Here is a 144179-nt window from a genome sequence, read left to right on the forward strand (position 1 = left end):
ATTATACGTCCAAATCACTGTAATTAAATGGCAAGATCACTGTAATTAATGATTATAAATTACTAGAATTAATTGGCAAGATCACTGTAATTAATAATTATAAATCACCGGAATTAATTGGCAAAATCACTGTAATTAATAATTATAAATCACTGGAATTAATTGGCAAGATCACTGTAATTAATAATTATAAATCACTGGAATTAATTGGCAAGATCACTGTAATTAATCATTATAAATCACTGGAATTAATTGGCAAGATCACTGTAATTAATAATTATAAATCACTGGAATTAATAGGCAAAATCTCACTATTGCCTGCCTAGTGAAGTGGAATCTAGATGGGATTTGGTACCGGGGACACAATAACTTCATCAATTGTCTAAATCCCACTGCACTTATGGCGGATAACAGTCGCACGTCTCACAGCGAACTGATTATACTGAGCACTGATGATACTACGTAGAACTGACACTGAGCAGCACAAAACACTGTACTAGTATTAGTGAGCAGCACAAAAGCCCTCTGGAATTGTCACCCCCCAGATACCACTGTGACTGGAATGATGATGATCTATGCACAGTGACAGGACACTAACACAGCACCCTACAGCATCAAGATGCAGCACAAGCCACTGGACTATTAGTAATGTACTGTAGTATACTTAGCACCACAATGCAGTCCAAGACAATGAGCAGTGATACTGAGCACTGATGATGATACTAGAACTGACACTGAGCAGCAAGATGCAGCACTGGACTATTGTACTGTAGTATGCTGGACACCACAATTCAGCACAAGACAATGAGCAGTGATACTGAGCACTGATGAGAATACTAGAACTGACACTGAGCAGCAAGATGCAGCACTGGACTATTGTACTGTAGTATGCTGGACACCACAATTCAGCACAAGACAATGAGCAGTGATACTGAGCACTGATGAGAATACTAGAACTGACACTGAGCAGCAAGATGCAGCACTGGACTATTGTACTGTAGTAAACTGGTCACCACAATGCAGCACAAGACAATGAGCAGTGATACTGAGCACTGATGAGGATACTAGAACTGACACTGAGCAGCAAGTTGCAGCACTGGACTGTTGTACTGTAGTAAACTGGTCACCACAATGCAGCACAAGACAAGGGCCCTCATTAAGAGGTCTATTTACTAAGCCTTGGATGGAGATAAAGCGTACGGAGATAAATGACCAGCCAATCAGCTCCTAACTGCCATGTCACAGGCTGGGTTTGAAAAATGACAGTTAGGAGCTGGTTGGCTAGTTTATCTCCAGCCACATTATCTCCATCCAAGGCTTAGTAAATAGACCCCTAAGAGTTGTTCGCTCGCTAGCTGCTTTTAGCAGCCATGCAAACGCTAAGCCTCCACCCTTTGGGAGTGTATCTTAGCTTAGCAGAAGTGTGAACGAAAGGTTCGCAGCACTGCTACAAAAAAAGATTGTGCAGTTTCTGAGCAGCTCGATACCTACTCCTAGCTTGCGATCACTTCAGACTGTTTAGTTCCTGTTCTGACGTCATGAACACGCCCTGCGTTCTGCCAGCCACGCCTGCATTTCCCCAGGCACGCCTGCATTTGTATGTGACACGCCTGCATTTTTACACGCACTCCCCGAAAATGGTCAGTTACCTCCCAGAAACACCCACTTCCTGTCAATCACTCTGCGGTCAGCAGTGTGATTGAAAAGCGTTGCTAGACCTTGTGTGAACCTGCATCGGCTGTTGTGAAAGTATGCCGCGTTTGTGCATTGCGCCGCATACGCATGTGCGGAAGTGCCATTTTCTTGCCTGATCGCTGCGCAGCGACCGAAAACAGCTAGCGATCAACTCAGAATGACCACCATTGAGCATTGATACTGAGCACTGATGAGGATACTAGAACTGACACTGAGCAGCAAGATGCAGCACTGGACTATTGTACTGTAGTATACTGGTCACCACAATGCAGCACAATACAATGAGCAGTGATACTGAGCACTGATGAGGATACTAGAACTGACACTGACACACTACTAATATTACTGAGCAGCAATAAGTAAGCACTGATACTGAGCACTGATATTGAGATTTGAGCAGTGTAACTGAGCACTGATGAGGATACTAGAATTGACACTGAGCAGCAAGATGCAGCACTGGACTATTGTACTCTAGTATACTGGTCACCACAATGCAGCACAAGACAATGAGCAGTGATACTGAGCACTGATGAGGATACTAGAACTGACACTGAGCAGCAACATGCAGCACTGGACTATTGTACTGTAGTATACTGGTCACCACAATACAGCACAAGACAATGAGCAGTGATACTGAGCACTGATGAGGATACTAGAACTGACACTGACACACTACTAATATTACTGAGCAGCAATAAGTAAGCACTGATACTGAGCACTGATATTGAGATTTCCACTGAGAGAACGTAGCCTCGTCATCTCCGCGCTCTCTACAATGCAGAAGTGAAAATGGCGGCGACGCGCTGCTCTTTATATGGAATCCGAATCTCGCGAGAATCCGACAGCGAGATGATGACGTTTTGCCACATTCGGGTTTTCCGAGTCAGGCGGAAAGAACAGAGTCTGGCTCGGACCCGTGTAAACCACGTGGAGTTCGGGGGGGTTCGGTTCTCGGAGAACCGAACCCGCTCATCTCTAAAGGTATGTATATACATTTTGAAAGAATATCAAAACACACTAGACGACATGCACTATGAGCGGCGTCGCCTAGTGTTTCCCCCTCCTGGGCCGAGTGGTCGGCGGCCGGACACACCCACTGAGCGATATGACATTCATATAGCTCAGTGACGTCATGCAGCGGCTGGGCCATGTAGTTAGCTCTTGGACGACAGTCCACATTAAGCTGTCTGTACAGCCAACATTGAGGGTCGTTAACAACCCACGGGGCCGCGCATCGCTGGTTGGCGGTGGCATACACGTTTGCCAAGAAAGTGAGCAACGTCTCTCAGGTAGGGTGAAAATGAGCAACGTCACTCATTTTCTCGGCAAGTGTGTATGCACCTTAAGAGTGAATTAAAAAAAAATGCTGTCTGTAAATGTATGATACATGGTTGTAGGAAGTTGCATCATGCCAACCTACACAGGTTCAGGAAGTGTATCTGTGGCCGTCTTGTGTTCTATTTATGTTCAATCACCTTGTGTGGCAGACACATTCTGCAAGACTCCAACATCCTGTTCTATATGCTCCGTACACAGTAATACATAGTAATATACATTGTTAAATAAGTATCAGTAGCACGAAAACTATACAAACAAGAAGACTGACCAGTTGTCATATACAGTATACCAATATGGACATTATATGTATGGCAGAAAAGTGCACAAAACATGTTGGTAATCACTGTCCTAATTTAATAGTTGATGAGGCATTAATTGCAAATTAGTGAGGAGGCAGCATCTTTCACAGCTGTTAGGATCTCTCCCAAGTGCTCTGACCTTGAAGAATGAGCTCAACCCAGGAGTGTAGGACAGGTCATGTCAAACTAACTTAATAAGCTTCAACGAGAAGGTGAGCGATAATATTGATCAGAGTAAAGCAGTGGATGTGGTCTTTTTGGACTTTGCTAAGGCCTTTGACAAGGTCCCACATAAGAGACTAAGGGGTCTATTTACTTAGCTTTGGATGGCTACAAAGCGGCTGAAAATAAAGTACCAGCCAATCGGCTCCTAACTGTCTTTTTTCAAACCCAGCCTGTGACATGGCAGTTAGGAGCCGATTGGCTGGTCATTTATCTCTGTCCGCTTTATCTCCATCCAACGCTTAGTAAATAGACCCCTAATTTTCAAATTAAGAAAGCTTGGGGTAGGAAACACTATTTGTTCTTGGGTGAGTCATTGTCTGTACAACAGGGAACAGCGAGTGGTGATTAATGGGATATTCTCTGAATGGGCCTCAGTGCTTAGAGGAATACCGCAGGGTTCAGTACTAGGGCCATTGCTGTTTAACATATTCATTAATGACCTAGGTGTGGGCCTAGAAAGCAAAGTGTCAATTTTCGCAAATGATACTAAACTATCTAGAGTAATTAATTCAGACAAGGATGTTGAGTCTCTACGGAATGATTTATCTAGACTGGAGGTCTGGGCAGATAAATGGAGAATGAGGTTCAATATAGACAAATGTAAAGAACAATAGGGCAGCCCATAAACTAAATGGGAGAAATGTAGGGATAACGGTAGCTGAAAAAGATTTGGGGGTGCTCATCGATAAGTTACTTAGTAGCAGTATGCAATGTCAAAATACAGCAACAAAAGCAAATAAAGTGTTAGCATGCATAAAACGGGGAATGGAGACTAGGGATTAGAGTGTAATCTTACCGTTGTATAAATCATTGGTGCGGCCACACCTGGAATATTGTGTACAGTTCTGGGCACCTCACTATAAAAAAGATATCTTGGAACTCGAAAGGTTTCAGAGGCAAGCCACCAAACTGGTTAAGGGGTTAGAGGTACTGAATTATGAGAAAAGACTTAAAAGATTAGATTTGTTTACACTCGAAAAGAGGCGACTGAGAGGAGACATTATGAATATCTATAAATACATAAAGGGACAATACAAGAATTTATCAGATGATCTGTTTATCAAAAAAAGGCTACACAGGACACGGGGACACCCCCTGAGGTTAGAAGAAAAAAATTCCATATACAATGGAGAAAAGGGTTCTTAACAGTAAGAGCAGTAAGGATTTGAAATTCTCTGCCAGAGAAGGTAGTAATGGTGGACTCACTCAATAAGTTTAAAATTGGACTAGATAAATTCCTAATTAAAAGAAATATACAAGGATACAATATTTAAATGATAAAAAAAATGTATAATACAGGTTGAACTCGATGGACATTTGTCTTTTTTCAACCTCAACAATTATGTAACTATGTATTTAGGGGGTGATTCAGATCTGATCGCAGATGTGCTAAATTTAGCACATCTACGATCATTTTCCCTGACATGCGGGGGGATGCCCAGCACGGGTGTGGTTCGTTTTATCGGCATCCATTTGTGCGACAATGTTTTGAACGACCACGATAGTTCGAACAATACAACTCATCGACTGTCTGTATATCGGCAGTATCTTTAGTTCGACATGTATTTGGTCGACCATAACAAATGATCGACAGCTACTTTATCGAATAGTTTACTTAGACATGGATTAAGATCGACAGTAGTTTGTTCGACAACTGCGTTAGACCGACAGTAACTAGTTCGACATTAAATAGGCCGACTGCCATTAAATCGAACATCTTTTAGTTCGAAATGTGTTAGACCGACCACTCATTTGGTAGACAAAACGTAGATCGACATTCAAAAGGCTCGACAGGTAATAGGTCGACATACACAAGATCGTCAAAATTAAGGGCGACAAAACTTAGATCGACACTTAAAAGGTTCGAAAGGTAATAGGTCGACATACACAAGATCGACATAACTAAGGGAGACAAAACTTAGATCGACACTTAAAAGGCTCGACAGGTAATAGGTCGACATACACAAGATCGACAAAAGTAAGGGCGGCAAAACTTAGATCGACACTTAAAATGCACGACATGTAATAGGTCGACATACACAAGATCGACAAAAGTAAGATCGACACTAATTACTTTGACAGATAACATATCTAAGATATCTACATGTAAATATAGGCCAATATAGGCCCTCATTCCGAGTTGATCGGTCGCAAGGCGAATTTAGCAGAGTTACACACGCTAAGCCGCCGCCTACTGGGAGTGTATCTTAGCATCTTAAAATTGCGACCGATGTATTCGCAATATTGCGATCACAAACTACTTAGCAGTTTTAGAGTAGCTCCAGACTTACTCTGCCTGTGCGATCAGTTCAGTGCTTGTCGTTCCTGGTTTGACGTCAGAAACACACCCAGCGTTCGCCCAACCACTCCCCCGTTTCTCCGGCCACTCCTGCGTTTTTTCCGGAAACGGTAGCGTTTTCATCCACACGCCCATAAAACGCCGTGTTTCCGCCCAGTAACACCCATTTCCTGTCAATCACATTACGTTCGCCGGAGCGATGAGAAAGCCGTGAGTAAAAATACTTTCTTCATAGCAAAGATACTTGGCGCAGTCGCAGTGCGAATATTGCGCATGCGCACTAAGCGGAATTTCACTGCGATGCGATGAAAAATACCGAGCGAACGACTCGGAATGAGGGCCATAGTTTCAGTGCATGCTGGGATGTGTAGTTTCTCCACACCTGGAGTGTCGCAGTTTGGACATGCCTGACATACACAATACCCTGACCTGCTGCACATCTGCAACGCTGACACCCTCCCCCCCCCGCTATTCCCCACGATACCCGTCCAAAGTTAGACGCCGCCTCCATCCCCCCTAGTCACCCCGCTGCCCGTCTACATTTACACGCCTAGCTATACACCCCACTACATTACGCGCCCCATGTTTCACCGTGGCACTACAAGTAACAACGCCCTGGCACTGCTCCCCGCTCTGGTAGCACAGTCACACCCTTTAAGAAACACCCCACCCATGTCTGCCAGCACACCTGGGCACCCGGCTGCACATCTGCAACGCTGACACCCTCCCCCACCCCGCTATTCCCCACGATACCCGTCCAAAGTTAGACGCCGCCTCCATCCCCCCTAGTCACCCCGCTGCCCGTCTACATTTACACGCCTAGCTATACACCCCACTACATTACGCGCCCCATGTTTCACCGTGGCACTACAAGTAACACAACGCCCTGGCACTGCTCCCCGCTCTGGTAGCACAGTCACACCCTTTAAGAAACACCCCACCCATGTCTGCCAGCACACCTGGGCACCCGGCTGCACATCTGCAACGCTGACACCCTCCCCCCCCCCCGCTATTCCCCACGATACCCGTCCAAAGTTAGACGCCGCCTCCATCCACCCTAGTCACCCCGCTGCCCGTCTACATTTACACGCCTAGCTATACACCCCACTACATTACGCGCACCATGTTTCACCGTGGCACTACAAGTAACACAACGCCCTGGCACTGCTCCCCGCTCTGGTAGCACAGTCACACCCTTTAAGAAACACCCCACCCATGTCTGCCAGCACACCTGGGCACCCGGCTGCACATCTGCAACGCTGACACCCTCCCCCCCCCCCCCGCTATTCCCCACGATACCCGTCCAAAGTTAGACGCCGCCTCCATCCCCCCTAGTCACCCCGCTGCCCGTCTACATTTACACGCCTAGCTATACACCCCACTACATTACGCGCCCCAAGTTTCACCGTGGCACTACAAGTAACACAACGCCCTGGCACTGCTCCCCGCTCTGGTAGCACAGTCACACCCTTTAAGAAACACCCCACCCATGTCTGCCAGCACACCTGGGCACCCGGCTGCACATCTGCAACGCTGACACCCTCCCCCCCCCCCCCCGCTATTCCCCACGATACCCGTCCAAAGTTAGACGCCGCCTCCATCCCCCCTAGTCACCCCGCTGCCCGTCTACATTTACACGCCAAGCTATACACCCCACTACATTACGCGCCCCATGTTTCACCGTGGCACTACAAGTAACACAACGCCCTGGCACTGCTCCCCGCTCTGGTAGCACAGTCACACCCTTTAAGAAACACCCCACCCATGTCTGCCAGCACACCTGGGCACCCGGCTGCACATCTGCAACGCTGACACCCTCCCCCCCCCCCGCTATTCCCCACGATACCCGTCCAAAGTTAGACGCCGCCTCCATCCCCCCTAGTCACCCCGCTGCCCGTCTACATTTACACGCCTAGCTATACACCCCACTACATTACGCGCCCCATGTTTCACCGTGGCACTACAAGTAACACAACGCCCTGGCACTGCTCCCCGCTCTGGTAGCACAGTCACACCCTTTAAGAAACACCCCACCCATGTCTGCCAGCACACCTGGGCACCCGGCTGCACATCTGCAACGCTGACACCCTCCCCCCCCCCCGCTATTCCCCACGATACCCGTCCAAAGTTAGACGCCGCCTCCATCCACCCTAGTCACCCCGCTGCCCGTCTACATTTACACGCCTAGCTATACACCCCACTACATTACGCGCACCATGTTTCACCGTGGCACTACAAGTAAAACAACGCCCTGGCACTGCTCCCCGCTCTGGTAGCACAGTCACACCCTTTAAGAAACACCCCACCCATGTCTGCCAGCACACCTGGGCACCCGGCTGCACATCTGCACCGCTGACACCCTCCCCCCCCCCGCTATTCCCCACGATACCCGTCCAAAGTTAGACGCCGCCTCCATCCCCCCTAGTCACCCCGCTGCCCGTCTACATTTACACGCCTAGCTATACACCCCACTACATTACGCGCCCCATGTTTCACCGTGGCACTACAAGTAACACAACGCCCTGGCACTGCTCCCCGCTCTGGTAGCACAGTCACACCCTTTAAGAAACACCCCACCCATGTCTGCCAGCACACCGGGGCACCCGGCTGCACATCTGCAACGCTGACACCCTCCCCCCCCCCCCGCTATTCCCCACGATACCCGTCCAAAGTTAGACGCCGCCTCCATCCCCCCTAGTCACCCCGCTGCCCGTCTACATTTACACGCCTAGCTATACACCCCACTACATTACGCGCCCCATGTTTCACCGTGGCACTACAAGTAACACAACGCCCTGGCACTGCTCCCCGCTCTGGTAGCACAGTCACACCCTTTAAGAAACACCCCACCCATGTCTGCCAGCACACCTGGGCACCCGGCTGCACATCTGCAACGCTGACACCCTCCCCCCCCCCGCTATTCCCCACGATACCCGTCCAAAGTTAGACGCCGCCTCCATCCCCCCTAGTCACCCCGCTGCCCGTCTACATTTACACGCCTAGCTATACACCCCACTACATTACGCGCCCCATGTTTCACCGTGGCACTACAAGTAACACAACGCCCTGGCACTGCTCCCCGCTCTGGTAGCACAGTCACACCCTTTACGAAACACCCCACCCATGTCTGCCAGCACACCTGGGCACCCGGCTGCACATCTGCAATGCTGACACCCTCCCCCCCCCCCGCTATTCCCCACGATACCCGTCCAAAGTTAGACGCCGCCTCCATCCCCCCTAGTCACCCCGCTGCCTGTCTACATTTACACGCCTAGCTATACACCCCACTACATTACGCGCCCCATGTTCACCGTGGCACTACAAGTAACACAACGCCCTGGCACTGCTCCCCGCTCTGGTAGCACAGTCACACCCTTTAAGAAACACCCCACCCATGTCTGCCAGCACACCTGGGCACCTGGCTGCACATCTGCAACGCTGACACCCTCCCCCCCCCCCCGATATTCCCCACGAGACCCGTCCAAAGTTAGACGCCGCCTCCATCCCGACTAGTCACCCCGCTGCCCGTCTACATTTACACGCCTAGCTATACACCCCGCTACATTACGCGCCCCATGTTTCACCGTGGCACTACAAGTAACACAACGCCCTGGCACTGCTCCCCGCTCTGGTAGCACAGTCACACCCTTTAAGAAACACCCCACCCATGTCTGCCAGCACCCATGTCTGCCAGCACACCTGGGCACCCGGCTGCACATCTGCAACGCTGACACCCTCCCCCCCCCCGCTATTCCCCACGATACCCGTCCAAAGTTAGACGCCGCCTCCATCCCCCCTAGTCACCCCGCTGCCCATCTACATTTACACGCCTAGCTATACACCCCACTACATTACGCGCACCATGTTTCACCGTGGCACTACAAGTAACACAACGCCCTGGCAGTGCTCCCCGCTCTGGTAGCACAGTCACACCCTTTAAGAAACAGCCCACCCATGTCTGTCAGTACACCTGGGCACCCGGCTGCACATCTGCAACGCTGACACCCTCCCCCCCCCCGCTATTCCCCACGATACCCGTCCAAAGTTAGACGCCGCCTCCATCCCCCCTAGTCACCCCGCTGCCCGTCTACATTTACACGCCTAGCTATACACCCCACTACATTATGCGCCCCATGTTTCACCGTGGCACTACAAGTAACACAACGCCCTGGCACTGCTCCCCGCTCTGGTAGCACAGTCACACCCTTTAAGAAACACCCCACCCATGTCTGCCAGCACACCTGGGCACCCGGCTGCACATCTGCAACGCTGACACCCCCCCCCCCGCTATTCCCCACGATACCCGTCCAAAGTTAGACGCCGCCTCCATCCCCCCTAGTCACCCCGCTGCCCGTCTACATTTACACGCCTAGCTATACACCCCACTACATTACGCGCACCATGTTTTACCGTGGCACTACAAGTAACACAACGCCTCCCTCCAACTGTACCCCGAACACCAGCTATCACCAGCCATGTACCCCAGGACGCACACCGCTCTCTCTAGCCATCTACCCCTCTCCCACCATAAGCTCCCCCACAGCCGTGTACTGCCCCTATACGCCCCAGCACACCGGAACGTCACCCCGTTCTCGTGCTGAGGTGCAGCCAGCATTCCCCATTGCACTACATGTGCCAAAATTACAACAACACTCCAGCTACATAATCCCCGTCGATAAGTACTGCAAGCTCCATAATGGCAGAGTTTGCTTAAATTAACCGTTCAGGGACAACGTTCCAAGATACATTCCGGTTAATGGCCCTCATTCCGAGTTGATCGGTCGCAAGGCGAATTTAGCAGAGTTACACACGCTAAGCCGCCGCCTACTGGGAGTGTATCTTAGCATCTTAAAATTGCGACCGATGTATTCGCAATATTGCGATCACAAACTACTTAGCAGTTTTAGAGTAGCTCCAGACTTACTCTGCCTGTGCGATCAGTTCAGTGCTTGTCGTTCCTGGTTTGACGTCACAAACACACCCAGCGTTCGCCCAACCACTCCCCCGTTTCTCCGGCCACTCCTGCGTTTTTTCCGGAAACGGTAGCGTTTTCAGCCACACGCCCATAAAACGCCGTGTTTCCGCCCAGTAACACCCATTTCCTGTCAATCACATTACGATCGCCGGAGCGATGAAAAAGCCGTGAGTAAAATTACTTTCTACATAGCAAAGATACTTGGCGCAGTCGCAGTGCGAATATTGCGCATGCGCACTAAGCGGAATTTCACTGCCATGCGATGAAAAATACCGAGCGAACGACTCGGAATGAGGGCCAATGTTTTTTATTTTTAAATTTGATTTAAATAATGCTATCACTGATGACACCAATCAAAACATAACATGTCCGTTCGCGCTGAAATCCAACCAATAAAATATACTCCTACATAAGACAAATCAACAGTTCAGTATGGCCTGACGTATAGTGGTGCCACTAAATTAGCCAATAATACTACATGATTCCTATTTGAAGGAGGAGCGATGTTCCCGCACTTTTACACAGAATATAAACTCTGTCCCTCCCTTGCATAGGCGCCATTTGCTTGAGACTGCTAACTGGCTGTATACGGTCTGTTAGCGTCTTGTGATTGGCTTCTAGCGATTCTGATTTACATATCAGAGCTTTTCTGGAGAAGTGACCGTGACAAGAATTCTTCATACGAAGAGGAGAAGACCAATCCAGTTTTTTTTCTCATCTTAATAGGTAAGCGCTGAGCTAAATGTACTCTGTCTTTCTATTACACTATCATGCTAAATAAACTGTCCCATGTTTCTTATTATCTCTTCCAACTGCTATCTCTGCCACTGCTGATGGGCATTATTTGTATATCTGTTACTGCAGTGTGTGAGATGTCGGTATCTGGCACTGCTTTCTGGCATAATGTGTGTATTTTTCACCGTTTCTTTGCCAAATGTGTATATCTGTCACTGCTTGGGTTCATTATTTGTGTATATGTCACAGCTGTTTGGCATAATTTCTGTATTTGGCACTGCTGGGTGGCATAATTTCTGTATTTGGCACTGCTGGGTGGCATAATTTCTGTATTTGGCACTGCTGGGTGGCATAATTTCTGTATTTGGCACTGCTGGGTGGCATAATTTGGGTATCTGGCACTGCTGAGTGGCATAATTTCTGTATTTGGCACTGCTGGGTGGCATAATTTGGGTATCTGGCACTGCTGGGTGGCATAATTTCTGTATTTGGCACTGCTGGGTGGCATAATTTGGGTATCTGGCACTGCTGGGTGGCATAATTTCTGTATTTGGCACTGCTGGGTGGCATAATTTGTGTATCTGGCACTGCTGGATGGCATAATTTCTGTATTTGGCACTGCTGGGTGGCATAATTTGGGTATCTGGCACTGCTGGGTGGCATAATTTCTGTATTTGGCACTGCTGGGTGGCATAATTTCTGTATCTGGCACTGCTGGGTGGCATAATTTCTGTATTTGGCACTGCTGGGTGGCATAATTTGGGTATCTGGCACTGCTGGGTGGCATAATTTCTGTATTTGGCACTGCTGGGTGGCATAATGTATGTATTTGGCACTGCTGGGTGGCATAATTTGGGTATCTGGCACTGCTGGGTGGCATAATTTCTGTATTTGGCACTGCTGGGTGGCATAATTTCTGTATCTGGCACTGCTGGGTGGCATAATTTCTGTATTTGGAACTGCTGGGTGGCATAATTTCTGTATTTGGCACTGCTGGGTGGCATAATTTGGGTATCTGGCACTGCTGGGTGGCATAATTTCTGTATTTGGCACTGCTGGGTGGCATAATGTGGGTATCTGGCACTGCTGGGTGGCATAATTTATGTATTTGGCATTGCTGGGTGGCATAATTTGGGTATCTGGCACTGCTGGGTGGCATAATTTCTGTATTTGGCACTGCTGGGTGGCATAATTTCTGTATCTGGCACTGCTGGGTGGCATAATTTCTGTATTTGGAACTGCTGGGTGGCATAATTTCTGTATTTGGCACTGCTGGGTGGCATAATTTGGGTATCTGGCACTGCTGGGTGGCATAATTTCTGTATTTGGCACTGCTGGGTGGCATAATTTATGTATTTGGCACTGCTGGGTGGCATAATTTTGGTATCTGGCACTGCTGGGTGGCATAATTTCTGTATTTGGCATTACTGGGTGGCATAATTTGGGTATCTGGCACTGCTGAGTGGCATAATTTCTATATTTGGCACTGCTGGGTGGCATAATTTGGGTATCTGGCACTGCTGGGTGGCATAATTTATGTATTTGGCATTGCTGGGTGGCATAATTTGGGTATCTGGCACTGCTGAGTGGCATCATTTCTATATTTGGCACTGCTGGGTGGCATAATTTGGGTATCTGGCACTGCTGGGTGGCATAATTTGGGTATCTGGAACTGCTGAGTGGCATAATTTCTATATTTGGCACTGCTGGGGTTCATTACTTGTGTATATTTGTAACAGCTGGTTGGCAAAATTTGGGTATGTTGCACTGCTAGTATACTAATTATTATTATTATTATTATTATTATTATTAATATTATTATGATTTTTTTTATTTTTTTAAGTTTTTTTTTCAGAGATGTCCGAGGAAGAAGCAAGGAGGCTTTCTCTATCCGCACAGGAAGAAGAATCCTCGGAAAGACAGCAACAAACATCACCAACCGACCATGGCAGAGTTTCGCATGAAGAAGCGGACTCGGGAGAAGAATCCAGCAGCAGGGCACCCAACTTCACAGATGAAGAAACGGACACCCTAATCAATCAAGTTGTTCATCACTCCTTTCAACTTTTCGGCTCGCCGGCAAGAAATGTTCATCACCGATTCAAGGGAACGACGTGGAATGAAATCTCTGAATCAGTTTCTTTGGGAGGTGGGTTCAAGCGAAGCAACGAAAGTTGCAAGAAAAGGTTACGCGACTGTAGAAGATCCGTCAATCGCAAGATCCAAAAAGGGCAAAAATTACACAAGGATTGGGAAAAGAAGATTGAGAACTACTTCGTACTTGTGCAGGAAGAAATGGCAGGAACCAGTGCAGAAGGTATTATTTTTAAAAATTCTATAAAATTAATTTTTTAATATTCTTTTTAAAAAAGTAATTATTTAAACAAAAATTTAAATTTCTTATTTCTTTCAAAAGGAGCCACAAAAGATTCTACGCCAACAAAACATAGCACGCCACAAACGGAAACAACGCCAAAGAAGAAAACAAAATCGCAGACAGGTTAGGGACATATCGTATTTTCATATATATATATATATATATCCAAAAAATATTTTGTATGGAAACAAAACTAATAACTACAGTATGTTCTTTATATAAATATTACAGATTCCACAGTTAAGGCAAAGAGAAGAGTTTCTTTTGGATATCCGACAACTGGAGGAGGTGCTGAGGATACCGGTAAGGCATAGTTTTTGTACATGAAATTAAAAATTTTGGTACATGTATATCTGTCAATGGGTATATACCTCTAGCTTGCACTGTTTGCGTATCTTTAGCTTTCTGTATTTCTGGCACTGCATATTTTTGGGTTATAATTATTGTATATATCTATATTGACATTTTAGAAACCCAGATACAGCATACAATATTGCCGATTGATTCAACACTGCAAGCAGCGACACTTCAAGCAGAATCAGCCCAGAGGCACCCACCCACGGTGCAGGAAGAAACATCATCCCAACAGCCACTTCCAGAAGAAAATTCATCACAGGGGCACCCACAGACACTGCCAGAAGAGTCCTTTTCACAGAGCTACCCTGCAATTGGAGACCATAATCTTGTTGAAAGAACAGAGCAAATTCCGGACATGGAAACTTCAGGCAGTGTACCAGAAGTCCTTGAATCAACAACACCGGAAACTACGCGAGGAGGTAGCAATTTTATATTTATTTACAATTTAGGAGTGTTTAATTGTGTTCAACTGTAATTTGTTAAACTAAATTATTAACTTGTATTACAGAGTCATCACTCAATCTAATACTGGAAGCTTTAAAGAACATGGAGCAATGTAGAGCTGAAGAAAGCCAAAGGATTAATAATCGTTTGGACAACATGGAACAGAACATCGACCATATCAAGACAGCTGTTGTTCAACAAAATGATGCAATGATATCGCTGGCCCGATACTACGATCAACTTGTGTCAGCACATATGTCGGTGGTTGGACATTGCAAGAGCATGCAGCAGAAGATTGAAGAGATCAGCACCCAACAAAATGAACAGCGGGATGGAGAATCGCATCAGGAACAACTCTGTCGACAACACAATGATTCTCTGGAACATATTTCATTGCAATGCCAACAGATTGGAACAGGCCTTCAAAGCATGCTACTGTGGCAACAACAGTGCAACCTAAACACAAGCATGATTTCAACAAGCCTGCAGCTGATGACAGACGAAGGAAGAAGATTGCACAGCGCACAACCACAGCAGGCAGAACGAAGTTCGGAAGTCACAACACCATCAAACAGAACATCAATTGATCAAGAAATTTATGCTCAAGAAGAGAGAGGAGATCTGGCTTACCAAAGAGCATTGTCAGTTTTGAGACTGCAGCGTCAAAGGTCAGAAGAATTGGAGCAGTGCATAATACAGCAAGAGATGTGGAACAGAGCACAGCAGGAGATGTTGGAACAAGCACAGACGGTTATGTGGAACAGAGCACAGGAGGAGCATGCCCGAGCCCAGGAGGAGCATGCCCGAGCCCAGGAGGAGCATGCCACAGCACCGGAGGAGCATGCCACAGCCCCGGAGGAGCCGTCCACAACAGCAAACTAGCCGGACACAGGGACCAGTCCGCTAATCAAGCACAGAGGCTGGCATAGAGCTTGGCGGAGGACTTGACAAGGGTAAGTCATCTAGCTTTTTCCTCTTTCTTTTCCCCAACAAGTTAGGTATTTGTCCGTAGTGGTGTGCTAAGTTAGGGAAAGGAGATCAGCAATGGTGTCAGGGACAGTTAGTGACAAACAAAGGTAGTTTTTTTTATAAACTGACTGTGTCTTTTTTTCTTTACAGCATACCGACAACTGGCAAGACCTAATCGGAGAAGGGTCCAGTCCGCTAATCAAGCACAGAGGCTGGCATAGAGCTTGGCGGAGGACTTGCCAAGGGTAAGTCATCTAGCTTTTTCCTCTTTCTTTTCCCCAACAAGTTAGGTATTTGTCCGTAGTGGTGTGCTAAGTTAGGGAAAGGAGATCAGCAATGGTGTCAGGGACAGTTAGTGACAAACAAAGGTAGTTTTTTTTATAAACTGACTGTGTCTTTTTTTCTTTACAGCATACCGACAACTGGCAAGACCTAATCGGAGAAGGGTCCAGTCCGCTAATCAAGCACAGAGGCTGGCATAGAGCTTGGCGGAGGACTTGCCAAGGGTAAGTCATCTAGCTTTTTCCTCTTTCTTTTCCCCAACAAGTTAGGTATTTGTCCGTAGTGGTGTGCTAAGTTAGGGAAAGGAGATCAGCAATGGTGTCAGGGACAGTTAGTGACAAACAAAGGTAGTTTTTTTTATAAACTGACTGTGTCTTTTTTTCTTTACAGCATACCGACAACTGGCTTGACCTAATCGGAGAAGGGACCAGTCCGCTAATCAAGCACAGAGGCTGGCATAGAGCTTGGCGGAGGACTTGCCAAGGGTAAGTCATCTAGCTTTTTCCTCTTTCTTTTCCCCAACAAGTTAGGTATTTGTCCGTAGTGGTGTGCTAAGTTAGGGAAAGGAGATCAGCAATGGTGTCAGGGACAGTTAGTGACAAACAAAGGTAGTTTTTTTATAAACTGACTGTGTCTTTTTTTCTTTACAGCATACCGACAACAGGCAAGACCTAATCGGAGAAGGGTCCAGTCCGCTAATCAAGCACAGAGGCTGGCATAGAGCTTGGCGGAGGACTTGCCAAGGGTAAGTCATCTAGCTTTTTCCTCTTTCTTTTCCCCAACAAGTTAGGTATTTGTCCGTAGTGGTGTGCTAAGTTAGGGAAAGGAGATCAGCAATGGTGTCAGGGACAGTTAGTGACAAACAAAGGTAGTTTTTTTTATAAACTGACTGTGTCTTTTTTTCTTTACAGCATACCGACAACTGGCAAGACCTAATCGGAGAAGGGTCCAGTCCGCTAATCAAGCACAGAGGCTGGCATAGAGCTTGGCGGAGGACTTGCCAAGGGTAAGTCATCTAGCTTTTTCCTCTTTCTTTTCCCCAACAAGTTAGGTATTTGTCCGTAGTGGTGTGCTAAGTTAGGGAAAGGAGATCAGCAATGGTGTCAGGGACAGTTAGTGACAAACAAAGGTAGTTTTTTTTATAAACTGACAGTGTCTTTTTTTCTTTACAGCATACCGACAACTGGCAAGACCTAATCGGAGAAGGGTCCAGTCCGCTAATCAAGCACAGAGGCTGGCATAGAGCTTGGCGGAGGACTTGCCAAGGGTAAGTCATCTAGCTTTTTCCTCTTTCTTTTCCCCAACAAGTTAGGTATTTGTCCGTAGTGGTGTGCTAAGTTAGGGAAAGGAGATCAGCAATGGTGTCAGGGACAGTTAGTGACAAACAAAGGTAGTTTTTTTTATAAACTGACTGTCTTTTTTTCTTTACAGCATACCGACAACTGGCTTGACCTAATCGGAGAAGGGACCAGTCCGCTAATCAAGCACAGAGGCTGGCATAGAGCTTGGCGGAGGACTTGCCAAGGGTAAGTCATCTAGCTTTTTCCTCTTTCTTTTCCCCAACAAGTTAGGTATTTGTCCGTAGTGGTGTGCTAAGTTAGGGAAAGGAGATCAGCAATGGTGTCAGGGACAGTTAGTGACAAACAAAGGTAGTTTTTTTTATAAACTGACTGTGTCTTTTTTTCTTTACAGCATACCGACAACTGGCTTGACCTAATCGGAGAAGGGACCAGTCCGCTAATCAAGCACAGAGGCTGGCATAGAGCTTGGCGGAGGACTTGCCAAGGGTAAGTCATCTAGCTTTTTCCTCTTTCTTTTCCCCAACAAGTTAGGTATTTGTCCGTAGTGGTGTGCTAAGATGGTGTCAGGGACAGTTAGTGACAAACAAAGGTAGTTTTTTTTATAAACTGACTGTGTCTTTTTTTCTTTACAGCATACCGACAACTGGCAAGACCTAATCGGAGAAGGGTCCAGTCCGCTAATCAAGCACAGAGGCTGGCATAGAGCTTGGCGGAGGACTTGCCAAGGGTAAGTCATCTAGCTTTTTCCTCTTTCTTTTCCCCAACAAGTTAGGTATTTGTCCGTAGTGGTGTGCTAAGTTAGGGAAAGGAGATCAGCAATGGTGTCAGGGACAGTTAGTGACAAACAAAGGTAGTTTTTTTTATAAACTGACTGTGTCTTTTTTTCTTTACAGCATACCGACAACTGGCAAGACCTAATCGGAGAAGGGTCCAGTCCGCTAATCAAGCACAGAGGCTGGCATAGAGCTTGGCGGAGGACTTGCCAAGGGTAAGTCATCTAGCTTTTTCCTCTTTCTTTTCCCCAACAAGTTAGGTATTTGTCCGTAGTGGTGTGCTAAGTTAGGGAAAGGAGATCAGCAATGGTGTCAGGGACAGTTAGTGACAAACAAAGGTAGTTTTTTTTATAAACTGACTGTGTCTTTTTTTCTTTACAGCATACCGACAACTGGCAAGACCTAATCGGAGAAGGGTCCAGTCCGCTAATCAAGCACAGAGGCTGGCATAGAGCTTGGCGGAGGACTTGCCAAGGGTAAGTCATCTAGCTTTTTCCTCTTTCTTTTCCCCAACAAGTTAGGTATTTGTCCGTAGTGGTGTGCTAAGTTAGGGAAAGGAGATCAGCAATGGTGTCAGGGACAGTTAGTGACAAACAAAGGTAGTTTTTTTTATAAACTGACTGTGTCTTTTTTTCTTTACAGCATACCGACAACTGGCAAGACCTAATCGGAGAAGGGTCCAGTCCGCTAATCAAGCACAGAGGCTGGCATAGAGCTTGGCGGAGGACTTGCCAAGGGTAAGTCATCTAGCTTTTTCCTCTTTCTTTTCCCCAACAAGTTAGGTATTTGTCCGTAGTGGTGTGCTAAGTTAGGGAAAGGAGATCAGCAATGGTGTCAGGGACAGTTAGTGACAAACAAAGGTAGTTTTTTTTATAAACTGACTGTGTCTTTTTTTCTTTACAGCATACCGACAACTGGCAAGACCTAATCGGAGAAGGGTCCAGTCCGCTAATCAAGCACAGAGGCTGGCATAGAGCTTGGCGGAGGACTTGCCAAGGGTAAGTCATCTAGCTTTTTCCTCTTTCTTTTCCCCAACAAGTTAGGTATTTGTCCGTAGTGGTGTGCTAAGTTAGGGAAAGGAGATCAGCAATGGTGTCAGGGACAGTTAGTGACAAACAAAGGTAGTTTTTTTTATAAACTGACTGTGTCTTTTTTTCTTTACAGCATACCGACAACTGGCAAGACCTAATCGGAGAAGGGTCCAGTCCGCTAATCAAGCACAGAGGCTGGCATAGAGCTTGGCGGAGGACTTGCCAAGGGTAAGTCATCTAGCTTTTTCCTCTTTCTTTTCCCCAACAAGTTAGGTATTTGTCCGTAGTGGTGTGCTAAGTTAGGGAAAGGAGATCAGCAATGGTGTCAGGGACAGTTAGTGACAAACAAAGGTAGTTTTTTTTATAAACTGACTGTGTCTTTTTTTCTTTACAGCATACCGACAACTGGCAAGACCTAATCGGAGAAGGGTCCAGTCCGCTAATCAAGCACAGAGGCTGGCATAGAGCTTGGCGGAGGACTTGCCAAGGGTAAGTCATCTAGCTTTTTCCTCTTTCTTTTCCCCAACAAGTTAGGTATTTGTCCGTAGTGGTGTGCTAAGTTAGGGAAAGGAGATCAGCAATGGTGTCAGGGACAGTTAGTGACAAACAAAGGTAGTTTTTTTTATAAACTGACTGTGTCTTTTTTTCTTTACAGCATACCGACAACTGGCTTGACCTAATCGGAGAAGGGACCAGTCCGCTAATCAAGCACAGAGGCTGGCATAGAGCTTGGCGGAGGACTTGCCAAGGGTAAGTCATCTAGCTTTTTCCTCTTTCTTTTCCCCAACAAGTTAGGTATTTGTCCGTAGTGGTGTGCTAAGTTAGGGAAAGGAGATCAGCAATGGTGTCAGGGACAGTTAGTGACAAACAAAGGTAGTTTTTTTTATAAACTGACTGTGTCTTTTTATCTTTACAGCATACCGACAACTGGCTTGACCTAATCGGAGAAGGGACCAGTCCGCTAATCAAGCACAGAGGCTGGCATAGAGCTTGGCGGAGGACTTGCCAAGGGTAAGTCATCTAGCTTTTTCCTCTTTCTTTTCCCCAACAAGTTAGGTATTTGTCCGTAGTGGTGTGCTAAGTTAGGGAAAGGAGATCAGCAATGGTGTCAGGGACACTTAGTGACAAACAAAGGTAGTTTTTTTTATAAACTGACTGTGTCTTTTTTTCTTTACAGCATACCGACAACTGGCAAGACCTAATCGGAGAAGGGTCCAGTCCGCTAATCAAGCACAGAGGCTGGCATAGAGCTTGGCGGAGGACTTGCCAAGGGTAAGTCATCTAGCTTTTTCCTCTTTCTTTTCCCCAACAAGTTAGGTATTTGTCCGTAGTGGTGTGCTAAGTTAGGGAAAGGAGATCAGCAATGGTGTCAGGGACAGTTAGTGACAAACAAAGGTAGTTTTTTTTATAAACTGACTGTGTCTTTTTTTCTTTACAGCATACCGACAACTGGCAAGACCTAATCGGAGAAGGGTCCAGTCCGCTAATCAAGCACAGAGGCTGGCATAGAGCTTGGCGGAGGACTTGCCAAGGGTAAGTCATCTAGCTTTTTCCTCTTTCTTTTCCCCAACAAGTTAGGTATTTGTCCGTAGTGGTGTGCTAAGTTAGGGAAAGGAGATCAGCAATGGTGTCAGGGACAGTTAGTGACAAACAAAGGTAGTTTTTTTTATAAACTGACTGTGTCTTTTTTTCTTTACAGCATACCGACAACTGGCAAGACCTAATCGGAGAAGGGTCCAGTCCGCTAATCAAGCACAGAGGCTGGCATAGAGCTTGGCGGAGGACTTGCCAAGGGTAAGTCATCTAGCTTTTTCCTCTTTCTTTTCCCCAACAAGTTAGGTATTTGTCCGTAGTGGTGTGCTAAGTTAGGGAAAGGAGATCAGCAATGGTGTCAGGGACAGTTAGTGACAAACAAAGGTAGTTTTTTTTATAAACTGACTGTGTCTTTTTTTCTTTACAGCATACCGACAACTGGCAAGACCTAATCGGAGAAGGGTCCAGTCCGCTAATCAAGCACAGAGGCTGGCATAGAGCTTGGCGGAGGACTTGCCAAGGGTAAGTCATCTAGCTTTTTCCTCTTTCTTTTCCCCAACAAGTTAGGTATTTGTCCGTAGTGGTGTGCTAAGTTAGGGAAAGGAGATCAGCAATGGTGTCAGGGACAGTTAGTGACAAACAAAGGTAGTTTTTTTTATAAACTGACTGTGTCTTTTTTTCTTTACAGCATACCGACAACTGGCTTGACCTAATCGGAGAAGGGACCAGTCCGCTAATCAAGCACAGAGGCTGGCATAGAGCTTGGCGGAGGACTTGCCAAGGGTAAGTCATCTAGCTTTTTCCTCTTTCTTTTCCCCAACAAGTTAGGTATTTGTCCGTAGTGGTGTGCTAAGTTAGGGAAAGGAGATCAGCAATGGTGTCAGGGACAGTTAGTGACAAACAAAGGTAGTTTTTTTTATAAACTGACTGTGTCTTTTTATCTTTACAGCATACCGACAACTGGCTTGACCTAATCGGAGAAGGGACCAGTCCGCTAATCAAGCACAGAGGCTGGCATAGAGCTTGGCGGAGGACTTGCCAAGGGTAAGTCATCTAGCTTTTTCCTCTTTCTTTTCCCCAACAAGTTAGGTATTTGTCCGTAGTGGTGTGCTAAGTTAGGGAAAGGAGATCAGCAATGGTGTCAGGGACACTTAGTGACAAACAAAGGTAGTTTTTTTTATAAACTGACTGTGTCTTTTTTTCTTTACAGCATACCGACAACTGGCAAGACCTAATCGGAGAAGGGTCCAGTCCGCTAATCAAGCACAGAGGCTGGCATAGAGCTTGGCGGAGGACTTGCCAAGGGTAAGTCATCTAGCTTTTTCCTCTTTCTTTTCCCCAACAAGTTAGGTATTTGTCCGTAGTGGTGTGCTAAGTTAGGGAAAGGAGATCAGCAATGGTGTCAGGGACAGTTAGTGACAAACAAAGGTAGTTTTTTTTATAAACTGACTGTGTCTTTTTTTCTTTACAGCATACCGACAACTGGCAAGACCTAATCGGAGAAGGGTCCAGTCCGCTAATCAAGCACAGAGGCTGGCATAGAGCTTGGCGGAGGACTTGCCAAGGGTAAGTCATCTAGCTTTTTCCTCTTTCTTTTCCCCAACAAGTTAGGTATTTGTCCGTAGTGGTGTGCTAAGTTAGGGAAAGGAGATCAGCAATGGTGTCAGGGACAGTTAGTGACAAACAAAGGTAGTTTTTTTTTATAAACTGACTGTCTTTTTTTCTTTACAGCATACAGACAACTGGCAAGACCTAATCGGAGAAGGGTCCAGTCCGAGAAGACAACAGAATAATGATGCAGGCATAGAGCTACCAAGGTATGCTGCATCGTGTAAGTCTGATTTTTCTTAAGTCACAGAAGATATTGGATACACATTAGTTTTACGGGGTATGGACCAGTTCTATATTTGCTTTGGGCACTTTAGTAAATAGTGTATGGTGGATGCCTGTTGTATTCCCATACTAACAGACGCAATTTTAATTATGTGACCGTAGGAGCCGGGCACACTTGTGCAAGATTGTTAATTATCTGCTTTTGTTTTTCACATTTTTCATGCAGGACTGTTTGACACAAGCCTGCATGCTTAGTGGGACTTAGGGTTGTGTGGAACAGGCCAACCTCATATAGGCTTACTGGTACTGTTCCACGCTGATAGGTGACTGATCTCGCAAGCGCAATGTTATTTTGGCAGATTACACTAACAGGCATCACAGGGAAGCGCATCTCCTCAACTAAGTCTGGCTCCACAGCGGTACCAATCCTTCTTAGTAAGGGGGGAGGGGGGGGGGGAGCATTGTAGAATAGAAATAAAAATTTAATTAACTTGATTTAGCAACCCAGCTGATTTGTAATTTTTAAAAAGTTGGTGTTGCGGTATCCATGTTGTGTTTGATGCACAGCAGAGTGTCTATATTCCTCGGGTTAATATAGTAAATGTAACAAAACTATTAGACATTCTCAGGCGAGAGGGACTAATCAAAAAGATGCCATTAAAGGGATCATATCAAATATTTATATCAAATTTTAGCATACTGAGAAAGAGATGAAAAAGTTAACTCAGTCTATGGGTGACATGATGAATAGAGATTAAGTGACAATACCAGAGCCAGAGTCACAGACCCTTACCATTAGTCCAACAATGCGTACTGTGGCATATATGATGCAAGCTGACAATGATGATGAAGTGTCTTACGCAGAGTATGGTAATGTTTTTGGTGGGGGTCTGTATCTTTATTACAAGGGCTAAAATCTGTGATCTAAACAATAAGCGACATTATACAAATTACTGAGAAAATACGGAGGACATGGAGTCTTATTTCAATTTAATAAAAAAATCATGTTTACTATTACAGCATCAAAATGGTCAAATGCTGTATTTGCAGAAAACTAAGTTGTGAAAAGTTGAGGTATGAGGGGACATGGTTATACATTAATATGGCTGTATTGAAAAATAAGTCTAAATTTACTATTTTAATCTCCTTTTGCAGAACGTCCATGATGGAAGAAACGAAGAGTTTGGAACTAAAAGATCATTGCGGCACAGAAGCGTTCTACAGTCAAAACCAAAAACATCAACCCTAAAGTCATTGTTCCAGGCATCAAATAAAGAAGCTCAAAAATGGAGGCATAGCTAAACTAGGACTTCAAAAACTGTAATCCAATGCTCGCATGATCGCCAGCATTGATTGTTGGAACTGTTTTAAAAAAAATTGAGAGTATTAACCACAAAAATCCATTATGTATGCAGCTGTGAGGCTATATGAACACGCTAGATGCTCATAGCATGCAGATGCACTCTGTTAGTGGCTCATTCGGTTACCTGTATTCCTCAGGATTCAAAATAAAGTACTTTATCTTGCATCCTAGAGGAAACTGGGGTAAACATTAGTACCATGGACAATAGACAGGTCCACTAGGAGCCATGTGCTCTTTCAGGGTTTAGTAGTGTTGACTAGCTAATCCCTCTATGTCGCTCCTAGTAGACTGTTTAGAAAATCTGCCTGGAGAAGAAATTCACAAGTGTGAGAGCTCCTGAGGATTTTAGCAGATTTTTATTAGTTTAAGGTTAGTATTTGACCGGAGAATGGGTTGGACCAGTATGCCTGCTTCGTTGGACTTGGGGAGGAGAACAGAAAAAAATGGTAAAGAGTTAATGGTCCTGTTCCTACTCTGTACTCTGTACTCTGACACAAGGAGCACATGATGGAGTTATTCACAAGAACAAACAACACCCCTAACAGAGCATGAAGATATGAAGAGTGGTGAGTACAGTTCCGGCGTAACAATTAGCTTGTAGACTATGTATATGGCGGCACAAGGATACCATCTACAGACTACCACAGACAATGGACTGCGGAAGCAGACTACAGGAGAAACGTGTACATCCTGCCCTTCACAGGTGAGTCCATGTTTTTGGTTGAAATCGATAAGTGAGTAACTAAGGCAATGGTGGGTAAGTATACATATCTTCCTTCCACAGCTATACCGGCTACGAAATCGTATACTGCCCCTATATTGCATTCCTTTTGGAGGAATAAATAATAAAAGAAAAACACTGCATCCTCTATTACCTTGAGAGGGGAGTATATGAAAAATGCTGCGACTGGTTTTCAGGAACAAAACTCAAGATCTGCTTACTCAAAGCCTTCAGACTCCCGGTGGACCCAACTGCCTGAGCAATAGGCAGGTGGGACCACGTTTTTAATTTTACGGATAACATATGGCCGACATCTGTCCTACATCCATGGGTAAAAGATCGTACTGCACATGGGTAGAAGGACAGTTCTTTCAATGATTCTTACCTCACTTAGTTTTCAAAGCAGGCTTACCACCTTCTAAAAAATAAAATTTGGATTCAAAATAAATCAATTCCAAAGCTGGTACTGAGCCCGTTCATTGTACCATTTCCACCTCAGATGAAAAACATGGGTTGATACCCATTTGTGGGAATGAAAAATTAATGTTTGGTAAGGGGATTTTGGAAAATATAAGACAATGACCACATACTTCAGTGCAATGTTATCTGCAACACTATATAATTTACTGTTAATAAAGGGATAATATATTAAGAAATAGAGTTAAACATTTCTAAGCATTGTTTGATTTTAGGTACTATCAAGAAACAACGTGTATAGAATTAAGTTTTTCTTTACAGTTAATCTGAATTGAATAAAGATTTTTTTAATGTGACAGACTGCACTTGCTATATTTTTTGATATGTTAAATATTTGTATAACTTAATATTGTGTTATTACCAAGTGGTTGTTGTTATAATTTCAATAAATTTTTGGTAAGTTTGTTTAACTTTCTGTTATGTCTTAATAAAAAATTGTTGTAGAACTTTCAATAAATGTTTTAAATGTTTGTATAACTTAATGTTATGTGTTATTACAAAGTGATTGTAGTTTTATTTGTTGTACTTTAAATAAATTTTGTTGAATATTTCAATTTGTGTATCTAATATTGTCATATAATACACATTTAATTAACATGACTGACAATCTTAACACATCTTGAATTTGGGAATATATAAGGCATTCACCAATGCGGTGTTCAAGGCACAACAACGGTAAAAGTATACATCTTAGCCATGCCTTGGAAATGACGCTTATGTAAAGATGACAGGATGATAAAATTACGTGGACAGTAGCAAAGCATGGATACAACAAAATCAGGTATACTTCTGGGGCATTGAAAGTATCTTTTTTTTTAAACTATGGCAAATCATCTCATCTCGGTTGTATTTAACATATACTGCCTATAGGGCTTTTGTATTTAAAATATAATTTTCACAATGTTGGAGCATGGCATTTTAAAATACAATATTAATTAGAAATTTACAGAAGGGATGACAAAGGGGACCACTGTGATGTTGATTATTTATTTCAGAGTGCATAAAACTGAATTTATAAAATAAAATAATACTAATATATATATATATATATATATATATATAATCCAAAAAGAACGGCACTCTGTCGTTATTAGCAGCTGCCTCGGTGCCTTTCCTGGCTGCATGCCAGTATAAATCATTCACAAATAGGTGGCACTCACGAGGACTTGTCACAGCGGAAATAAATAACAAGAGAGACTGAGCTCTGGTAACGTTTCAGCTATATTCTAGCTTTCGTCAGAACGGGTCTGACGAAAGCTAGAATATAGCTGAAACGTTACCAGAGCTCAGTCTCTCTCGTTAGTTCTTTCCGCTGTGACAAGTCCTCGTGAGTGCCACCCATTTGTGAATGATATATATATATATATATATATATATGTGTGTATATATATATAATACAATTTGGATGAAAGCATTAACAGGAATAGTGAATTTCCTCTGTGGAACTAAATGTACAATGTCTTTAAATATTGTCGTCGCTGGACTTGAGACACGTGCACCTTCCCCAGTTAATCACTCAGTCTGCACACGTAGATGACGGATGTTGTTTATCACAAAACGTCGATTTGCAATAGGGTGATTTCATCTAGAAAAATAAGGGAAATTTTGGACAGGATTGTACATAAAATTGAAATCAAAAACAAGTCTAGTGGTCACACAGCAGCATGTTCATTCTTAATTTTTTATCAAATAATTTGATAAATGTTAACATAGATAGTCCAAGCTTTGTAGAATATAATTTTTGACTTGTATTAATATCAATAATTGTATTTTTATAAAATATATTTATAAAAATATGTGTAATAATTAGATAGAGGTATGTAATGGGATGAGAATTGCATATCTTTGGGTAAGGGGGGTAATTACAAGTTAATTGCAGCAGGAAATTTTTCAGGAGTTGGTAAAAACCATGTGCACTGCAGGGGAGGCAGATATAACATTTGCATAGAGAGTTATATTTGGGTGGGTTATTTTATTTTAGTTAAGTGCAGGGTAAATACTGGCAGCTTTATTTTTACAATGCAAATTAGATTGCAGATTGAACACAACACACCGAAATCTAACTCTCTCTGCCTCCCCTGCAGTGCACATGTTTTGGCCCAGTTGCTAACATAATTCCTGCTGCCATCTACTTGGAATTACCACAAATGGGTAGTTTTTGGTCCAAGGTATGTATAGTTGTGTTGAAAATAGTGGTACAGCACTCTGGATTGCATAAAAATAACAAGATATTTCAATATTCACAATGGCTAATAATTATATGTTCCTTCAACTATATACAACACGCCTTGCCAGGAAATATCAGTTAGGTTATGGTGACCTATAAAGTAGGACGCAAGATTTTTAACTATGTGCCTGTGTCTAAGGGACAATAATATAGTATTTAAAATAGTGTATCTATTTTATATAAATTTTATTAGTAATTGTTAATCAACATTATGAATTTCTAAAATGATTGGAATATATTATTGTTTGTATTTTAAAAATATAATTTTAAAATTAAAATGAAAGATTTTATTGCATGATTTGAGATAGGGTATGGGCTTGGGCTCAGAATAGCTAGTATTTGCCTCTTTGATAGATTTAACTATCTGGCCAAATGACGCTATCATCATTGCCCAAAAACTGTAAATACATACACGCGCATGTATTCCCAAAACACAGCGTCAAGAATGTAAAATGTTGTAGAACATAAATGTTGGATAACTGAAATGAAGCATACATTGATTAAAAACTATATTGTAATTAATAACTCTTTTAAACGTATAAGATTATGTTGATAAAACGTGTTAAATTAAACGTAAAAACATTAACATTAACATTGAAACATGAAATAAATTAAAATGATATCACCGCATAGGACTCTGTTGTTGAGCTTAGCGTTCTTCTTCCTGTTGGTGGCAGATGATTCCGTCCGGTTTCATTAGTCGTAACTGGAGAAAATAATTAGTAAAATAGGTGTGTAATTTTTTTCTGTTTTATAGTTATATTTTTTACAAATTATCAAGATTTAAAAATACAGTCTGATATGTAGGGTAGACAATCTCCTACTATTACTCTTTGGGGTTTTGTGCTGAATAAGTTAAAATAGTGTAACAAAGTTAGCAGTTTTGGATTTTAACATGGGGGGGAAAAACTATATGGAAACTAACCTTTATCAGGTAGATTATATGAATTTAAAGGAAACAGCTGATTGATTGACATAGTAAACCTATGCTATTGCAAATTTTTATAAACCCTTCTCACTGATCCAAATAACCTTGTTGCTAAAATTAATTTGTTAACATTAAAAAAATACATATGAAAAAACTAAACAGCTATGGAAAATATTAGAATATCATTTTATGCAAGTACATGCTAATTATAATTTACATAGTACACATTTAATTTATAATTTGTTACTTACCAGTAGTCTGGATCCATAACATGTTTATTATACCAAAAAAACTATAGAAAATTTAACAATTTAAAAATAAATTATATAACTCAAAAACGGAAAAAAACTGGAGGAAAATATTACAATTGCCAAGTAGAGAATAAATTATTCAAATTGAAGGTGGAAAGCTATGGCACGTAGATATTCCATTAAATCCACTGTACCAAGTTGTAAGACACATCTTTGTAATGCGTCTTCACGAGCTTTGGATTCTCTTTTTGGGGGTGTTCTGGCAATATTGCAAGTCACTTTTTCTAAGAGACTGGAAGTCACTTTTTGTTCCTTGTGCATGCACAAAATAAGCTTGTAAACTCCAAGCTTTTTCTCTCCAAGGACAATATTCCATCTCCTATGCCAGCCCTCCAACTTGTTTTGTGTCCTTTGAAAACCACCACGCATGTTCTCGTGAACAGACCACATGTTTGGGGGAAATATAGGCGGAGATCTTGTTTGACTTCTAGTACGGTCTCGAATACGTCCCAATACATATGTCTCCTCAAAATAGTTCATTAATGGGGCTGCATTAGTGGGCATCTCTGATTTTAAAGACTCAAATGCAGGTGGAATTTCATCTGAGGGAAGAAAAGCCAGTGCTTGAAGGTGCCTCAATTTCATTGAAAAAGCATGGTCATGTCCATATTGTGTGGCAAGTCCAAAGGACTGGATTTTACGCCAAATGTTTTGTCCTAAATGAAATAAACAACATTTATGGGTACTGCCAGGAAAAACTCTTTTTGCGGCTTGGATTGCAGCATTTTCAAAATCTGTTAAAATGAACAGCGGAGCAAACTGTATATCATACTCAAGTGCATAATCCTGAAGATCTTCGAAAAAACGGGTATAGCAATCTTCACTTTTGCTACTGAGCAATCAGTATACAAGTGGAACAAAACGTTGTGTTGTTTCATCAGTTCCAACCATGGCATGTATTGAATATATCTGACGAAATAATGTGGGGCAAGTCTTGAATGTGCCATCCATAACCCAGCAACAAGCTTCGTGGAGTTTTTTTAAGTTAGCTTCTGTTGAAAATAAAAGAGTTCTTTCATTGTGGAAAGCACTGTCCTTTCCCAAAAACTTGATGTCATCTATATTAGCCAAATGTTCTGGGACATCTATATCATCCAAGGAAGTGGGTTCTGGAGGACAATCTTCTCTCCGGGCTCTTTTCACTAACTGACGGAGAGATTCACGGTTAGGCAAACAGGGTGCACTTGTAGAAGGCATATCACCGGTAACAGATTGAATTATTTGAGATGGTGAGTCATTGGTGTCCCGAGCACGTCGCTTTATAGCATCCTTAGCAATAGCCACATCTGTTTTCTCGGGTTTAGGAGCATGATTATGTTCTCCGTGTGTGTTGAGTTGATGCTCTCCGGCCACGATGGTTGTCTTGGCATAGCAAGAACAAGGCCCTGTAACCTTCTCAGTACAGTGCCAGTAGACCACGTCCCCGCGCTGCTTGTTTTTGGCAAGTAGATATCCATCTATATTCAAGAGCATTCCTCTCCGTGAAGGAACAAAACGAATTGACGGTTGAGCTGCCATTGTAGAATCAATCTCTATAGTATAAGGATACACCACAGAATACTTTTTCCGTATAATGGTAGCAGGTATCTTTAAAATTAGACTTTTAAACCATTTTAAGTAGGTGGAGTTAAGACACAGTGGTTGCCTATTGGATGACTACGTTTTTTTTAAAAAAAAGAGGGATGGTTAATCAGTTTTTAGATATAAAATATTTTACTACCATTGGTTAAAAAAAACGTTTATTCGTTTTAGTTTATATAAATAATATTTATGGAACAAATACACTGACAACAGAAACCGATTTTAGAATCTTTGTAGGGGAAGGACGGCGTTGCGCTGCGCTACAGAAGCTGTTCTTTCAAAAAAATTCGGGCAAAGTGTGAATGGATGGCTATTCGGGCTTGTTTTAATAGGAGGCACATGTATGTATGAAATGGTTAGTTTTTAACTGTATTTACACGTGTGACAGCAGCAGCAGGGGTAGCACTATTGGAGTATGGAGGTAGACGTGGTGAAGTTGCGAACAGGTGGAGTGGAACCATAATCAAGATGATGAAAGGTAGGGAGTAGTGGTGGGAAAAAGAGGTGGGCAGCAGTTCTGATTAAGGACAGAGGGGATTGTGTAGGTGGTGATAAGTACTTGATGGGAGCTGGAGTTCCATGGGTAGAATTTTCGACAGGGGTAGCGCTATTAGCGGGTGGTCGCATGGGAGTAGACAGGGTGTGGAGGAGGCTAGGTGTAAGCGACACATTATCGCGTGGAGGACATGGATGTGATAGTGTTTGGAAAAAGGTGTGCGCAGCAGTTCAGGTGAGGACAGAGGGGCTTGTGTAGTTTGTGGCTGTAAGGGATGGCTGGGAGCTGTAGTTCCACTGTTGGAATCAGCGACAGCTGTAGCTCTATTAGCGGGAGACGTCTATAAGTTGACAGGGTGTAGAGATATCTAGGTGTATGGGGTCCGTAATCTCTGGTGAACAGTTCTTCAAGAAATGGGCAGAAGCATGGTTGTTTGGCCTGGCAATCATATCAGCATATTCTGCGATTAAAAGAAAAGCTGGGCACTGTACCAGATTTTTTTTTTGGTAAAACGAGTTATGATATTTATGTGAAAGCATATATAATTGATTGTATTGGAATTGGTATTTAATTTAGTAGGGCAGCGCATATATTGGGGATAATAAAAATCAGACTTTTTCTTATCTATGCTAAAAGGGTAACTGGAGACGTATGTGTTCCATGAGTTAAGTCGTTTGGAAAAAATGGCCAAAAAAAATTGAAAGAAGTTCAGAAGAATGGCTTTGTCTAGATGGAACTTAATTCGATTATTTTGAAAAGATTGGTGGAAAAAACTGTTGGACCTGACGCCAAGGTGATAGTGGTGATTTAATGAACCTGTTTAAGAGAGACTAGTTCAAGACAGATTTCAATCAGTGAGTGTAAATTGTGTGTTTGTTTGTGGGTGGTGGGGTTTAAGGATGATGTGTGCATATTTCAAGTCATGAAATAAAAAATTTGTGTGTAGGGAAAAATGTCGTTTTTGGGTTGGGGTCAGGATGAGACCACGTCAAGGTCCAAGGTAATATCGTGGAGGAATGAGTGGAGGGAGTAGTGTAGAAGATGGTGTAATCTGCAGCAAGCAGGGGTGAAAAGCAGTGTTGTGGGGAATGTATTTTACAGCCAAGCTTGCAGGGTCTAAAATGAGGGATGGAAACTGTAGTTACAAGGATTAAAACAGTAGCCGGGGTAGCACGATTAGCGGGGGATAGTGTTGAAGTAGACGGGGTGTCGAGAAGACTAAGTGTAGGCAACCCAGGATCGCTGGGAGGACATGGAGGGAGTAGTGGTTGGAAGAAGGGGTGCACTGCAGGGACTAGGGGGGCTAAGCAGTTCAGGTGACGGGCAGAGGGGCTTGTGGCGGTGGTGGTAAGGACTTGCTGGGAGCTGTAGTTCCAAGGGTGGAATCAGCGAAGGTGGTAGCGCTAATAGCGGGGGTCTTCTGGAAGTTAACGGGGTGTAGAGACGTTAGGTGTAGGGGCTCTGTCATCTATGGGATAGGAGCTTTATAATCTCTGGGAGCACAAGAAGGGGGAGTCGGAGGAGATACGGGGTGATGTTCAGCTTATGGAGGTGCACAGTTCTTCATAAAAATTTCAAAAGCATGGTTGTTTGGACTGGGATTCATTTCAGTATATTTGGAGAATAACGGACAAGCTGGAGCCTGTAGTACCAAAGTTTCAGGTAGTGGCATGTGTAATGATATTAATGTGGAAACATATTAAATGGATTATATTGGAATTGGTATTTAATTTAGTAGGGCAGCGCATATATTTGGGATAATAAAAATCAGACTTTTTCTTATCTATGCTAAAAGGGTAACTGGAGACGTATGTGTTCCATGAGTTAAGTCGTTTGGAAAAAATGGCCAAAAAAAATTGAAAGAAGTTCAGAAAAATGGCTTTGTCTAGATGGAACTTAATTCGATTATTTTGAAAAGATTGGTGGAAAAAACTGTTGGACCTGACGCCAAGGTGATAGTGGTGATTTAATGAACCTGTTTAGAATAGACTAATGAGAGTGGAAAAAAAGAATAGAGACAGGTTCATAATAATAGCTTTGTTTGGCTATAACTTAAATGGATTAGTTTACAATGAATTCTGAATAGCAAGTCTGGGACATGATGCCAAGGTGATAGTGGTGATATCATGAAAAAGTTTAGGAGAGAATACTTTAAAAAAATGTGAAATCTGTAACTGTGAGTTTGTAAAATGTGATAGCCGGGGGGGGGGGGGGGGGAGGTGGGAGGGTGTCAGCGTTGCAGATGTGCAGCCGGGTGCCCAGGTGTGCTGGCAGACATGGGTGGGGTGTTTCTTAAAGGGTGTGACTGTGCTACCAGAGCGGGGAGCAGTGCCAGGGCGTTGTGTTACTTGTAGTGCCACGGTGAAACATGGGGCACGTAATGTAGTGGGGTGTATAGCAGGGCGTGTAAATGTAGACGGGCAGCGGGGTGACTAGGGGGGATGGAGGCGGCGTCTAACTTTGGAAGGGTATCGTGGGGAATAGCGGGGGGGGGGGGAGGGTGTCAGCGTTGCAGATGTGCATCCGGGTGCCCAGGTGTGCTGGCAGACATGGGTGGGGTGTTTCTTAAAGGGTGTGACTGTGCTACCAGAGCGGGGAGCAGTGCCAGGGCGTTGTGTTACTTGTAGTGCCACGGTGAAACATGGGGCGCGTAATGTAGTGGGGTGTATAGCTAGGCGTGTAAATGTAGACGGGCAGCGGGGTGACTAGGGGGGATGGAGGCGGCGTCTAACTTTGGACTGGTATCGTGGGGAATAGCGGGGGGGGGGGGAAGGGTGTCAGCATTGCAGATGTGCAGCCGGGTGCCCAGGTGTGCTGGCAGACATGGGTGGGGTGTTTCTTAAAGGGTGTGACTGTGCTACCAGAGCGGGGAGCACTGCCAGGGCGTTGTGTTACTTGTAGTGCCACGGTGAAACATGGTGCGCGTAATGTAGTGGGGTGTATAGCTAGGCGTGTAAATGTAGACGGGCAGCGGGGTGACTAGGGGGGATGGAGGCGGTGTCTAACTTTGGACGGGTATCGTGGGGAATAGCGGGGGGGGGAGGGTGTCAGCGTTGCAGATGTGCAGCCGGGTGCCCAGGTGTGCTGGCAGACATGGGTGGGGTGTTTCTTAAAGGGTGTGACTGTGCTACCAGAGCGGGGAGCACTGCCAGGGCGTTGTGTTACTTGTAGTGCCACGGTGAAACATGGTGCGCGTAATGTAGTGGGGTGTATAGCTAGGCGTGTAAATGTAGACGGGCAGCGGGGTGACTAGGGGGGATGGAGGCGGCGTCTAACTTTGGACGGGTATCGTGGGGAATAGCGGGGGGGGGGAGGGTGTCAGCGTTGCAGATGTGCAGCCGGGTGCCCAGGTGTGCTGGCAGACATGGGTGGGGTGTTTCTTAAAGGGTGTGACTGTGCTACCAGAGCGGGGAGCACTGCCAGGGCGTTGTGTTACTTGTAGTGCCACGGTGAAACATAGTGCGCGTAATGTAGTGGGGTGTATAGCTAGGCGTGTAAATGTAGACGGGCAGCGGGGTGACTAGGGGGGATGGAGGCAGCGTCTAACTTTGGACGGGTATCGTGGGGAATAGCGAGGGGGGGGAGGGTGTCAGCGTTGCAGATGTGCAGCCGGGTGCCCAGGTGTGCTGGCAGACATGGGTGGGGTGTTTCTTAAAGGGTGTGACTGTGCTACCAGAGCGGGGAGCAGTGCCAGGGCGTTGTGTTACTTGTAGTGCCACGGTGAAACATGGTGCGCGTAATGTAGTGGGGTGTATAGCTAGGCGTGTAAATGTAGACGGGCAGCGGGGTGACTAGGGGGGATGGAGGTGGCGTCTAACTTTGGACGGGTATCGTGGGGAATAGCGGGGGGGGGAGGGTGTCAGCGTTGCAGATGTGCAGCCGGGTGCCCAGGTGTGCTGGCAGACATGGGTGGGGTGTTTCTTAAAGGGTGTGACTGTGCTACCAGAGCGGGGAGCAGTGCCAGGGCGTTGTGTTACTTGTAGTGCCACGGTGAAACATGGGGCGCGTAATGTAGTGGGGTGTATAGCTAGGCGTGTAAATGTAGACGGGCAGCGGGGTGACTAGGGGGGATGGAGGCGGCGTCTAACTTTGGACGGGTATAGTGGGGAATAGCGGGGGGGGGGAGGGTGTCAGCGTTGCAGATGTGCAGCCGGGTGCCCAGGTGTGCTGGCAGACATGGGTGGGGTGTTTCTTAAAGGGTGTGACTGTGCTACCAGAGCGGGGAGCAGTACCAGGGCGTTGTGTTACTTGTAGTGCCACGGTGAAACATGGTGCGCGTAATGTAGTGGGGTGTATAGCTAGGCGTGTAAATGTAGACGGGCAGCGGGGTGACTAGGGGGGATGGAGGCGGCGTCTAACTTTGGACGGGTATCGTGGGGAATAGCGGGGGGGGGGGAGGGTGTCAGCATTGCAGATGTGCAGCCGGGTGCCCAGGTGTGCTGGCAGACATGGGTGGGGTGTTTCTTAAAGGGTGTGACTGTGCTACCAGAGCGGGGAGCAGTGCCAGGGCGTTGTGTTACTTGTAGTGCCACGGTGAAACATGGGGCGCGTAATGTAGTGGGGTGTATAGCTAGGCGTGTAAATGTAGACGGGCAGCGGGGTGACTAGGGGGGATGGAGGCGGCGTCTAGCTTTGGACGGGTATCGTGGGGAATAGCGGGGGGGGGGGAGGGTGTCAGCGTTGCAGATGTGCAGCCGGGTGCCCAGGTGTGCTGGCAGACATGGGTGGGGTGTTTCTTAAAGGGTGTGACTGTGCTACCAGAGCGGGGAGCAGTGCCAGGGCGTTGTGTTACTTGTAGTGCCACGGTGAAACATGGTGCGCGTAATGTAGTGGGGTGTATAGCTAGGCGTGTAAATGTAGACGGGCAGCGGGGTGACTAGGGGGGATGGAGGCGGCGTCTAACTTTGGAAGGGTATCGTGGGGAATATCGGGGGGGTTGCAGATGTGCAGCAGGTCAGGGTATTGTGTAGGTGGTGGATGTAAGAGCTAGGCAGGGATAGCGCTGTAGAGTGTTTTTCTATACTTGGCCTATTTATATGTCGATATATTAAATGTAGTGTCGGTCTATGGTTTGTCGATCTTCAGTAAGTCGATGTATTTGTTTGTCGAACAATTACATGTCGATCTATGTGTGGTCGGTCTATGGTTTGTCGATCTTATGTATGTCGATGTATTTGTTTGTCGAACAATTTCATGTCGATCGATAAATTGTCGGTCTATGGTATGTCGATCTTCTGTATGTCGATGTATTTGTTTGTCGAACAATTACTTGTCGGTCTAAGATTTGTCGATCTTCAGTTAGTCGATGTATATGTTTGTCGCACAATTACATGTCGATCTATGTTTTGTCTGTCTATGGTTGGTCGATCTTCAGTAGGTCGATGCATTTGTTTGTAGAACAATTACATGTCGATGATTTGTTGGTCGACCTGACGTTGTTTCGCTGTTGTGCGTGATCGATCATTTTTGTGTCGATGTATTGTTTGCCGAGTATACGTATTGTCGATGTTCGGTGTTTGTCGATGTAGTGTGTGTCGATGTTAGTGTGATGTCGATCTTGTGTTTGTAGATGTTCGAACACTGTCGATGTAGTTGTTGTCTATGTTGCGTGGTCGATGTTCGCATTGTCGATCAAGCGTCTGCCGATCCATCGACCGGATACCGCCCAGCACAGAGCTAGTCTGCCCAGGATGTTAGGCCCAACCCCCCTGCACAGGTGTAAAAACATAGCACGACGGTGATGCTTTTGCACCCGGTGAGTAGCTTCCTATCAGCGCAGCTCCTCAGTGCTGGCAGGCAGCTACCTGCTGTGTTCGGGTCGCAGTGGATGTGTGTGCCATCACGCAGCTACCACGGCCCGCCACCCCAATGGTCCGGACACACCTCCGTTGTCTGGAACGCTTCCCACTAATGGCATTCAAATGCCATTGGGATGCCAAGTCCCGCCCTGCGACTGTCCCTGCCTATCAATCAGGCAGAGGCGATCGCAGCCCTGAGATGCTTTAAGCATCTCACTGGGTTCCAGGGGTGCGCACATGCAGTGCGTCTGCTATGCGTGCGCACTGCACATAGGGATTCAGACTGCAATCGCTGCCGCTGCAGTGATCCAGTCTGAATTTCCCCCTTAGAGAGGAGATGGCCCATGTGCAGTCTCCAACTGGGCCCCCTCCTCTCTCTCTTGCTAGCAACTAACCTGGTTTTTTCTTTTTAATGATTGCTACTTTAAAACATGGGGCAAACTCACATGGAACCCACTGATGCATGCAGATCGCAAGCTATTACATTTACCCCTAGGTCCTAAGGACTACAGAGTCACCTGCATGACAAGTATTGATAAGTAGTGACTACAAAGCTAACAGGACATAGATTTTACAGTCACGTGCAGTCCGACGGAGGATATTGCGACACAGTGCATACACACTGAACAATATCGAGAACGATGTGTCCATCGTTCATGATATCATCTAGTGTGTATGTGTGACACTCTGACATGGATGTCCTATTAACTTATATGTGGCTATATAGGTACCATCACCCATATACTGGAGACAACCTGGGTGAGACACCTAAATTGTCCCTAAAAGGAACCCTGACTTCTCACTAAACGGCACAGTGCAGCTGAAAAGGTTAACAGCTTCCCCTTGCCTAGGTTGCTAGGCAACGTCAGCAACAAAAGGACAGAAACTTGTGGAGCACTAGGACCCAGGTGCAGACCTGCAGAGCAGGAGGAATCAAAGCTGCTGATTGGGTGGTGCAGAGCGGGAAGAGCAGGAGGCGGGGTTACCTCCTGAAGTGATTGCAGAGTAGTCTCCTGAGGTGACAGGGAGAGAGACGCTGTGAGGAGTGGTGCTCTGAGGTAACATGAAGAGTGATGCTGCGCTGAGGTGATGCTGAGGAGACACGCTGTGGAGAGCGGAGCCACCACTGAGGAGACTGCTGTGAGAGCCGCCAGCCGCTTCAGTGACACCAGCCTGACCAGTGCTGAGAGAAGCTATCGGGAAAGGTCTCAGGTGATAGAAGGGAGTGGGTGAGGCCGCTGATAGCAGGTACCTACCTCTGATGCACAGACACTCCAGCTAATGCCCTCAGTTAGAAACCCAGAGCCACCCAGCTCCACATATACAGCTGAATAGAGGTCAGATGAGAGAGAGAGAGACAGAGACATTCTTCCTTTTACTCTGCAGACACAGTTAATCAGCATCCCAGGATTTTACTACAATCTGTATTCAACTTTGCTTAGAGCCCCTTTTGTTTAGCCTGAAACTGTACTTCTTCTTGGCACCCTACCTGAACCTTGCTGCCTGCATGTTATTAGACTTCTGTAAATCCACCATCTGGCTCCAGTGGTGGATGAGCCTGACACCATGCGGACTGACTTGGTGCAAGAACATCAGTACTGGTTGAACAACGGATGGAAATGGTGCATCAGCGTCAGGAGAAACTGGTTGACAACTGGTTGAACAACGGATGGAAATGGTGCATCCGCGTCAGCAGAAAAACTATAACTCTGATGCCCGGCCAATGCCTCTCTAGATCGGAGATAAAGTTTGGAAAAGGAAAAATCACAAGTTCATTAAATTAGATGCTATGTGGGAAGATGTTCCTTACATGACTGTCCGAGTTGCAGCTGATGGACTATGTACCTACCAAATCCAAACACCTGATGGGCATTTGAGTACTGTTCCTTGTGACCAAGTGAAGCTCTGCACCATTGAAATACCGGCAGTAGAGAAAGACTCACCACTGGCAGAGGGGCGGGGGACCCCTGGGGGTATTCTATTTCATGACCCCATAGAGCTCTTATTATTTATGGGTAGTGCAACTCCGAGCTTTAAGAAAGCAATAGTCCCAAGACCCAGGGTAGAGGTACCCACGAAATGTGATGATGCACTTTGTATTGTACCTGATCAGGCTGAAGGGGTGTTGTCCCCAGTTCTTAAGAGGCCAGAACGCAGTACAAGAGGTACATTACCTCTAAGGTACCACGATTGAAATACTGTGAAATATTTTATAAACCGCTGTTCTGTATAAATGTATATAATGTAATAAGTATGTACTTACCTTGAGTATATTGTTTATGCACAATATTGCTCTGCCACATTCAAGCCTTGAGTGTGTATTTGAAAATCTTGTGTGAGGACACGCATGTTTTTAGTGGAGGAATATGTGACACTCTGACATGGATATCCTATTAACTTGGATTTATGGGGATATATGTCGCTATATAGGTACCATCACCCATATACTGGAGACAACCTGGGTGAGACACGTGTATTTTCCTTAAAAGGAACCCTCACTTCTCACTAGCCGGCACAGTGCAGCTGAAAGGGTTAACAGCTTCCCCTTGCCTAGGATGCTAGGCAATGCCAGCAACAAAAGGACAGCAACTTGTGGAGCACTAGGACCCAGGTGCAGACCTGCAGAGCAGGAGGAATCGAAGCTGCTTATTGGGTGGTGCAGAGCGGGAAGAGTAGGAGACGGGGTTACCTCCTGAGGTGATTGCTGAGGAGTCTCCTGAGGTAACATGGAGAGAGACGCTGTGAGGAGTGGTGCTCTGAGGTAACAATGCAGAGAGCGATGCTGCGCTGAGGTGATGATGAGGATCCACGCTGTGGAGAGCGGAGCTACCGCTGAGGAGACCGCTGTGAGAGCCGCCAGCCGCTGCAGTGACACCAACCTGCCTAGTACTGAGAGAAGCTATCGGGAAAGGTCTCAGGTGACAGAGGGGAGTGGGTGAGGGAGTGGGTGAGGCAGCTGATAGCAGGTACCTACCTCTGACTCACAGACACTCCAGATAATGCCCTCAGTTAGAAACCCAGAGTCACCCAGCTCCACATATACAGCTGAATAGGGGTCTGATGAGAGAGAGAGACAGACACTCTTCCTTTTACTCTGCAGACTCAGTTAATCAGCATCCCAGGATTTTACTACAATCTGTATTCAACTTTGCTTAGAGTCCCTTTTGTTTAGCCTGAAACTGTACTTCTTCTTGCACCCTAACTGAGCCTTGCTGCCTGCATGTTATTAGACTTCTGTAAATCTGCCAGCTTATGCATGCTCCCATATTGAACAAGCTGTGTACGGAAATTTGCATGCCATTCTTCACTTGCACTGAACTGCTTGCCTTCTTTTCTGTATATCTGCTGCCTGCTACTTTGTATTTATAAACTGTGCTAAATTCTGCTATTCCGCACTACGGAATTGTGCTATCTCAATTTATTCTGCTATTGACTGTGCTTTACCTACCACCTTTAAAACTGCTATTTGAAGGGTGTGCACACCAGAAAGAGACTTAAGGGACTCCTTTACTACTTTGAGTTAGCTATGAACTGAATACATGCTTTTAGATAGAAACAGGTTAGAGTGACACCTGAGGTTATACTTCCACTGAATAGATATATTAGAGAGTTACAAATTACAGGTAAGATAACGCCTATGCGATTTGTTTACAGAATTGATTGATAGTATACTGTGACATTGTTTTATTGATCGCAACCTATTCATATATTTGCATGTGCACAATATTTTCCTTATTTGTGGAAGTGTATTTGCCTTTCATTTATTAATTACATAGCAGTGACCAGCTTTTCCAGAATAATAAGGTATATGTCACGTCCTAACATGTATTGCCTAATATGTTGGGTCCTCTGGGTTTGGGGTTCCTTGCCTTTCTGCCTAGGATTCCACCAGTGAGATCCGGTCCAAGAGGTGATTCCGGGTGAAGAACCCAAGTACGTCCACCGGTATCTGCACAGACATTCCACCCCATACTTAGCTGTTACATCTTGGCATCCATGAACAGGATTCAGGATGTCGGAACCAGAGGAACCTCAGATGCCCGCATCAACTACAGTCGGAAGGAGGTAACCCACTTCACCAGGCCAGTCACCACCAGCTGCGTCATCACAGGCTGCACCGATCAGGATGTCTTATTATTTTGGGGCCCCATGGCTTCCCATATACTCAGGAGATACTTAGTTATTGGGCACGAGTACTTTAAAAAAATGTAAAGAAAAATTAAGATCTATGTTCAGGCTGTACCCCTTCAATGAGGAACAAATAGCAGAGGTCATCATTGAACAGCTAAAAGGCGCAGCATTGAGGGAAGTAAGATCTTGGTCTGATGAGCGAAAGACAGCTGATGGCATCTTCAATAAGTTGGCTGGTAGCTTCAACTTACAGACAGTTGCAGAGTTAAAGGGTCAACTGTATGCCTGGAAGCAACAACCACATGAGTCTCTATGAGAGTTCACACTGGGACTACAAGAAGCCAGGCGGGCGATACAGGCCAGAGATCCAAGAGAGGCTGAGGAAGCGGATGAGACTATAAAAAATGTATTCATAGAAGGAGCTAGAGGGGAAGCAACAAGAGCCCAGTTGTGGATGTGGAGGCATCAAAACCCTGTCTGCACTTTTTTAGAGTTCAAGAGGCGATGATGGACATCTTAGGCCTTAATCAAAATATAGATGTTGACTATGGAACTGTGTCGGTTCCACTTGAGGGTAGAGTGTACAGACACTCACAATTAAGTCCGATGGCTGAACCCTTTGTCTCTAGAGGAACCACCATGCAACAGTCACAAACTGGTCAGGACCAAATTGGGGCGCTCACCAGTATCGTCCATGAGATGATGAAGGAGTTAAAGGAAATACGGCTGGAACAGGATCAAGGAGGAAAAGGACGACAATGGTGGGATGTTCCACATGAATCAGGGCGATGCCCCATGGACCAATTTGATGCCCAAGGAAGACATATATGCAGACGGTGTAAGCAGAGTGGGCACATTGACAGTGTTCCAATGATCCTTTAAGTGACCCAACCCTGAGGCGAGGGACCGACCCTTGGGAGGAGATGCATCAGTAGGTCCATCAAAGCCAAGGTGGTTGCCTCAATATGTCGGAGAGTGTCTCCACCTCAAAATTCAAGTTAACGGAGTGGAGGTAGCTGCTCTTCTGGACACAGGCTCACAGGTGACGATGATCCAGCTTGCAGAGTTTCAGAGACACTGGGACGGATCTGAAATAGTAAGCCCACCGAATACCTGATTACACCTATTGACCAGTAATGGACAGCAAATTAAGTTCTGCGGCTATTGGGAGGCTGACCTTACTATCGGCAATGCTAACATGGAGCAACAAGGATGTCTTGTCACCACTATGTACAATGAAAATTTACCTCCCATCATCTTAGGTATGAATGTGTTGACCAACTGTCCGGATGCATTGGTGGAGGCTTTTAAACTGGAAATGCGGTCTGCGGCCCAGATGGAGCGGAGGACTCTTCAGAAAACAAGCACGTTGCTTGAGGGGCAAAATAGATTCACCAATGCGAGGGGAGAAGTTGGAAAGGCGAGAATCACCGATCGCCAACACGTCCTCCTGCAACCAAATTCTGAGCACGCAGTGTGGTGCAAAACCTGGATCGGCCCTGGGGGCAAGATTATGAGGCAATCCTGGAGCCATGTGACTTCAATGGACAGAAACCATTCACGGTGGCACGAACGCTGGCTAAAGTGACAAATGGGAAAGTATCTGTCCGGATATTAATCCCACATAGCTATCCAGTCCGATTGTTTCTACACCGCCTGGTGGCTAGAGTAATTCTGGTAGATTTTCAAGATGTCCTTGGTGAGGCTCTACCCAAGATTCCCAAGGGAGAGGTGGCAGGGAAGACCAGTATGACCACTGGTGAGGCTCCATGGTGGAATAAAGTACAGATTGGTGGCCCAGATACTTCTGAGAGTCAGCGTGAGGGCGTATATCAGGTTGTGCACCGGAATGCTGAAGCCTTTAGTCAGCACCCGTCAGACTTTGGAAAGGCTGAGGGAGTCCAGCATCACATCCCTACTGGAACTAATCCACCAGTGAAGGAGAGACACAGGGCTCTACCACCGGCCATGTACCAACCGATGAGAAACATGATACATGAGATGAATGAAGCTGGTGTGATAGGTGAGAGCCATAGTCCATGGGCAGCACCGTTAGTGATTGTGCGAATAAAAGATGGTAGCCTAGATTCTGCATCAACTACCGATAACTGAACGCGGTGATGCTTAAAACAGCTCAGTACTTTTCAACTCTTGACCTGACGAGCAGATACTGGCAGATCCCAGTGGCCCCAGAAGGCAGGGAAAAGAATGCATTCATGACCCCATGGGCCTGTTCAAGTTTGACCGCATGCCATTCTGGCTTTGCAATGCTCCTGCCATCTTCCAACGAGTTATGGAGCAGTGTATGGGGCACAGGAATTTCGAGATGGTCCCGTTGTGTCTTGACAATGTCATCATATTCTCGAAGTCCTATGATGAGCACTTGAAACATCTGGAAGATGTCTTCATCCAATTGACCAAATGTGGTCTAAAGTTAAAGCCGTCCAAGTGCCATCTTCTGAAACCAAGTGTGCAATATCTGGGCCACATAGTTAGCTATGAAGGGGTGAAGCCTGATCCCGAAAAAATATGGGTGGTGCGGGACTGGCCTGTACCCTGGACAATGAAAGATGTCCACAGCTTTCTTGGCTCCATGGGATATTATCAACGCTTTATCCAACATTTCGCCAATGTGGCAGCACTACTTCATGAGTTACTATGAGGCAAGTCAGATCAAGAGAGGCAGAGTACTGCCCTGGTCACATGGGCAGAGGAGCAACATAATACTTTTGAACGGTTGAAGTCGACACTAACGGAGGCCCTACTTCTTGCATATCCAGACTATGAGAAACCTTTCCAGGTCTATACGGACGCCAGCCACCGGGGACTGGGAGCTGTCCTCTCCCAAATACAAGACAGACGTGAGAGAGTCATAGCGTATGCCAGAAGAGGTCTAAGGAAGACCGAAAGAAACAGCAAAATCTACAGCAACTTTAAACTGGAGCTCCTTGCCCTCATCTGGGCCGTCACCGAAAAGTTAAAAAATTATCTAACACCACACCCTTTGTGATCGTCACAGACAATAATCCACTGGTGCAATTTTCCTCGACCCATCTTGGAGTGCTGGAGCAGTGATGGATGGCACGTCTTGCCAACTTCAGATATACAGTGTTGTACTGGAGTGGCAAGTCCAATGGAAATGACGATGCCTTGTCTCGCCTCCCAACCACCGATATCACAGAAGAGGAAAGAGATTGGTCAGAAGATATTGAGACACCTGTGTTAAAACCTCCCAGGAAAAGAAAGCCGATAGTTACCTCCGATCCTGTGACCACCACTACTGAACTCACCTCCAAAAATGCTTCACCAAATAGTCTTGGGTTTGACTGGCAACAAGTACAGGAAGCCAATCCTGTGTTACAAGACCTAATGGGCCTCATCCACAGCAAAAGTCATCTAACAAAGTCCCAGAGAGCCGCTGCCAACCCAGAACTGATCAAACTGTTACTGTACACCACCTAGACCCAATCAGCCTACAACAGGGCCTTGTCATCTGCACCAGCCTTGACCCCGGTACCCACCAGCCCATCTCTCAAGACAGCAAGCTGACATGTTGCTTAATGCCTATCACAGCCGGATGGGGCACTTTGGGACCCAGAAAATGGAGGCGGTACTCCGACAGAGATTCTTTTGGGTTGGGATGAGATCTGATATCGACAAGTAGTGTCGTGATTGCAGGATATGTAATTTGAAAAGACCAGCTGATGAGTCCCAGAAAGATCCTCTACATCCGATATCAAGCTCTCGTCCACTTGAACTTGTTGCTTTAGACCAGCCGTGGCCAACCTGTGGCTCTTGAGCCACATGCAGCTCTTTCTTTATTCAAATGTGGCTCCTGACATGACCACAACAGATCCGGAAACTGCTGCACTCCAGCTAGATAGGCAGCAGTACTATGGGGGCTGAGAACTGAGGGAGCTAGATACTAGAGGTGAGACACCCACTGGCAAACAGAGGAAACATAAGGGGCTGCAGCAATGGCACAAGGTGTGTGGGGGGGAGCTGTAGTGACACATGAGGGTCCTGGCAGGAGTGACACCGGAGAGTGCAGGAAGGAATGACTCATGGGGGAACTGGATGGAGTGACATGGGAGTGTGCTAGCAGGAATGACACTTGAAAGAGCTGGCTGGAGTGACATATGGGGGAATTGAAGTGTATTATGTGAATCTGGCTTTTTCAATATATTTTGTGGATATTTCTTCCTCAATTATTTTATGTGGAAGTGGCTTTTTAAAAAGTAGTTTATGTTGGATATGGTTTTTTAAATGTATTTTATACCAGGGGAGTGGCCTAGCAGGCACAAGGAAACACCTCATTTTTGTATGCATGCTTTCGGCTCAATGCCGGCTCTTTGACGTACCTAATAAGATTTTTTGCTCTTTGCCTCTGACTGGTTGGCCACCCCTGCTTTAGACCATGTGAAACTTGAGCATAGCTCCTCTGGGTTCCAGTATGCCCTGACCATCACCAATCACTACAGCAAATTCTTGGTGGTGGTACCAGCACTTGACAGCAAAAACAATGGCTGAACTGTTTCTCAAGCATTTTGTCCACAACTACGCTTACCCTAACAAAGTTCTCACTGACCAAGGCTCCACATTCGAGTACCAGTTATTTCAAGAACTCTGTTCCCTCTATGGTTGTAAAAAGTTGCGGACTATGACCTATCACCCGTAGGGGAATGGACCATGCAAGAGAGTCAACCAGACTGTAATTGGAATGCTCCAAAGTCTTTCAGCAGAGAAACATAACTAGTGGCCTAACCTTCTTCTGGAAATGACTTACCTCTATAACAATACGGAGCACGGCTCCACGGGATTCACTCCGTTCTACCTAATTTTCAGTAGACAGGGCAAACTGCCAAAAGACTTACAACTGGCTCCAGTGGTGGATGAGCCTGACACCATGCGGACTGACTGGGTGGAAGAACATCAGTACTGGTTGAACAACAGATGGAAATGGTGCATCAGCGTCAGGAGAAACTGGTTGACAACTGGTTGAACAACGGATGGAAATGGTGCATCAGCGTCAGGAGAAAAACTATAACTCTGATGCCCGGCCAATGCCTCTCTAGATCGGAGATAAAGTTTGGAAAAGGAAAAATCACAAGTCCATTAAATTAGATGCTATGTGGGAAGATGTTCCTTACATGACTGTCCGAGTTGCAGCTGATGGACTATGTACCTACCAAATTCAAACACCTGATGGGCATTTGAGTACTGTTCCTTGTGACCAAGTGAAGCTCTGCACCATTGAAATACCAGCAGTAGAGAAAGACTCACCACTGGCAGAGGGGCGGGGGACCCCTGGGGGTATTCTATTTCATGACCCCATAGAGCTCTTATTATTTATGGGTAGTGCAACTCCGAGCTTTAAGAAAACAATAGTCCCAAGACCCAGGGTAGAGGTACCCACGAAATGTGATGATGCACTTTGTATTGTACCTGATCAGGCTGAAGGGGTGTTGTCCCCAGTTCTTAAGAGGCCAGAACGCAGTACAAGAGGTACATTACCTCTAAGGTACCACGATTGAAATACTGTGAAATATTTTATAAACCGCTGTTCTGTATAAATGTATATAATGTAATAAGTATGTACTTACCTTGAGTATATTGTTTATGCACAATATTGCTCTGCCACATTCAAGCTTTGAGTGTGTATTTGAAAATCTTGTGTGAGGACACGCATGTTTTTAGTGGAGGAATATGTGACACTCTGACATGGATATCCTATTAACTTGGATTTATGGGGATATATGTCGCTATATAGGTACCATCACCCATATACTGGAGACAACCTGGGTGAGACACGTGTATTTTCCTTAAAAGGAACCCTCACTTCTCACTAGCCGGCACAGTGCAGCTGAAAGGGTTAACAGCTTCCCTTTGCCTAGGATGCTAGGCAATGCCAGCAACAAAAGGACAGCAACTTGTGGAGCACTAGGACCCAGTTGCAGACCTGCAGAGCAGGAGGAATCGAAGCTGCTGATTGGGTGGTGCAGAGCGGGAAGAGTAGGAGACGGGGTTACCTCCTGAGGTGATTGCTGAGGAGTCTCCTGAGGTAACAGGGAGAGAGACGCTGTGAGGAGTGGTGCTCTGAGGTAACAATGCAGAGAGCGATGCTGCGCTGAGGTGATGCTGAGGATCCACGCTGTGGAGAGCGGAGCTACCGCTGAGGAGACCGCTGTGAGAGCCGCCAGCCGCTGCAGTGACACCAGCCTGCCCAGTACTGAGAGAAGCTATCGGGAAAGGTCTCAGGTGACAGAGGGGAGTGGGTGAGGGAGTGGGTGAAGCAGCTGATAGCAGGTACCTACCTCTGACTCACAGACACTCCAGATAATGCCCTCAGTTAGAAACCCAGAGTCACCCAGCTCCACATATACAGCTGAATAGGGGTCAGATGAGAGAGAGAGAGACAGACACTCTTCCTTTTACTCTGCAGACTCAGTTAATCAGCATCCCAGGATTTTACTACAATCTGTATTCAACTTTGCTTAGAGTCCCTTTTGTTTAGCCTGAAACTGTACTTCTTCTTGCACCCTAGCTGAGCCTTGCTGCCTGCATGTTATTAGACTTCTGTAAATCTGCCAGCTTATGCATGCTCCCATATTGAACAAGCTGTGTACGGAAATTTGCATGCCATTCTTCACTTGCACTGAACTGCTTGCCTTCTTTTCTGTATATCTGCTGCCTGCTACTTTGTATTTATAAACTGTGCTAAATTCTGCTATTCCGCACTATGGAACTGTGCTATCTAGATATAGAAAGAGACTTAAGGGACTCCTTTACTACTTTGAGTTAGCTACGAACTGAATACATGCTTTTAGATAGAAACAGGTTAGAGTGACACCTGAGGTTATACTTCCACTGGGTAGACATATTAGAGGGTTACAAATTACCAGTAAGATAACGCCTATGCGATTGGTTTACAGAATTGATTGATAGTATACTTTGACATTGTTTTATTGATCGCAACCTATTCATATATTTGTATGTGCATAATTTTTTCCTTATTTGCGGAAGTGTATTTGCCTTTAATTTATTAATTCCATAGCAGTGACCAGCTTTTCCAGAATAATAAGCTATATGTCACCGTCCTAACATGTGTTGACTATTATATTGGGTCCTCTGGGGTTCCTCGCCTTTCTGCCTAGGGTTCCACCAGTGAGATCCGGTCCAAGAGGTGATTCCTGGTGAAAAACCCAGGTATGTCCACCAGCATCTGCACAGACATTCCACCCCATACTTACCTGTTACATCTGCACCTTTAGGAGTGTCTTATTTATTTATTTACTACCAGTTATTTATGTTGATACTGTATGTGTGTACTATTGGTGATGGAAACCTATATAATGAAAGGCTAACACTGCTCCTCACCTCTATGCGGGGAATTCAAGTGTATTGCACTAGATGGCTCCCGATGGAGCAAATCAATTGTTGCTCCATCGGTAGCCCACATCTGCTGGCGCTGACATTACTGTTATGTTGTTCCGTTATGTTGACAGGATGGTAACTAGTGCAGGTTATAATAGTAGACACCAGCAGAGACCAGATGCACTAAATAGCCCAAGTACTTAGCCAGGTGTTTGGTTTATTTGAAGTGCAGTAGAAGTTGTTTGCACACACATGCTCACTGCTACACATTTAGTAATCTGAATGGAGCAGAAGTTGAGCTTAGATTTGGCTGGGTTGTGTACAAATTGAAATCTAGATTGCAGTCTAAAATAAAGCTGTCTAACATTTGTGGGCTACATGCAGAAGCAACCAGTATTTATTTACCCACACAGAAAAAATCTAGATGTGTTTGCTTCCTTTGCATGGCAACATGGTTTGTATGAGAGGTGGTCTTCAGTTTGCCGGCTGTCGGGATCCCGGTGCACAGTATACCGGCACCGGAATCCCGACAGCCGGCATACCAACACTTTATCTCCCTCTTGGGGGTCCACAACCCCCCTGGAGGGAGAATAAATAGCGTGGCACGCGTAGCACTCCACCATGCCCACAGCGTGGAAAGCACAGCGAGCCCACAAGGGGCTCATTTGCACTCGCGACGCTGTCGGTATGCCGGCAGTCGGGATTCCAGCGCTGGTATGCTGGTCGCCGGGAGCCCAGCTGCTGGCATCCAATACTACACCCTGTATGAGAAGCACAGTAGTGCTTTCCCTGTTTCAACATCCCACCACCCCACCCTCACTGCAAGCTTTCAATGTTGCCCAAAGTTTTCTATGCAGCAACTTGTAAAAAATGAAGGGTTAAACAAGCAAGGACTTATAAGCATTTTAAGTAAATTCTAGTCCACATTTCTTTAAATATCCAAGTAAGATGCATTTAATGGACTTAGTATCCAGCTTTCATGTTTTTTCTTTGGGCATTTGTACATACACATACCTCCCAACATGACCCTCTCCAGGAGGGACAGAATGCTCTGCTCCTGGACTTTCCTTTTAATTTATGATTGCCATCACCTGTGGTGAAATGCCTTTCTTATCCATTAACCTGTTCAACACAGGTGATGGCAATCTTAAATTAAGAGAGATGTCCAGGAGCAGAGCATTCTGTCCCTCCTGGAGAGGGTCATGTTGGGAGGTATGCATACACAATACACCAAAAAACTCTGAGATGTTTGATACTAGGCTTGTCCGACCTCATCTCTATTGGTGTTATGTCTTTTAAGGCAAATGTGGGAATATGATTCCTCAAATAGACTGTTGCACATCCTTTAGTCCGGCTCTGACTGCTGTAGACACTGCTTACTACCAAAAACACTTGCTTAAGATTGCATATTTTAACAAACTACAGGCTTTCCCAACTATGGCTCCACAGCCATGGCCAAAAGTTTTGAGAATGACACAAGTATTGGTTTTTACAAAATTTGCTGCTACAATGTTTTTAGACCTTTTTGTGAGATGTTACTATGGTATACTGAAGTAAAATTACAAGCATGTCATAAGTGTCAAAGGCTTTAACTGACAATTGCATTAAGTTTATGCAACGACTCAATGTTTGCAGTGTTGAGCCTTCTTTTTCAAGACCTCTGCATTTCGCCCTTGCATGCTGTCAATCAACTTCTGGGTCACATACTGACTGATGTAGGGGATATGCTTTGTTGGCGCTGTGTAGGCAGGTGTAGATAAGCCCCTGTAGATCAGCAGCCACCTGGTGAAGAGGTAGCCAACCTCTTCCTTAAAGCAACTACTAGAAGTATAGATTATACCAGGTAGGCGCTCAAAACCACAGAAGTGATATATTAAAATTACAAATTTTATTACAAACAACACAATAATAATACACTAAAACCAATCATAAAAAGATATACCTCATGTGATAAACTGATTAGTATAATTACAAACATACACACTTAAACAGTGTGGAATAATGGGATCCCTGGGGTTATAAATATATGTATTCAGGAAGGTAGAAACAAATATATTTGACACCATTTAAATGTAGCAGGCAAAGACACTCAATGCAGTTCAATCAATCTCAAAACGCCTATGTGGTATAGCTGGCCAATAGCAAGTAGATTTGTTATATGGTATAAACTAGAGATGAGCGGGTTCGGTTCTCCGAGATCCGAACCCCCCCCCCCCCCCCAACCCCCCCCGAACTTCACCTATTTTACATGGTTCCGAGGCAGCTTCGGATCTTACCGCCTTGCTCGGTTAACCCGAACGCGCCCGAACGTCTTCATCCCGCTGTCGGATTCTCTCGAGATTCGTATTCTATATAAAGAGTCATGCGTCGCCGCCATTTTCACTCATGCATTGGAGTTTGAACGGAGAGGACGTGGCTGCGTTCTCTCCCTGAAAAGCTCCGTAATCTGTGCTCAGTGTGCTGCAAATATCTGTGCTCAGTGTGCTGAAAATATCTATGTTCTCTGCATGAAAATGCTCCATATCTGTGCTCAGTGTGCTTTATTGTGGGGACTGTACTACTTATAGTAGTACAGTACAGTAGGCCATTGCTGTATCTTGCAGCTCTGTGTCACTGCACGTATCCATTCCATATCTGTGCTGCATTTTTGTGAGCAGTATATATAGTATTAAAGTGCAGCATTTTGGTGACCCAACAGTATATATAGTTGTGTACAGTAGGCCATTGCTGTATCTTGCAGCTCTGTGTCATTGCAAGTATCCATTCCATATCTGTGCTGCATTTTTGTGAGCAGTATATATAGTATTACAGTGCAGCATTTTGGTGACCCAACAGTATATAGTTGTGTACAGTAGGCCATTACTGTATCTTGCAGCTCTGTGTCACTGCAAGTATCCATTCCATATCTGTGCTGCATTGTTGTGAGCAGTATACATAGTATTACAGTGCAGCATTTTGGTGACCCAACAGTATATAGTTGTGTACAGTAGGCCATTACTGTATCTTGCAGCTCTGTGTCACTGCAAGTATCCATTCCATATCTGTGCTGCATTTTTGTGAGCAGTATAAATAGTATTACAGTGCAGCATTTTGGTGACCCAGCAGTATATAGTTGTGTACAGTAGGCCATTGCTGTATCTTGCAGCTCTGTGTCACTGCAAGTATCCATTCCATATCTGTGCTGCATTTTTGTGAGCAGTATATATAGTATTACAGTGCAGCATTTTAGTGACCCAACAGTATATAGTTGTGTACAGTAGGCCATTACTGTATCTTGCAGCTCTGTGTCACTGCAAGTATCCATTCCATATCTGTGCTGCTTTTTTGTGAGCAGTATATATAGTTTTACAGTGCAGCATTTTGGTGACCCAATAGTATATAGTTGTGTACAGTAGGCCATTGCTGTATCTTGCAGCTCTGTGTCACTGCAAGTATCCATTCCATATCTGTGCAGCATTTTTGTGAGCAGTATATATAGTATTACAGTGCAGCATTTTGGTGACCCAACAGTATATAGTTGTGTACAGTAGGCCATTGCTGTATCTTGCAGCTATGTGTCACTGCAAGTATCCATTCCATATCTGTGCTTCATTTTTGTGAGCAGTATATATAGTATTACAGTGCAGCATTTTGGTGACCCAACAGTATATAGTTGTGTACAGCAGGCCATTGCTGTATCTTGCAGCTCTGTGTCACTGCAAGTATCCATTCCATATCTGTGCTGCATTTTTGTGAGCAGAATATATAGTATTACAGTGCAGCATTTTGGTGACCCAACAGTATATAGTTGTGTACAGTAGGCCATTGCTGTATCTTGCAGCTCTGTGTCACTGCAAGTATCCATTCCATATCTGTGCTGCATTTTTGTGAGCAGTATATATAGTATTACAGTGCAGCATTTTGGTGACCAACAGTATACATATATAGTACAGTACATTAGGCCATTGCTATTGATATATTACTGGCATATAATTCCACACATTAAAAAATGGAGAACAAAAATGTGGAGGGTAAAATAGGGAAAGATCAAGATCCACTTCCACCTCGTGCTGAAGCTGCTGCCACTAGTCATGGCCGAGATGATGAAATGCCATCAACGTCGTCTGCCAAGGCCGATGCCCAATGTCATAGTAGAGAGCATGTAAATTCCAGAAAACAAAAGTTCAGTAAAATGACCCAAAAATCTAAATTAAAAGCGTCTGAGGAGAAGCGTAAACTTGCCAATATGCCATTTACGACACGGAGTGGCAAGGAATGTCTGAGGCCCTGGCCTATGTTCATGGCTAGTGGTTCAGCTTCACATGAGGATGGAAGCACTCATCCTCCCGCTAGAAAACTGAAAAGAGTTAAGATGGCAAAAGCACAGCAAATAACTGTGCGTTCTTCTAAATCACAAATCCCCAAGGAGAGTCCAATTGTGTCGGTTGCGATGCCTGACCTTCCCAACACTGGACGGGAAGAGGTGGTGCCTTCCACCATTTTCACGCCCCCTGCAAGTGCTGGAAGGAGCACCCACAGTCCAGTTCCTGATAGTCAAATTGATGATGTCACTGTTGAAGTATACCAGGTTGAGTATATGGGTGTTGCTGGCGCTGAGGAGGAAATTGACAAGGAAGATACTGATGGAGAGGTGGTTTGTTTAAGTCAGGCACCTGGGGAGACACCTGTTGTCCGTGGGATGAATATGGCCATTGACATGCCTGGTCAAATTACAAAAAAAAATCACCTCTTCGGTGTGGAATTATTTTAACAGAAATGCGGACAACAGGTATCAAGCCATGTGTCGCCTTTGTCAAGCTGTAATAAGTAGTGATGAGCGAGGTTCGGTTTTACTCGGTTCTCAAAACGGCATCTTATTGGCTATCCAAAACACGTGACATCCGTGAGCCAATAAGATGCCGTTTTGAGAACCGAGTAAAACCGAGTAAAACCGAGTAAAACCGAATCCGCTCATCACTAGTAGTAAGTAGGGGTAAGGACGTTAACCACCTAGGAACATCTTCCCTTATACGTCACCTGGAGTGCATTCATCAGAAGTCATTGACAAGTTCAAAAACTTTGGGTGACAGTGGAAGCAGTCCACTGACAACTAAATCCCTTCCTCTTGTACCCAAGCTCCTGCAAACCCAACCACCAACTCCCTCAGTGTCAATTTCCTCCTTAGACAGGAACGCCAATAGTCCTGCAGGCCATGTCACTGGCAAGTCTGACGAGTCCTCTCCTAACTGGGATTCCTCAGATGGATCCTTGAGTGTAATGCCTACTGCTGCTGGCGCTGCTGTTGTTGCTGCTGGGAGTCGATCGTCATCCCTGAGGGGAAGTCGGAAGACCACTTGTACTACTTCCAGTAAGCAATTGACTGTCCAACAGTCCTTTGCGAGGAAGATGAAATATCACAGCAGTCATCCTGCTGCAAAGCGGATTACTCAGGTCTTGGCAGCTGCGTTGGTGTTAAACGTGTGTCCGGTATCCACCGTTAATTCACAGGGAATTAGAGAATTGCTTGAGGTACTGTGTCCCCGGTACCAAATACCATCTAGGTTCCACTTCTCTAGGCAGGCGATACCGAGAATGTACACAGACGTCAGAAAAGGAGTCACCAGTGTCCTAAAAAATGCAGTTGTACCCAATGTACACTTAACACGGACATGTGGACAAGTGGAGCAGGGCAGACTCAGGACTATATGACTGTGACAGCCCACTGGGTAGATATATTGCCTCCCGCAGCAACAACAGTAGCAGCGGCACCAGTAGCAGCATCTCGCAAACGCCAACTCGTTCCTAGGCAGGCTACACTTTGTATCACTGCTTTCCATAAGAGGCACACAGCTGACAGCCTCTTACGGAAACTGAGGAACATCATCGCAGAATGGCTCACCCCAATTGGACTCTCCTGGGGATTTGTGACATCGGACAACGCCACCAATATTGTGCGTGCATTACATGTGGGCAAATTCCAGCATGTCCCATGTTTTGAACATACATTGAATTTGGTGGTGCAGATTTTTTTTTAAAATGACAGGGGCATGCAAGAGATGCTGTCGGTGGCCCGAAGAATTGCGGGCCACTTTCAGCATTCAGCATTCAGCCACCGCGTGCCGAAGACTGGAGCACCAGCAAACACTCATTAACCTGCCCCACCATCATCTGAAGCAAGAGGTGGTAACGATGTGGAATTCAACCCTCTATATGCTTCAGAGGATGGACGAGCAGCAAAAGGCCATTCAAGCCTATACATCTGCCTACGATATAGGCAAAGGAGGGGGAATGCACCTGACTAAAGTGCAGTGGAGAATGATTTCAACGTTGTGCACTTTTTTGCAACCATTTGAACTTGTCACACGTGAAGTCAGTTCAGACACTGCTAGCCTGAGTCAGGTCATTCCCCTCATCAGGCTTTTGCAGAAACAGCTGGAGAGATTGAAAGAGGAGTTAAAATGCAGCGATTCCGCTAGGCATGTGGGACTTGTGGATGGAGCCCTTAATTCGCTTAACCAGGATTCACGGGTGGTCAATCTGTTGAAATCAGAGCACTACATTTTGGCCACCGTGCTCGAAGTTTAAATCCTACGTTGTATATCTCTTTCCGTCAGACAAAAGTCTGCACATGTTCAAAGACCTGCGGGTGACACACTTGTCAAGTCAAGCGGAACGTGACCCGTCAACAGCTCCTCCTTTACATTCTCCAGCAACTTTCTGGAATACATTAACGCCAACACTAACAACCTGATATTCACGACTGAGTATAGTAAGACGTTACTTAACTTTCTAGACATCACCGTTTTTATAGAAGGAACCACCATTAACACTAAAACTTTTCAAAAAAGCGTGGATGTTAACAGTTACATCCTCACCACCAGTGGACACCATCCTAATTGGTTACGGAGTATTCCTTCGGGCCAATTTAAATGAATCAGGAGAAACTGCACAAAAATAGAAGACTATCAGCCCCAGGCCAACGAAATGAAAACCCAGTTTCTTAGTAAAGGTTATAAGGAAGACACATTAGACAAAGACCCAAAGGAAGTCGAGAAACTAGAAAGAGGGACGCTCCTGACATATAAAAACAATAAAAAAGAACAGACGAAAGACTGGAAAGTAGCATTTCAAACTCAGTACAACAATAAGAATTGAAAACTGGAAAAAATCATTCAAAATCATTGGCACATCCTCTTACAAGACGAAACTCTAGGAGACATATTACCAGCCAAACCAAAGGTGATATACAGGAAGGCACCCAACCTTAAATCCAAAATAACACACAGCCACCTACACAAGAGAGAGACATTACAGACCACCTTATCAGGAAATTTTCTCAGCAAAGGTTTCTTCCATTGCAACTCTTGCCAATATTGTAAAATTAATCATGTTTCCACCAAAGGTACTGCAAGCTTCCAATCAAATGTCACACAGAAGACATTCGACATCCAGGAACATATATCATGTCAATCTAAGGGTGTCATTTATTTGATCGAGTGCCCTTGTCATCTGCAATATATAGGGAGGACAACAAGACCCCTAAAAACAAGAACCTCAGAACACATAAGGAACATAAAGAAAGGCCTAGAAACACACAGTCTCTCAAACCACTTCAGAGAAAAACATAGACAGAACCCAGAAGGGATGAAAGTGATAGGCATAAAAATGGTGAAACAAAATTGGAGAGGGGGGATTTCCTCAGGACAATAAACAAAGAAGAGCTAAAATGGATGTTTACACTAAAGACTCTAAAACCTCATGGGTTAAACTTAGACAATGAGGTAAGAACAATAATTACAGGCAAATGACAATATTTCAAACGCAGAATGGACGTTAGTCTGCATACAGTACACACATTGATCGAAACTCCTACATGTAGGAGTCTTTAAATCAATAACCCCTACAGTAACGATCATAGGAATTTAACCCCAACACGAAAGTAATCGATTGTATGTGCATATTGATCAACATAGCTTTGATATGCGAAATAGACAGATCATATTATCTACGGAATATACACGCATCCATTATTTTTCTATATATATATATTTTTTTCTACTTTATTTTTCATTATTTATTTTTAATTTATTTATTATTTATTATTTTTTATTTATTATTATTTTTTATTTCCATTCTATATCTATTCTATTCTATTTTATTTTATTTTATTTATTGCATTCCATTCCGTGTCAATTTAATATCAATTTAATATTAATTGCACCATGATGTGTAATCGATAACATTGCATATTAATTCCATATGTAACATTATTAGTATATTTTCTCATATATAATCATGAACATAAAAGATTAACAGATTAGAACTGATTTAACCTATTGCTTCATTTTAATTTATTCATTTCCTTTCCCTCTCTATATATTTCTCTTCCATCCACCATCATTACTCCGCAAAAATACCATCTGATTAACCGGATCCTCCCCCTCCCCTTATTCCCAATATGAAACAATTATCCCAAGCCACTCCCGCTGAATGTGGGCATAAAAAGCCCACACCAAAGATGGCGGAAAAGGACTCCCTGACGAAGGCCAACACTGGCCTATACGCATTGGAGCAAAACGAACATTACCACTTTTCTACATCAGTTTACTTACTGACCATTTAACTAACAGAGCGCTAGAATAAGAGACCAGAAGGACCAGAAGGACGGAGGACGGAGAAGGTGACGAGAGATAGACGGGACCCGGAGTCACCCGAGACTGGTCACGCAGATAGACCAACCCGGAAGTGCGGGAGAACGCCGGGCCGTGACCGACACGGAGAAAACCGCTCGCGGAGGGACAAGGAGACGGAGCAGCAGCTAACAGGTAAGGGACTCTGTAGGAGAGGAGAAGGCGCGGCGGACAGCACTAACTGTGCTAGAAGCAGCCCCTACCTCTCTCTCCAAGATTCACGACTGTTCCCCTTCTGTCCAGGGCACCGTGTTGCGCTCATTAGAGCGACATCAGGGTGACCCAGGGCGTAGAGGGGCACAGCCTGTCCGGAGTCCTCACTACCTTAGCACTCACCATACCCTGACCCCGTATCGCCAGCGGCAACCTAGGGGTACCCCACATATTTTTCTTGGTCCTTTTTTATTTTTACCGGATCCAAAGACATTTAACTACTTCACCTGAAGCTCTGGACATTCATTTTGCACATATTACTAATTCACTCAGAGGTGGGACGCCACCATTCTGAAGTGATCAGCATTATAGAAAATTCTACCTTTATAACAAGGAACTCCATCGCTGTTTTTGACAGCAGAGGAATATCTTTATACCCACTACCCTATCCACCCTCTCCCCTTCTCCCCCCCCCCTTTTTTTCTTTTTATTCCATTCCTAGCATTTATATTCATTATAGAATAAAAACAGAGTTTCTTCACTTTAACACTGTTTATTGCATTTCTTTCAGTATCAGTATCGTGTCATTCATTGTGTTAAGAACATCAAATTGCATATTGTTTTAGGAATCAAACCATTATATACCTCTTTTACAGACACCATAGATACCAGGGCGCACCTGTGAAAACCCATTATCATTATTGTCTACGTGAAGTATTTTTTGGAGGTGCTTCATCCACAGGTTGCAGCCCACACAAAGTATCCAGACACACGAGCGCCATTCACCCCCTTTTGTACAAAAGTCTGCACATGTTCAAAGACCTGCGGGTGACACACTTGTCAAGTCAAGCGGAACGTGACCTGTCAACATCTCCTCCTTCACATTCTCCAGCAACTGGTGCTGCGAGGAAAAGGCTAAGAATTCCGAGCCCACCCGCTGGCGGTGATGCAGGGCAGTCTGGAGCGAGTGCTGACATCTGGTCCGGAGTAGCTGTTTTCTGTAAGAAGAGATTCCGAGCAGCATAGGCAGGAGAGTAGAGTGGTGAGTGGAGGAATAAGCCATTGTTTTCTTGTGGTATAGAAGTGCAGAACATGACAACTGTTTCGGTGCAAAAACCTAAACAAGTATGTACAGTGTTGTCATTAAGAATTAAGCTTTTGCACTAAAACTGTTGTGCTCTCCACGGCGGTGATTCAGACCTGATCGTAGATGTGCTAATATTACCACATCTATGATCAGTTTCCCTGACATGCGGGGGGACGCCCAGCACAGGGCTAGTCCAACCCGCATGAATGGCCCTACCCCGCCGCGCAATTATAAAAGCATCACACAGCGTTGCTGCCCGGATCGCAGCGGCTCACCACTGCCCGGGTCACAGCGGCAGTGTGTGATGTCATGCAGCCGCCATGGCCCGCCCCTCCAACAGTCCAGACACGTCTGCATTGCCTGGACCACACCACCTAAACAGCGGCCAAATGCCGCCGGCCTGCCCCCTCCCACCCAGCGACCGCCTCTGCCTGTCAATCAGGCACAGGCAATCGCAGGGCTAAGACAGCCGTCAGCTCTCTGGCAGGCGCTGGCATACTGCGGGTCTGGCGCATGCACAGTTCAGTCCCGATCGCTGCTGTGCGAAAACGCACAGCAGCGATCAGGTCTGAATTAGGCCCCATATACCGTGTCCAGAGCCGGATTAAGCTAGGGAACGATAAGGGCTGCCGTCCTGGTGCCCCCACACATCAGGGGCCCCCACATGCTGCTTCAGAGGAGTCTTTCCCCAGCAGCTCAGCTGTTAATTAACAGCGGCCACCGAGAAGCTCCTCCATCCACAGTCTTGCGATCCCACAAGACAGTGTGTGCTCTGGCGGCGCTGTCCCTTGTTGGATTGGGGACAGTGCCGCCAGAACAGGGGGTTAGCGCCGGTGTCATGGTGTAGCGGCGGTGTCCGGGGGAACAGCACTACATGGTCGAGCATATCTAAATAAAACTACAGCTCCCAGCAGCCCTTGCTGTCGGAAGCAAGGGATGCTGAGAGCTTTAGTTTTATTTAGAGATCCTCCATTGTAGTGCGGTGTCGCTGGGCACTGGGTGCTGTGTCTCTGCAGCCAGGCAAGTAAGTGTGTGTATGTAAGTGTGTGTGTGTGTGTGTGTGTGTGTGTGTGTGTGTGTGGGGGGGGGGGGGGTGCTACTACTTTTCCCTAACGACGGGGCCAGTCCCCGAAATGGCGCGGGACCGCATTAAAGACTTTTTATTCAGTTCTACAGTCTGCAAGAGTGCCGCTGTTTTTCCTCCTGCTATAGCTATCTATCTATCTATATAGATACAGTATATATATATATATATATATATATATATATATAAATAAAAGAGATGAGCGGGTTCGGTTCTCAGAGAACCGAACCCTACCAGACTTTGCCTTCCGAGTTCGGTTCCGAGCCCGGTTCGGGTTTTCCCACCTGACTCGGAAACCCAAACGCGGCAAAACATCATCATCCCGCTGTCGGATTCTCACGGAATTTGGATTCCATATAAGGAGCCGTGCGTCGTGCCCATTTTCACTCCAGTCTAGGAGAGTGTATTGAGAGGACGGGATCGGTATGAAATACCTCCAATCAAAATCCCGACGTTCAAAATCCCGACACCAATTGACCGATGGTCAAAATACAGACAAGGTCAAAACACCGACATGGACAACATACCGACATTTAAAATACCGACAAGGTCAAAATACCGACATGTAAAATGCCGACAGGTCAAAATACCGACACACATTTTCTTGTTGTTTTTGTGTGTCTGTCGACAGAAGTCACCATGGACACCATATAAAGTGTACCGCTGCGCTCGCCATGCTTCAGGCACGGTGCCTCGCTACGCTCGGCACACTATTATATTCCCCCTCCAGGTCCACTGGGATGGTAAGGTATGAACAAGTCGGTTTCAATGAAAAAAATCATGAAAAACTCATGTTGGTATTTTGACCTGTCGGCATTTTACATGTTGGTGTTTTGACCTTGTCTGTATTTTAAATGTCGGTATTTTGTCCATGTCGGGATTTTTACCTTGTCGGGATTTTGACAATCGGTCAATTGGTGTCGGGATTTTGATTGGAGGTAAACTGACTGCATCCCGAGAGGACGGGTCCTCAGTGTTCAGTGTCTGTGTGGGGGCGAGAAAGTGGGGTGGCGAGTCTTGTACTGTGTTGTGCTGCTCAGTCCAGTCCAGTGTAGTCAGTGTATTGTGCTTCATCAGTCCAGCCAGTCACAGTAGTGGTGTCCTCTCCTGCGAGTGTAGCTATATAAAGTGGTGCTGTGTTGTGCTGTCCAGTCCAGTGTAGTCAGTGTATTGTGCTGCATCAGTCCAACCAGTCACAGTTTTGGTGTTCTCTGCTGCCACATATCCAGTGTAGCTGTATAAAGTGTTGTTGTGTTGTGCTGCATCAGACCAGTGGTAGTGTCCTGTCTAATCAGTCATTCCAGTGACGATATACGCTGCTGCTATATGTCCACTGCTGCCGTATAATAATTATAACACAACCACAAGTCCCTTACTATGTTGTTGTGTTGTGCTGCATCAGACCAGTGGTAGTGTCCTGTTCATCAGTCATTCCAGTGACGATATACGCTGCTGCTATATGTCCACTGCTGCCGTATAATAATTATAACAACAACCACAAGTCCGTTACAGTGTTGTTGTGTTGTGCTGCATCAGACCAGTGGTAGTGTCCTGTCTCATCAGTCATTCCTGTGCCGCATATTGTCTCATATAACTCCCAAAAAATAATGGAGAACAAATATTTGGAGGATAAAATATGGAAAGATCAAGAAGAACCACTTCCTCCTAGTGCTGAAGCTGCTGCCACTAACCATGACATAGACGATGAAATGCCATCAACGTCGTCTGCCAAGGCCGATGCCCAATGTGATAGTAGAGAGCATGTAAAATCCAAAAAGCCAAAGTTCAGTAAAAAGAACCAAAAAAAGAAATTGAAATGGTCTGAGGAGAAACGTAAACTTGCCAATATGCCATTTACGACACGGAGTGGCAAGGACCTGGCCTATGTACATGGATAGTGGTTCAGCTTCACATGACGATGGAAGCCCTCATCCTCCAGCTAAAAAAAATTAAAAGTGTTAAGCTGGAAAGAGCACAAAAAAGAACTGTGCATTCTGAGATGGTATCACAAATCCCCAAGGAGAGTCCAAGTGTGTCGGCGGTTGCGATGACTGACCTTCCCAACACTGGACGGGAAGAGGTGGCTCCTACCACAATTTGCATGCCCCCTGCAAGTGCTGGAAGGAGCACCCACAGTCCAGTTCCTCATATTCAAATTGAAGATGTCACTGTTGAAGTACACCAGGATGAAGATATGGGTGTTGCTGGCGCTGAGGAGGAAGTTGACGATGAGGATTCTGATGGTGATGTGGTTTGTTTAAGTCAGGCACCGGGGGAGACACCTGTTGTCCTTGGGACAAAGAAGCCCATTGTGATGCCTGGGCAAACTACCAAAAAAGCCACCTCTTCTGTGTGGAATTATTTATCCACAAATCCGGACAACAGGTGTCAAACCATCTGTTGCCTCTGTCAATCTGTAATAAGTAGGGGTAAGGATGTTAACCACCTCAGAACATCCTCCCTTATACGCCACCTGCTGCGCATTCATCAGAAGTCAATGTCAAGTTGTGAAACTTTGGGTTAGAGCGTAAGCAATCCACTGACACCTAAATCCCTTCTTCCTCCTGTACCCAAGCTCCTGCAAGCCACACCACCAACTACCTCAATGTCAACTTCCTCCTCAGTCAGGAACGTCCATAGTCCTGCAGGCCATGTCACTGTCAAGACTGAGGAGTCCTCTCCTAACCGGGATTCCTCTGGAGGATACTTGAGTGATACACCTGCTGTTGCTACCGCTGCTGTTGTCGCTGCTGGGAGTTGATCGTCATCCCAGAGGGAAAGTCGGAAGACCACTTGTACTACTTCCAGTAAGCAATTGACTATCCAACAGTCCTTTGTGAGGAAGATGAAATATGACAGCAGTCATCCTGTTGCAAAGCAGATAACTGAGGCCTTGGCAGCTGTGTTGGTGTTAGAGGTGCATCCGGTATCCACCATTAGTTCATCCCATCTATGTTCCACTTCTCTAGGCATGCGATACCGAGAATGTACACAGACGTCAGAAAAAGAGTCACCAGTATCCTACAAAATGCGGTTGTTTCCAGATTCCACTTAACCACAGACATGTGGACAATTGGAACAGGGCAGACTAAGGACTATATGACTGTAACAGCCCACTGGGTAGATGTATAGCCTCCCGCAGCAACAACAGCAGCGGCACCAGTAACAGCATCTCAAAACGCCAACTCATTCCTAGGCAGGCTACACTATGTATCACCGCTTTCCTTAGGAGGCACACAGCTGACAACCTCTTACGGAAACTAAGGAACATCATCGCAGAATGGCTTACCCCATTTGAACTCTCCTGTGGATTTGTGATATCGGACAATGCCACCAATATTGTACGTGCATTACATCTGGGCAAATTCCAGCATGTCCCAGGTTTTGCACATACAATTTGGTGGTGCAGAATTTTTTGAAAAATGACAGGAGTGTGCAGGAGAAAAATTGTGGGCCACTTTTGCCATTCTGCCACCGCGTGCCGAAGACTGGAGCACCAGCAAACACTCCTGAACCTGCCCTGCCATCAACTGAAGCAAGAGGTGGTGACGAGGTGGAATTCAACACTCTATATGCTTCAGAGGATGGAGGAGCAGCAAAAGGCCATTCAAGCCTATACATCCACCTACGATATAGGCAAAGGAGGGGTAATGCACCTGACCCAAGTGCAGTGGAGAATGATTTCTGTCTTGTGCAAGGTTCTCCAACCCTTCGAACTTGCCACACGTGAAGTCAGTTCAGACACTGCCAGCTTGAGTCAGGTCATTCCCCTCATCAGGCTTTTGCAGAAGCAGCTGGAGAAATTGAAGGAGGAGCTAAGATGGAGCGATTCCGCAAAGTATGTAGTACTTGTGGATGGAGCCCTTCATTCGCTTTGCCAGGATTCAAGGGTGGTCAATCTGTTGAAATCAGAGCACTACATTTTGGCCACCGTTCTCGATACTACAGATAGAGCCACAGTTATCTTGGCTTCTTTGCTGCGCCTAAGCACACCATGGTTTATTAACATAAACCCTTCATTTGTTGTTCTCAGTTGCAATACAATACAGAGAACAATGCTGCAGGGGATTAAGTTATTACAGCAGGGGAATAAGTCTGACTGCCCTGGCTCAGTTAATCCTATTAAAGGCCAAAATAAACATGGCTCCATCTGTAGGTTTAAAGCCTACGTTGTATCTCTCTTTCCAGCAGACACAAGTGTGCAGAGGTGCAAAGACCTGCTGGTTAGTAAATTGTAAACTCAAGAGGAACGTGACCCATCAACAGCTCCTCATTCAATTTCTCCCGCCACTGGTGCTGTAAGGAAAAGGATAAGATTTCCTAGCCTACCCGCTGGCAGTGATGTAGGGCAGTCAGTAGCGAAAGCTGACATCTGGTCCGGACTGAAGGACCAGCCAACGATTACTGATATTGCATTTGATTCTGTCACCATTGAAAGAATGGTGTAGGATTATATGAGTGACAGCATCCAAGTAGGCATGTCAGACAGTCCGTATGTATACTGGCTGGAAAAAGAGGTAAATTGTATGCCCTTGCACAAACTGGCTTTATTTTACCTAAGTTGCCCCCCCCCTCCAGTATGTACTCCGAAAGAGTGTTTAGTGCAGCCGGTCACCTTGTCAGAGATAGGCGTACGAGGTTACTTCCACAAAATGTGGAGAAGATGATGTTCATCAAAATGAATTATAAATTCCTCCGGGAAGACCTTTACCAGCAATTGCCTCCAGAAAGTACACAGGAACCTGTGATGGTGGATTCCAGTGGGGACGAATTAATACTCTGTGAGGAGGAGGATGTACACAGTGAAAGGGGTGAGGAATTGGAGGATGAGGATGAGCGCAACATCTTGCCTCTGTAGAACTAGTTTGTGCAAGGAAAGCTTGATTGCTTCTTTTTTGGTGGGGGCCCAAACAAACCAGCCATTTCAGCCACAGTTGTGTGGCAGACCCTGTTGCTGAAATGATTGGTTTGTTAAAGTGTGCATGTCCTGTTTATACAATAGATAGGTGGGTGGGAGGGCCCAAGGACAATTCCATCTTGCACCTCTTTTTCTTCTTTGCATCATGTGTTGTTTGGGGACTAGTTTTTGTAAGTGCCCTCCTGTCTGTAACAGCAGTGCCACTTCTAGATGGGCCAGGTGTTTGTGCCGCACACTTGTCTAGCTTAGCTTGGCCATCCAGCTTCCTCATTGCACCTCTTTTTCTTCTTTGCATCATGTGCTGTTTGGGGCCTATTTTTTAAATCTGCCATCCTGTCTGCCACTGCAGTGCCACTCCTAGATGGAGAAATGTATTTAGTATGGAACCGCACTAGTCTGACAATCTAAACGAGGTATAAGAATGACATCAAAGATGAAAACCAATATACATGCAGTTGACAAGTGAATCTTAAACTGCTAATGATTGGCGGTGCTCCCAGGAATTTTGTAGATTAGACTACAATTGGAGAGGAGAGAAAAGACAAAAAACCCTTGTTTGGGAGCACTCATTTGTAATAATTGATATGATATATATGAAAAGAAAATGATGAAATGAAATAAAACTTAACCTTTAATTGTTTCTTGAATAAAAAGAATAAATGAAAAATAATTTTGAGACTCGTGTCTGATGTTTGGAAAACAAAACTTGTTTAACCTTTTTAGCAAATGAGGTACAAGATAATTGAGAAAGGTGAACATATCAGAAAAGATGTGTTAATGGATACCATATGGTTCTATTGAAATAAAGGTATCCAGAAGAATCACTGTACATGCCTTGGAATGTAGGTTTGAATGGTAGCGTGATATGGTAACAATGTTAGGCTAGAGATTTGGGTAACAAAAGAAGATAGAGGAAAGATCAACTGAATGTGATGGAAGTTTTCCTTTAGGAGAAAAGGGCCCACTGCACCTGGTATTCTCAGGAGGTTTCCCTTCCTAATACTGACCAGGCCATGCCTGCTTAGCTTCAGAGATCGGAAAAGATCGGGCATATTCAGGGTAGTATGGCTGTGGGCCATTGTTTGAGGTAGAAGAGAGAAAAAAGGAGAGGGAGAGGGGAAATCCACTCCTAATATCTGTACTGTACATAAATCAGAACCATTAATAGTCCGAGAAGGTTTTTCCAGAAACAGGAGTATGAAAAGAGTTTGATGAGGTTTTTCCTCAAATACTCAAATACTGGCCACAGGAGAGCAGCAGAGAGAGGCTCTCGTGACCAAGCCTAATCATGTGAAACGTACGTCGAGAGAACGTCTACAGTGACGTCATCGCGGCAATGCCCAGTCCGGAAGCGGGCGGCCGCGCTCACCACTGTAAAATTAATGTAAATAAAGAGAAAATATAGTGAAAGAATAGAAAATATAGAAATAACATTGAAATCAAATGCTACCATAAACACACTTATATAGCGAAATCAAGGTTAAATACCTTAATCTAGTAAATGAACCTTTGGGGCATAGGCGGGGAAATAGTACAGTGGAAATAATTTGTTGTCCTGTTAGGACAATACTGTACAGGTTATGTCTGCAGATATAGTATAGTTGCTGTAGAAATAAACAATGTTCTAAGAGAGAGGAGAATACAGTAGAACCATGGTGGTCTGGTGTTTGTTACCACTGCCACTGGGTATGCGGTCAATACTTGACAAAATAATAAACATAAACACAAATTAAACCCTAGTGGTCTATTGATAATTACCACAACACTGGTGGTCTGGTGTCAGTTACCGCAGCCACAAGGTGTGCGGTCAATGCTTGACAGAAGATAAATTTCCATTAAGCCCTGGTGGTCTAGTGTCGGTTGCCGCAGCACAATTGAAACCCTGGTAGTCTAGTGTGATTTACCGCAGCCGCAAGGTATGCGGCCAATGCTGTCCTGGTCTCCTCTTCCGAAGTCCCGCTACAGTGGTGAGCGCGGCCGCCCGCTTCCGGACTGGGCGTTGCCACGATGACGTTACTGTGGACGTTCTCTCGACGTACGTTTCACCTGATTAGACTTGGTCACGAAAAACTATATTTTCTCTTTATTTACATTTATTTTGTCTCCTATAAAAGGACACCATAAGGCTTTATGTATTATCTGTGAGCCAGCCTTGAGCTCCAAACTAGCATATGATCATTCATCTGGTTTAATTTTAGGGGACGAGCAATTATAGTGTCAATTGTCATTTAACCATCCATGAGCCAGCCTTGAGCTCTTAATTTATCTATCAATTGATATCTCTTTATTTAAGGAGTAGATTTGTATATGCAGTACATAATCCTTCCATTATTCTCATGTGAGCCTATTATCTGCAATATTCCACCAACAACATTCTACCTCTATCAATATATTTAGTGTCTCCCTAAATAGATTTAAACCCTTTTCTATTTCCTCAGACATTCTTAATCATCCTGATACACCCTTGTCTGGAAATACCATTTCAGACTATTTATAGCCTTGTTTGAGTGCGAAGTACAGAAAACAGAGAGTGTGTATCTTTCCATTTCATTCATATTTCCTCTATATCGGCCCACGGCCATACTACTCTGAATACGCCCGATCCTGTCCGATCTCGGAAGCTAAGCAGGCATGGCCTGGTCAGTACTAGGAAGGAGAACCTCCTGAGAATACCAGGTGCAGTGGGCCTTTTAAGGAAAAACCTCATCAAACTCTTTTCATACTCCTGCTTCTGGAAAAACCTTCTCGGACTATTCATGGTTCTGATTTATGTACAGTACAGATATTAGGAGTGGATTTCCCCTCTCCCTCTCCTTTTTTCTCTCTTCTACCTCAAACAATGGCCCACGGCCATACTACCCTGATTACGCCCGATCTTGTCCGATCTCGGAAGCTAAGCAGGTATGGCCTGGTCAGTATTAGGAAGGGAAACCTCCTGAGAATACCAGGTGCAGTGGGCCCTTTTCTCCTAAAGGAAAACTTCCATCACATTCAGTTGATCTTTCCTCTATCTTCTTTTGTTACCCAAAATACTTAACATTGTTACCATATCACGCTACCATTCAAACCTACATTCCAAGGCATGTACAGTGATTCTTCTGGATACCTTTATTTCAATAGTACCATATGGTATCCATTAACCCATCTTTTCTGATATTTTCACCTTTCTCAATTATCTTCTACCTCATTTGCTAAAAAGGTTAAACAAGTTTTGTTTTCCAAACATCAGACACGAGTCGCAAAATTATTTTTCATTTATTCTTTTTATTCAAGAAACAATTAAAGGTTAAGTTTTATTTCATTTCATCATTTTCTTTTCATATATATCATATCAATTATTACAAATGAGTGCTCCCAAACAAGGGTTTTTTGTCTTTTCTCTCCTCTCCAATTCCACTCCTAGATGGGCCAGGTGTTTGTGCCGCACACTTGTGTCGCTTAGCTTAGTCATAGAGCTACCTCATTGCACCTCTTTTTCTTCTTTGCATCATGTGCTGTTTGGGCCCTATTTTTTAAATCTGCCATCCTGTCTGCAACTGCAGTGCCACTCCTAGATGGGCCAGGTGTTTGTGCCTCACACTTGTGTGACTTAGCTTGGACATCCAGCTACCTAATTGTGCCTCTTTTTCTTCTTTGCATCATGTGCTGTTTGGGGACTAGTTTTTTTAAGTGCCATCCTGTCTGTAACTGCAGTGCCACTCCTAGATGGGCCAGGTGTTTGTGCCGCACACTTGTGTCGCTTAGCTTGGCCATCTACCTAATAGCGCCTCTATTTCTTCTTTGCATCATGTGCTGTTTGGGCACACTTTGTGCCGCACACTTGTCACTTAGCTTAGTCATACAGCCACCTCAGTAGTGATGAGCACCGGAAATTTTTCGGGTTTTGTGTTTTGGTTTTGGGTTCGGTTCCGCGGCCGTGTTTTGGGTTCGAACGCGTTTTGGCAAAACCTCCCCGAATTTTTTTTGTCGGATTCGGGTGTGTTTTGGATTCGGGTGTTTTTTTCAAAAAACACTAAAAAACAGCTTAAATCATAGAATTTGGGGGTAATTTTGATCCCATAGTATTATTAACCTCAATAAGCATAATTTCCACTAATTTTCAGTCTATTCTGAACACCTCACACCTCACAATATTATTTTTAGTCCTAAAATTTGCACCGAGGTCGCAGGATGACTAAGCTCAGCGACCCAAGTGGCCGACACAAACACCTGGCCCATCTAGGAGTGGCACTGCAGTGTCACGCAGGATGGCCCTTCAAAAAACTACTCCCCAAACAGCACATGATGCAAAGAAGAAAAAAAAGAGGTGCAATGAGGTAGCTGTGTGACTAAGATAAGCGACCCTAGTGGCCGACACAAACACCTGGCCCATCTAGGAGTGGCACTGCAGTGTCACGCAGGATGGCCCTTCCAAAAAACACCCCCCAAACAGCACATGACGCAAAGAAAAAAAGAGGCGCAATGAGGTAGCTGTGTGACTAAGATAAGCGACCCAAGTGGCCGACACAAACACCTGGCCCATCTAGGAGTGGCACTGTAGTGTCACGCAGGATGGCCCTTCCAAAAAACACCCCCCAAACAGCACATGACGCAAAGAAAAAAAGAGGCGCAATGAGGTAGCTGTGTGACTAAGATAAGCGACCCAAGTGGCCGACACAAACACCTGGCCCATCTAGGAGTGGCACTGCAGTGTCACGCAGGATGGCCCTTCCAAAAAACACCCCCCAAACAGCACATGACGCAAAGAAAAAAAGAGGCGCAATGAGGTAGCTGTGTGACTAAGATAAGCGACCCAAGTGGCCGACACAAACACCTGGCCCAGGCATCTAGGAGTAGCACTGCAGTGTCACGCAGGATGGCCCTTCCAAAAACTACTCCCCAAACAGCACATGACGCAAAGAAAAATGAAAGAAAAAAGAGGTGCAAGATGGAATTGTCCTTGGGCCCTCACACCCACCCTTATGTTGTATAAACAGGACATGCACACTTTAACCAACCCATCATTTCAGTGACAGGGTCTGCCACACGACTGTGACTGAAATGACGGGTTGGTTTGGACCCCCACCAAAAAAGATGCAATTAATCTCTCCTTGCACAAACTGGCTCTACAGAGGCAAGATGTCCACCTCATCATCATCCTCCGATATATCACCGTGTACATCCCCCTCCTCACAGATTATCAATTCGTCCCCACTGGAATCCACCATCTCAGCTCCCTGTGTACTTTGTGGAGGCAATTGCTGCTGGTCAATGTCTCCACGGAGGAATTGATTCTAATTCATTTTAATGAACATCATCTTCTCCACATTTTCTGGATGTAACCTCGTACGCCGATTGCTGACAAGGTGAGCGGCGGCACTAAACACTCTTTCGAAGTACACACTTGTGGGAGGGCAACTTAGGTAGAATAAAGCCAGTTTGTGCAAGGGCCTCCAAATTGCCTCTTTTTCCTGCCAGTATAAGTACGGACTGTCTGACGTGCCTACTTGGATGCGGTCACTCATATAATCCTCCACCATTCTTTCAATGGGGAGAGAATCATAAGCAGTGACAGTAGACGACATGTCCGTAATCGTTGTCAGGTCCTTCAGTCCGGACCAGATGTCAGCATCAGCAGTCGCTCCAGACTGCCCTTCATCACCGCCAGCGGGTGGGCTCGGAATTCTGAGCCTTTTCCTCGCACCCCCAGTTGCGGGAGAATGTGAAGGAGGAGATGTTGACAGGTCGCGTTCCGCTTGACTTGACAATTTTGTCACCAGCAGTTCTTTGAACCCCAGCAGACTTGTGTCTGCCGGAAAGAGAGATCCAAGGTAGGTTTTAAATCTAGGATCGAGCACGGTGGCCAAAATGTAGTGCTCTGATTTCAACAGATTGACCACCCGTGAATCCTTGTTAAGCGAATTAAGGGCTCCATCCACAAGTCCCACATGCCTAGCGGAATCGCTCTGTGTTAGCTCCTCCTTCAATGTCTCCAGCTTCTTCTGCAAAAGCCTGATGAGGGGAATGACCTGACTCAGGCTGGCAGTGTCTGAACTGACTTCACGTGTGGCAAGTTCAAAAGGTTGCAGAACCTTGCACAACGTTGAAATCATTCTCCACTGCGCTTGAGACAGGTGCATTCCACCTCCTATATCGTGCTCAGTTGTATAGGCTTGAATGGCCTTTTGCTGCTCCTCCAACCTCTGAAGCATATAGAGGGTTGAATTCCACCTCGTTACCACTTCTTGCTTCAGATGATGGCAGGGCAGGTTCAGTCGTTTTTGGTGTTGCTCCAGTCTTCTGTACGTGGTGCCTGTACGCCGAAAGTGTCCCGCAATTCTTCTGGCCACCGACAGCATCTCTTGCACGCCCCTGTCGTTTTTTAAATAATTCTGCACCACCAAATTCAAGGTATGTGCAAAACATGGGACGTGCTGGAATTTGCCCAGATTTAATGCACACACAATATTGCTGGCATTGTCCGATGCCACAAATCCACAGGAGCGTCCAATTGGGGTAAGCCATTCTGCAATGATCTTCCTCAGTTGCCGTAAGAGGTTTTTAGCTGTGTGCGTATTCTGGAAAGCGGTGATACAAAGCGTAGCCTGCCTAGGAAAGAGTTGGCGTTTGCGAGATGCTGCTACTGGTGCCGCCGTTGCTGTTCTTGCGGCGGGAGTCCATACATCTACCCAGTGGGCTGTCACAGTCATATAGTCCTGAGCCTGCCCTGCTCCACTTGTCCACATGTCCGTGGTTAAGTGGACATTGGGTACAACTGCATTTTTTAGGACACTGGTGAGTCTTTTTCTGAGGTCTGTGTACATTTTCGGTATCGCCTGCCTAGAGAAATGGAACCTAGATGGTATTTGGTACCGGGGACACAGTACCTCCAACAAGTCTCTAGTTGGCTCTGCAGTAATGATGGATACCGGAACCACGTTTCTCACCGCCCAGGATGCCAAGGCCTCAGTTATCCGCTTTGCAGCAGGATGACTGCTGTGATATTTCATCTTCCTCGCAAAGGACTGTTGGACAGTCAATTGCTTGGTGGAAGTAGTAAAAGTGGTCTTACGAGTACGACTTCCCCTCTGGGATGACCATCGACTCCCAGCAGCAACAACAGCAGCGCCAGCAGCAGTAGGCGTTACACGCAAGGATGCATCGGAGGAATCCCAGGCAAGAGAGGACTCGTCAGAATTGCCAGTGACATGGCCTGCAGGACTATTGGCATTCCTGGGGAAGGAGGGAATTGACACTGAGGGAGTTGGTGGGGTGGTTTGCGTGAGCTTGGTTACAGCTTGACAAAGGCAACACACGGCTTGACAAATGTTGTCCGCATTTCTGTTGAAATACTTCCACACCGAAGAGCTGATTTTTTTGGTATTTTCACCAGGCATGTCAATGGCCCTATTCCTCCCACGGACAACAGGTGTCTCCCCGGGTGCCTGATTTAAACAAACCACCTCACCATCAGAATCCTCCTGGTCAATTTCCTCCCCAGCGCCAGCAACACCCATATCCTCCTCATCCTGGTGTACTTCAACAGTGACATCTTCAATCTGACTATCAGGAACTGGACTGCGGGTGCTCCTTCCAGCACTTGCAGGGGGCGTGCAAATGGTGGAAGGCGCATGCTCTTCACGTCCAGTGTTGGGAAGGTCAGGCATCGCAAACGACACAATTGGACTCTCCTTGTGGATTTGTGATTTCGAAGAACGCACAGTTCTTTGCTGTGCTTTTGCCAGCTTGAGTCTTTTCATTTTTCTAGCGAGAGGCTGAGTGCTTCCATCCTCATGTGAAGCTGAACCACTAGCCATGAACATAGGCCAGGGCCTCAGCCGTTCCTTGCCACTCCGTGTGGTAAATGGCATATTGGCAAGTTTACGCTTCTCCTCCGACAATTTTATTTTAGATTTTTGAGTCCTTTTTTTACTGATATTTGGTGTTTTGGATTTTACATGCTCTGTACTATGACATTGGGCATCGGCCTTGGCAGACGACGTTGATGGCATTTCATCGTCTCGGCCATGACTAGTGGCAGCAGCTTCAGCACGAGGTGGAAGTCGATCTTGATCTTTCCCTATTTTTGGAACCTCAACATTTTTGTTCTCCATATTTTAATAGGCACAACTAAAAGGCACCTCAGGTAAACAATGGAGATGGATGGATACTAGTATACTTATGGATGGACGAGCGACTGCCGACACAGAGGTAGCTACAGCCGTGGACTACCGTACTGCATCTGCTGCTGATATAGACTGGATGATAATGATATAAAAATATATATATATCACTACTGCAGCCGGACAGGTATATATTATATAATGACGGACCTGCTGGACACTGTCAGCACTGCAGACTCCTAAAGTAAGCTACTAGTATCAAGAAGATAGAAAAAAAAAAAAACACCACAGGTAGGTGGTATACAATTATGGATGGACGAGCGACTGCCGACACAGAGGTAGCTACAGCCGTGGACTACCGTACTGCGTCTGCTGCTAATATAGACTGGATGATAATGATATAAAAATATATATATATATCACTACTGCAGCCGGACAGGTATATATTATATAATGACAGACCTGCTGGACACTGTCAGCACTGCAGACTCCTAAAGTAAGCTACTAGTATCAAGAAGATAGAAAAAAAAAACACCACAGGTAGGTGGTATACAATTATGGATGGACGAGCGACTGCCGACACAGAGGTAGCTACAGCCGTGGACTACCGTACTGCGTCTGCTGCTAATATAGACTGGATGATAATGATATAAAAAATATATATATATCACTACTGCAGCCGGACAGGTATATATTATATAATGACGGACCTGCTCGACACTGTCAGCACTGCAGACTCCTAAAGTTAACTACTAGTATGAAGAAGATAGAAAAAAACACCACAGGTAGGTATACAATTATGGACGAGCGACTGCCGACACAGAGGTAGCTACAGCCGTGGACTACCGTACTGCGTCTGCTGCTAGTATAGACTGGATGATAATGATATAAAAAATATATATATATCACTACTGCAGGACAGGTATATATTATATAATGACGGACCTGCTGGACACTGTCAGCAGAATGCGTTTATAGAATAAAAACACCACACGACGAGTGTTTAACTTTTTCAGGCAGACAATCACAATATACTGGTGGTCACTGGTCACTGGTCAGTTACACTGGCAGTGGCACTCTGGCAGCAAAAGTGTGCACTGTTAAATATATGTACTCCTGCTATAACTGCTCCCCAGTCTCCCCCACAATTAAGCTGTGTGAGCAGTGAGCACTCAGCACAGTCAGATATACATAGATGATGCAGCCAGGGCCGGTGCAAGCTTTCGGGTCACCCTAGGCAAAATTTAGCCTACTCCCCACCCCCACCCCCCCACACGCAGGTGGCATCTTATAAGTATATGCCTTAAATTTAATAATTTATGTGAGCATATTCAATTGGGTGTGCAAATTTTGCGGTAAAAATTACCACTGCTATTGCAACTTTTTTTTTATTGCCAAAGGTATGCAAACCCCTGATACCTGTGGTATCCAATTGATAAATAAAAACTTGTGGTAATATTTACTGCAAAAATCCATGATGGGAATTTTATTATTTTAAATCAGCCTGCACTCCCCCAACCCCCAAATAAATAAATAAATAAACATTGCCTCCCTCTCCTTGCTGTCCCAGCTCCGTTTGATCCAATAATCAGACGCAGCACTGCCGGACCTGGAGAGGAGCGATGCTGTATCCACCGGGGAGAGGACAAACAGGGCAAGACAGTTGAGATAGAGAGGAGGAATAGTGGGAGATGGGAGAGAGAGAGGAAAAATAGATGGAGACAGGAAAAAGAGGAGGAATAGGGGGAGAAAGGAAAGAGCGGATGGGGGAAAGAGATGAGGAAAGGGAAAGAGGAGGAATAGGGGGAAATGGGAAAGAGAGGAGGAATAGAGGGAGAAGAGAAAGAGAGCAGGATGGGGGAAATAAGAAAGAGGAGGAATAGGTGGAAAAGGAAAAGAGGAGGAGGATGGGGAAATAGGAAATAGAGGAGGAATAGGGGGACAAGCGAAGGAGAGGAGGATGGGGGAAATAGGAAAGAGAGGAGGAATAGGGGGAAATTGGAAAGAGGAGGAATAGGGGGAAACGGGAAAGAGGAGGAATAGAGGGAGACAGTAAAGAGGAGGAATAGGGGGAGACGGTAAAGAGGAGGAATACAGGGAGACAGTAAAGAGGAGGAATAGGGGGAGACTGGAATGAGGAATAATAGGGGGAGACGGGAAAGAGAGGAGGATGGGGGAAATAGGAAAGAGAGGAGGAATAGAGGGAAATGGGAAAGAGTGGGAATGGGGGAGACGGGAAAGAGGAGGAATAGGGAGGAGACGGGAGAGAGAGGAGGAATAGGGGAGAGACGGGAGACATTGGAGGAATAGGGGGGAGACGGGAGAGAGAGGAGGAATAGGGAGGAGACGGGAGAGAGAGGAAGAATAGGGGAGAGATGGGAGAGAGAGGAAGAATAGGGGAGAGATGGGAGAGAGAGGAAGAATAGGGGAGAGATGGGAGAGAGAGGAAGAATAGGCGAGATACGGGAGAGAGAGGAAGAATAGGGGAGAGAGGAAGAATAGGGGGAAATAGGAAAGAGATGAGGAATAGGGGGAAACGGGAGAGAAGAACAAGGAGGAGATGGCAGAAAGAGATACCCAGTCAGTCATACCCAGGAGAAGGCAGGAAGGTATTTACCTGGTTGTAGTGTATTTCTGTGATAGTGTAATGCACAGATAATGAAGTTATGAAAGGTACTTATAGTACAGAGATGAGTCCCTAGGTAGCAGATGCTTTCTGGGATCCAAAACTTTCCTCCCTGCAGCCGCAGACCCGTCACTGCTGTGTGGAATGTCCACAAATTTGTGGAGCATCGATGGCTGTCACTGATGCAGTCGTGCTGGCCTCGGCAGACATGTTCCAATGGACATTCTGATCAGTTATAGGGGGTATCCGATAGTTGGACTGATGGTACGTCGATACTGCAATTTGCGTTGCAGGTGGGTCTTGCAGTAAGAAGCCATAGGTTGTGTCATTGGCATAACGTTGCAGTATATGTATGTGCACAGTATATATCATATGTATTGGGGGGGGGGGATACAGGAGGTTAGCCGCTACTGCTGTTTGTGTCTGTATATCTTTCTAGAGATATATATATATATATATATATATCTGGATAGATAAACAGACAAACACAGGAGTAGCAGCTAACCTCCTGTACCCCCCCCCCCTCCTTTTCCCGTCCATAGCAGTGGCCAGAAACCCTCCACATTACACAGGAGTGGCTGCAAACCTACCTTCTCCTTCATAGTAGCGGAGGTGTCCAGTGAATCCCCCTTGTCCCACCACACATGGACATGGGCAGCAGCGGCAGGCACCCCCTCTCTCCACAGCTGCAGCAGCCGGCAATTCCCCCAGCCACAAGCCTGTCTGCATGGCTGCCTCAATAGCAGTAGCAGCGGCGGTGGCCAACACATTCCCCGCACCTGACTATACACATGAGCGCCCGGCGCCGGCACGCTCCTCCCTCCCCACCATACACATTCATTGGCATCTTTCGCCTACCCCATCCTGCAAGAAAAACAGCAGCCGGCATTTTCTCCTTACTCTCCCGCCCCACAGCACACACTTTAGTACGCAGTCATCAGTAACTCCACCCCCCGCGCGTCCCGGATCAGTAGTTGGCCTCTCCCCCCTCCAGAGGAGAGCAGCGGTAGTTGGGCAACCACTCGCCGCCGCCACCTCTCCCTCCTCTCTCCATCTCACTCCGCAATAGCAGCCATCGGTAAACCTCATACCCACCGCAACACTCCCCACAAGCAGGAATCTAGTGACAGCGGTGGGTGTGGATCGTTAGACCCCCCGCCGCTGCTGTCTAGAGCAATATGTGAATGAAAGATTCGTTTTTAAGTCTGACAGATGTAGCGGCGCCCTCCAGTGGCCGGCGCCCATAGGCAGCTGCCTAAAGCTGCCTAATGGTGGCGCCGGCCCTGGATGCAGCACACTGAGGCTGAGCACAGATATGGTATACTGTGTCACTGTGTATCGTTTTTTTTCAGGCAGAGAACGGATTATATTAAATAATAATAAAACTGCACTGGTGGTCACTGGTCAGTCACTAGTAAACTCTGCACTCTCTGAGTACTCCTAAGCTCCAGTAAATCAAGTGTCTCACTCTCACTATCTATTTCTATTCTAAACGGAGAGGACGCCAGCCACGTCCTCTCCCTATCAATCTCAATGCACGTGTGAAAATGGCGGCGACGCGCGGCTCCTTATATAGAATCCGAGTCTCGCGATAGAATCCGAGCCTCGCGAGAATCCGACAGCGGGATGATGACGTTCGGGCGCGCTCGGGTTAACCGAGCAAGGCGGGAAGATCCGAGTCTGCCTCGGACCCGTGTAAAAAGCGTGAAGTTCGGGGGGGTTCGGTTTCCGAGAAACCGAACCCGCTCATCACTACACCTCAGTGCAACTTTTAGGCCTAAAAACAATATTGTGAGGTGTGAGGTGTTCAGAATAGACTGGAAATGAGTGGAAATGAATATTATTGAGGTAAATAATACCCTAGGAGCAAAATTACCCCCAAATTCAGTGATTTTAGTGGTTTTTATGGTTTTTTTTTCTTCAAAAATCATCCAGATCCAAAACCAAAACACGAAAGGGTGGTTTTGGCAAACCCAAGCCAAAACCAAAACACGAAAGTGGAATTAGAACCAAAACCAAAACACAAAACATGAAAAGTGCCAGCCGCACATTTCTAATATATATATATATACATACATACATACATACAAGCAGCAGCACAGTACTGGATTGCCATAAGGGACTGTTGCAAAATAGCAAATGTACGGACAGTTACAAAGATGCAAGGTGAAAGGTGCCTTGCCACAGCGGGCAACATGCTGATTGCTGCTGCTTAATTAATCACTGGGGATCTGATGTCAGTAGCAAATTATTATAAATATAGATACATTTTAGCACATTGCTAACCCAACAAGGTAAGGTAGTAGAGGTAAGTACTATTCTCCATAATCCCCATGATTTAGGATTTAACAAGAGAAACAATTACAGCAATAGTCTGATGTATGACTTCTGTTTAAGACTACTTTTTTTTTTTTTTTTTTGCTGCTTGTGTCTGAAATGTGATCATTTGTTAATTTATGTGTAGTTGCTAGCATATGAAGCGCTAATGTTGTACCATGTTAGCCATGAATAAGAGGAGAGTGCGAGATTTTGTGACTACTGTTTAGTGCTTCAATAACCTTTTTTTATACTGTATACTTGATGAAGAGACATATGTAGTTTTTAATCTACTGGTTATCTGTAGTGTTATTTATGAACAAGTTCACCACACACAGGCATTTAGCGGGTTATTCAGGTTTGTTAGCAAACCAAAAAAAGTAATCAATTGGGCAAAACTATGCTGCACTGCAGGGGGGCAGATGTAACATGTGCAGAGAGAGTTAGATTTGGGTGGTTTATATTGTTTCTGTGCAGGGTAAATACTGGCTGCTTAATTTCTACACTACAATTTAGATTTCAGCTTGAATACACCCCACCCAATTCTAAATTTGGTCAAAATACTGACCACGACATCCAATGGTGGAAATCCAGACAGTGCCCCTGTGCCCCCCCCCCCCCAACCCTCCCTGCCCACAGCCTAAACCTACCCCCCGATCGCAGTCTAACTCTAACCCTCCTCAGTGGTGTCTAAACCTAACCCTACCTCCCCCGTAGCCATACCCTAACTCTTCCCTGTGGTGCCTAACCCTAACCCCTCCATCCTGCATACAAAACCTAACATCCACTCCCCGGCAGCTTACAACTCTGGCGGGCCAGCATAAGCTTGTTCAGGATCCTGGCAGTGGGTTTGTGAACCTTGTCATGATGCTGGCGCCGGCATTCCGAGCAGTGTCGGAATTCCAAGGCCACTATTTTGACGACCGGGACGCCAACAGCTGGAATCTGCCCGGATCCCCTATACCCAATTACTGTCCCCTGAACACAAAATGTACATTATAAGAAAATACACTTACAATCTAGTGATGAGCGGGTTCGGTTCCTCGGAATCTGAACCCCCCCGAACTTCACCCATTTTAAACGGTTCCGAGGCAGACTCGGATCCTCCCGCCTTGCTCGGTTAACCCGAGCGCGCCCGAACATCATCATCCCGCTGTCGGATTCTCGCGAGATTCGTATTCTATATAAGGAGCCGCGCGTCGCCGCCATTTTCACTCGTGCATTGGAGATGATAGGTAGAGGACGTGTGCAGCGTTCTCTCAGTTGTGTTCAGTGTGCTGCAAATATCTGTGCTCAGTGTGCTTGCAAATATCTGTGCTCAGTGTGCTGAAAATATCTACGTTCTCTGCCTGAAAAACGCTCCATACCTGTGCTGCATTGTAGTATATAGTAGAAGGACAGTGCAGAATTTTGCTGACCAGTGACCACCAGTGTTATATCAGTACGGTACAGTAGTCCACTGCTCTACCTACCTCTGTGTCGTCAAGTATACTATCCATCTATACCTGTGGTGCATTTAAGTTTTGCGCAGTATATATAGTAGGAGGACAGTGCATAATTTTGCTGAACACCAGTATATAATATATAGCAGTACGGTACAGTAGTCCACTGCTCTACCTACCTCTGTGTCGTCAAGTATACTATCCATCCATACCTGTGGTGCATTTAAGTTTTGCGCAGTATATATAGTAGGAGGACAGTGCATAATTTTGCTGACCACCAGTATATAATATATAGCCGTACGGTACAGTAGTCCACTTCTCTACCTACCTCTGTGTCGTCAAGTATACTATCCATCCATACCTGTGGTGCATTTAAGTTTTGCGCAATATATAAAGTAGGACAGTGCATAATTTTGCTGACCACCAGTATATAATATATAGCAGTACGGTACAGTAGTCCACTTCTCTACCTATCTCTGTGTCATCAAGTATACTATCCATCAATAACTGTGGTGCATTTAAGTTTTGCGCAGTATATATAGTAGGAGGACAGTGCATAATTTTGCTGAACACCAGTATATAATATATAGCAGTACGGTACAGTAGTCCACTGCTTCTACCTACCTCTGTGTCATCAAGTATACTATCCATCCATTCCTGTGGTGCATTTAAGTTTTGTGCAGTATATATAGTAGGAGGACAGTGCATAATTTTGCTGAACACCAGTATATAATATATAGCAGTACGGTACAGTGGTCTACTTCTCTACCTACCTCTGTATCGTCAATTATACTATCCATCCATACCTGTGGTGCATTTAAGTTTTGCGCAATATATATAGTAGGACAGTGCAGAATTTTGCTGACCACAAGTATATAATATATAGCAGTACGGTACAGTAGTCCACTTCTCTACCTACCTCTGTGTCGTCAAGTATACTATCCATCCAAATCTGTGGTGCATTTTAGTTTTGCGCAGTATATATAGTAGGAGGACAGTGCATAATTTTGCTGACCACCAGTATATAATATATAGCAGTACGGTACAGTAGTCCACTTCTCTACCTACCTCTGTGTCGTCAAGTATACTATCCATCCATACCTGTGGTGCATTTTAGTTTTGCGCAGTATATATAGTAGGAGGACAGTGCATAATTTTGCTAACCACCAGTATATAATATATAGCAGTATATATATAGTAGGAGGACAGTGCATAATTTTGCTGACCACCAGTTTATAATATATAGCAGTACGGTACAGTAGTCCACTGCTCTACCTACCTCTGTGTCGTCAAGTATACTATCCATCCATACCTGAGGTGCATTTAAGTTTTGCGCAGTATATATATAGTAGGAGGACAGTGCATAATTTTGCTGACCACCAGTATATAATATATAGCAGTACGGTACAGTAGGCCATTGATATTGATATATTACTGCCATATAATTCCACACATTAAAAAATGGAGAACAAAAATGTGGAAGGTAAAATAGGGAAAGATCAAGATCCACTTCCACCTCGTGCTGAAGCTGCTGCCACTAGTCATGGCCGAGATGATGAAATGCCATCAACGTCGTCTGCCAAGGCCGATGCTCAATGTCATAGTAGAGAGCATGTAAAATCCAAAAAACAAAAGTTCAGTAAAATGACCCAAAAATAAAAATTAAAATCGTCTGCGGAGAAGCGTAAACTTGCCAATATGCCATTTACGACACTGAGTGGCAAGGAACGGCTGAGGCCCTCTCCTATGTTCCTCATGACTAGTGGGTCAGCTTCACATGAGGATGGAAGAACTCATCCTCTCGCTAGAAAAATGAAAAGAGTTAAGCTGACAAAAGCACAGCAAAGAACTGTGCATTCTTCTAAATCACAAATCCCCAAGGAGAGTCCAATTGTGTCGGTTGCGATGCCTGACCTTCCCAACACTGGACCGGAATAGGTGGTGCCTTCCACCATTTGCACGCCCCCTGCAAGTGCTGGAAGGAGCACCCGCAGTCCAGTTCATGATAGTCAAATTGAAGATGTCACTGTTGAAGTACACCAGGATGAGGATATGGGTGTTGCTGGTGCTGAGGAGGAAATTGACAAGGAGGATTCTGATGGTGAGGTGGTTTGTTTAAGTCAGGCACCCAGGGAGACACCTGTTGTCCGTGGGATGAAAATGGCCATTGACGTGCCTGGTCAAATTACAAAAAAAAAATCACCTCTTCGGTGTGGAATTATTTTAACAGAAATGCGGACAACAGGTGTCAAGCCGCGTGTCGCCTTTGTCAAGCTGTAATAAGTAGGGGTAAGGACATTAACCACCTCAGAACATCTTCCCTTATACGTCACCTGGAGCGCATTAATCAGAAGTCATTGACAAGTTCAAAAACTTTGGGTGACAGTGGAAGCAGTCCACTGCCATCTAAATCCCTTCCTCTTGTAACCAAGCTCCTGCAAACAACACCACCAACTCCCTCAGTGTCAATTTCCTCCTTAGACAGGAAAGCCAATAGTCCTGCAGGCCATGTCACTGTCAAGTCTGACGAGTCCTCTGCTGCCTGGGATTCCTCCGATGCATCCTTGAGTGTAACGCCTACTGCTGCTGGCGCTGCTGTTGTTGCTGCTGGGAGTCGATCGTCATCCCAGAGGGGAAGTCGGAAGACCACTTGTACTACTTCCAGTAAGCAATTGACTGTCCAACAGTCCTTTTCGAGGAAGATGAAATATCACAGCAGTCATCCTGCTGCAAAGCGGATAACTCAGGCCTTGGCAGCCTGGGCGGTGTTAAAAGTGTTTCCGGTATCCACCGTTAATTCACAGGAAACTAGAGAATTGCTTGAAGTACTGTGTCCCCGATACCAAATACCATCTATGTTCCTTTTCTCTAGGCAGGCAATACCGAGAATATACACAGACCTCAGAAAAAGAGTCACCAGTGTCCTAAAAAATGCAGTTGTACCCAATGTCCACTTAACCACGGAAATGTGGACAAGTGGAGCAGGGCAGACTAAGGACTATATGACCGTGACAGCCCACTGGGTAGATGTATTGCCTCCCGCAGCAAGAACAGCAGCGGCGGCACCAGTAGCAGCATCTTGCAAACGCCAACTCGTTCCTAGGCAGGCTACGCTTTGTATCACCGCTTTCCATAAGAGGCACACAGCTGACAACCTCTTACGGAAACTGAGGAACATCATCGCAGAATGGCTTACCCCAATTGGACTCTCCTGGGGATTTGTGACATCGGATAACGCCACCAATATTGTGCGTGCATCACATGTGGGCAAATTCCAGCACGTCCCATGTTTTGCACATACATTGAATTTGGTGGTGCAGATTTTTTTTTTAAAAACGACAGGGGCCTGCAAGAGATGCTGTCAGTGGCTCGAAGAATTGCGGGCCACTTTCGGCATTCAGCCACCGCGTGCTGAAGACTGGAGCACCAGCAAACACTCCTGAACCTGCCCTGCCATCATCTGAAGCAAGAGGTGGTAACAAGGTGGAATTCAACCCTCTATATGCTTCAGAGGATGGAGGAGCAGCAAAAGGCCATTCAAGCCTACTGTATACAGCTACCTACGATATAGGCAAAGGAGGGGGAATGCACCTGACTCTAGCGCAGTGGAGAATGATTTCAACGTTGTGCAAAGTTCATTGTCATTCCCCTCATCAGGCTTTTGCAGAAGAAGCTGGAGAGATTGAAGGAGGAGCTAAAACAGAGCGATTCCACTAGGCATGTGGGACTTGTGGATGGAGCCCTTAATTCGCTTATCCAGGATTCACGTGTGGTCAATCTGTTGAAATCAGAGCGCTACATTTTGGCCACCGTGCTCGATCCTAGATTTAAAACCTATGTTGTATCTGTCATTCCGGCAGACACAAGTCTGAAGACCTGCTGGTGAGAAAATTGTCAAGTCAAGCGGAATGTGACCCGTCAACAGCTCCTCCTTCACATTCTCCCGCAACTGGGGCTGCGAGGAAAAGGCTAAGAATTCCGAGCCCACCCGCTGGCGGTAATGCAGGGCAGTCAGGAGCGAGTGCTGACATCTGGTCCAGCCTGAAGGACCTGCCATCGATTACTGACATGTCGTCTACTGTCACTGCATATGATTCTGTCACCATTGAAAGAATAGTGGAGGAATATATGAGTGACCGCATCCAAGTAGGCACGTCAGACAGTCTGTACGTATACTGGCAGGAAAATGAGGCAATTTGGAGGCCTTTGCAGAAACTGGCTTTTTTTTACCTAAGTTGCCCACCCTCCAGTGTGTACTCCGAAAGAGTGTTTAGTGCAGCCGCTCACCTTGTCAGCAATCGGCATACGAGGTTACTTCCACAAAATGTGGAGAAGATGATGTTCATCAAAATGAATTATAATCAATTCCTCCGTGGAGACATTCACCAGCAATTGCCTCCAGAAAGTACACAGGGACCTGAGATGGTGGATTCCAGTGGGGACGTATTAATACTCTGTGAGGAGGGGGATGTACACAGTGAAAGGGGTGAGGAATCGGAGGATGAGGAGGAGGTGGACATTTTGCCTCTGTACAGCCAGTTTGTGCAAGGAGAGATTGATTGCTTCTTTTTTGGTGGGGGCCCAAACCAACCAGTCATTTCAGTCACAGTCGTGTGGCAGACCCTGTTGCTGAAATAATGGGTTTGTTACAGTGTGCATATCCTGTTTATACAACATAAGGGTGTGTGGGAGGGCCCAAGGACAATTCCATCTTGCACCTCTTTTTTCTTTAATTTATCTTTGCATCATGTGCTGTTTGGGGACTATTTTTTGAAGTGCTATCCTGTCTGACACTGCAGTGCCACTCCTAGATGGGCCAGTTGTTTGTGTCAGCCGCTTGGGTCGCTTACCTTAACCATCCAGCGACCTTGGTGCACCTCTTTTTTTCTTTGCATCATGTGCTGTTTGGGGACTATTTTTTGAAGTGCCATCCTGTCTGACACTGCAGTCCCACTTCTAGATGGGCCAGGTGTTTGTGTCGGCCACTTGGGTCGTTTAGCTTAGTCACACAGCTACCTCATTGCACCTCTTTTTTTCTTTGCATCATGTGCTGTTTGGGGACTATTATTTGAAGTGCTATCCTGTCTGACACTGCAGTGCCACTCCTAGATGGGCCAGGTGTTTGTGTCGGCCACTTGGGTCGCTTAGTTTAGTCATCCAGCGACCTCGGTGCAAATTTTAGGACTAAAAATAATATTGTGAGGTGTGAGGAGTTCAGAATAGACTGGAAATGAGTGGAAATTATGGTTATTGAGGTTAATAATACTATGGGTTCAAAATGACCCCCAAATTATATGATTTAAGCTGTTTTTGAGTTTTTTTTGTAAAAAAACACCCGAATCCAAAACACACCCGAATCCGACAAAAAATTTTCAGGAAGGTTTTGCCAAAACGCGTCCGAATCCAAAACACGGCCGCGGAACCGAATCCAAACCCCCCCCCCCCACAAAACCCGAAAAATGTCCGGTGCACATCACTATTACAATCTATATCATACGAACAAACAAACAAAAAAATATAGCTTAAAAGTTTTATAGATCACTTTTATATTCTAAATACAAGAAATGTTACATTAATAGAACTATAATAAAAAAGTAACTTTAGACTTAATAAGCTGCACAAACACAGTTTTATCCCCTGTGAACACCTGACTATGTGTGAAAATGGTAACATAACATACATAGTAACATAGTATCTGAGGTTGAAAAAAGACAATTGGCCATCGACTTCAACCTATTTGTGGTCTCCTATGCATGATGATTTGACTAAAATTTCTGACTGATGCTGCTGTCAGCCGTTGCATTTTATCCCTATTTATAGTAACTATAATGCATCACTATGCACCATACCCCTGAATATCCTTATCCATTAGGAATTTATCTAACCCATTCTTAAAGGTGTTGACAGATTCCGCCATTACAACTCCCTCAGGCAGGGACTTCCAAACACGTATTGTCCTTACCGTGAAAAAGTCTTTACGCCGTATTGTGCGGAATCTCCTCTCCTGTAACCTGAGCGAGTGTCCACGAGTCCTCTGTGTTGATCTAACCAAAAACAGGTCCCGCGCAAGCTCTGTGTATTGTCCCCTTATATATTTGTAGATGTTGATCATATCCCCTCTTAGTCTCCGCTTTTCCAATGTAAACATGCCTAGTCTTTCAAGCCTTTCCTTGTATTCCATCGTCTCCATGCCCTTAATTAGTTTGGTCGTCCTCCTCTGAACCTTTTCTAGCTCCAGGATATCCTTTTTGTAGTACGGTGCCCAGAATTGTACACAGTATTCAAGGTGTGGCCTCACTAGTGATTTATATAACGGGAGTATAATACTCTCGTCCCTAGCATCAATACCCCGTTTTATGCATGCTAATATCTTATTAGCCTTCTTTGCTGCAGTCCTACTTTGGGTACTACTGCTTAGTTTGCTATCTATGAGGACACCTAAGTCCTTTTCCAGTACAGAATCCCCTAATTTTACCCCATTTAGTAGGTAGGTGTAATTTTTGTTCTTGTTACCACAGTGCATTACCTTACACTTGTCTGTGTTGAAGCGCATTCTCCATTTTGCTGCCCATGCTTCTAATTTAACTAAGTCGTTCTGAAGAGACTCGGCATCCTCCTCTGTATTTATAGCCTTACACAATTTGGTATCATCTGCAAAAATTGACACCATGCTATCTAGACCTTCTGTTAGGTCGTTAATGAAAATATTGAACAATAGCGGTCCTAATACTGAGCATTGCGGCACACCACTTAGCACTTCAGTCCAAGTTGAAAAAGATCCATTAACCACAACGCGCTGCTCCCTATTATCTAACCAGTTTTTGACCCAAGTGCATATTGTGCTTCCTAGCCCTGATTCTTGTAGCTTGTAGATAAGTCTCATTTGTGGTACAGTATCGAACGCTTTGGCAAAGTCTAAAAAGATTACATCCACGTCTTTACCCTGATCTAGGTTTGCGCTTACTGTTTCATAAAAGCCAAGTAAGTTGGTTTGACAGGATCTGTCCTTCATAAACCCATGTTGATTCCTTTTAATGACCTTATTGACTTCAAGGAACTTCTGAATACTATCTCTTAGAATACCTTCCAATACTTTCCCCACTATAGATGTAAGACTAACTGGTCTATAATTACCTGGTTCAGCTTTACTTCCCTTTTTGAATATAGGCACTACTTCCGCTATACGCCAGTCTTTGGGAACCATACCTGATATCACTGAATCCTTAAAGATCAAAGATAGCGGTTTTGCCAGTTCAGAGTGAAGCTCCTTTAGAACCCTTGGGTGAATACCATTGGGCCCTGGTGATTTATTTATCTTTAAATGTTTTAATCGGTCACAGACTACTTCCTCGCTTAAATAAGTACCTATCGGTGGGATATTCTCATTATTGAGATTGTGTGTCAGTCCCTCAATTGGGTCCTCTCTAGTGAATACTGTTGAAAAAAACTCATTTAGTGTGTCCGCTATGTCATTATCATTTTTGCTTAAGACTCCCAACTTGTCTTTTAAAGGGCCTATACTCTCCTTCTTTAATCTCTTGCTATTAATGTATTTAAAGAATTTTTTGGGATTCGCTTTGCTTTCCTTTGCTACTAGTTTTTCAGTATCTACTTTAGCCGCTCTTATTTCCTTTTTGCAAATGTTGTTACATTCCTTATAGTGCTGAAATGACTCTGCTTCCCCGTCAGATTTGTATTTTTTAAATGCTCGCCTTTTCTTGCCCATAAGTTCCTTAATCTTTTTGTTAAGCCACATCGGTTTATGATTTTTATTCCTTTTTTTGCTGCTCATAGGAATAAATTTGAGTGTATTTTTAGCTAGCAGGAATTTTAGTACCTCCCATTTCTCCGTAGTATTTTTTCCTAAAAACAAACCTTCCCATTCAATATTCCTGAAAAATACCCTCATCTTTTCAAAATTTGCTTTGCTAAAGTTTAGAGTCCTAGTTGAGCCAGTATAGGGCTGTTTATGGAAACTGATATTGAATGTGACTATATTGTGGTCGCTGTTTCCTATGGGTTCCCCTACTATAATACCTGATACCAAATCCCCATTGTTTGTTAATACCAGGTCTAAGATTGCATTGTACCTAGTTGGTTCCTCAATTAGTTGGACTAAGTAGTTATCATTAAGTGTGTTTAAAAACATATTGCCCCTAGCAGTATCACATGAATCGTTTTTCCAGTTTATCTCTGGATAGTTAAAATCTCCCATCACTACTATGTCTCCTACTCCTGCTGCTCTTTCAATTTGCTTTAGTAACAATTCCTCATCAGATGCGTTGATACCAGGCGGCCTATAGCATACACCCAATACTAACTTTTTTATTCCTTTTTCCCCGCATGCAATTTCTACCCATAATGTCTCGACAGTGTCTACAGTCCCCTCCTGAATATCTTCCTGTATATCAGGTTTTAAAAACGGCTTTACGTAAAGACACACCCCTCCACCATTTTTATTTAGTCTGTCTCTCCTAAACAGTGTATAGCCCTCTAGATTGACTGTCCAATCATGAGATTCATCCCACCAAGTTTCAGTAATGCCTATAATATCATACTGTTTGCTTGCTGCAAGTATTTCTAGTTCACCCTTTTTACCAGTAATGCTTCTGGCGTTTACATACATACAACTAAGATAAGTATTTTCCCTTGCGTGAGGGACATCTTTCACCTTATGTAGCAATGATGACCTGTAATCATCATTGGTTAGTGCTTTGGTAAAATCTCTTTTAGTACCCATGTTAGTAACCTTACCGCTTGCTCTTACCCTCCCCCCAACTTCTCCCCCATTTCGTTTACTACCGCCATCCCCACTATTCTCACTGCATGACCCATAGTTTCTAGCTAAACCCTCCCCCCAGGCTCCTAGTTTAAAATCTCCTCCAACCTTCTAACCATCCTTCCCCCCAGCACCACTGCCCCCTCCTCAGTCAGGTGCAATCCGTCACGACAAAAGAGATGGCGCCTGACTGAGAAGTCCGCCCAGTGTTCCAGGAACACAAACCCCTCTTTCCTGCACCAATCCCTAAGCCACACATTTACCTCCCTAATCTCCCTCTGCCTCCCTGGGCTAGCGCGTGGCACGGGTAATAATTCCGAGAATATTACCTTAGATGTCCTTGCCTTCAGTTTCTTTCCTAAGTCCCTATAGTCTTTCTTAAGGACAAGCAAAAAAGGAAAGAGAGCGCAAATAGACTTGAATTATTCCATATTTATTATATCTAAAATTGCACATACACCAAAATTAGTTTAAACTATACCAATTGGCAACTGGATTTAAAACAACTTAGTACGTTAAAAATATATTTCATAGCATAGGATCCCTAACACTCGAATATCCTTATGGTTCCACTCAAGTAATACCCTACTGATTACCAGATAATTTTCACAGGTGTCCTTTAGTGAAATCAATGTAGAAAGAGTCCAAGAATGGTGAAAGACCCTTATTTATATCCACCAGTCACGTCCTGTGTGATAATACATGTATTTATACCGTAATCATGGTTATTGTTTCTTTTAAGAAAGAATTGAAACAGTTAATGTAGCAAATAAGCTGATGCTTCAGGTAGCTAAAAGTCAGTTTGTAAAGCAGGCTTTATATCATATTGCAGCCTCTCTAGAGCGTCTCCGTCTGCCGCTCTCTACCTTAATCACTTATTGTGTTCAGAGCGGTTAGGCTTACCGCTTCCCGAGAGTTTTGGTCCACGGCGCCGGGATTGCGCGCACCGCCTGGCGTGTCCAAGGTGATTGTAGCTGCGGCGCCTGTGTTCACCTCTCAGTGCACGACTGGACCGCTGGCTCCAGGCACGTGATCGGCAGCCACGGTCCCTGCTTTGCAAAGGGACCAATGCAGGTGGCTCCAGACCCAGGACCGGACTGTCCAATAAAGTGATTGATGCTGAAATCGGTGGCAACCAAATCCGTGAAGAGTGTTTGGATCCTAAAACACCCTTCTTAAGGACATCCCACCTTCCGCTAACTTTGTCATTGGTGCCAACGTGCACCAAGACCGCCGGGTCTTTCCCAGCCCCTCCCAACAATCTATCTACCCGGTCCGCGATGTGCCGTACCCGAGCACCCGGTATGATAAAGAAAACTGATCTCATCGTCACTTTACAAATAAAAAAAATTAAAGTTACATATTTTAAAAGTTTATAGAATGTTTTTGAGATGTTATTGAAAAACTTTATTCTAAAGAAAGATACAAACATCAAATACTGTATCTTACTGTTCATACAGAACTTTATAAATGAAGTCTATGGCCAAGCATACTGTACAGTATTTTTCTCAATCACTCAAAATTCCGATCCTAATCTTTTTTGCTTTGTGACAATTATTAAATTCTAAATACATTTCAATAATAGCTTTATTGTTTAATATTTATTTTTATTTTATTTATTTTATTTCATACCAAAATATTATTGTATTTAGGACCTAATTCAGACCCTATCGCAGCAGCAAAATTGTTCTCTAATGGGCAAAACCATGTGCACTGCAGGTGGGGCAGATGTAACATGTGCAGAGAGAGTTAGATTTGGGAGTGGTGTGTTCAAACTGAAATCAAACTAAATTGCAGTGTAAAAATAAAGCAGCCAATATTTACCCTGCACAGAAACAAAATAATCCACCCAAATCTAAATTTATCTGCATCTTATATCTTATATCTGCCCTCTGCAGTGCACATGGTTTTGCCCATTAGACAACAATTTTGCTGCTGCGATCAGGTCTGAATTAGGCTCTAAATTGTATAATTGTATTTAATTATGCATAACACTTTACTGAATTGATTAGCATTTTTTAAAGTTTAAAACCTAATTTACTTAGTTAATTTATTAAAAGTTGCTATTTTTGTTAAAAGTTATATAACATTATTGTAAATACCCAGACTGTCATTCCAAGTTTTTAGGCATTAGTTTATAATCAATAGTTTAGATTAAATATGTAAGAAAACAACTATATTCTAGATCATTATTGGTATGGTATCGGGATCCCGGCACTTTTCATGCCAGCGGACAGAATACCAACACCTGGTAGGTGTCCCCATAACCCCCTTCCCCCCAACTCCAACCTTTCCTTCCCACAACCTGGCCCTAAATCGCTCCCCCTGCAACCTAAACCTAACCTTTTCCCCAGCCTGACCCTAATCCACCCCAGCATTCTTACAACCAGGATTCCGGCAGTTGTGATTCTGGTGCCGGCATTGTGATCCATGTCAGGATCCCAGTGTTAGTCTTCTGACCAGTGTCGGCATTGATATTCCGACTACCGGCATCCCAAATGCCGGTATGCTTGCTGCATTCCATCATTACTATTGTTGTTGTTGTTATTTTTACATTATTATTATTATTATTATTGTTAGTAGTAGTAGTAGTAGTAGTAGTAGTAGTAGTAGTAGCAGTAGCAGTATTAGTAGTAGTAGCAGTAGTAGCAGTAGCAGTAGTTTTAGTAGTTGTAACAGTAGTACTTTTAAAATGTTATTATTGTTTGCAGCAGAATTTATAGTTATAGATGTTAGGTATTATTACAGGTAAATGATAATTCATAAACACATTATGCAGAACCTTCAAGAACAAAAACGTATGCAATTGCTGATAGTCCATAGTAATGTCATATGCAGAAAAATGATCACCAAGCAATGTACACCCTTCTATAAAAAGCCTTAATTGGGTCTCATTTTTGTAATTTAAAACAGCCAAAGATATAACCAATATACAAAAATATTTTTTCTTGTAGGTTCTCACTCAGAAAACTTCATGGAAATCAGACTTCTCAGAGCCATTGAATGCATACCTTTGGTGGTAATTGGACTTCCAGGCAATGTCTATATTATGCTCAAATTTATCTTCATTAGGATCATGGAGAAGAAAATGCTTCCAACCAATATAATACTAATGACTTTAGGCTTAAATAATCTTCTTGTTCTCCTGGCTCGATTGACTCCCCAGTACATGTCCGCAATGGGATTAGAAAGTTCACTAGATGATGCCAAATGCAAGTTCATTGTCTACACATACAGAGTTAGCAGAGCCATGTCTATTTCTATTACCAGTTTACTTAGCTGTCATCAGTGCATCCTTATTGCTCCTACCACAAAGATCTGGATTTATCTGAAGCCAAAGATGTCTCAAAATGTGGTGCCAATCATTATTGTTATTTTGTTCATTAATTTATTGCTGTACCCCTCTGGTGTTATTTATGCCCATTCTGCCAATGAAAACGTAACAAATTCACCATACACATTACACCTAGGAAGCTGTAAAACAGACTTTCTGACTTATGTCTCTTACCTCATGAACGGAACACTTCCTGTTATCAAAGACTTCATTTTAGTGGCACTGATGACTTTGGCAAGTAGCTATATAGTCAATGTATTGTTCCATCACCAGCAAACCATTAAGAGCATTCGGAGCTCAGACAATTCACATATGAAATCAGTTGAGTATAAGGCATCTAGAGCTGTTATATTATTGGTTGTCCTTTATGTAGTACTTTTTGGACTAGATAACTGCATGTGGTTTTACTCTTTGTTCAATATAAGCCCGAATCTGAATGATGCCCGAATTATACTCGCCTGCTCTTACTCTGCCATAAGTCCAGTGATCATAATTGCTACTAACACCCAATTACAGATGGCTGCAAAGTGTTTCAAAATACCAAAATAGCAAAGTAATAGTAATCACAAACACTCAGGGAATCAAACCCATATAAACTGCATTAGCAACGACTGCTGTGAGAAAAAAAAAATGAGTTAACTGAAGAATATCACTATTGTCAATTTGACATTGTATTTTGCATGTGTAACATTAGATTAAATAAAATAACGTCAAACTACATGCTGTGAATGTATTTATTTTTATGATTTGAATATATCAAGCCACAAAAGTGTCAAATTACTATTTGTATTCTCTAATAAAGTTGTCAGTAAACTAAGTTCTGCACAATTGTTAAGTTGGAACATTTTAAATTTCCACGTTTAGTCCAGGCAAATATTTATAGGAAATCACCAGATGGGACCGTTTGCAAATATTGTGCAATTAAATTTACATTAAGACTTACTAGGACCGTCTTAAGTAAATACAGTTCTATTCCTTGACCATAATAAACAAAAATGTTACTTCTCTTACGCCTAACCTATCACCATTACTCTTGGCTTAAAGTCCTGCAACATAATCTAATAATGTGTACCATGTAACGCGTCATTCACTTTAGGGAACATTTTTATTGTTTAAAACATTACGTTACAAATTCTGGTTACATGCAACAAAACTAGAAGATTTTATCATTGCTAGGCCTGAAGAGTAAGAGACACTTATTCTATAACTATCTTACCCCACCACAATGTTGAGCTACTGTATATTAACAAACATATGGTTATACTATTTTAAAGTAGCATTAAAAAATTCAATCTCCTCAGTGATCATTGGGGCAATTTACTGATAACTGCATCATAAAATGACCAGCAACAAGTTACACTTGCAGAGTTACATAAACTCCGCCATTACAGTCCAGGTTTTAAGCATATAGTATCCAAGCTTCAATGCAGGCGACTTATTTAGTACCTCATTCAATTTGATATCCTTAAAACCTGGACTGTAATGGCAGAGTTGAGATACTCTGAGATAAAGTTTAGGCTCACCAGTATTTTGAAGTGAGCAACTGTTGTTGCGAAAGGAAATATGACCCCTTAATAGTGATGTGCACCGGAAATTTTTCGGGTTTTGTGACTTGGTTTTGGGTTCGGTTCCGCGGCCGTGTTTTGGATTCGGGCGCGTTTTGGCAAAACCTCACCGAAAAATTTTTGTCGGATTCGGGTGTGTTTTGGATTCGGGTGTTTTTTTCAAAAAACCCTCAAAAACAGCTTAAATCATAGAATTTGGGGGTCATTTTGATCCCAAAGTATTATTAACCTCAATAACCATAAGTTCCACTCATTTTCAGTCTATTCTGAACACCTCACATCTCACAATATTATTTTTAGTCCTAAAATTTGCACCGAGGTCGCTGGATGGCTAAGCTAAGCGACCCAAGTGGCCGACACAAACACCTGGCCCATCTAGGAGTGGCACTACAGTGTCAGACAGGATGGCCCTACAAAAAAATTGTCCCCAAACAGCACATGATGCAAAGAAAAAAAGAGGCGCAATGAGGTAGCTGTGTGACTAAGCTAAGCGACCCAAGTGGCCGACACAAACACCTGGCCCATCTAGGAGTGGCACTGCAGTGTCAGACAGGATGGCACTTCAAAAAAAATCCTCCCCAAACAGCACATGATGCAAAGAAAAAAAGAGGCGCACCAAGGTCGCTGTGTGACTAAGCTAAGCGACACAAGTGGCCGACACAAACACCTGGCCCATCTAGGAGTGTCACTGCAGTGTCACGCAGGATGGCACTTCAAAAAAATAATCCCCAAACAGCACATGATGCAAAGAAAAAAAGAGGCGCACCAAGGTCGCTGTGTGACTAAGCTAAGCGACACAAGTGGCCGACACAAACACCTGGCCCATCTAGGAGTGGCACTGCAGTGTCACGCAGGATGGCCCTTCAAAAAAATACTCCCCAAACAGCACATGATGCAAAGAAAAAAAGAGGCGCAATGAGGTAGCTGTGTGACTAAGATAAGCGACCCAAGTGGCCGACACAAACATCGGGCCCATCTAGGAGTGGCACTGCAGTGTCACGCAGGATGGCCCTTCAAAAAAATACTCCCCAAACAGCACATGATGCAAAGAAAAATGAAAGAAAAAAGAGGTGCAAGATGGAATTGTCCTTGGGCCCTCCCACCCACCCTTATGTTGTATAAACAGGACATGCACACTTTAACGAACCCATCATTTCAGTGACAGGGTCTGCCACACAACTGTGACTGAAATGACGGGTTGGTTTGGGCCCCCACCAAAAAAGAAGCAATCAATCTCTCCTTGCACAAACTGGCTCTACAGAGGCAAGATGTCCACCTCCTCCTCATCCTCTGATTCATCACCCCTTTCACTGTGTACATCCCCCTCCTCACAGATTATTAATTCTTCCCCACTGGAATCCACCATCTCAGGTCCCCGTGTACTTTCTGGAGGCAATTGCTGCTGGTGAATGTCTCCACGGAGGAATTGATTATAATTCATTTTAATGAACATCATCTTCTCCACATTTTCTGGAAGTAACCTCGTATGCCGATTGCTGACAAGGTGAGCTGCTGCACTAAACACTCTTTCGGAGTACACACTGGAGGGAGGGCAACTTAGGTAGAATAAAGCCAGTTTCTGCAAGGGCCTCCAAATTGCCTCTTTTTCCTGCCAGTATACGTACGGACTGTCTGACGTGCCTACTTGGATGCGGTCACTCATATAATCCTCCACCATTCTTTCAATGGTGAGAGAATCATATGCAGTGACAGTAGACGACATGTCAGTAATCGTTGCCAGGTCCTTCAGTCCGTACCAGATGTCAGCATTCGCTCCAGACTGCCCTGCATCACCGCCAGCGGGTGGGCTCGGAATTCTTAGCCTTTTCCTCGCACCCCTAGTTGCGGGAGAATGTGATGGAGGAGCTGTTGACGGGTCATGTTCCGCTTGACTTGACAATTTTCTCACCAGCAGGTCTTTGAACCCCTGCAGACTTGTGTCTGCCGGAAAGAGAGATACAACGTAGGTTTTAAATCTAGGATCGAGCACGGTGGCCAAAATGTAGTGCTCTGATTTCAACAGATTGACCACCCGTGAATCCTGGTTAAGCGAATTAAGGGCTCCATCCACAAGTCCCACATGCCTAGCGGAATCGCTCTGTTTTAGCTCCTCCTTCAATGTCTCCAGCTTCTTCTGCAAAAGCCTGATGAGGGGAATGACCTGACTCAGGCTGGCAGTGTCTGAACTGACTTCACGTGTGGCAAGTTCAAAGGGTTGCAGAACCTTGCACAACGTTGAAATCATTCTCCACTGCGCTTGAGACAGGTGCATTCCACCTCCTTTGCCTATATCGTGGCCAGATGTATAGGCTTGAATGGCCTTTTGCTGCTCCTCCATCCTCTGAAGCATATAGAGGGTTGAATTCCACCTCGTTACCACCTCTTGCTTCAGATGATGGCAGGGCAGGTTCAGGTATTTTTGGTGGTGCTCCAGTCTTCTGTACGCGGTGCCTGAACGCCGAAAGTGGCCCGCAATTCTTCGGGCCACCGACAGCATCTCTTGCATGCCCCTGTCGTTTTTTAAATAATTCTGCACAACCAAATTCAAGGTATGTGCAAAACATGGGACGTGCTGGAATTTGCCCAGATGTAATGCACGCACAATATTGCTGGCGTTGTCCAAAGTAACAAATCCCCAGAAGAGTCCAATTGGGGTAAGCCATTCTGCGATGATCTTCCTTTAGTTGCCGTAAGAGGTTTTCAGCTGTGTGCGTATTCTGGAAAGCGGTGATACAAAGCGTAGCCTGCCTAGGAACGAGTTGGCGTTTGCGAGATGCTGCTACTGGTGCCGCCGCTGCTGTTCTTGCAGCGGGAGGCAATACATCTACCCAGTGGGCTGTCACAGTCATATAGTCCTGAGTCTGCCCTGCTCCACTTGTCCACATGTCCGTGGTTAAGTGGACATTGGGTACAACTGCATTTTTTAGGACACTGGTGAGTCTTTTTCTGAGGTCTGTGTACATTTTTGGTATCGCCTGCCTAGAGAAATGGAACCTAGATGGTATTTGGTACCGGGGACACAGTACCTCAATCAAGTCTATAGTTGGCTCTGAATTAACGATGGATACCGGAACCACGTTTCTCACCGCCCAGGCTGCCAAGGCCTCAGTTATCCGCTTTGCAGCAGGATGACTGCTGTGATATTTCATCTTCCTCGCAAAGGACTGTTGTACAGTCAATTGCTTACTGGAAGTAGTACAAGTGGTCTTCCGACTTCCCCTCTGGGATGACGATCGACTCCCAGCAGCAACAACAGCAGCGCCAGCAGCAGTAGGCGTTACACTCAAGGATGCATCGGAGGAATCCCAGGCAGGAGAGGACTCGTCAGACTTGCCAGTGACATGGCCTGCAGGACTATTGGCTTTCCTGGGTAAGGAGGAAATTGACACTGAGGGAGTTGGTGGTGTGGTTTGCAGGAGCTTTGTTACAAGAGGAAGGGATTTACTGGTCAGTGGACTGCTTCCGCTGTCGCCCAAAGTTTTTGAACTTGTCACTGACTTATGATGAATGCGCTGCAGGTGACGTATAAGGGAGGATGTTCCGAGGTGGTTAACGTCCTTACCCCTACTTATTACAGCTTGACAAAGGCAACACATGGCTTGACACCTGTTGTCCGCATTTGTGTTGAAATAATTTCACACTGAAGAACTGATTTTTTTTTGTATTTTGACCAGGCATGTCAAAGGCCATATTCCTCCCACGGACAACAGGTGTCTCCCCGGGTGCCTGACTTAAACAAACCACCTCACCATCAGAATCCTCCTTGTCAATTTCCTCCCCAGCGCCAGCAACACCCATATCCTCATCCTGGTGTACTTCAACACTGACATCTTCAATTTGACTATCAGGAACTGGACTGCGGGTGCTCCTTCCAGCACTTGCAGGGGGCGTGCAAATGGTGGAAGGCGCAAGCTCTTCCCGTCCAGTGTTGGGAAGGTCAGGCATCGCAACCGACACAATTGGACTCTCCTTGGGGATTTGTGATTTCGAAGAATGTACAGTTCTTTGCTGTGCTTTTGCCAGCTTAAGTCTTTTCTTTTTTCTAGCGAGAGGATGAGTGCTTCCATCCTCATGTGAAGCTGAACCACTAGCCATGAACATAGGCCAGGGCCTCAGCCGTTCCTTGCCACTCCGTGTCGTAAATGGCATATTGGCAAGTTTACGCTTCTCCTCAGACGCTTTTAATTTTGATTTTTGGGTCATTTTACTGATCTTTTGTGTTTTGGATTTTACATGCTCTGTACTATGACATTGGGCATCTGCCTTGGCAGATGAAGTTGATGGCATTTCATCGTCTCGGCCATGACTAGTGGCAGCAGCTTCAGCACGACGTGGAAGTGGATCTTGATCTTTCCCTATTTTTTTTTACCTCCATATTTTTGTTCTCCATATTTTAATGCGCACAACTAAAAGGCACCACAGGTATACAATGTAGATGGATGGATAGTATACTTATGGACGACGAGTGATGACAAAGAGGTAGGTACAGCAGTGGCCTACCGTACTGCTATATACAGTATAATGGACCTGGTGGACACTGTCAGCAGACTGCTAAACTAGTACTACTAGTATAAAGAAAAAAAGGCACCACAGGTATACAATGTAGATGGATGGATAGTATACTTATGGATGACGAGTGACGACACAGAGGTAGGTACAGCAGTGGCCTACTGTACTGCTATATACAGTATAATAAATGGACCTGGTGGACACTGTCAGCAAACTGCTAAACTAGTATAAAGAAAAAAAGGCACCACAGGTATACAATGTAGATGGATGGATAGTATACTTATGGACGACGAGTGACGACACAGAGGTAGGTACAGCAGTGGCCTACCGTACTGCTATATACAGTATAATAAATGGACCTGGTGGACACTGTCAGCAAACTGCTAAACTAGTATAAAGAAAAAAAGCCACCACAGGTATACAATGTAGATGGATGGATAGTATACTTATTATTATTAATGGATGACGAGTGACGGACGACACAGAGGTAGGTACAGCAGTGGCCTACCGTACTGCTATATACAGTATAATGGACCTGGTGGACACTGTCAGCAGACTGCTAAACTAGTACTACTAGTATAAAAAAAAAGCCACCACAGGTATACAATGTAGATGGATGGATAGTATACTTATGAACGACGAGTGACGACACAGAGGTAGGTACAGCAGTGGCCTACCGTACTGCTATATACAGTATAATGGACCTGGTGGACACTGTCAGCAGACTGCTAAACTAGTACTACTAGTATAAAGAAAAAAAGCCACCACAGGTATACAATGTAGATGGATGGATAGTATACTTATTATTATTAATGGATGACGAGTGACTGACGACACAGAGGTAGGTACAGCAGTGGCCTACCGTACTGCTATATACAGTATAATGGACCTGGTGGACACTGTCAGCAGACTGCTAAACTAGTACTACTAGTAAAAAAAAAATAAGCCACCACAGGTATACAATGTAGATGGATGGATAGTATACTTATGAACGACGAGTGACGACACAGAGGTAGGTACAGCAGTGGCCTACCGTACTGCTATATACAGTATAATGGACCTGGTGGACACTGTCAGCAGACTGCTAAGCTAGTACTACTAGTATAAAGAAAAAAAGCCACCACAGGTATACAATGTAGATGGATGGATAGTATACTTATTATTATTAATGGATGACGAGTGACTGACGACACAGAGGTAGGTACAGCAGTGGCCTACCGTACTGCTATATACAGTATAATGGACCTGGTGGACACTGTCAGCAGACTGCTAAACTAGTACTACTAGTATAAAAAAAAGCCACCACAGGTATACAATGTAGATGGATGGTAGTATACTTATGGACGACGAGTGACGACACAGAGGTAGGTACAGCAGTGGCCTACCGGACTGCTATATACAGTATAATGGACCTGGTGGACACTGTCAGCAGACTGCTAAACTAGTACTACTAGTATAAAAAAAAGCCACCACAGGTATACAATGTAGATGGATGATAGTATACTTATGGACGACGAGTGACGACACAGAGGTAGGTACAGCAGTGGCCTACCGTACTGCTATATACAGTATAATGGACCTGGTGGACACTGTCAGCAGACTGCTAAACTAGTACTACTAGTATAAAGAAAAAAAGGCACCACAGGTATACAATGTAGATGGATGGATAGTATACTTATGGCCGACGAGTGACGACACAGAGGTAGGTACAGCAGTGGCCTACCGTACTGCTATATACAGTATAATAAATGGACCTGGTGGACACTGTCAGCAAACTGCTAAACTAGTATAAAGAAAAAAAGCCACCACAGGTATACAATGTAGATGGATGGATAGTATACTTATTATTATTAATGGATGACGAGTGACTGACGACACAGAGGTAGGTACAGCAGTGGCCTACCGTACTGCTATATACAGTATAATGGACCTGGTGGACACTGTCAGCAGACTGCTAAACTAGTACTACTAGTATAAAGAAAAAAAGGCACCACAGGTATACAATGTAGATGGATGGATAGTATACTTATGGACGACGAGTGACGACACAGAGGTAGGTACAGCAGTGGCCTACCATACTGCTATATACAGTATAATAAATGGACCTGGTGGACACTGTCAGCAAACTGCTATACTAGTATAAAGAAAAAAAGGCACCACAGGTATACAATGTAGATGGATGGATAGTATACTTATGGACGACGAGTGACGACACAGAGGTAGGTACAGCAGTGGCCTACCGTACTGCTATATACAGTATAATAAATGGACCTGGTGGACACTGTCAGCAAACTGCTAAACTAGTATAAAGAAAAAAAGCCACCACAGGTATACAATGTAGATGGATGGATAGTATACTTATTATTATTAATGGATGACGAGTGACTGACGACACAGAGGTAGGTTCAGCAGTGGCCTACCGTACTGCTATATACAGTATAATGGACCTGGTGGACACTGTCAGCAGACTGCTAAACTAGTACTACTAGTATAAAAAAAAAAGCCACCACAGGTATACAATGTAGATGGATGGATAGTATACTTATGAACGACGAGTGACGACACAGAGGTAGGTACAGCAGTGGCCTACCGTACTGCTATATACAGTATAATGGACCTGGTGGACACTTGTCAGCAGACTGCTAAACTAGTACTACTAGTATAAAGAAAAAAAGCCACCACAGGTATACAATGTAGATGGATGGATAGTATACTTATTATTATTAATGGATGACGAGTGACTGACGACACAGAGGTAGGTACAGCAGTGGCCTACCGTACTGCTATATACAGTATAATGGACCTGGTGGACACTGTCAGCAGACTGCTAAACTAGTACTACTAGTAAAAAAAAAATAAGCCACCACAGTTATACAATGTAGATGGATGGATAGTATACTTATGAACGATGAGTGACGACACAGAGGTAGGTACAGCAGTGGCCTACCGTACTGCTATATACAGTATAATGGACCTGGTGGACACTGTCAGCAGACTGCTAAACTAGTACTACTAGTATAAAGAAAAAAAGCCACCACAGGTATACAATGTAGATGGATGGATAGTATACTTATTATTATTAATGGATGACGAGTGACTGACGACACAGAGGTAGGTACAGCAGTGGCCTACCGTACTGCTATATACAGTATAATGGACCTGGTGGACACTGTCAGCAGACTGCTAAACTAGTACTACTAGTATAAAAAAAAGCCACCACAGGTATACAATGTAGATGGATGGTAGTATACTTATGGACGACGAGTGACGACACAGAGGTAGGTACAGCAGTGGCCTACTGTACTGCTATATACAGTATAATGGACCTGGTGGATACTGTCAGCAGACTGCTAAACTAGTACTACTAGTATAAAAAAAAGCCACCACAGGTATACAATGTAGAAGGATGATAGTATACTTATGGACGACGAGTGACGACACAGAGGTAGGTACAGCAGTGGCCTACCGTACTGCTATATACAGTATAATGGACCTGGTGGACACTGTCAGCAGACTGCTAAACTAGTACTACTAGTATAAAGAAAAAAAGGCACCACAGGTATACAATGTAGATGGATGGATAGTATACTTATGGACGACGAGTGACGACACAGAGGTAGGTACAGCAGTGGCCTACCGTACTGCTATATACAGTATAATAAATGGACCTGGTGGACACTGTCAGCAAACTGCTAAACTAGTATAAAGATAAAAAGCCACCACAGGTATACAATGTAGATGGATGGATAGTATACTTATTATTATTAATGGATGACGAGTGACTGACGACACAGAGGTAGGTACAGCAGTGGCCTACCGTACTGCTATATACAGTATAATGGACCTGGTGGACACTGTCAGCAGACTGCTAAACTAGTACTACTAGTATAAAGAAAAAAAGGCACCACAGGTATACAGTGTAGATGGATGGATAGTATACTTATGGACGACGAGTGACAACACAGAGGTAGGTACAGCAGTGGCCTACCATACTGCTATATACAGTATAATAAATGGACCTGGTGGACACTGTCAGCAAACTGCTATACTAGTATAAAGAAAAAAAGGCACCACAGGTATACAATGTAGATGGATGGTTAGTATACTTATGGACGACGAGTGACGACACAGAGGTAGGTACAGCAGTGGCCTACCGTACTGCTATATACAGTATAATAAATGGACCTGGTGGACACTGTCAGCAAACTGCTAAACTAGTATAAAGAAAAAAAGCCACCACAGGTATACAATGTAGATGGATGGATAGTATACTTATTATTATTAATGGATGACGAGTGACTGACGACACAGAGGTAGGTACAGCAGTGGCCTACCGTACTGCTATATACAGTATAATGGACCTGGTGGACACTGTCAGCAGACTGCTAAACTAGTACTACTAGTATAAAAAAAAAGCAACCACAGGTATACAATGTAGATGGATGGATAGTATACTTATTATTATTAATGGATGACGAGTGACTGACGACACAGAGGTAGGTACAGCAGTGGCCTACCGTATTGCTATATACAGTATAATGGACCTGGTGGACACTGTCAGCAGACTGCTAAACTAGTACTACTAGTAAAAAAAAAATAAGGCACCACAGGTATACAATGTAGATGGATGGATAGTATACTTATGAACGACGAGTGACGACACAGAGGTAGGTACAGCAGTGGCCTACCGTACTGCTATATACAGTATAATGGACCTGGTGGACACTGTCAGCAGACTGCTAAGCTAGTACTACTAGTATAAAGAAAAAAAGCCACCACAGGTATACAATGTAGATGGATGGATAGTATACTTATTATTATTAATGGATGACGAGTGACTGACGACACAGAGGTAGGTACAGCAGTGGCCTACCGTACTGCTATATACAGTATAATGGACCTGGTGGACACTGTCAGCAGACTGCTAAACTAGTACTACTAGTATAAAAAAAAAGCCACCACAGGTATACAATGTAGATGGATGGTAGTATACTTATGGACGACGAGTGACGACACAGAGGTAGGTACAGCAGTGGCCTACCGTACTGCTATATACAGTATAATGGACCTGGTGGACACTGTCAGCAGACTGCTAAACTAGTACTACTAGTATAAAAAAAAAAAGCCACCACAGGTATACAATGTAGATGGATGATAGTATACTTATGGACGACGAGTGACGACACAGAGGTAGGTACAGCAGTGGCCTACCGTACTGCTATATACAGTATAATGGACCTGGTGGACACTGTCAGCAGACTGCTAAACTAGTACTACTAGTATAAAGAAAAAAAGGCACCACAGGTATACAATGTAGATGGATGGATAGTATACTTATGGACGACGAGTGACGACACAGAGGTAGGTACAGCAGTGGCCTACCGTACTGCTATATACAGTATAATAAATGGACCTGGTGGACACTGTCAGCAAACTGCTAAACTAGTATAAAGAAAAAAAGCCACCACAGGTATACAATGTAGATGGATGGATAGTATACTTATTATTATTAATGGATGATGAGTGACTGACGACACAGAGGTAGGTACAGCAGTGGCCTACCGTACTGCTATATACAGTATAATGGACCTGGTGGACACTGTCAGCAGACTGCTAAACTAGTACTACTAGTATAAAGAAAAAAAGGCACCACAGGTATACAATGTAGATGGATGGATAGTATACTTATGGACGACGAGTGACGACACAGAGGTAGGTACAGCAGTGGCCTACCATACTGCTATATACAGTATAATAAATGGACCTGGTGGACACTGCCAGCAAACTGCTAAACTAGTATAAAGAAAAAAAGGCACCACAGGTATACAATGTAGATGGATGGATAGTATACTTATGGACGACGAGTGACGACACAGAGGTAGGTACAGCAGTGGCCTACCGTACTGCTATAAACAGTATAATAAATGGACCTGGTGGACACTGTCAGCAAACTGCTAAACTAGTATAAAGAAAAAAAAGCCACCACAGGTATACAATGTAGATGGATGGATAGTATACTTATTATTATTAATGGATGACGAGTGACTGACGACACAGAGGTAGGTACAGCAGTGGCCTACCGTACTGCTATATACAGTATAATGGACCTGGTGGACACTGTCAGCAGACTGCTAAACTAGTATAAAAAAAAAGCAACCACAGGAGTGTTTTTCAGGCAGACAAACGTATACTGGTGGTCACTGTCAGCAAAACTGTGCACTGTACTCCTGCTATAGCTGCTCCCCAGTCCCCACAATTAAGCAGTGTGAGCACTCAGCACAGATATATCATGCAGCACACTGAGCACAGATATGGTATGGAGCGTTTTTTTCAGGCAGAGAACGGATAAAAAAAAACTGGTGGTCACTATCAGCAAAACTCTGCACTCTACTCCGAGTCCTAACAGCTGCTCCCCAATCCTCCCCACAATTAGTAATAAAACAAGCAATCAACTGTCTCTTCTACAATTATAAACGGAGAGGACGCCAGCCACGTCCTCTCCCTATCAATCTCAATGCACGTGTGAAAATGGCGGCGACGCGCGGCTGCTTATATAGAATCCGAATCTCGCGAGAATCCGACAGCGGGATGATGACGTTCGGGCGCGCTCGGGTTAACCGAGCCATACGGGAGAATCCGAGTATGGCTCGGACCCGTATTAAAAGGGTAAAGTTTGGGGGGGTACGGTTTCTCGGAAACCGAACCCGCTCATCACTACCCCTTAATATTGCTAAACTAATTATTAAGCTGTAATATGTGTCCTGCAGGACTTGGCATGGTCTGGTATTATTTATTATTTGTTTATTAATAGTTATTTCTATGGCACACACATATCTTGTAGCACTTTAACAGAGCTGAATTAACTATTCACTTCAGTCCCTTTCCCAGTGGCGCTCACAATCTTTATTTCCTATTACATATACAGTAGGCTTTTTGCCAGAAGCCAATTAATCTACCACTATGTTAACCCTAGGGGAGCCCGGAGAAAACCCATGCAAATATGTGGCGGACATACAAACTCCACAAAGTTTGAGCCATAGTGGGAATCGAACCAAATACTTCAGTGGTGTGAAGCACTGATGCTAACCTGGGTATGCACCAGTTAGCTGCATGAGCCTGACCCATGCCTAATCAGAAGAGACCCCTGCTCTATTCTGATTAGACCAGCAAGCTGTTGTCTGCAATTTTGTAATGGGACCCAGCAATGCTGTATTCCAATACTGCATCGAGAGTAGAGAAAATTAAAGTGGTGCAATTAGCATTGGCAATATAGAGCTGCAGTGACATCTGGCCATTGCAGCTTTATTAAAGATGCCTTAAGTGGTGTATACAATGTGATGTCACTCTGTATACAATATGCACTCTGAGAAGCATTTTAATCATATGAGCTAATTGCCTAGCACCTGAGAATAACATTAATATTATTGAAGATAATATATCTTCATTCAAATCTTCATACAAAAAATCTGATGCGATCATTACAAACGTTGAGTTCTCCTTCAAAATATTGTTGTGGGGGACCGTACATTTTTGAGGAGCACTACTGTTAAAAACAAACAAGCACTAAAAAAGATTCACAGATAATTAGAGCTAGCTCCAGGCCTACTAGCACCCAGTGTGAGAATTTTAGGAGTGCCACCCCCCCATCACCATTACCACCACCACCAAATGGGACATGGTAAAAGGGAAGTGGCCTCAAAGGGAATGCCATATCCGTACGATGAGAAGAGAGTGATGCCTTGTAGAGGCAGAGCATGACATGAGAGAGAGGACAGTTGAGGGATAGTGATGAAGGGGAGAGGCAGAGGGTGAAGCTGTGGGTTGTCCTTTACACATTACATCCACATAGTAGTAGTGCTCCTTATACATTACGCCCACACAGTAGTAGTGCTCTTTCACATTACATCCACACAGTAGTACTCCTTATACACATTATATCCACACAGTAGTACTTCTTATACTCATTACACCACACAGTAGTAGTGCCCCATAAACATTATACCACACAGTAATAGTTCCCCTTACACAGTATATGCCACATAGCGCCTCCAATCACATTATATGCCACACTGTGCCACCATAACACATTATACCAAATTACTATTCTTAGCACACTTAAAATATTTAACTCAGAATAATAATTTTACCACCAATTAAATGTAAATAAAATAAAATCAATGAGTCCGGTGGGCAGGCCCTAGCTAGCGGCCGCATAATAGGTGAGCTCCCCCTCAAACACCATCTCTTACCGAGACTTCAGAGCCTTCCTAGACCCCAGTGCAGCGGCAGTGACTCCCTGGCATCTTGGGGATAAGTGCAGGCAAAATGCAGTCCCTGCTGCCGGCTCCCTGCAGCACACGCCACCGGACCCATGCTCCCTCCAGGTTGTGGCAGCCATCTTCCCCATGGGCATCCCTGCAGTTTGTCCTTCCCACAGAGTGGACTGAGTGCTGGCCCCGGTCCGCAGTGCCTCTGGACAGTAGTGATGGCCGGGGGGTGAGTCCTGCTCCTTCCCCTGTGCTCTATGTGCAGTATCCTCCCCAACGCTGTCCACAGCTCTCTCCTTTTTATAAACACTGGGCACCATCTTGGAGTGCAGCCCCACAGTTATACAGGCAGCTAGTCCTCTGCCTAACAGCTCCCTGCAGTTCCCTGTGAACCTCAGCCCTCTGTAAGTACTATATTCAGCCCACCTGCTTTTTCACATATATCAGCTCTGCCACCTGTGCCTCTATAGCTGTGCCTCTCTCATCATGGAAAAATATATGGTCAAAACTCCTAGGGGTCTTAGAGGTTCTCAGGCAACCAAAAATAAGCATAAAACCACTAGCTCTACTGCATCCTCTCCTCGACCTCTCCCCCCAGGGATGACCTGATTGATGCTTTATTTGATTCCTCTAAATACAGCTCTCTTTCAGTCCAATGTGCTAAGGAGATTTCTGACATTATTTTGCCCTTATTAGACGTCAAAATTACTCCACTTACAGAGGTGATTAATTTGGCCACGGCTCAGCTTATGCAACATACTAAATGTTTAACTGAGGCTGAAGACTGCATCTCTACATTGGAGGATGAGCTCTTGGTAGCCTCATATCGGCCATTTTCCTTGCTAAATCAAGATTTTAAGATATTTACTAAACTCCTAGCTACCTGTCTTCAGTCAATTCTGTCTACGCTTCTCCACCCTGCCCAAACAGGGTTTTTGAAGAACCGCCATTCAGTGTATAACGTCTGCTCACTGCTGGCTGCATTGTTTAAATCACACCAAGGGAAGGAAAGAGATAACATTATGCTAAGTTGCGATGCCGATAAGGCATTTGATGGGGTCTTGTGGGCTCACCTAAATAGAATATTTTTGTGCCAAGGCTTTGGCCCAGAAGTTATTCACATTTTTAATACCTTATATCATCAACCCACGGCCTTTATGACAATAAATTCTTTGAATACCCGTTCATTCTGTTTACATAGAGGCACGAGGCAGGGTTGTCCACTTTCCCCGCTCCTCTTTAATTTGGCACTGGACCCTCTTCTACGTAAATTTGTAAATGAAACTGATTGGATGGGTATTCGACTAGCCTTTTCCGAAATCAAATTTTCAGCCTTCGCTGATGACCATCTACTTTATTTTTCAAACCTTAACCAAGCAATTCCCCTCCTAAGTTCTTTATTAGATAGTTTTAAGCTGGTGGCGGGTTTTAAAATCAATTATTCAAAAACAGAGGCTTTAGATTTTTTCCCACAGGCTAAACTGGGTTGGGGTCCTTCCTTTCCCTTTCAGTGGGCCCCGAGTAATTGCATAACTTACTTGGGCATAAACATTTCCTCTCATTTCTCTGATTTCTACAAATGAAGTTTTGATCCACTATTCTCCAGGACCCTGGTGGATATGGCAAGGTGGGCTCATTTACTCTTGTTCCATACAGGCAGATGTTATTTGTATAAAATTATGTTTCCCTCGTCTTCTTTATGTTCTCCAAATGTTTCCTATAATACCTCCTAAATATGTCCTCTCTATGTTTCATAGGGCTTTATAAAAATGTATTTGGGCGGGTAAGAAACCACGGGTCTCACTTTTTAAACTCCGGCAGACTTGGGTGTTAATCTCCCCTGCCTACAAACCTACTCCTTGGTGGCTAATTATAGGATTTCTTTAGACTGGATAACGGGCTCCAATACATACACATTATGCCATTTAGAACAGGCCTTCCTTCTGGATTGGAATCTGATGACACTTTTATACCCTCCCCCGCCCCCAATCACTCTCTCCGTTGGTCACTGACAATATATTTTTACCTACAAGCATCCAGTCATATTCAGGTTGTGTTATCTCGCTTGACAGATATTGATAAAAAGTGCTCTATGGATAAGGTTTTATGCCTTTCTCGGGGAAACCTACTCTCTACCTCTGTTATACACTCCTATTCTCATCCTTTGTTGGATATTGATGGTGGCACGGTGGGTCTACTGAAATGGTGACTGTATTCCCCTTGATGTCTATGAAAGCTATTCTCTTGGCAAATCAGTCCCTGAACAAACAACTGATCTCCATGTTGTCACGATCCGGATAACTAGACGCCGGTTCCTACCTGTAAGGTGCCTCCTGAGATTGGCTCAGCGAGCCAGGGCCGGGCTATAGCTATGGTTTTAGAAAGAAATTTAAAATAGTACCCAACAGTGCGCAGGGGCAGCTAGTCAGTGCAGTATCTTAGGAAGGGGCTTTTCCAACCCCAAAGGTAAATAGTGGAAACAAAAAAGAAAAGTTACTACTTCACCAGCGCCTGCCCCGTTTGTAGCGGAGCAATCCACCTCTTACTCTCCGATGATTTCTCCTATAGCTATGGTTTTGGCTATTACCTGCAGCGCTGGTTTTAGCGGCCTCCTCAGCGTGTGCAATTGCAGTGGTGCAGCATTCTTAGTCCCGGCGCGGCTGTCACTACCGCGCCCGTGGTCCTCTGCTGGATGCGCGTCCTCTGTGTGCTCCGGCCGCTGTTTCCATTCCTGTGGCCGCTGTGCGCATCTGGGCGCGTGGAGTTTCTGCTGCTGCAGCCTCCACCGCCATTGTTGTATAACACATGGTTCATAGTGCTTCTTTCCCCTTCAATCTCCGTTCATGGGCGCAGCCATTTTGGATTTGGATCACATGTCATCATTCTCACCTATCCACAGTGTTGCTGGAGCCGGGGCATAATTGTTAGCCAATCCCTGCTATCCAGCAGGTATTAATATCTTTTCCTAGCACCCAAAAGATTGTCAGTGCTTCAACTGTCTCCTAGCGTCTCCAGTGTGCAGTTCACTGTGGACTCTCATGCGGACCTTTCCTGTGCATAGCCTGACTCCCTGGTGGTTTCCCTCTGTGCTGTAGTTCCAACTCTCCTATACTAGTGCCCTGTGATGCAACCTACCTCTCTTGTTCCCACACCTAGCACTAGCAGAGTGTACTAGAGATGTGCACCGGAAATTTTTCAGGTTTTGTGTATTGGTTTTGGATTCGGTTCCGCGGCCGTGTTTTGGGTTTGGACGCGTTTTGGCAAAACCTCCCTGAATTTTTTTTGTCGGATTCGGGTGTGTTTTGGATTTGGGTGTTTTTTTTTCAAAAAACCCTCAAAAACAGCTTAAATCTTAGAATTTGGGGGTCATTTTGATCCTATAGTATTATTAACCTCAATAACCATAATTTCCACTAATTTCCAGTCTATTCTGAACACCTCACACCTCACAATATTATTTTTAGTCCTAAAATTTGCACAGAGGTCGGTGGATGACTAAGCTAAGTGACCTAAGTGGCCGACAAAAACACCTGGCCCATCTAGGAGTGGCACTGCAGTGTCAGACAGGATGGCACTTAAAAAAATTGGCCCCGAACAGCACATGATGCAAAGATAAATAATTTTAAAAAGAGGTGCAAGATGGAATTGTCATTGGGCCCTCCCACCAACCCTTATGTTGTGTAAACAGGACATGCACACTTTAACAAACCCATCATTTCAGCCACAGGGTCTGCCACACGACTGTGGCTGAAATGACTGGTTGGTTTGGGCCACCACCAAAAAAAGAAGCAATCAATCTCTCCATGCTCAAATTGGCTCTACAGAGGCAAGATGTTGACCTCATCATCATCCTCTGATTCCTCACCCCTTTCACTGTGTACATCCCCCTCCTCACAGAGTATTAATTCATCCCCACTGGAAGCCACCATCACAGGTCCCTGTGTACTTTCTGGAGGCAATTGCTGGTAAATGTCTCCACGGAGGAATTGATTATAATTCATTTTGATGAACATCATCTTCTCCACATTTTGTGGAAGTAACCTCGTACGCCGATCGCTGACAAGGTGACCGGCTGCACTAAACACTCTTTCGGAGTACACACTGGAGGGGGTGCAACTTAGGTAAAATAAAGCCAGTTTGTGCAAGGGCCTCCAAATTGCCTCTTTTTATATACATACTGTCTGACGTGCCTACTTGGATGCTGTCACTCATATAATCCTCCACCATTCTTTTAATGGTGACAGAATCATATGCAGTGACAGTAGACGACATGTCAGTAATCGATGGCAGGTCCTTCAGGCCGGACCAGATGTCAGCACTCGTTCCTGACTTCCCTGCATCACTGCCAGCGGGTGGGCTCGGAATTCTTATCCTTTTCCTCGCAGCCCCAGTTGCGGGAGAATGTGAAGGAGGAGCTGTTGATGGGTCACGTTCCACTTGAGTTGACAATTTTCTCACCAGCAGGTCTTTGAACCTCTGCAGACTTGTGTCTGCCGGAAAGAGAGATACAACGTAGGCTTTAAACCTAGGATCAAGCACAGTGGCCAAAATGTAGTGCTCTGATTTCAACAGATTGACCACCCGTGAATCCTGGTTAAGCGAATGAAGGGCTCCATCCACAAGTCCCACATGCCTAGCAAAATAGCTCAGTTTTATCTCCTCCTTCAATCTCTCCAGCTGCTTCTGCAAAAGCCTGATTCGGGGAATGACCTGACTCAGGCTGGCAGTGTCTGAACTGACTTCACGTGTGGCAAGTTCAAAGGATTGCAGAACCTTGCGCAATGCTGAAATCATTCTCCACTGCACTTGAGTCAGGTGCATTCCCCCTCCTTTGCCTATATCGTAGGCAGATGTATATGTTTGAATGGCCTTTTGCTGCTCCTCCATCCTCTGAAGCATATAGAGGGTTAAATTCCACCTCTTTACCACCTCTTGCTTCAGCTGATGGCAGGGAATGTTCAGTAGTGTTGGCTGGTGCTCCAGTCTTCGGCACGCGGTGGCTGAATGCCGAAAGTGGCCCGCAATTCTTCGGGCCACCGACAGCATCTCTTGCACGCCTCTGTCGTTTTTTTTAAATTCTGCACCACCAAATTCATTGTATGTGCAAAACATGGGACAAGCTGGAATTTTCCCAGATGTAATGCACGCACACTATTGGTGGCATTGTCCGATGTCACAAATCCCCAGGAGAGTCCAATTGGGGTAAGCCAATCTGCGATTATGTTCCTCAGTTTCCGTAAGAGGTTGTCAGCTGTGTGCCTCTTATGGAAAGCGGTGATACAAAGCGTAGCCTGTCTAGGAACGAGTTGGCATTTGCGAGATGCTGCTACTGGTGCTGCCGCTGCTGTTGTTGCTGCTGGTGGCATAAAATCTACCCAGTGGGCTATCACAGTCATATAGTCCTGAGTCTGCCCTGCTCCACTTGTCCACATGTCCGTGGTTAAGTGGACATTGGGTACAACTGCATTTTTTAGGACACGGGTGAGTCTTTTTCTGACGTCTGTGTACATTCTTGGTATCGCCTGCCTTTGAGAAGTGGAACCTAGATGGGATTTGGTACCGGGGACACACTACCTCAAGAAATTCTCAAAGTCCATGTGAATTAACGATGGATACCGGACACACGTCTAATACCAACACAACTGCCAAGGCCTGAGTTATCTGCTTTGCAACAGGATGACTGCTGTGATATTTCATATTCCTCGCAAAGGACTGTTGGACAGTAAGTTGATTACTGGAAGTAGTACAAGTGGTCTTCCGACTTCCCCTCTGGGATGACGATCGACTCCCAGCAGCAACAACAGCAGTGCCAGCAGCAGTAGGCGTTACACTCAAGGATCCATCTGAGGAATCCCAGTTAGGAGAGGACTCGTCAGACTTGCCAGTGACATGGCCTGCAGGACTATTGGCGTTCCTGTCTAAGGAGGAAATTGACACTGAGGGAGTTGGTGGTGTAGCTTGCAGGAGCTTGGGTACAAGAGGAAGAAGGGATTTAGTTGTCAGTGGACTGCTTCTGCTGTCACCCAAAGTTTTTGAACTTGTCAATGACTTCTTATGAATGCGCTCCAGGTGACGTATAAGGGAGGATGTTCCTAGGTAGTTAACATCCTTACCCCTACTTATTACAGCTTGACAAAGGCAACACACAGCTTTACACCTGTTGTCCGCATTTCTGTTAAAATAATTCCACACCGAAGAGGTAATTTTTTTTGTAATTTGACCTGGCATGTCAATGGCCATATTCATCCCACGGACAACAGGTGTCTCCCTGGGTGCCTGACTTAAACAAACCACCACACCATCAATTTCCTCCTCAGCACCAGCAACACCCATATCCTCATCCTGGTGTACTTTAACAGTGACATCTTCAATTTGACTATCAGGAACTGGACTGTGGGTGCTCCTTCCAGCACTTGCAGGGGGCGTGCAAATGGTGGAAGGAGCCACCTCTTCCCGTCCAGTGTTGGGAAGGTCAGGCATCGCAACCGACACAATTGGACTCTCCTTGGGGATTTGTGATTTAGAAGAAAGCACAGTTTTTTGCTGTGCTTCTGCCAGCTTAACTCTTTTAATTTTTCTAGTGGGAGGATGAGGGCTTCCATTGTCATGTGAAGCTGAACCACTAGCCATGAACATAGGCCAGGGCCTCAGCCGTTTCTTGCCACTCTGTGTCGTAAATGGCATATTGGCAAGTTTACGCTTCTCTTTAGATGCTTTTAATTTAGATTTTTGGGTCATTTTACTGAACTTTTGTTTTTTTGGATTTTACATGCTCTCTACTATGACATTGGGCATCGGCCTTGGCAGACGACGTTGATGGCATTTCATCGTCTCTGCCATGACTAGTGGCAGCAGCTTCAGCACTAGGTCTTTCCCTATTTTACCCTCCACATTTTTGTTCTCCATTTTTTAATGTGTGGAATTATATGCCAGTAATATTATGATATCAATAGCAATGGCCTACTGTACTGTACTACTATATATACTGCTCACAATAATGCAGCACAGATATGGATACTTGCAGTGACACGGAGCTGCAAGATACAGCAATGGCCTACTGTTCTGTACAACTATATACTGTTGGTCACCAAAATGCTGCACTGTACTACTATATATACTGCTCACAACAATGCAGCACAGATATGGATACTTGCAGTGACACGGAGCTGCAAGATACAGCAATGGCCTACTGTTCTGTACAACTATATATTGTTGGTCACCAAAATGCTGCACTGTAGTACTATATATACTGCTCACAACAATGCAGCACAGATATGGCTACTTGAAGTGACACGGAGCTGCAAGATACAGCAATTGCCTACTGTACTGTACAACTATATACTGTTGGTCACCAAAATGCTGCACTGTACTACTATATATATATATACTGCTCACAACAATGCAGCACAGATATGGAATGGATACTTGAAGTGACACGGAGCTGCAAGATACAGCAATGGCCTACTGTACTGTACAACTATATACTGTTGGTCACCAAAATGCTGCACTGTACTACTATATATACTGCTCACAACAATGCAGCACAGATATGGATACTTGCAGTGACATGGAGCTGCAAGATACAGCAATGGCCTACTGTACAACTATATACTGTTGGTCACCTAAATGCTGCACTGTACTACTATAGATAATGCTCACAACAATGCAGCATAGATATGGAATGGATACTTGAAGTGACACGGAGCTGCAAGATACAGCAATGGCCTACTTTACTGTACAACTATATACTGTTGGTCACCAAAATGCTGCACTGTACAACTATATATATATACTGCTCACAACAATGCAGCACAGATATGGAATGGATACTTGAAGTGACACAGAGCTGCAAGATACAGCAATGGCCTACTGTACAACTATATGCTGTTGGTCACCAAAATGCTGCACTGTACTACTATATATACTGCTCACAACAATGCAGCACAGATATGGAATGGATACTTGAAGTGACACGGAGCTGCAAGATACAGCAATGGCCTACTGTACTGTACTAAACTGGTGGTCACCAAAATGCTGCACTGTACTACTATATAGTATACTGGTCACACAATAATGCAGCAGATATTGAGCACTGATCAGGATACTGTCTAGAACTTAGTCTGACATGGAGCTGCAAGATACAGCAATAGCCTACTGTACTGTACTATTATTATATACTGGTGGTCCCCACAATAAAGTACACTGAGCACAGATATTTTCAGCACACTAAGCACATATATGGATTTTTTCAAGGAGAGAACGTAGCCACGTCCTCTCCGTTCAATCTCCAATGCACGAGTGAAAATGGCGGTGACGCGCTGCTCTTTATATGGAATACGAATCTTGCGAGAATCCGACAGCGGGATGGTGACGTTCGGCCTCGTTCGGGTTAATTGAGCAAGGCGGGAAGATCCGAGGCTACCTCGGCCCAATGTAAAACACGTGAAGTTCGGGGGGGTTCGGATCTCGACGAACCGAACCCGCTCATCTTTAGAGTGTACGACTCCGACTTCCCAGTAGTCATTCTCCAGCAGTCCTCTGTATTCATTCACAGTTTTCCTGCGAACCCCAGCTTCATTTACAGTTTTCCTATGAACCCCAGCTCCATTCACAGTTTACCTGCGAACCCCAGCTTCATTTACAGTTTACCTGCGAACACCAGCTTTATTCACAGTTACCTGTGAACCCTAGCTGTATTCCCAGCTTTATCTGTGATTCCCAGCATCTCTACGTATCTCACCTGGGTTCCAAAGTACTTACAGTACTCCGATTCATCTTCTAGCCTACTGGTCCTAACCAGTAGTGGGCTTATTGTTCATGTGTGACTTTTTAGTTTGTTTGCATATTATTGACTTTATGATTTAATAAAAATCCTCAAAGACATCTTCTGTTGTCGTGGTCACGCCTTTGGGTATCTGGTACTACTGTCTAGCGCAAGTCTAGGAGTCCTCTCTCACCTCCTAAATTCCAGTATCCATCAGCCCCTACAACTGAGGCTTCCAGTTACTGACACCAGCCCTCAGTTGTGACACATGTCTTATATTGAGATGCATCAAAAGATATTACACCATTCATATTTTACTCCAAAACTAAAATTCCTTATTGGTGAGGTCCCTTCCGCTGACTGCTATAAATGTGGCGGCACAAATGCAGACAAAGTGCACTGCCTTTGGGACAGTCCGCTGGTACAAACCTTATGGCTGGATCTTCAGAGATATATTTCCATCTATGTACAGATAAACTTTAATCTTACTAAAAAGTGGGCTTTTTGGGGGGTCTACGCTATGGAATGATCTAAAGGTAATCGCTTACTACTTATTAAATTTGCTGCAGCTACCTAAAAGGCCATTCTGTCACATTGGGTGTCTTGTGACCCAGTCCCACTTACCCTAGTTCACCCTAGAATCAACTTTTTGTTTTCTATGGACTGGGCGGAGACCTCCTTGTGTTGACAATGCTAAATTCCTTTGTCGTATAACCAACCCTTATGAAGCTAAGAACACTGTACGCTGTTTACTTAAGAAGTACCGTAATGGTACGCTATCTGCGTAGCGATCGCTCAGCCGTAGGCGAGACGCTCAAGCGTCACGTTCGCTCGCGGCCCAGTGATCACAGGACACGTTATTGGTTAAGTCTAGGGGAAAGATTCGCTGTTACGTAGTGTACGCTAGAGACCACGAGGAGGTCACCAGCGATGCAGACGCTTACAACACTTTACCTTGATATTAAACCTTATACCAATGAAACACACAGAATACCTTAATGTGAGTACAGGGTGTAAATGCAACCTTGTGTAACCTGACTACCTACAAAGCTGTTTGAGCGTCACCGACGCTCAAATGAACACTTAACACTATAGTAAATACACAAATACTGATTTAGGGTTCCAAAGCCTATTATCTGTATTATATCTAGTATACTTGTAAAAGAGTAACACAGTACAAATGATACACTACAATATAACAAAGACTTCCTAACCAAACACCTAACTAAGGGATAAACTACAATACTATCCTGGTCTAACACAATGCAATACAATACTATAAAGTTTAGTCTAGGGGAGATATGAGAGAAAAGAGAAAATAGAGAGAGAGAGAGATAGACACAGAGAGAGAGAGAGGAATTGGCTCACAGAAAGACAATGATTACGGAGAGAACTTACGCACAAAGGGTATGATCGCCAGCGCCTCGATATCCAGCTCCCGATTATCAGCAGATAACCGTTGATGAGAGAGTGAGAGCTGGATGTGGTTGGTCTGCCTATTTATGCCCCACACACAATGCAATCTCCTAGTCCCTACAATCCTACAGTTTATTGGACACAGGAATTCGGCCCTGTACTGTAACCAAAGGTCATAGGTTGATTCATACAGGTGGGCTGTGCTGATTTCCAACAGCTCAGGTGGGTGGGGAACTGGGTTTCCCGCCGCATACCTGAGTATGTGCAAATCATAGAAATGGACATAAACTTCTTATGTCCATAACTATTCGCACGAGCGATTAATACGCTCCAAACCAACACCGGAATATTGCTAATTAAATACTCTTCCGATGGGTATCAAACACTGCTGTATGACTCCTGTTAGACCCTTCGTGCAATACAAAGAGGGATTCCTCCGCTCAGGGACATTCTATCTAAACCAAACTTACAGAAACTATTGAGGGGAACATGATCTATGAAATACATTAATTGTGAATATTTGTAACGAATGAGTCGCACGCTACGATCACATAAACTCTACCGTAAATGCGCATACTGCGCGTGCGAGTGCACGCTATTGCGGGTATGCGCTTCCACGGGAGAGCGTACGCATGCGCAGCACGGACCAGTGTGCGGTGCAAATATGGCAGTGTGCATTAAGACATTTTTCTGACTTCGACAGTCCACCCTTTGGCAGTCAATAATAACTGCCACAAAACATTTAAGGAGAAAAATGTAAGTCAGGGGTTAATTGATTTCCATGGTTGGGTAGGGGAGGAGAGAGGAGAAGGTGTGAAGAGGGTATGACCTAGTGAGAAAGTAGAAGCATGTGTGTATGAGTCCATGTTTGGGGGGGTCATGTATCATCGTGCCGTACGTGTGGTAAATCAAGCTTCGAGGTATTGCGAAGTATACATTTGAATTCCTTCTTATCCCGTACTAAGGGTCTGTGGATGGGCTGTCAAACTCTACCGAGCTCATTTCGGCTGTGGTTGCAACAAAATGGGGATGCACATTTTAGTTGATGATACATGAATGGGGGAGGTATGTGGTTGCTGATATCTGTGCCTGTATTCCCTATCGACTATGTGTGTCATTACCTGAGGGTTGTAGAGATGAAGATAAAGAACACTTATGGAAAATGCAATGATATTCTATGTCAGGGAAATGTACATTCGTCGATTGAGGTCTTGATTGGTGTCATTTGCTTGGAGTCTTCTTCTTTGTGCTTTTGCTCATAAATCGTGAGTAAAGCAATCAACGTCCATGGATTTACAAAAAAATGTTGGGCTAGCGTGATTTTAAAGTTCCTAGGGAAACTGGGGTACCCATGGCATTGTCCATCAAAATCTTGTATATCAGGTCGTCTGCTCTTCCTCTTTCCATCTTTCCGTTGTCGGCCCCTTGGCTCATCAAATCCTTCGTCTACGTGGGTCTTTGTACCTCGGAGGAAAACATAGAAATGGGTGAAAGACGGACCGTATACTCATTACATCATTACGTCATGGTTTCTAGCATTGGGTCATAAATCAAATCCAGGTTAATTACAGTTTCCTCACTCCTCAAGCTCATCACTTTCGTACTTTGTTTACACTTCGTCAAAGCCTGCCCGCATCTAAATATCAATCCAATCGATATAACGACACCCAAGATACACAGTAGAAACTTTCCAACATCCATTATGACTCCTTGAGCCCACTCTCCCAAACCGGAGAACCAATTTCGCGGGTTCAACCATGACACCCAACCAGTCAGCTCATTACCTACAGCAACAAGGGTGAGATTGTGTTTTCGACGAAATTCCCATTTTAATTGCAGAATATCATCCATCTTTTGGTCTATGACCTCTACCGGATCCTCGGTACTATTTGTGATGTACGTGCAACACTTTATGCCGTACTGTGTTGCCAATGTAACACAATATCCGCCTGTTACTGCTGTAAGGTAATTAAGAACCATCCTATGCTGAACTAGTTCCGTTTTGTAAGCTTGGAGTTCTCTTCCGGTGTATCTAAACGTGTCATCATACATTTCAGTGATATTATCTAACAAATTGGCGAGTGCGGAAATGTATTTATAATTCATCACTCCTCGAGCGGTACGAGTGAAATCTAACGCTACCAGAACCTGAATCCCGGTGGATTCATGGATAAGATCAGAGGCCGGATGCTCTAACCTTTCTGACAGGTGTCTTTTAACTCGGTGTTCGTAGTGAGTGTGAGTATAAGGAGCTTGGGCACCACGGTGTATGTCTTTCATTTTGTCATGTGTTACAGTCATCACTTCAGGCAATACTTTTCCAATATAACACAATCCTTCAGAGTTTGGGGCAAGCCACTTGTACGCCTTTCTCCCGCATATGAAATATGCATCATCGGGGAGAACATAAGGGACGGAGAAGGACATGACCATGTTACAAACCTTCCAGGTGAAATCTCCTGACCCTAATTCTTCCATCTGTCTAATGCACGTATCAGTTTGTACGATATGTGCACAGTATCCTGGTGATACCTCTCCAACTTTAGTAATCCTATTTCCTAAGGTATATCGATACCGAAAAGATTTTCCTCTACTGGCTATGTGGCGTACGAGCTCTGTATCTGTAGGCATTCTATCTGCTCTGTGTGAAAAGGTCATGGTAAGGTTGCTCCATGACACTTCCCAATTTCCCGGTTTTCTAGGATTGGAGATGTTAAAACATATGAGGGACCTATCCACATGGTATTGGTGGAGCTTCAAACTAGGAGGGCTGGAGATGTTAAACCTCCGGTCCACCGGTCTCCCACCACTTAGCTCAAGTACCTCCCCTAACGTTAAAGGAAATGGTACTAGCCCTGATTTGCTGTGACCCTGAGGTACTTGAGAGCATACCCAACAATCGGTCTTGTTTAATACGTTACCCACTAGAGAGTGATAGTCACTCAATGGATGCCGGTCCATATGGATATTAAAACTAGATTGGCATTTCTTTATGCATCCATCTTCAACCAGATTATCACAAAGCCTACAGATACAATTTTCTTCAGCTAACAATCCATCACAATTTCTTCTATCGGATCGTTTTCTGATACTCGCCTTTGCTTGTTGGATTGGTTGATCTTGGAAAACTACACCTCCATCATCATAATCGGAACCCATTCCAGAACCTCTCTCGACCTCTATGGTACTCTCGCCGGAACAGACTGCTCTGGTCAACATCATGGTCAACATCAAAATCCGGATTACAGTCTCTTGGGGCAAGTCCATCTTTGAGGAGGAAATGGAGAAGAATGAGAAAGGGGAAAAAGAAATATCAAGGGAGAAGGGATGGGAAGTGGAGAAAAACAATAAAAGGGAGTGGGGAGTCGACAGCTGCTTTCGATCTTCAAGGCTCAGGTGCCGCCTCAGTCCTCCTGAAACAGACACTCCAGTGATACAACCTCTACCGTCTGTTCCTTATCACGGGACTTCTCTGGGTCAGCAACCTTTTTGCAGTGGGATGAATGGACCCAAGTCTCTCTCTCAGCAACCTTCAATGCTGTGGTGCTAGTCAATAAGACCTGGTATGGTCCTTCCCATCTATCAATAAGACAACCTGAGCGTAGAAAATTTCGTATCATTACATAATCCCCAGGTTCAATGTCATGACAATTACTATCTGGTAAATCAGGAATCACCAACTTCAGATTATCATTTTGACTCCTCAACTGCTTACTCATGTTAATTAAGTACTTTACAGTTACTTCATTGTTACATTTCAAATCATCCTGAGGGTTAATCATGACGTGCGGTTGTCGACCAAACAGAATTTCAAAAGGAGACAGATTAAGAGGGGACCTGGGAGTGGTTCTGATGCTATACAAAACAATGGGTAAAGCTTCTGGCCACGTCAAACCTGTCTCTGCCATTACTTTACTCAATTTATTTTTAATAGTGCTGTTCACTCTTTCGACCTTCGCGCTCGCCTGTGGACGGTACGGAGTGTGCAGCTTACTATCAATACCCATCAACTTACACATTCCTTGGAAGACATCACCTGTAAAATGGGTACCCCTATCACTTTCAATGATTCTAGGGATACCATATCTACATACAAATTCCTGCACAATTTTCTTAGCTGTAAACATAGCAGTGTTTGTAGCTGCTGGAAAAGCTTCGACCCAATTCGAGAAAACATCTATACAAACAAGTACATACTTCAAATTTCTACATGGGGGTAATTGGATGAAGTCAATTTGTATTACTTGGAAAGGGCCGCCGGCAGGTGGGATATGGGAGGGTTCTGTAGGTATTGCCTTTCCAATATTCTTTCTCAGACAGGTAAGGCATGACATTGCTCTTTTACTAGCATGGGAGGAGAATCCTGGGGCACACCAGTATGCTCTTACCAATTTGCACATCCCCTCCTTGCCTAGATGAGTCAGCCCGTGAGCTGCTTCAGCCAGACATGGAAGGTATGCCCTGGGGGCCACTGGTTTACCATGTCCATCCGTCCAGAGCCCTGAGGACTCCTGGCCATATCCCTTTGCCTTCCAGACTGCTCTCTCCTGAGTGGAACACAAATTCTGCATCTCACACAACTTCTGTGTGTTGATGGTATTGAATACCATCAACTGTGTGGCGTCTGTCTGTATGGGGGTAGCAGCTGCAAGCTTTGCGGCTTCGTCTGCTCGGCTGTTACCAAGGGATACTGGGTCTTGGCTATATGTATGTGCTTTACATTTGATAACAGCCACTCTGTCGGGTTCCTGTATCGCTGTTAGAAGCCTTTTTATATACGCTGCATGCGCTATCGGTGTGCCAGCTGCCGTCATGAAATTTCTGAGCCGCCATAGGGCTCCGAAATCATGGACTACCCCGAACGCGTATCTAGAATCGGTGTAGATATTGGCAGACTTTCCCTTAGCCAATTCACATGCTCTGGTTAGGGCGACCAGTTCAGCAACCTGGGCTGAGTGAGGTGGGCCTAGCGGTTCCGCTTCTATGGTGTCTTGGTCATCTACGACTGCGTATCCAGTACACAAGTCTCCCGAGTCTGACTGTCTGTGACAACTACCGTCCGTGTAGAACGTGAGTTCTGCATCTTCTAGTGGATTGTCACTGATGTCAGGCCTTGCGGTAAAATTTTGGGTCAAATATTCCATACAATCATGTGTATCTTCCTTTGCATTAAATCCTCCTTCCCCATCACTCTCACCTCCCACCCTTTGTGCCTGTCCAGGCACACCTGGGAGAAATGTTGCAGGGTTTAATGCACTGCATCTCCTTATGGTGATGTTTACGGGGGCCATTAATGCCAATTCCCATCTCGTAAACCTGGCTGATGAGACGTGTCTGGTTTGGGCAGAATTCAATAAGGCAGATACTGCATGTGGCGTATGGATTGTGAGGTTGTGGCCTAGCACGACATCTTCGCTTTTCGTCACTAGCAATGCTATCGCCGCAACACTACGCAAGCATGTGGGGAGGGATCGCGCTACCGTGTCTAGCTGCGCGCTGTAGTATGCAATTGGCCTGCTGGCATCACCGTGTTTTTGTGTTAGTACACCTGCTGCGCACCCAGCACTTTCTGTTCCGTATAGTTCAAAGGGTTTCCCATAGTCTGGCATACCTAGTGCTGGTGCCTGCGTTAGGCATTGCTTGAGTCTTTCAAATGCTGTTTCGGATTCGTCTGTATGCGAAATCCGATCAGGTTTGTTTGAAGAGACCATTTCCTGCAAAGGTAACGCCAATATGGAAAACCCTGGGATCCAATTACGGCAATACCCACACATTCCTAAAAACGTCCTTATCTGTTGCTGGGTTTGTGGCAGTGTCATGTCTCTAATGGCTTGGATTCTATCAGCGGTCAGGTGTCTCAGTCCTTGTGTTAGACAGTGTCCCAAATATTTTACCTTAGTCTGGCATAATTGCAACTTGTCTTTGGAAACCTTGTGACCTGTGTCTGAAAGGTGAAACAGGAGCTGTTTCGTATCTTTCAGGGAAGCTTCCAGTGAATCTGAACACAGCAGTAAATCATCCACATACTGTATCAATACTGATCCACTCTCTGGTTGAAAAGACTGTAAACAATCATGCAAAGCCTGAGAAAATATACTTGGACTATCTATGAAACCTTGGGGTAATCGAGTCCACGTGTATTGGACTCCTCTGTATGTGAATGCAAACAAATATTGGCTGTCAGGGTGCAGAGGTACCGAAAAGAAAGCGGAGCAGAGGTCAATAACAGTGAAAAATTTGGCAGTGGGAGGAATTTGCATTAGGATGACAGCTGGATTAGGCACTACGGGGAACTGACTCTCGACTATTTTGTTAATCCCCCTTAGATCCTGCACTAGCCTGTAACCCCTCCCCCCACTCTTTTTAACAGGGAAGATGGGACTATTTGCTGTGCTGGACGTTCTTACTAGAATGCCCTGTTGTAGCAAGCGCTCTATTACGGGAAAAACTCCTAACTCCACCTCTGGCTTCAGAGGATACTGTGGGATTTTTGGAGCTATCCTACCATCTTTTACTTGTACTACTACTGGAGCTACGTTTGCCATTAATCCAGTGTCCTGTCCATCTTTTGTCCAAAGTGACTCTGGTATCTGAGATGTCATCTCTTCTACCTGGGATGGGTTCCTATTTGTTATAACGGTGTGTGACATTAATTTTGATGGGGAGTCTAACATGTCTCGTACTTCCTGAGCGTGATTCTCAGGGATGTCCAAGAATACACCTTCAGGAGTACAATAGATGACGCAACCCATTTTACATAGTAAGTCTCTTCCCAGGAGATTGGTTGGTGCCGATGCAGCCAGCAAAAAGGAATGCTTGGTGTGCAAAGGCCCTATTGTAATCTCGGCTGGTTTGCTAACAGGGTAGTGCTGGACTACTCCTGTTACTCCCATGGCTGGAATTGTCCTACCAGTGGTTCTCATGCCCACTGTCGAATTTATCACTGACTTGGCCGCCCCTGTGTCTACAAGAAAGTTTAAAGTTTTACCAGCCACATTGATTGCAATCTCTGGTTCACTTCCAAGACTAGCAATCAATTTAACTGGTTGCAGATTACAGGTATGGCCACACCCCTATTGGGTATGCTGACCTCCCTGAATCCCATTGGCAGCAACTATTTGTGAGGGGGTTAGCTGGGAACTACCAGAGGCATGCCAATCTCTGTTCGGGGGATATCTTTTTGTTTCCCCTGTATGTGGCTCAAAACTCCGCCTCTGTGGACCCTGCTCCCAATGTCGTGTGTTGTGTTGTTGTCTAGGGGGTTGAAAAGATCTTTGTACATTTCTTACTCTACAGTCTCGTGCAAAGTGTCCTGGTTTGTTACAAGAAAAACATGTTATTATACTTGCCTTACCCACAGGATTCGGTGGTACATACGCAGGCTGCCTTGTGGTCAGCGCCTGTATACTTACTGACATCAACTTATCACTTTGCGACTCCCTGTGCCTAGTGATGTTTTTGTCATGATCAACAGCAGCCTCTCTCAATGTGGACACTGACAGACCTCGCCAGCATGGCTGCGTGGTCTGAACCCTAGTCTTTAATGTTTCTTTCAAACCATCCATCAGTACAGACACTGCTACTTCCCGATGGTTTGGGTTGGTCTTTATGTCCTCTATACCAGTGTACTTTGCTATTTCTGTTAGTGCCCGGTGGAAATATTCTGCTGCCGTTTCGGACTCTTTTTGCTTAATGGAAAATATTTTATTCCATTTAACAACGGCTGGGAAATACTCCTTTAGTTGTAAATTTATCCTTTTTACATTATCCTTATTGTATACGTCTGTAAGCGGTACATCTTTATCCAATTGACAGTCAGCTAAAAACTGAGTTGCGTCGACATTGGAAGGTAAACAAGCTCTTAGCAGTACCTGCCAATCCTTGTTGTTGGGCTCTACAGTGTTACCTAAATCCCTGATGTATTTTTGGCTAGCAACTAAGTCTTTCCTGGGGTCAGGAAATTCGGACACTATTGCTCTTATTTCCATTCTGGAAAATGGGGCGTACATGGCAATGTTCCTTAGGGGAGTGGCTCCAGACACATCTGTTTTTCCATTGGGAACTGCTATTACCCTTACAGGAGCAATTCTAACAGCATCTTCCTGTGTAGATTCTACAACTTGTGGTACAATGGTTTCAGTGTAGTGCATGGTGCCGTACTTACCCGTTGACACGACCTCACCTATCCCTCCGCTAGGGGCTTTCACTAATCTCGTGGGTGTCGCTGTGCCTACTGTGGTCTCTGATATGGTGGCCGCAAGAGAGAGAGCTGAAATTGTTGCCGAATCGTCTTCTTGTTCACACTCCTGAGGAAGGTTCAAAACAGGGTACAACTTGCACGGGTTAATACTTGCATGAGTTATTCGGTTAACATCATTTACATTTACAGGGTTACTAAGAGTTTGTGTTTTACAACCCAGTGCGTTTCTCTCCGCAATCAACCTCTCTCCTGCAATGTATGGTGGAGGAGGAGCTGTGGCAATCAGCTTCCTGACCGCCCCAGTTCCCGCCGCCAGAGCCAAACCTCTCTGTATCTCACCTTCCTGGTGCCATAACTGCAAGTAATCATGATGCTGAATTCGTCTCTTTGATGATTTTACGAGACATATCCTCCTCCTTAAATTTTGTAACACATCTGGACTGAAGCTACCTATTCTTGGGAACTTGTCCCTGTCTTGTACAGTCATTCTCTCCCATTCATCACATAAAACCTCTGTGTGACTACCGTATTTTTCACACATAATGTATCTTGCCGACCCGACTGGTCGGTTCTCCGAATCAACCTGAACCTGGGTTGATCGCCCCCTACCTGAGCAACTGGCCCCCATCGTCTGTAGGTGTTGCTTAGTCCTCCTTGGATTTTCTGTATCAAGGTTTTCAGCAAGCCTTTACAGACAACCAAATTACTCCACAGTAGGCCGGCGGTGGCGGTTTACCGAGTACCCCACTCACTCGCCCACCTCGACCAATACGACCTGATCACACCGATATGGTGCTGGCGTACTCGATACAGGGCCCCTATGGAACCTTCAGTTTACTGGAACATATGAGGGTTACCCGCAGGACACTTACTCTTTCCAGTAAAGTTGGGGTTGTTAGATAGTTCCTGAGTGACCAGCGAACTTCCCTTCCAAAAATAAAAAATTACACAAATCACGTCAGAATGTACAAGTAGCGTTTGTGACCACTTTTCTCTAATGGTATGAGGTCAGATTACTAACTACTGCACACAATTACGTGCGGTCCAATCGTTCAGTACGCGAGCACTATTTGTCATGTACTGAAAGATTAATGGAATCGATGTTTCCGGCTGCGATTCCTTCAACCAGAGCTTGTATGGCCTATATGGGTTCTGCACCAACACCCCAGGCGTTGTGCCACTGGACTTTTATAGCGGACCTTTTTACCTTATGACCTCCTGGTCTTGTTACCTTATGGTCCGCTATACTCTAATGCTCAAATATTATTTAACCAGGGATGCCTCCCTAGCCACCGTATATGTCACTTACACGTATGTCCCTTTACGAGTACCCGACTTTCCTTTTGGTTCCACCTTTAAAATTGTATAAACTTTTGTATACAAAACACACTCACTCAACACATGTACACTTTTGTTTCTATATCTATTTCTGCGCAGAAATTGTCTTCAGGCCAAGTGTGTTACCAATTAGGAGCAGGATCTGTTAAACTAAATTTCAGATTTTCCAAAAATAGATTTGCGTTATTTACCGCTTCGCGTTATTTATCGCTGTGCGTTAATTATCGCTTTGCGCTAAAATCCAACTTTATCACAACTTGAGCTACGTGGGCGTAACCAGACGCTACGTTGCGTAATGTACGCTGCGTGCGTCTGCCTTTTGGATTGCGTACGCTAGTCTTTGTTAGCGACACGTGTACGCAATGCAAAGGATCCACCGTAACACAATATATATTTTATCAATGTAGATGATCCCTGATCATCTACCGCAATCCACACTGCACACTGGCTGCCTCGTCTCTCGGACAAGCCGTGTGTTGTTCTATACTTTAACTATTACCTCTATTATTAAATAACAGCAAATCTCCTTTTAGCCCTTTCTATCAACTATAAAAATGTGGCAAACAGGAATAGTGATATACGAAAAATGAAATACACAAGTGAAAAGAAATGCAGGTATATATGCGTGCGTATGCAAGACAAAAGAAAAAAATAAACAGTTTTAAAAAGACACAAGCGTTTTGTTCTTACTTCCGGTTACCGGGTTCCTTCAGCACTCTTTACCTAAGCGAAGCAGACGCTTATCCCGTCAGCAACTGCGAGACAACCTCCCACCCTTTTGCTGGGGGATAAAGTCTGCTGATCTACCTAGTGCAGATGTGAAAAGGACCGGGCGAGCCCGCAATTGACAATGCTAAATTCCTTTGTCGTATAACCAACCCTTATGAAGCTAAGAACACTGTACGCTGTTTACTTAAGAAGTACCGTAATGGTACGCTATCTGCGTAGCGATCGCTCAGCCGTAGGCGAGACGCTCAAGCGTCACGTTCGCTCGCGGCCCAGTGATCACAGGACACGTTATTGGTTAAGTCTAGGGGAAAGATTCGCTGTTACGTAGTGTACGCTAGAGACCACGAGGAGGTCACCAGCAATGCAGACGCTTACAACACTTTACCTTGATATTAAACCTTATACCAATGAAACACACAGAATACCTTAATGTGAGTACAGGGTGTAAATGCAACCTTGTGTAACCTGACTACCTACAAAGCTGTTTGAGCGTCACCGACGCTCAAATGAACACTTAACACTATAGTAAATACACAAATACTGATTTAGGGTTCCAAAGCCTATTATCTGTATTATATCTAGTATACTTGTAAAAGAGTAACACAGTACAAATGATACACTACAATATAACAAAGACTTCCTAACCAAACACCTAACTAAGGGATAAACTACAATACTATCCTGGTCTAACACAATGCAATACAATACTATAAAGTTTAGTCTAGGGGAGATATGAGAGAAAAGAGAAAATAGAGAGAGAGAGAGAGATAGACACAGAGAGAGAGAGAGGAATTGGCTCACAGAAAGACAATGATTACGGAGAGAACTTACGCACAAAGGGTATGATCGCCAGCGCCTCGATATCCAGCTCCCGATTATCAGCAGATAACCGTTGATGAGAGAGTGAGAGCTGGATGTGGTTGGTCTGCCTATTTATGCCCCACACACAATGCAATCTCCTAGTCCCTACAATCCTACAGTTTATTGGACACAGGAATTCGGCCCTGTACTGTAACCAAAGGTCATAGGTTGATTCATACAGGTGGGCTGTGCTGATTTCCAACAGCTCAGGTGGGTGGGGAACTGGGTTTCCCGCCGCATACCTGAGTATGTGCAAATCATAGAAATGGACATAAACTTCTTATGTCCATAACTATTCGCACGAGCGATTAATACGCTCCAAACCAACACCGGAATATTGCTAATTAAATACTCTTCCGATGGGTATCAAACACTGCTGTATGACTCCTGTTAGACCCTTCGTGCAATACAAAGAGGGATTCCTCCGCTCAGGGACATTCTATCTAAACCAAACTTACAGAAACTATTGAGGGGAACATGATCTATGAAATACATTAATTGTGAATATTTGTAACGAATGAGTCGCACGCTACGATCACATAAACTCTACCGTAAATGCGCATACTGCGCGTGCGAGTGCACGCTATTGCGGGTATGCGCTTCCACGGGAGAGCGTACGCATGCGCAGCACGGACCAGTGTGCGGTGCAAATATGGCAGTGTGCATTAAGACATTTTTCTGACTTCGACAGTGTAAAGAGAAAGGGACGGAGAAGTTTTTTGATGTCTGGCTTCCGTATGTACTACCTTTGTATATAGGGGGTCATTCTGACCCGTTCGCATGCAGCGGTTTGTCACTGCGTGCGAACGGGTCTGGAATGCGCATGCGCGGCGGACACACTGCGCATGCACGTCGTTGCCTGGTGACAGGGGTCACCGGGTTACGTTGCGGACAATGAAGAAAGCGGTCGCAGAGGTGACCGCAAGAAGATTGAAAGAAAGAAGGCATTCCTGGGCGTCACCAGACCGTTGCCTGCCATTTTCTGGGAGTGGTGAAGAAAATGCAGGCGTGTCCAGGAGAACCGAGGGTGGATGTCCGACGTCAGAGCCAGCCCCAGCGTCGCTGAGATCGTCGCACAGGCTAAGTATGTCCAGGGCTAGTCTTGTTCTGCATAAAAAATATTTAGCTTAGCAGGGCTGCACAAGCGATTGCAGCCCTGCAAAACTAAAATACACTCCCCCATAGGCGTGGACTAGTTGATCGCAGCAGCAGCAAAAAGTTGCTTGCTGCGATCAACTCGGAATGACCACCATAGTTATGAAGGATATCTTATAGAATAGCTTTCGTGACACTTCTTGGTATACAGTAACTTAGAGGTAATCAACAATGGTCCTCCTTTTTTATTTTTTATTTTTACTCTTTCGGATTCATGTCATTTTTATGATTCACTTCTCAATGTGAGTTTTTAATGTAGCCATTTTCAATGTTTGATTATATGGTTATTCTGCAGTCATTTTTCATTATATGCTATTGAACCGGATGCTCTCCATGTTTTTTTTTTCCGGGCCTGTTACTCCATTTATGTGTAGGTACATTTCTTTGTCACTACCTATATACGATGTAATTGTTTTGATACAGTATGTGTAATGTCTTTATCTTCTGTGTATTACCTGTATATGCCCATGAACGATACAACCGTGTATTTTGTTATGTACTTTTCCTGTCAATAAACAGTTCAAAAAAATAAAATCAATTAAACTACTGGCTATGAATTTCTGTTTTACTACATTTGGCACACAAAAGCAAGAAAAGGAAATTAGAAATTGATAAAGAATCACATCACATGGGGTGTTTACTGATTTTAATAAATCTTACCTTTTGCCCCACAGTATGACGTTTTTTAGATGGAAGACCTTATCAATTTTATTTATACTGTATCTTTCAAAAGAGTTTCATGTACGGTGTCTCAACCTGCTGGGGCACTCATGATAATAAAGGGACTCCAGAATTTCAGTATTAGACAGCCTGTGGTTGGTTTTCAGTAAAACAGGCAGGTGCGAAAAATATATCTATTTATTTGTTTATTTTGACCCTATTTGGTGACAAAGAAAAACAATTGTCCATTGATTTTTGGTGGGACAAAAATAAAGAATATTTATTTTATCCTAAAGTAGTGATTGAAGGGATTATGATAAATATTAACCTCAATTAAAAGTGATTTAATAATATGTGTTTAAGTATTATTTTCGTACTTATACTATACTAGTAGAGATGAGCGGGTTCGGTTTCTCTGAATCCGAACCCGCCAGAACTTCATGGTTTTTTTCACGGGTCCGAGCAGACTCGGATCTTCCCGCCTTGCTCGGTTAACCCGAGCGCGCCCGAACGTCATCATGACGCTGTCGGATTCTCGCGAGACTCGGATTCTATATAAGGAGCCGCGCGTCGCCGCCATTTTCACACGTGCATTGAGATTGATAGGGAGAGGACGTGGCTGGCGTCCTCTCCATTTAGATTATAAGAGACTGAGAGAGATTTACTGGAGCTGACTAGGAGGAGTACTGTTACTGTAGAAGTGTAGAGACTGAGTGGAGAGAGTTTACTAGTGAGGACAGTGCAGTTTACTTTATAATCCGTTCTCTGCCTGAAAAAAGCGATACACAGCACACAGTGACTCAGTCACATACCATATCTGTGTGCACTGCTCAGGCTCAGGCCAGTGTGCTGCATCATCTATTATCTATATATAATATTATATATATCTGTCTGACTGCTCAGCTCACACAGCTTATAATTGTGGGGGAGACTGGGGAGCACTACTGCAGTGCCAGTTATAGGTTATAGCAGGAGCCAGGAGTACATAATATATTATATAGTGAGAGACCACCAGACACACAGTGCAGTTTATTTAATATATCCGTTCTCTGCCTGAAAAAAGCGATACACACAGTGACTCAGTCAGTCACATACCATATCTGTGTGCACTGCTCAGGCTCAGGCCAGTGTGCTGCATCATCTATTATCTATATATAATATTATATATATATCTGTCTGACTGCTCAGCTCACACAGCTTATAATTGTGGGGGAGACTGGGGAGCACTACTGCAGTGCCAGTTATAGGTTATAGCAGGAGCCAGGAGTACATATTATATTAAAATTAAACAGTGCACACTTTTGCTGCAGGAGTGCCACTGCCAGTGTGACTGACCAGTGACCTGACCACACTGACCACCAGTATAGTTAGTAGTATACTTATATTGTGATTGCCTGAAAAAGTTAAACACTCGTCGTGTGACTTCACTTGTGTGTTTTTTTTTTTTTATTCTATAAAAATAAAACTCATTCTGCTGACAGACAGTGTCCAGCAGGTCCGTCATTATATAATATATAATATATACCTGTCCGGCTGCAGTAGTGATATATATATATATTTTTTATATCATTTATCATCCAGTCGCAGCAGACACAGTACGGTAGTTCATGGCTGTGGCTACCTCTGTGTCTCTGCACTCGGCAGGCAGTCCGTCCATAATTGTAATACCACCTAACCGTGGATTTTTTTCATTCTTCTTTATACATACATAGTTACATAGACATCTTCTCTTTATCAACCAGTCTATATTAGCTGCAGACACAGTACAGTACGGTAGTTCACGGCTGTGGCTACCTCTGTGTCTGCACTCGGCAGGCAGTCCGTCCATAATTGTATACCACCTAACCGTGGGTTTTTTTCATTCTTCTTTATACATACATAGTTACATAGACATCTTCTCTTTATCAACCAGTCTATATTAGCTGCAGACACAGTACAGTACGGTAGTTCACGGCTGTGGCTACCTCTGTGTCGGCACTCGGCAGCCCGTCCATAATTGTATATACCACCTAACCGTGGTTTTTTTTTCTTTCTTTATAGTCATACTAGTTACGAGTATACTATCTCTTTATCAACCAGTCTATATTAGCAGCAGACACAGTACAGTGCGGTAGTTCACGGCTGTGGCTACCTCTGTGTCGGCACTCGGCAGCCCGTCCATAATTGTATATACCACCTAACCGTGGTTTTTTTTTCTTTCTTTATACATACATACTAGGTACGAGTATACTATCTCTTTATCAACCAGTCTATATATTAGCAGCAGACACAGTACAGTGCGGTAGTTCACGGCTGTGGCTACCTCTGTGTCGGCACTCGGCAGTCCGTCCATAATTGTATACTAGTATCCAATCCATCCATCTCCATTGTTTACCTGAGGTGCCTTTTAGTTGTGCCTATTAAAATATGGAGAACAAAAATGTTGAGGTTCCAAAATTAGGGAAAGATCAAGATCCACTTCCACCTCGTGCTGAAGCTGCTGCCACTAGTCATGGCCGAGACGATGAAATGCCAGCAACGTCGTCTGCCAAGGCCGATGCCCAATGTCATAGTACAGAGCATGTCAAATCCAAAACACCAAATATCAGTAAAAAAAGGTCTCCAAAACCTAAAATAAAATTGTCGGAGGAGAAGCGTAAACTTGCCAATATGCCATTTACCACACGGAGTGGCAAGGAACGGCTGAGGCCCTGGCCTATGTTCAGCTTCACATGAGGATGGAAGCACTCAGCCTCTCGCTAGAAAAATGAAAAGACTAAAGCTGGCAAAAGCAGTAGCACCGCAAAGAACTGTGCGTTCTTCGAAATCCCAAATCCACAAGGAGAGTCCGACTCCAATTGTGTCGGTTGCGATGCCTGACCTTCCCAACACTGGACGTGAAGAGCATGCGCCTTCCACCATTTGCACGCCCCCTGCAAGTGATGGAAGGAGCACCCGCAGTCCAGTTCCTGATAGTCAGATTGAAGATGTCAGTGTTGAAGTACACCAGGATGAGGAGGATATGGGTGTTGCTGGCGCTGGGGAGGAAATTGACCAGGAGGATTCTGATGGTGAGGTGGTTTGTTTAAGTCAGGCACCCGGGGAGACACCTGTTGTCCGTGGTAGGAATATGGCCGTTGACATGCCTGGTGAAAATACCAAAAAAATCAGCTCTTCGGTGTGGAAGTATTTCACCAGAAATGCGGACAACAGGTGTCAAGCCGTGTGTTCCCTTTGTCAAGCTGTAATAAGTAGGGGTAAGGACGTTAACCACCTCGGAACATCCTCCCTTATACGTCACCTGCAGCGCATTCATAATAAGTCAGTGACAAGTTCAAAAACTTGGGCAGACAGCGGAAGCAGTCCACTGACCAGTAAATCCCTTCCTCTTGTAACCAAGCTCACGCAAACCACCCCACCAACTCCCTCAGTGTCAATTTCCTCCTTCCCCAGGAATGCCAATAGTCCTGCAGGCCATGTCACTGGCAATTCTGACGAGTCCTCTCCTGCCTGGGATTCCTCCGATGCATCCTTGCGTGTAACGCCTACTGCTGCTGGCGCTGCTGTTGTTGCTGCTGGGAGTCGATGGTCATCCCAGAGGGGAAGTCGTAAGACCACTTTTACTACTTCCACCAAGCAATTGACTGTCCAACAGTCCTTTGCGAGGAAGATGAAATATCACAGCAGTCATCCTACTGCAAAGCGGATAACTGAGGCCTTGACATCCTGGGTGGTGAGAAACGTGGTTCCGGTATCCATCATTACTGCAGAGCCAACTAGAGACTTGTTGGAGGTACTGTGTCCCCGGTACCAAATACCATCTAGGTTCCATTTCTCTAGGCAGGCGATACCGAAAATGTACACAGACCTCAGAAAAAGAGTCACCAGTGTCCTAAAAAATGCAGCTGTACCCAATGTCCACTTAACCACGGACATGTGGACAAGTGGAGCAGGGCAGGGTCAGGACTATATGACTGTGACAGCCCACTGGGTAGATGTATGGACTCCCGCCGCAAGAACAGCAGCGGCGGCACCAGTAGCAGCATCTCGCAAACGCCAACTCTTTCCTAGGCAGGCTACGCTTTGTATCACCGGTTTCCAGAATACGCACACAGCTGAAAACCTCTTACGGCAACTGAGGAAGATCATCGCGGAATGGCTTACCCCAATTGGACTCTCCTGTGGATTTGTGGCATCGGACAACGCCAGCAATAATGTGTGTGCATTAAATCTGGGCCAATTCCAGCACGTCCCATGTTTTGCACATACCTTGAATTTGGTGGTGCAGAATTTTTTAAAAAACGACAGGGGCGTGCAAGAGATGCTGTCGGTGGCCAGAAGAATTGCGGGACACTTTCGGCGTACAGGCACCACGTACAGAAAACTGGAGCACCACCAAAAACTACTGAACCTGCCCTGCCATCATCTGAAGCAAGAAGTGGTAACGAGGTGGAATTCAACCCTGTATATGCTTCAGAGGTTGGAGGAGCAGCAAAAGGCCATTCAAGCCTATACAATTGAGCACGATATAGGAGGTGGGATGCACCTGTCTCAAGCGCAGTGGAGAATGATTTCAACGTTGTGCAAGGTTCTGATGCCATTTGAACTTGCCACACGTGAAGTCAGTTCAGACACTGCCAGCCTGAGTCAGGTCATTCCCCTCATCAGGCTTTTGCAGAAGAAGCTGGAGACATTGAAGGAGGAGCTAACACGGAGCGATTCCGCTAGGCATGTGGGACTTGTGGATGGAGCCCTTAATTCGCTTAACAAGGATTCACGGGTGGTCAATCTGTTGAAATCAGAGCACTACATTTTGGCCACCGTGCTCGATCCTAGATTTAAAGCCTACCTTGGATCTCTCTTTCCGGCAGACACAAGTCTGCTGGGGTTCAAACACCTGCTGGTGAGTAAATTGTCAAGTCAAGCGGAACGCGACCTGTCAACAACATCTCCTCCTTCACATTCTCCCGCAACTGGGGGTGCGAGGAAAAGGCTCAGAATTCCGAGCCCACCCGCTGGCGGTGATGCAGGGCAGTCTGGAGCGACTGCTGATGCTGACATCTGGTCCGGACTGAAGGACCTGACAACGATTACGGACATGTCGTCTACTGTCACTGCATATGATTCTCTCACCATTGAAAGAATGGTGGAGGATTATATGAGTGACCGCATCCAAGTAGGCACGTCACACAGTCCGTACTTATACTGGCAGGAAAAAGAGGCAATTTGGAGGCCCTTGCACAAACTGGCTTTATTCTACCTAAGTTGCCCTCCCACAAGTGTGTACTCCGAAAGAGTGTTTAGTGCCGCCGCTCACCTTGTCAGCAATCGGCGTACGAGGTTACATCCAGAAAATGTGGAGAAGATGATGTTCATTAAAATGAATTATAATCAATTCCTCCGTGGAGACATTGACCAGCAGCAATTGCCTCCACAAAGTACACAGGGAGCTGAGATGGTGGATTCCAGTGGGGACGAATTGATAATCTGTGAGGAGGGGGATGTACACGGTGATATATCGGAGGATGATGATGAGGTGGACATCTTGCCTCTGTAGAGCCAGTTTGTGCAAGGAGAGATTAATTGCTTCTTTTTTGGTGGGGGTCCAAACCAACCCGTCATATCAGTCACAGTCGTGTGGCAGACCCTGTCACTGAAATGATGGGTTGGTTAAAGTGTGCATGTCCTGTTTATACAACATAAGGGTGGGTGGGAGGGCCCAAGGACAATTCCATCTTGCACCTCTTTTTTCTTTTCTTTTTCTTTGCGTCATGTGCTGTTTGGGGAGGGTTTTTTGGAAGGGACATCCTGCGTGACACTGCAGTGCCACTCCTAGATGGGCCCGGTGTTTGTGTCGGCCACTAGGGTCGCTTATCTTACTCACACAGTCAGCTACCTCATTGCGCCTCTTTTTTTCTTTGCGTCATGTGCTGTTTGGGGAGGGTTTTTTGGAAGGGACATCCTGCGTGACACTGCAGTGCCACTCCTAGATGGGCCCGGTGTTTGTGTCGGCCACTAGGGTCGCTTATCTTACTCACACAGCTACCTCATTGCGCCTCTTTTTTTCTTTGCGTCATGTGCTGTTTGGGGAGGGTTTTTTGGAAGGGACATCCTGCGTGACACTGCAGTGCCACTCCTAGATGGGCCCGGTGTTTGTGTCGGCCACTAGGGTCGCTAATCTTACTCACACAGCTACCTCATTGCGCCTCTTTTTTTCTTTGCGTCATGTGCTGTTTGGGGAGGGTTTTTTGGAAGGGCCATCCTGCGTGACACTGCAGTGCCACTCCTAGATGGGCCCGGTGTTTGTGTCGGCCACTAGGGTTGCTTATCTTACTCACACAGCGACCTCGGTGCAAATTTTAGGACTAAAAATAATATTGTGAGGTATTCAGAATAGACTGAAAATGAGTGGAAATTATGGTTTTTCAGGTTAATAATACTTTGGGATCAAAATGACCGCCAAATTCTATGATTTAAGCTGTTTTTTAGGTTTTTTGGAAAAAAACACCCGAATCCAAAACACACCCGAATCCGACAAAAAAAATTCGGTGAGGTTTTGCCAAAACGCGGTCGAACCCAAAACACGGCCGCGGAACCGAACCCAAAACCAAAACACAAAACCCGAAAAATTTCCGGCGCTCATCTCTATATACTAGTATAACAGATGTGGATGTTAGGAAACCATTGCCATTGTACTTGAACCACCAAAGTCGTACTGAAGAAAATTCAATAATTTTTAATAACCCCAACAGCCACAGCTCTGGTGGCTGTAAAGAGAACATAAGCTCTTCACCACAATCCCTGAGAGAGGGCTACAGTTTTATATTGTGTCCCCCTTCTAATACAAACATCCTTGTGCTGAACTGAGTGGTTTCCTTTATGATAGTGGGACCCTACAATCCTGAAGTTCGATGTTAAAGTGAAAACCACTGTCGAAGTCAAAAATATTACATACACACCACATAAATTAAACATGTCAAGCACCAGACATTATATGTATTTATATAATAGAGTTTAACATCAGATATATATGTATTATTGGAACAGAACAAGATAAACATGTCATGCTTGGTGTCAAAATGATCAGGGGAATGAGTGTGTTGATTTGATGGCAGTTGGTAGGTTGTAGCACATTGCAACGATTAGTTATGATTGAATATATGAATATGAAGCCACAATTCAAAGGTGAACAAAGAACTTCCTGAAAGACAGCATGGCTAATCCCTATGATGGCATCTTCAAGGCTGGACATTGCTTTCATATGAACTGACCAATGACACATCATGAATGAGAGATCTCCCTCCCCTGTACCAATAACAGAAGACTCAGTACCAGACACGCACTTCCCCCAATACACAGTATATAGGTATTTCCCCTCACCCAAGAAGTTCTGTTTTTTGTTGCTGTTGGTGCAGATTCAAAGATGGAGCGGACTGTGGATTGAGCAAGGAACAGGGTGAAGTATGCTGGCTGTGATTGATCCTTATGTAACTATAACTGCTTCTTGTGAAATTGTAACTCTGTAACCATATGTATTCTGTACATGTGTTATATTGTATGCATACCCTTTTAATATCAAATATATACATCTCTGAGAGTTAGACCTCAGTAATACAATGTGTGCGAGTGCTTGTTTTCTCTTAAGGGATGTAGTGTTTGTGATGTACAGCGCACTTTTATAGTATATGGTAATAAGATGCGCCTTGCGTCCGCAGCATATATTAACGCTGGTATTCTAAATATTTATTAGAAATAATCAGAATTCTCACCACCAAGACTTTATAGCCTGGGTTTGGTGCCCATTTGTCAGGAGGACAAATATTCTTTGATCTCTCTGTTTTAGTAGAAACTAGAAACAAGAGGAATGATGCACAATATAAAAATATGTAGTATTCATGACATCCTTATAATTAATTAACAAAAATATTTTGTGAAGTATTCACTTCAATATTAGTAAGGGTGGTGCTCCCTAGAACATTTAAAATATAACCTTTATTGGTAATGACTAAAAACTGCACAATAGAAAAAACATAGGTAATAAAATATAATTAACAAAATGTAAAACAAAAAATATGGAAAATGAGTAACTGTTAAAAGATAAGTCTATACTGGCTACCACTCCGGGTTTACAGTCATGGGTCCACACCCCTGCAATAGACCAGGGTTTTTTCCGGGACTTGAGACCCAGATTAATGCCCCGGCTTATGGTTTTTAAATCTGGGTCACATCTATAATGAGCTGACTGGCCATTCGGGGCTGCTTGGAGGGGATTCTGATGACCTGATCAGCTGCAGATGGAAGAGGACTGCAGATGGACGCTGAGGCTGTTTACATTGTGGCTTATTGCTGTGGCGCATTGGAAGGAAGAGGAGGTCTGAGAGCTGTTACATGTGTGTAGAGAGGAGGAGATAAAAAAGCACAAATAACTGGCACTGTGAAGGATGCCAGAATATATGGTATCATTTGAAAAATCCTGTGTAACCATTCCTTGTAAGTGACTGCTCCTTTAAAAAAACACCTGAGATCGGCCGGCATCTCAAACCTCCGACAATCTCGGGCGTCATTACATCCGGCCCATCCTGTCTTTTGCCATTAAAAATTAAAATATGCCCTCCTCACTGATTAGATACAGGGTGCTAGAATGAACACTATTAAACTGTATCTGTTGCAGCATTCAACTAGTGTGCAAGACAATGGAGACCGCAAACACGGATCATCACCATAACTACTGTACATTCCATGTAGTGCTGTCCTTTGATTTGCAATACCTTTTACAATCAAGTGTAGCAATGATTATTATAACCTTCAAAAATCCAGGTTACCACAAGTGCCAGGACCAATATTTCAGGGACATAATTAAGGTGGTGAGGACGGTGCTGGGCAAATAGCACATATGCCTTGTGGGCATAGAACCGGCTGCATCCACCCATTATTGTCTATGTATGTACTGCGGCCACTGCCAGCTGCAGTGCTGCCTGCTGTAATCTATAAATGTAGCAGTGTGCCTGCTACATTATACTTTACAGCGGGCAGTGCTTCAACTGCCTGCCCACGTGCTCCCCACTCCCATCTCCGCCATCTCCCAGTCACTACCTGCATGCTCCCCAGTCGTGTTTGATGGTGCATGGTGCAAGCGAGATGTGGAGTGCAGGCTCTGCATTCCATAGTGGGAAGAAGGCTGAGTCACATAGCGCAATCCCTAGTGCTGCTCTGTTTGTGGTCGCACAGTTAGCGGTCGCTGTGCGCTTGGTTACAATGGTGGGAATGCAGGCCTTCTTCATCGTCACCATCAACATCCTTTTACTCGGTGGTGGCCCTGGTGTGATAATCAGTAAGACATGATCTGGGCACTGTGCGTGCTCTGGGTTACAGAGTGGACTTGAATCGGAGGAGCATGGGAGAAGTAGCAGGGTACAGAAGGCAAAGAAGGGGAGGTGGTTAGCTGTCGACATATACACACTGTATTGTGTACTGTGCAGACAGGTGCAACTGAGAGGGCATTGGGGAAGTGGATGGCAGGGGGAGAGGGTATGGGAGAAGCTTATGGTGTTGGCAATAAAGCCATAAATGAGGAGTAGGAATGATGATGATGATGATGAAGAAAAGGAGGAGGAGTGGTAGGGATGATGATGATGATGATGCACTGCAGAACTGGGGGTAGGGAATGATGAGGAGGAGAAGAAGGAATGATGGTGATAAGGGAGGATGTATGAGGAGAGGGGATCTACTGTGGCATAATGTAAGGGGCTCTACTGTGTGGTGTAACAGGTATAAGGTGTACTACTGTGTGGTGTAATGTGGATATTTTAAATTTTTTCTATTCTGTGACCACGCCCTTTCCCCACAAAATCAGACCCCTTTATTTTTATTTTTCTCAAATATGGGGGCACCAGTTCTCCTTCTGGCACAGGGCACCAAAATGTCTAGTTACGGCACTGCAATATTCTATGCAAGCAGATCAGAAACTCAGATTCAGGATGACAGGATCAGGAGGATGCCAGACTGCAGTTATTCATGGACAATGATCATGAACTGCAGAACGTTTTGCTAACACAAATGAAAGCTATGCATGACAGAAACATGAAAGGGTTATTCATGACAATCACTCATTTCTAGAAGTATTCCCACAATTCTGCTCACAACCAACACACATGCGACCCCCAACACCGTACAGGTACAGTATATGCAACATCCACAGTCTCCCTCAACGTTAGGAGAGGGTATGTTTAGCAATGTGCATAGTGGACAACTATTTTTAGATCACTTGTCTACCAGTGCTCCACAAAACCCTCCCAAAAACCCAAGTCCGGAGTTTACTGTCTACAGAAATATATATGCGTAATGTGGTTGACATATGTATCTTTGACTTTTCTTTAAAAGCCCTTTTAATAACAATCCAGCCAATGTTTTTGGCTTAATATCTAGTTTTATATTTGATTTAAAAAATGTTATTGTTATGTATAGTGTACCAGTGCTTCACAACACCCTACATACCTACCCACCTACCCAGGGCCACCATCAGGGGAACAGGACAGTTAGGAGGGCCAGCTCCTGGCAGTGGCTGATCCAGGGTGGTGGTGGTAAAAATAAGGTGTCGATAAAACAACTGCAGCTCTAGGCAGAGGGGTGAGCCCAGTGAGCAGTCACGTACACTGTAAGATCAGACTCTGACACTCTGTATAAGCAGGGGCTGGCCACTCGTGACACCAACCCATAACAACTCCTTTTGACTCTCATTTACCTGCATGCAAGGCTGCATGCTGTCCATCATGCATGCTCCATCTTGAACCGCCAGCAATTCAGTGAGGTGAAAGAAGAGCAGGAAAGAGCATTTTGGGAAGGGATGAGAACGGGAGAAAAATGACCCATTCAGAGCATCTGCTCCTATCCGTTCCTGCTCCCACTACTGGTGCCCAAAGATCGTCCCCTATAGTGAATCTGCCATCCAGCTGCCCCCAACTCTCTGCTTGGTCAGTCACCCCCATCTCCCCTGAAGAGCACCAACCAGCTCCCCGTTACTACTTCTCTTTTTACCTTCCCCTGCAGCTGAACCACTTACAACAGCCCAATCACTCTCTACCTATTCTACTTTCACTGTTAAACTTCTGCTGTGTGCATGTGTGTGTGTGTGTGTGTGTGTGTGTGTGTGTGTGTGTGTGTGTGTGTGTGTTGGGGGGTATTTATTTGGCCACTACTGGGCCCTACATCTATAGCTATCCAGGAAATGAAGGTGGCACTCGGAGTCTTGTAGCTCAGTGACACAGAGTACTGTTTATTAGGTCAACATTTTGGGGACATATCCCAATCTTAAGGACACAAACAAACTTTGACCTAACAAAAAGCACTATGTTTCACTGAGCTACAAAACTCCAAGTGCCGCCTTCATGTTCTGGACTGTATTAGTTGTCACCCCCTTAAGGATTGCTGTAGAGCTGGATCTATCATGTGGTATATATATATATATTAGTGATGAGCGGGTTCGGTTCCTCGGAATCCGAACCCCCCGAACTTCACCCATTTTACACGTTTCCGAGGCAGACTCGGATCCTCCCGCCTTGCTCTGTTAACCCGAGCGCGCCCGAACGTCATCATCCTGCCGTCGGATTCTCGCGAGATTCGTATTCTATATAAGGAGCCGCGCGTCCCCGCCATTTTCACTCGTGCATTGGAGATGATAGGGAGAGGACGTGCAGCGTTCTCTCAGTTTCTGTGTTCAGTGTGCAGCAAATATCTGTGCTCAGTGTGCTGTAAATATCTGTGCTCAGTGTGCTTGCAAATATCTGTGCTGTGTGCTGAAAAGATCTACGTTCTCTGCCTGAAAAACGCTCCATATCTGTGCTGCATTGTAGTATACAATAGGAGGACAGTGCAGAGTTTTTCTGACCAGTGACCACCAGTATTATAGTATATAGCAGTACGGTACAGTAGTCAACTGCTCTAACTACCTCTGTGCCGTCAAGTATACTATCCATCCATACCTGTGGTGCATTTTAGTTGTGCGCAGTATATATATCAGGAGGACAGTGCAGAATTTTGCTGACCACCAGTATATAATATATAGCAGTACGGTACAGTAGTCCACTGCTCTACCTACCTCTGTGTTGTCAAGTATACTATCCATCCATACCTGTGCTGCATTTTAGTTGTGCGCAGTATATATAGTAAGAGGACAGTCCAGAATTTTGCTGACCACCAGTATATAATATATAGCAGTACGGTAAAGTAGGCCACTGCTCTACCTACCTCTGTGTCGTCAAGTATACTATCCATCCATACCTGTGGTGCATTTTAGTTGTGCGCAGTATATATAGTAGGAGGACAGTGCAGAATTTTGCTGACCACCAGTATATAATATATAGCAGTACGGTACAGTAGTCCACTGCTCTACCTACTTCTTTGTGGTCAAGTATACTATCCATCCATACCTGTGGTGCATTTTAGTTGTGCGCAGTGTATATAGTAGGAGGACAGTGCAAAATTTTGCTGACCACCAGTATATAATATATAGCAGTACGGTACAGTAGTCCACTGCTCTACCTACCTCTGTGTCGTCAAGTATACTATCCATCCATAACTGTGGTGCATTTTAGTTGTGCGCAGTATAAATAGTAGGAGAACAGTGCAGAATTTTGCTGACCACCAGAATATAATATATAGCAGTATGGTACAGTAGGCCACTGCTCTACCTACCTCTGTGTCGTCAAGTATATTATCCATCCATACCTGTGGTACATTTTAGTTGTGCGCAGTATATATAGTAGGAGGACAGTGCATAATTTTGCTGACCACAAGTATATAATATATAGCAGTACGGTACAGTAGGCCACTGCTCTACCTACCTCTGTGTCGTCAAGTATACTATCCATCCATACCTGTGGTGCATTTTAGTTGTGCGCAGTATATATAGTAGGAGGACAGTGCAGAATTTTGCTGACCACCAGTATATAATATGTCAAAGTCAAAAAATATTGTAATGCATATGCCCTGTACTAACCCCATGCACATGCCCGCTGCTCGTGCACTCAGTCCGCCGTGCGTGCACATATCCGCAATTTGCGTAGGATCGCTCCGTCGATCATGCGCATGATATGGGTATTTACGGCGGAGTTTGTGAGCGCGTAGAGGGTTATTAGAACATTACATATTTAACCCAAATAGTGCATTTTGTTCACATAGTTCCCCTACACCACATCAGCAAGTATCAATAGTTTAAACAGTTCCAGGACTAAGGGATTTGCCTTTGCATGACAGGAAGGGTCAGATAAAGGTTGGAAGGTGATATCTAGTATCCAGCTGTAGGGTATGTTAAGGGTAACATTCCGGTGTTGGTTAGAGAAAGATTGCATGTTCCAGCGTATAGTTATTTGCAGAAGTAGAATATAGATATTAACTGTATTTACTGTATATTATGTATGTGGCGGGAATCCAGAGGATACCACCCACAAGAGCAGTTGGGGAAAGACATCGTACATCTATTCAAATCAACCTATGACCTCTTCTGTAATGAAAAGACACATCTCTGTGTCCAATGGACAATGAGATTACAGTGACCATTGTATTGTGTATGTATGTTGTGTATAAAAAGCCCATTGTTGCCTGGCCGGTCAGAAGACTCTGAACGCTTTCTATCTGACTAGCGGAGGACCGGCCGGGTTGCGCTTGCGAACATTCTCACGTATGTACATTCTCTGTAGCCATTATTCTGTTTTAGATTTATCTTGTTAGCCTGTAGTGTATGATTTGTACTGTTTTACCTTTTGGAATAATCCACGGTGGCCTTAGAACCCTGTGGTTTCAACTACAAATCGGTGTTGTGTCTTCACTTTCCTGCAAAGGGTTTTAAAGTGTATTTATCTGTATAAGGTGTATAAGTATTGATAAGGTGTACGCACTGCGGGTACTTTATACCGTCAGCGCTACTTAAGGTTTAAGGTATAACATCGTTGCAGTACTTTGCTGCTAAGGGTTTAAAAGTGTAATCATATCATTGCATTGTATCACTAACAAGGTTTAAAGGTTATCAATTGTGTGTGCGCACGCTGTGTGTACTCTGTAAACTCAGCGCGGCGTGTGTACGCCAAGTACGTACCACGTGCGGGACTCTGTACGCAAATAGCGTACAAAGTGCGTAGCACGTGTATTCAGGCTAGCGGCCATAGCGGCTCCATGGTAATAGTGTATCAAGAGGTATAGCTTTATGGTTTAAGATAATATCGACATTATCAAATATAAAGCAGTACGGTACAGTTGGCCACTGCTCTACCTACCTCTGTGTCATCAAGTATACTATCCATCCATACCTGTGGTGTATTTTAGTTGTGGTCTGTATATATAGTAGGAGGACAGTGCAGAATTTTGCTGACCACCAGTATATAATATATAGTAGTATGGTACAGTAGGCCACTGCTCTACCTACCTCTGTGTCGTCAAGTATACTATCCATCAATACCTGTGGTGTATTTTAGTTGTGCGCAGTATATATAGTAGGAGGACAGTGCAGAATTTTGCTGACCACCAGAATATAATATATAGCAGTACGGTACAGTAGGCCACTGCTCTACCTATCTCTGTACCTGTGGTGCATTTTAGTTGTGTGCAGTAGTAGGAGGGGACAGTGCAGAATGTTGTTGTTACCACCAGTATATATATATAGCAGTACGGTACAGTAGTCCACTGCTCTACCTACCTCTGTGTCGTCAAGTATACTATCCATTCATACCTGTGCTGCTTTTTAGTTGTGCACAGTATATAGTAGGAGGGGACCGTGCAGAATGTTGCTGTGACCCCCAGTATATATATATAGCAGGACGGTACAGTAGTCCACTGCTTTACCTACCTCTGTGTTGTCAAGTAAACTATCCATCCATACCTGTGCTGCATTTTAGTTGTGCGCAGTATATAGTAGGAGGGGACAGTGCAGAATGTTGCTGTGACCACCAGTTTATATATAGCAGTACGGTACAGTAGGCCACTGCTCTACCTACCTCTGTGTCGTCAAGTATACTATCCATTCATACCTGTGCTGCATTTTAGTTGTGCGCAGTATATCGTAGGAGGGGACAGTGCAGAATGTTGCTGTGACCACCAGTATATATATATATAGCAGTACGGTACAGTAGTCCACTGCTCTACCTCTGTGTCGTCAAGTTCAGTATACTACAAAAGTTCAGTAAAATGACCCAAAAATCTAAATTAAAAGCGTCTGATGAGAAGCGTAAACTTGCCAATATGCCATTTACGACACGGAGTGGCAAGGAACGGCTGAGGCCCTGGCCTATGTTCATGGCTAGTGGTTCAGATTCACATGAGGATGGAAGCACTCATTCTCTCGCTAGAAAACTGCAGTGCCACTCCTAGATGGGCCAGGTGTTTGTGTCGGCCACTTGGGTCACTTAGCTTAGCCATCCAGCGACCTTGGTGCACCTCTTTTTTTCTTTGCATCATGTGCTGTTTGGGGTCTATTTTTTAAATCTGCCATCCTGTCTGACACTGCAGTGCCACTCCTAGATGGGCCAGGTGTTTGTGTCGGCCACTTGAGTCGCTTAGCTTAGCCATCCAGCGACCTCGGTGCAAATTTTAGGACTAAAAATAATATTGTGAGGTGTGAGGTGTTCAGAATAGACTGGAAATGAATGGAAATTATGGTTATTGAGGTTAATAATACTATGGGATCAAAATGAGCCCTAAATTCTATGATTTAAGCTGTTTTTGAGGGGTTTTTGTAAATAAACACCCAAATGCAAAACACACCCGAATCCGACAAAAAAATTTCAGGGAGGTTTTGCCAAGAAGCGTCCAAATCCAAAACACGGCCGCGGAACCGAATCCAAAACCAAAACACAAAACCCGAAAAATTTCCGGTGCACATCACTAATAAATATATATATATATATATATATGCCAAAAAATTGAAGAAGCAGGGAGCGCCAATAGTGCATTAAAAGAGTACAGGAATTTTATTTAAAAAGTCCAAATTGGTGACAAGTAAAACCCGTACCATAAAAGGCGGTCAAACCACCGCTCGTATAACCGGCATATAATTTACCCCACCGTGCGAACGGAATATTCTTAATTCCAAATCCAAACGTCAGACCACGCCCATACGCGTTTCGTCATTCGACTTCGTCAGTAGGCCTGGTCTTTTTTGTTCACAGCAGTTGTATCAATCCTCACAGTTGGGTGTCTGCATTTGCATCGCCTGTAGCCAATATATATATATATATATTGATAATGTCGATTATCTTACAGGAAAGAAAGCTATACCTTAAACACACCTTAAATACACTTTAAACCTTTAGCCGCTGCGGCCGCTATACTTAATACACACGCTACGTACTTTATACACTGTTTGCG

General features: G+C 44.6%; 1 protein-coding gene and 3 pseudogenes across 1 annotated transcript; 3 read left to right on the top strand and 1 right to left on the bottom strand.

Annotated features, from left to right (window-relative positions):
* Positions 1–64742: 64742 nt before the first annotated feature.
* Positions 64743–64860, bottom strand: LOC135052256 (5S ribosomal RNA; annotated as a pseudogene).
* Positions 64861–66354: 1494 nt separating this feature from the next.
* On the top strand, positions 66355–66472 carry LOC135054230 (5S ribosomal RNA; annotated as a pseudogene).
* A 154-nt stretch (positions 66473–66626) lies between these two features.
* Positions 66627–66744, top strand: LOC135054412 (5S ribosomal RNA; annotated as a pseudogene).
* Positions 66745–90023: 23279 nt separating this feature from the next.
* Positions 90024–90932, top strand: LOC135010100 (olfactory receptor class A-like protein 1). The gene has a single exon (XM_063952325.1). It carries the CDS (start codon positions 90024–90026, stop codon positions 90930–90932), a length of 909 nt encoding a protein of 302 aa, XP_063808395.1.
* Positions 90933–144179: the final 53247 nt, after the last annotated feature.

This window comes from Pseudophryne corroboree, chromosome 2 (assembly GCF_028390025.1).
Source record: "Pseudophryne corroboree isolate aPseCor3 chromosome 2, aPseCor3.hap2, whole genome shotgun sequence".
In the NCBI taxonomy this organism is placed as follows: Eukaryota; Metazoa; Chordata; class Amphibia; order Anura; family Myobatrachidae; genus Pseudophryne; species Pseudophryne corroboree.

What these genes read in the sequence shown, in the direction of transcription:
- LOC135010100 (XM_063952325.1), top strand. Translation starts at nt 90,024, where the DNA reads ATGGAAATCAGACTTCTCAGAGCCATTGAATGCATACCTTTGGTGGTA.